The sequence below is a fragment of the Ictidomys tridecemlineatus genome, chromosome 10, assembly GCF_052094955.1.
Source record: "Ictidomys tridecemlineatus isolate mIctTri1 chromosome 10, mIctTri1.hap1, whole genome shotgun sequence".
Classification (NCBI taxonomy): Eukaryota; Metazoa; Chordata; class Mammalia; order Rodentia; family Sciuridae; genus Ictidomys; species Ictidomys tridecemlineatus.
This window is the reverse complement of record NC_135486.1, coordinates 95,980,448-96,124,626: the sequence shown is the minus strand read 5'-3', so window position 1 is coordinate 96,124,626 and position 144,179 is coordinate 95,980,448. Positions and strand designations below refer to the sequence as shown.

General features: G+C 38.2%; 1 protein-coding gene and 1 long non-coding RNA gene across 5 annotated transcripts; both read right to left on the bottom strand.

The window, feature by feature from the left end:
* Positions 1–19,989: 19,989 nt before the first annotated feature.
* Positions 19,990–21,103, bottom strand: LOC144367044 (uncharacterized). The gene is made up of 2 exons (XR_013426253.1): positions 20,968–21,103; positions 19,990–20,288 (listed from the first exon to the last, which is right to left on the bottom strand). It is a non-coding gene; the product is annotated as an uncharacterized LOC144367044 (long non-coding RNA).
* Positions 21,104–78,815: 57,712 nt separating this feature from the next.
* Positions 78,816–143,121, bottom strand: Mkx (mohawk homeobox). Of its 4 annotated transcripts, none has more exons than XM_005334283.4 (7): positions 142,470–143,112; positions 140,125–140,394; positions 138,190–138,349; positions 129,584–129,737; positions 128,811–129,146; positions 81,436–81,469; positions 78,816–81,330 (listed from the first exon to the last, which is right to left on the bottom strand). In XM_005334283.4, exons 2-7 carry the CDS (start codon positions 140,310–140,312, stop codon positions 81,144–81,146), a joined length of 1,059 nt encoding a protein of 352 aa, XP_005334340.2. In that variant the 5' UTR covers positions 140,313–140,394; positions 142,470–143,112; the 3' UTR covers positions 78,816–81,143. The 4 variants fall into 4 exon arrangements, with proteins under 4 accessions (XP_005334340.2, XP_077879602.1, XP_077879603.1 ...); XM_078023477.1 differs by having other exon boundaries at positions 81,196–81,325; positions 142,470–143,118; XM_078023476.1 differs by lacking the exon at positions 142,470–143,112 and having other exon boundaries at positions 140,125–140,534.
* Positions 143,122–144,179: the final 1,058 nt, after the last annotated feature.

Here is a 144,179-nt window from a genome sequence, read left to right as displayed (position 1 = left end):
CTACGTTTGAACCAATGATTAGCTTGCATTTTATAGTGAAATAAAACATTTTTATCTGGCTTCTTTCACTCAGTATTATTATTATTCATTCATGTTGCTAGAAGTATCAGTAGACCTATCAATATATACATATATATATAATGTTATATAGAATGGTATCTTTATATTTACTGAATTGATATGTAAAATTCAAATTTATTTCTCCCTTTTTTAGAGTTAATATAAAACTCTAGTAAATATATATCTAATATATATATATAGATTTATATAGATATAATTCATATGGCATTGAATTATACATATAATACATTAAACTAGTGGAGAGAAAATTTTGATAAAAAGAAGGCAAGAATGTATTAGAAAAACTATCAAAATGGCCATAGAAAAGAATTTAAACAAATTTAAGAGAAATCAATTTAAATGTTGTATACTGATAAGTAAGATGTAAAAAGTAAGAATGTAAAATTTTTACACTCTCTAGATTAAAGACAAAGATTCTCAGGACATATATCATTCAATGATTCAGTGCTGTATTCATCATAGTGAAAATGCAGAATGTCAAAATAAGAGACTAAGTTGAAAATAAGAAGCAAGTAATAACACCTTATGTATCAGCAAATGGAATGAGCTATCAGTTGATTTCCTAACAATTACATTGAAGCCAGAGAAAAGTGCTAAAATATAGTTGATATGATAAAAAATAAACTGTCAATTGGAGTTATTTACCCAGAGAAGTTATCTTTCAAGAATAAGAATAAATAAAACATTTTTAAACAAACCAACGTAAGAGAGTAACAACAGAGAACCTCTCACTACATGAAATTCTAAAGGATGCTTTTCAGGAAAAAGAAAAATGATCCAAATGAATGAATTGAAATATAAGAATAAATAGAAATCTATTGATAAAAAATAAGCAGTGACTGCATGAACAGTAATAATGTCTACTTTGAATAATAAAAATAATGTAGTATTGAAGATTGGAGGCAAAAATTATTAGAAACATTATAAGATTCTTACATTACTTAGGAAGAAAAGTTGTTAGAGATCGACTAACATTGAGTTGTTACCTATGCATATAAAATATTTAGAGAAAGCTGTGAAAATAAATATTTATAAAAACCATTAAACTATTGGATAGGACAAGTCAACCAAAAGAAATCTAGAATGGAGTTGGAAAAAAATTGTAAAGACTATAGAAACACACAAAAAGATCAATATCTAAGGATTAATATTATATAGATCATGTTTCCTGATCATAATACCATTAAATTAGAAAGCCAAACCCAAACAGTAGGAAACAGTTATACATCAATCAATCAAACCAAAAATATGTATATCCTTTGATCCTGTGATTATACTCTTAGGTTTCTAACTTTGAGGAAACCTGGCATGGAAAAATCAGGAGACGTGTATAAGAAGTTACATCGGTTTTAAAAATGCCATTAAAAAATGAATCTGGAAAAAATGTTCACCAGTGGAAAATAGATTAAAAACAACGTGGCCCATTCTTACAGTCAGCTATAATCATTTATGAGCTACATTTATGAGCATGCACCACCATAGACTCAAATCTCAAAAAGTTATTTTCATGTCATCTCATCTAGACCAAATTTGAAATGGTTCAGTGTTCAGTGTTACATGGTAAGAGGGAAAGGCTAGATCTAAAATTCAGGATAATAAGGGGATAAATTCAGGAAAGTGCTCACAGAGATTTGACATTGTTTTCGTCTTTTTACTTGGGTGCTGAACATAAGATGTGGCAAGAATTTTAAGATGGTTCTAATGGTTTCTTCCCATTGCTGTTATTCCTGTTATTATGTCATATAATACTGTAAAAGGGGTTTTACAGATGGAATTAAGGCCACTCAAAAATCAATTGATTTTGAGATAATCAAGATGTAATTTACCTGAATAGGCTAAATGTGACTACACCAAGTCTTTGAAAGCAGAACGTTTTCTCCAACTACTTACAGTACAGGAAGTCACAGATTCAATGCATGGGATGGATATTTGACCATTCTTGGCTTGAAGATGGAGGGCTCCATATCAAAGAAACAGAACATAAATCCTATGCAAGGAAATGAATTCTGCCAACCAGAGTGAACTTAGAAGCTAAGTCTTCCCCAGAGCCTCTGATAAAACTTCGGGCTGGCTGAAATCTTCATTTCTACCTTGTGATACTCTGAACACACCAGGCTGTACTCCAGACCTACAGAACTGTGAACAATAAATGGATTTTGTTTTATGTGTCTAGGTTTGTGTTAATGTGCTATACAATAATCAGAAAGTAATACACGTGGGTGTTTATATTATTGTAGTTGTACCTTTTACATACATTATAAATATTCCTTAGTGTTATTTTATCATTTAATAAACTTTTTCTTATAGAGAAAGGCAGTAATTAATTTTCATTATTTCAGTGGTCCTTCTGAACGATTCAGATGTAACAATTGGGTAGAGATGGGTACATGAAAAGAATGTAAAGACTTGACCTACCTAATAATGACAATGTGTCTTAAGATAAACCATGAGTTATAGACCATGCCTGAGATCTTTTTATAATAAGTATTTATTACAGTGCATAAGTTACTAAGCAAAGATTATAATATTGGGCCAAGAATGCAGACTACTATTTATGGAGACCCAGATTTGGGGAAATGATTTAGTCCTATTTATTCTATGTAATGATGTTATTATTGTACTAAACATAGGGGTTATAAAAGTGATTCTGTATGTTAGTTTAAATGTGTAAATATTTCTCTTATGGAATCCTTATGTACACTGACCATGAATTTTTATTTTATAGTGCTCTTGAATTAAATCCTTTACAATCAAAAGAGGCATTTGAACCTGGCACAGCTGCTAGGATCCTGAAATCATCAGGCATGGAATTGCTACTAATAATACCAGTGAAATAGGGATGTAAAACCCTGGAGCCTTAAAAAGGCAACTCTGCTGACTCCAAAAAACATTTTAACAGATGTGAGATGAATGGCACCAAATAAGTAAGACCTACTGTGAATAATCAGCCACAAGATGGCATCTGAATATAGATATATTTAAAATCGAGGACAATGTTTTAACTTAAATACATGCATAAATTAGACTCTTCCCTTTTCCATTCACTTCTTCTTATACCACAATGAGATTAAGGTTACCTGGTTTATTTCTTCTGTAGCCTAGCAGTCACAAAATATCTTACTTATTTTTCATCTCATTGATTTCTCTTGTGATAGTTAATCTTATGTGATAGTGTGACTGGGCCATGGGATGCCCAGATATTTGATCACATATTATATTCTATAAGGGTGTTTTGGGATGAGATTAAACTTTTAAATTGGTAGAGTAAAACAGTTTGCCCTCATGATGTGGGTAGGCTTCATCTAGTCAGTTAAATGCCTGAATACAAAAAAAAAAAAAAAAAAATGCTGACCTTCCCCAAGTAAGAATTCTCCTGCTTGACAGCTTTCTAATTAGCTTTTCAGTAGCCTCTCAACCTTTGTATCCAAAGGGGACATGGGTTCTACAGATTTTGGACTTGCCTGTCTCTGATATTTCAAAAAGCTAATCCTTTTAATAAGTCTCTTTACACACACACACACACACACACACACACACACACTATTTGTTACGTTGCTCTAGAGAACCCTAATATCTCAATTTGTCAATTTGTTTATTGACTAATTCTTCCCACTGTAATGAGAGTTCTATAAGTGGAGAAATTTTGTATCATTATTATATCCCCAATATTCATAATTTTCCTTCATAAATGTCCAGTTATTTCCTAGGTAAAAGTATATTGTTAGGGAACTAGTGATGCTTTAGGATGTGCTGAGTGTGATACTGAAGGGGCCAAATATGTGAGCTTGAGGAAACAGCATTTACTTGAATAAGTGGTGAAATAATGTCTTGTATTGATATTAAAAGTAAACTTAGCCGGGCACAGTGGCACATGCCTGTAATCCCAGCAGCTTGGGAGGCTGAGGCAGGAGGATTGTGAGTTCAAAGCCAGCCTCTGCAAAAGTGAGGCACTAAGTAACTCAGTGAGACCCTGTAAATAAAATATAAAATACAGCTGGGGATGTGGCTCAGTGGTTGAGTGTCCCTGAGTTCAATCCCCATTACCCCCCCGCCCCCATAAAAAAGTAAACTTGAAGATTTTTAAAGTCAAGACATGCTTCTATTAATAAAAGGGGAAGCTGATGTAAACTCTACTAAAAGGAAGGGCTAATATATTCATCAACTTTAAACACAGTTTATAGATATTTAGAAATTGCATTTTTTGAGACTTTCACATAGAAGTTGGCTAGCACTGAAATTTGCAATCATATGTGTCTATTGCCCTAGAGGTGTTTAGGTCTACCCAAATCATGCAACTAAAAGTGGAAAATAAAGGAATAAATGTCAGAAAGAGATGGGTAAGATAGAAGGGAACTTTAAAAATGTTTAATTGACAGTTGTCAGAACTATGGATGTGAGGCAAGGGTATCATGTGGCATGTTTGTAAGCTGCAAATTCTACTGCAAATCATCATGTCTTGACACAACAGTATGTAGATCCTCCATTGAAAGTAGTCTTACAAAGTTTAAAAAAAAGAAAAAAGAAATATAATGAGAAATATGTCCTGGGTAACTTACTCATTCAATGAGCTGTCAGAAACAGTGTAGCTTTCGTCTGAGCAATGCCTCCACACAAGTTCTTGCTGATGCTAGTTGATGGCATTTCTGGCAGATCCTATAGTCACCAGCTCCTTTCCAGCTGTGAGAAGTGTCATATTTTTGGATATTAAGTCTAGTTCAGTATAACACAAAACTTTACAGTGTTGGTCGGGTTTTTGTTGCTGTGACAAATACCTGAGAAAAATAACTTAGAGGAGGAAAGATTTATTTTGGCTCAGTTTCAGAAATTTCAGTTCATGGTCAGCTGGCTCCATTGTTTGGGGTCTGAAATAGGGCAGAATATTACGGAAGGGGATTGCAGAAGAAAGCATTTCTGCTCGTGGCAACTAGGAAACAGAGAGAGAGAGAGAGAGAGAGAGAGAGAGAGAGAGAGAGAGAGAGAGAGGAGAGAAAGAGAGAGTCCTCCCTCAGGGATGAGAAATACCAACTACATACCCATGCATGCCAATTGGTTTCAGCAGAAAAAAAAACCTATTTCTTGGATCCCATAACAGATAGTATTTTCTCTTGAGTCATAGTCCAACTGAGGTGTAGCAGGATCATGTGGCTACTTTTCCCTCCCACCCCTTTGCTCCATCTGGTGTTCCTATAATCCTCCTATACTCCCCCCACTATGAATTATGAATCAGCATCCTTATATCAGAGAAAACATTCACCATTTGGTTTTTGGAATTAGCTAACTTCACTTAGCATTATATTCTCCAACTCCATCCATTTGCCTACAAAAGCCATGATTTTATTCTCTTTTAATGCTGAATAATATTCCATTGTGTATATGTACCACATTTTCATTATCCATTCATCTACTGAAGGGCATTTAGGTTTCTTCCACAGTTTAGCTATTGTGAATTGTGCTGCTATAAACATTGATGTGGCTGTGTCCCTGTAGCATGCTGTTTTTAAGTCCTTTGGGTATAGACCAAGGAGAGGGATAGCTGGGTCAAATGGTAGTTCCATTCCCAGTTTTCCAAGGAATCTCCATACTGCTTTCCATATTGGCTGCACCAATTTGCAGTTCCACCAGCAAAGTATGAATGTTCCTTTTTCCCCACATCCTCACCAACACTTATTGTTGTTTGTCTTCATAATAGCTGCCATTCTGACTGGAGTTGAGATTGAATCTTAGAGTAGTTTTGATTTGGAGTTCTCTAATTGCTAGAAATGTTGAACATTTTTTCATATATTTGTTGATTGATTTTATACATCTTTTGAGAAATGTCTGTTCAGTTCCTTTACCCATTTATTGATTGGGTTATTTGTGTGTGTGTGTGTGTGTGTGTGTGTGTGTGTTATTGCTCTTAAATTGTAAGGACACTGAGTTCTGTTCACTCTTCAGAGCTCAAAATCTGTGAGGTTTTGGGTTAATGTTGTTGCTAGTAGGCACTACCAGATTAGCTACTCTAAAAGTCATTTTTCATTCCGGGGCAAGGAGGGAAGTACAAAGGGATCCATCTTGAATTACAGTAACTGTCCTCAGGCTGAAGTGTCACCTCTACCACATGGTTTTTAATTAACTTTAGATTAGGATTTCAAACTGAGAAAATAAAGACTATAGGCTGCTCAATTAAATTTGAATTTCAGATAAATTTTTTCTAGTCTAAGCATATCTCATGCAAATGGAATATACTAAAAAGTATTTGCTGTTTATTTGAAATTTAGATTCCATTGGGTATGCTATATTTTATCTGGCTAATATGTACTAGTGACTGATGAATTAGACATAATTTTGACATAACTTTAGATTCCCAGGACCCAAGTTGTGCAGCATATTGTATTTAGAAACAGCCTTCTTTCAGGAACAATTGTCCTGCACTAGGGATCTAAGAGCCTAAATGTCATAATTTTCAAAGTGACTTTGATTTTACAGCTGAAATAAACATTAGGAATGAAAGATAAGCCAACCCTGGTTTTGGAAGAAATGCCTCTGTAGCACAGCACCAAAATTGTTTGTTTACGTGAGAATGTGGCCAGAGCCACATTAAATGAAATATTTACTGTTGGAAATACAAAGCCCAAAGAGAAAATAAGAAATTAAGATGACTCATTATTTTGGGTGGAATATAAGTGCTCCTTAAATAGTTGCTGGGGCTGCACCACTGTAGACACATCAGTACGAACATAGCATTTTTTAAAGAATCACTTTCTGAAGTAGGGTACAGTATGTATAGGTAGCTTTATTGTTTAGATATATTCATGACCAGTGCTAAATTTGACTTCCTATGGATGATTTCTTCTAATGGAATTTAAGTTCGCAGGTTGTGGACACTAAACAACTGACACAGAAAAGACAGTATTTTTCCATTCTCTCCTTTTCTGATAGCAATGAGTTTTTGCTTTGGACTTGGGCAACAATAAGCACTGAGTTTTGGTAACCTAATTTTATTTGGGATAAATTGCCTTGAGGGCCTTAAATTTGCTTTCTTCTTAAAGTTGATATATGTAAAATCAGTGCAGTGATATTCTCACATTTCTTTGAATACACTGGACCTTTTAAAGGCAGGATATAAGAGAGACTAATTCAACTTTATAGTCCAGAATCAACTACAGCTGTCCAGAAAAGACAGCCCAGTCTTCTGTTGCTGAGCAATCCTTACTCCAGCCAAGACTGAGAACCTTGTAGTGATAGAGAACAGAGTCTGACATTAAGGAAGAGGATGAACATTAAAACTTAATTTCTTTGGATTTTTAACTCATAAGGGTACAAACTTTATATTGTGACTTTTTGGACTGTAAGAATTTGGGATTTCAGTCTCTTTGGGACTTAATCTTCAAATTTTAATTTCTCAGAAGGAAATTTATAGTGGGAGGAGTTTTATGTTAAAAATTGGAGCTACTTTATATTACTTTACTTCTTAAATAATAAATATTTTATCTAAACACATTAGTAGATTTTTAAATTTTTATTTGCTACTTTTAATTATACATGACAGTAGAATGTATTTTGACATATCATATATATATATATATATATATATATATATATATATATGGAGTATAATTTCCCATTTTTGTGGTTTTACATGATGTGGAGTCCAAATGGTCATGTATTCATATGTGAACATAGGAAAGTTATGTCCAATTCATTCTACTGTCTTTCCTATTCCTATCCCCCCATTCCGTCCCTTCTTTCCTCTTTGTCTAATCCAGTGAATTTCTATTTCCCACCCACCCATGCTTACATTGAGTTGTCATTCACATGTTATGGTGAGTTAGCATTCGGCCTTTGGGTTTTGGGGATTGGTTTATTTCACTTAGCATGATAGTCTCTACTTCTATCCGTTTACCAGAAAATGCCATAATTTCATTCTTCTTTATGGCTGAGTAACATCTAAGAATATGTCCATCCAGTAATTCTTTTTTTTTTTTTTGGCTTTTCCACACAGCTATGAGATAAATGCAAAAGTGCAGTGAATATTGATTTGGAAAGTAAATTAATTTGCAAATACAGAATCTTCAAATAACAAGGATAGACTATATGATAAAATGTAATTCACATTTGCAATGCAACCCTACTTGTGGACTAAAAACTCAGATGAAGAAAAATATAAACTATTTTGAAAAGTTGAAAGGTATTAAACAAGATTTGAAGAAATGGAAAGCTACTATGTTTCTGGATGAGAAAATTTAACATAAAACATAATTTCAATCAGAATTTCAAGGGGTAGTTTTTGTGTGTATGTGGAGGGGGGTTATTTATTTGTATTTTATTTAGAGACAGGGTCTCACTGAGTTGTTTAGTACCTCACTTTTGCTGAGGCTCGGTTTGAACTCATGATCCTCCTGTCTCAGCCTCTGAGCACTGGGATTATAGGTGTGTGCCACTGTGCCCAGAAAAGGGACAGTTTTTTGATAGACAAATTATTTCTAAGTTTCTGTGTAAAAATAGATATAAAGAATTGTCCATGGTTTTAAAAAGAAGGGAATACTAAAATTTTCTGTGAAAGTATTATAAAAAAATAATGTGGTAGAGAAAGAGAAAGAGAGAGAGAGAGAGAGAGAGAGAGAGAGAGAGAGAGAGAGAGAGAACGTTGAGAAACAATCCATGAGCTATATGAGCACAGTAGCATTTCAATTAATGAGAGAATGACATTGTTCCAAACCTCACACCATATATACAAAAAATGAATTTAAGATAGATGGATTAAAGTTTTTGATCTTTTTTAAAGTCCATAAATAATGACTATCTACTTGTTTTATTTTGTTTACTTTTAAAATTGCACAAATTATAATATATAGACACTTTTGTTGGAGTATTTAAATAAAGCAAATCCATTCAGACATTATTTCATCTGTATTTACTCCAATATATATCATCAATGGATAAGAAGCAAAGACTTAAAAACCCCACATATTATCACAGCCCTTAAAATTCACAATAATTATTTAATATCATATCCTTATTCTGCATTGACCCAGGTTGTCTCAGAATTCTTTTTACAGTTAGTTGGTATGTTTATTAGTTGGTATGTTTGTTTTTGTGGTGCTGGGGACTGAACTCGGGGGCCATGCTAGGCAGGTTCTTTACCACTTAACTATATTCCCATCCCTAGAGTTCACTAGTAATGCCATGATGTCTATTCTTCCTGTCTCTGGCCCCTCCTTTTATATAACTATGGAGATCCTGAAGCCCACAAAATTTCCTCTCCCCCATAATTCTTTTTTTTTTTTGGTCAGTATTGGGAATTGAATCTAGGGCCTCACCCATGCTAGGTCAGTGCTCTACCACTGAGCTAAACCCCAGTCCTTTTTATTTTATTTTTGAGACATAGTTTTACTAAATTGCTCAGACTGGTCTTGAACTTGGAATCCTCCTAAGTAGCTGGGATTGCCAACATGTGCCACTGTGTCCAACTCCTATCTTGTCATCTTATACTGGCATATCATTTCTTGTAGCTTTGTTTAAATGGTTTGCATAGTATACAAAGTTTTGATCTTTTTGACTGTAAATATTTTATTTATTTACTTGCATACTTACTTTTATGGTACTGGGGATTGAACTCACTGAGCTACATAGCTAGCCCATTTAATTTTTTTTTTTAATTTTGAGGCAGAGTCTTGTTAATTTTCTGAGGCTGTTCTTGAACTTTCAATCCTCCTACCTCAGCCTACTGAAAAGTGCCACTTCACCTGGCCTAACTGTAAATATTTTAAAAGAAAATTTCAAATACGTATTTGGACCCTGAGTGGCTTAAGCCTTTAAGAAAACCAGCTTCCTCTGACTGCTAGAGATGGTGAGCATTTTTTCATGTACCTGTTGATTGATTGTATGTCCTCCTCTGAGAAGTGTCTGTTCAGGTCCTTGGCCCATTTGTTGATTGGGTTATTTGTTTTCTTATTGTTTAATTTTTTGAGTTCTTTGTACACTCTGGATATTAGGGCTCTATCTGAAGTGTGAGGAGTAAAAATTTGTTCCCATGATGTAGGCTCCCTGTTTACCTCTCTTATTGTTTCTCTTGCTGAGAAGAAACTTTTCAGTTTAAGTAAGTCCCATTTGTTGATTCTTGTTATTAACTCTTGTGCTATGGGTGTCCTATTAAGGAATTTGGAGCCCGACACCACAATATGTAGATCGGAGTCAACTTTTTCTTCTATCAGACGCAGAGTCTCTGATTTGATATCAAGCTCCTTGATCCACTTTGAGTTAACTTTTGTGCATGGTGAGAGGAGGGGATTCAGTTTCATTTTGTTGCATATGGATTTCCAGTTTTCCTAACACCATTTGTTGAAGATGCTATCCTTCCTCCATTGCATGCTTTTAGCTCCTTTATCAAATATAAGATAGTTGTAGTTTTGTGGATTAGTCTCTGTGTCCTCTATTCTGTACCATTGGTCCACCTGCCTGTTTTAGTACCAGTACCATGCTGTTTTTGTTACTATTGCTCTGTAATATAGTTTGAAATCTGGTATCACTATACCGTCTGATTCACACTTTCTGCTTAGAATTGCTTTTGCTATTCTGGGTCTTTTATTTTTCCATATGAATTTCATGATTGCTTTATCTATTTCTACAAGAAATGACATTGGGATTTTGATTGGTATTGCATTAAACCTATAGAGAACTTTTGAATACCATCTCACTCCAGCAAGATTGGCAGCCATTATGAAGTCAAACAACAACAAGTGCTGGTGAGGATGTGGGGAAAAGGGTACACTTGTACATTGCTGGTGGGACTGCAAACTGGTACGGCCAATTTGGAAAGCAGTATGGAGATTCCTGGGAAAGCTGGGAATGGAACCACCATTTGACCCAGGTATTGCCCTTCTCGGACTATTCCCCGAAGACCTTGAAAGAGCGTACTACAGGGATACTGCCACATTGATGTTCATAGTAGCACAATTCACAATTGCTAGACTGTGGAACCAACCCAGATGCCCTTCAATAGATGAATGGATAAAAAAAATGTGGCATTTATACACCATGGAGTGTTATGCAGCACTAAAAAATGACAAAATCATGGAATTAGCAGGGAAATGGATGGCACTAGAGCAGATTATGCTTAGTGAAGCTAGCCAATCCCTAAAACACAAATACCAAATGTCTTCTTTGATATAATGAGAGCAACTAAGAACAGAGCAGGGAGGAAGAGCAGGAAGAAAAGATTAACATTAAACAGAGACATGAGGTGGGAGGGAAAGGGAGAGAAAAGGGAAATTGCATGGAAATGGAGGGAGACCCTCATTGTTATACAAAATTACACATGAGGGATTGTGAGGGGAATGGGAAAATAAACAATGAGAGAAATGAATTACAGTAGATGGGGTAGAGAGAGAAGATGGTAGGGGAGGGGAGGGGGGATAGTAGAGGTTAGGAAAGGTAGCAGAATACAACAGTTACTAATATGGCATTATGTAAAAATGCGGATGTGTAACCGATGTGATTCTGCAATCTGTATTTGGGGTAAAAATGGGAGTTCATAACCCACTTGAATCTAATGTATGAAATATGATATGTCAAGAGCTTTGTAATGTTTTGAACAACGAATAGAAAAAAAAGAAAACTAGCTTTCATTAAGAGTCGACTACCTAAGATTTAAAAACCTTTTATTCCAAAGTTTGAGAAAAAAATAAAATCTAAAAGACAAAACAAGTCTGGGAAAAACTCTTTCACATATGTGAAAGACTAAGTGATAATGTTGTTCAGTTCCTCCAAATTCCTAAGAAAAAGACAACCTAATATGACAAAAGATATAAATAGAAATTCACTGAAGAGAAAATGCATATGAAAGAAGCCAATAATCATACAAATATGCTCAACCCAACATACAGAAATGCAATTAAAAATAACAAAAAGATAATCATATATCAGAGTAGTAAATAACAACAAAAAATTTTTAAAGAAAAAAAGAAGTAGCCAGAACTCACAGAATTGTAGAAAAACTAGTAATTATAGCTATTGCCGGTGGTTTTGAGCCTTGTTCATATAAGTTTTTAAAATAACATGGCAATATTTATTAAAATGTTTAATGTACATGCTTAGCCCGTCAACAGTAATCATAGGAATCTATCTATGAATCTATCTGCACACCCCCACACGTTTATTTATCAATTATGGCATTGTTTATAAGAGGAAAAAGCTGGAAACCACTTGAATGTCCACCAATAAATGGTATAGCCATACCATGGAATAGTCTGCATCTAAGAAAAAGACTGTCCACAGACTTTTTTTTTTTTTTTTTTTTTTAAACGCAGTGGCTCTTTCCCAAGATCATGCCTTTAAGACCTTGCGAGATCCTGCTCCAAATTTCTCCAGAAATTCCCTTGGCTTTGCAGCGCTGGCAGAATTTCAGATAGGATAGTATTATGGAAAAATTGTGTTTGTGATCCTGCATTTAGTAGCAAAACAGGTGTCCCTCTCTGGGGCCACCCACACGGTCCTGCTTATGTACTTAACGGGTTCACAGCTCCTCCCCCTCTCCCCCTGAGAGGCAGAGGAAATAGCATCATCCTTGGACGAAACCGTTTTGGGTTTCACTGGCCCGGGGTGTGCATTGCCCCAGACCCTTAGAAATATGACCACTTGGGTGGAACCATGTTTAAAAGTTTTTTTAAAGAATGATTTAAGAAAGCCCTTAGGAAGAGGGTCGGTGGGGATAGAAAAACACTATATGGGTTTTTCAATAACATCTTGAACTTATAAATCTGTGAAATATTGTCCTTGAGCCATTAATGAAACCCATATTGCACCAGTGGCCTTGATGTTTAGCACGGAGGGGGTGGGCAGCTGTATTTACTGTCCTTCAGCTCTGCGCTCCTTGTTATGTTCCTCTGCCTTTTGGTCTTTGAAGATAACTTCTGGAGCCCCCATTGCTTATGTGACATTTCTCCTTGGAAGAATGGGTTTAGAAATTCAAATAGGGTTTGTCATATGCCTGGCACTGCCATTTGTGCACTGGCACAGGCATCTGTCACCAAATAACTTCTGGTGGCCTCTGGCTCTGACCCTGCTCTCCCTAGTTGGAGACGATGAGAATTCCCCTAGAGCTTAAACCGCTAAAACTAGCCCAGTGGAAGAGCAGCCCTACAAATTAGTGGAGGTACATGGGGCGCAGAGGAAATTAGAAATCTTAGAAACTGCAGATTTCTAGACTGGCAGAGACAAGAGAATTTTTTTCCCCCACCTACTTTATAGACTGAGGGGAAATATGAAATCAAGAAAGGAAGATTTACTTCAAGTTTCTGATGCTTGCTGTAGGCTTGGGGGTCCCTCAGCAAAGGCTCGCCGAGTGTGGTCTTTGGACAAGCTGCACTAAATTTCACCCAGGAGCTTATTAAAAATGCAGATTTCACAGAGGCTCCAACTCAGCAGGTCTGGAATGGGACCCAGAACCCTGGATTTTAAAGGCTTCCAGGTGATTTACATATTGTCTAAAATGTAAGAACAAGTGCATTAGGCTCCATGTACCTACCCCAAATACATTCTCCTCGAGCCAGTGAGGCAGAGCCACCAGGTGCATCTAAAATAGTTAGATGGCTGAGATCTGGACTTTGAGCCCTTAAGTTGTCCAAAACATTTTCATTGAAGGCTTGTGACTTCTAGTTACTATTAAAATAAAAGCCGATACTTTGTTTTAGTTCTATGCCTACATAAGCAAATCAATGATTCTGGCCCTCTGGAGAGATACTGGTTTTTCTTGGGTGAGTAGGTTTGATTCTTCAATCTCATGGCCTTTCGTTTGCTGGCAGAAGGCATGAGAGATGCTGGCATCCGGTGAGGCTGGGAGAGAACCAACAGGAATGGCTGGTTTTCTTCTTGCAGAAAGTGGATTTTATCTTCTTAATCTGATGGAAACTGTGGACCTATTCCACGGGAATGTTTACACACACCAGTTTTCACATAAATTATTAAAGATTATAGAATTCCTTAAACTCAAATTTAACAGCCTTTTCTAACTTAGATTCTAAGAACTTCTGGTGGATCTAAAATTTAAGTCTTCAAGAAAACAGCAGGTGGGATAGAAACAACACATTTTAGAAAACTCTGATTATTGCTGAAACTACCTGATGGTTGTATGAGGGCTCATTAATCTATTTTCTTTGGAGTTTGGGAGTGAAAAAAATGAAAAATATATTTTTAAATACCTGATTTTCTTCTAACCAGTTTTATATGATATCTCAGTTACTGAGGAAAGCTGGAGTACCAACTAAATGTCAAAGAAGACCTACCAAGACACATGGATAAGATGCAATTTCCAAATTCTAGAGTTGTACAAAGAAATTCTATATTATACACCAAACATCAAGTTCTACTTGTAATTTACAAACTGTTCTAGTTTCCATAATGACTTGTATCAGTTAACTATTGGTTGGTATAGGAAATTACCACATGCCATCTTCAAACATAATAGTTTAAAAAATAAACCTTTTTTTCTGGATCGTGTGTCTGCTGATTGGCTGGGGCACGTTAGTCTGAAACTTCTGGCTGATTGTCTGGGGGAGGTATGAGGATTTCAGCTGTTCAAGTGTGTCCCAGGCATTTCTCATTTTCCTGGGATTGTTGAGCTACCCAGGGCATATTCTTCTCATGACAGAGGCTTTAAAAAAAAGTCTCTGCTTGCACCATGCTGCTAACATACTGTGGTCAAAGCAAGTCACATGTCAGAACCCAAAGTCAAGGGGAGGAGAACATTCCACCTTTGAAAGGAAGAATTGCAAAGTCATATAGCCAAAGGACAGAATATAGAAGGACCAATAATCTATTTACCATAGGGTCAGTCTATTGGTTTTTCACTTCCAATAAAAAATAGTTACTTCCCATGGGTATTGGAATTGATCCAAGCTCCAGTTTCAGGCAGAAGGGCCCACGGGAAGCCTCTTTCCCCATTCCGGATTTCCTCTCATTTGGCTTCACTTGGCTTTAGCAGGACTATTTCCAGACTGGCTCTGAATTCTCCTAAAATTACTGTGTCAGGGACTAGATGGTTATAATACATAAAATCCAAAAGGCTGTCAAATTGGATGCAGACATGTAGGGGATGAATAAGCACATTAATAGGGTCAATATACATATTAAAATCCACTAGGTCTTTGCTTTCAGATAGCTATACAAAGTCTACCAAGGAGATGAACTGCTTACCCTCTGTTAACAGAGATCATGAGAAGTCCATTTTCTCCTCTCTTTTGGCAGAGCTTCTTTTCTTTAAGTCCAGATAGGAAAAGGTATAAAACTTTAAACCTGAAGTTAAGATGAAAGGTCAATATATTTTCTTCTCCCTACCCTCTACCATCAACCACTGTTAAGATTTTTAGTTAGTAGGAGGCATATTATATATATATATACACACACACACACACACACACACACACACACACACACACACATATATGTGTGTGTGTGTGTATGCGTGTGTGTTTTCCTTTTGGGACTTTCTGTTACAAGTTTTCATAGCTGATAAGTTATTACCTTTGAGTTTAGACAAGGAAAACATCTTGGCTAAAATATAAAAATAGTTACTGTTCTTTTAAGGTTTGTTTGTTCTATCCATTTAGGGAAAAGGTGTGGTAGGTGGATTATAAAAATGGCCCCAATTTTCCATCTCTTCTATGACTTACACACCAGTCTGACATGAAAGCAATTTCCTTCCACCACAAGATAGAGTCTGTTTCCCCACTGAATCAGGGCCAAACCTGAGATTTGTTCATCCAATGGAATGCTCTAGAAGAATGATGTACCAGTTCCAAGTCTAAGTCTGAAGAGCCTTTGTGTACTTCTGCTTTCATTCAGAACCCTGCCCTGCAGCCATGCAAACTAGCCAAGGCTAGCCCACTGAAGGATAAGAGACCACGTGGAACAGAGATGACTCATCCCAACCAGCTCTCAGATGACCTGCTAGCTGATCCACATGAGCCTACTTAAAATCAACTAAGACTTTCAAATCAGCAGCTCCCCAGTTGACTCATAGAATTTGTAAACAAATAACAATGTTTACTGCTTTTATGTTACTGAGGTTTTGTGATCATAAACAAGGGATATGAAAGCAGGGAAGAGACTCAAAAAAAATCTACTCTGAACAGAGAAAATAATTTTCTCTTCTTGTTGAGTTTAGGTGACCTTGAAGGGCCAGCCTTAAAGAACATCAATACAAAGAAAATGAATTTGCTAATTTTAACATGCCTCGATGCTGGCTAATGATTACAGATGACTCCAATAGCAGATAATGAATTCTACAATATATTCATTCTTTGTTATCCATGGGTGATGGGTTTCAGGCCCCTCTCTGGATACCAAAATCCATGGATGGTCAAATCCTTTATATAAAATGAAGTGGTATTTGCATATAACTTATATAATCCTCCTGTATATTTCAAATCCTCTTTAGATTATATATAATACTGTATTAGTCCAGTTTCTGTTGCTATAATTAAAAATAACAGAGACAAGGTAGCTTATGAAGAAAAGAAATTTATGCAGCTCACAATTCTGGAGGTTCAAAGTCCAAACAGCATGGTACTCATTCTGATAAAAGCCTCATGGTGATGTTACCATGTGGGAGTACATGTGAAAAGGAGAGCTTGCATTATAAGACAGGAAGATAGAGTGGGAAGGGGGGAGTCTTATTCTTTTATAACACCGCTCTAGTCAGTGTCCTATGAGAACTACCTTAATTCTTTCTAAGAGTAGCACTTCCAGAGACCTAAAGATCTTCCTCTAGAACCCACCTTTTAAAGGTCTCACCGTCTTTAACATCACCCCAATGGGACCAAGCTTCCAACACATGACCCCTTGGGGGACAAACCATATTCAAACCTAGCAAATACCTAATGTAATGTTAAGTGCAATGTAAATAATTGTAATATTTTATTGTTCAGGGATTAATAACAAGGAAAACCCTCTGTATATGTTCAGTATCGATGAACAATTTTTCCCAGTATTTTCATTCTGAAGTTGGTTGACTCCATGGATCTAGAACCCACAGATATGGAACGCTGAATTACAGTGTCAGGATACTTATAGAAAACAAAACCCTTAAATGAATGGGAACTAAAGTGCTGATGGAGGGACAGACTGAATGTCAGGGAACTGTGGTGATACAGGGAGGAACAGCTAACAACCCAAGCCCTGAGTCATTGCGTGCGAACACCCTGTTCTCTCTTCCAGAACTGTGTGGGAAGAGTCAAGAGGGTTCCGTCAACTGACTCTGGGTTCTTGGAGACTCATTTCTGGGAGCCATAATTTAGCTGCATGGTCAGTTTATGTTATGAGAGCCTAATTCTTTGTGGTCATTAGCATTCTGGGTAGACCTTAGTTAAATGGAGGGGCTTTGTATTCTGAAATGAATACAAGTCTATCAAAAGGCTCATCTTAGAATTATGCTTTGGCATAACGGAATTGACTCCAGCTCTTCTCAACGATGGAAGATAGATGGATCTGAAAGGTGGGGCTACAATTCTGGAAGGTGAGGCCTATTTTGAGTTCCCTACTTGAAAAACTACATGCCAGGCCTCATCAGGCCAAGCCACTGACACCTAAGCTCCAGTCCCTCAAGTCCAGCTAGCTACATGAACACCCAGAATGGTCACCTGCTCTGTTCTTCACATTCTACCTTCCATCTCATATTGACCATCAAGAAAAATGGAGAAAGTCAACTCTGTTTCATGAGAGAGTAATCACCTGCCCTACATCCCCTACCCTCTACTCAAGCTGCCTAGAGTAATTTGGTAACACACTGCTTATATATTTAAGGCACTTCGTGCTTTAAAATATTTTATCTTCCAATGTCTTGTTTTATCTTGAACATAAAAAAATGATTGATTAGGCAAGAAATGTTATTTTATAGACAAGGGCAACTGGAACATAAAAATTCAAGGATGACCCCAGAAATTTGGTAACTGACCTCCAGCCTGATTCCTAGATGACCCGATAGACTGGCAGGTTGTACATGCAATGTTGACTCAGCTCATAAAGTTTTTAACTTTGCTCTAGAGTTGAAAGATCACTGCAGAACATATCTTCCCAGCACACCAGAATCTTCTGGTATGGCTCTTTTATTTTTCTGATTTGAAGCTTTCTATTGTGATGCCTTAGAATAAGTGACAACAGAAGAGAGGGGAAGTTCATTGTAAACGCTGCTGAATCTAATGACAAGTAATCAGTTCCACAGGTATTGTTTTCACTGATCTTTTTCCATGTGCAGCTCTCAGGAAATCCCATTCCTAGGGATCCCCTTCAGTTTTAATGCTATAATGATGTTCTTCCCCTCCACAAGGGAAACGATTATGTGCTCTGACTGCCATGCTTGGAATTGTATGGATAATTGCACAATATTTTTATACATATCTTTGTTGTCCCAGAAAAATACTCAATGCAGTTGAAATGGTTTATGAATATCTTCCAAATCCCCTCCAGATGTATCAAACAGTACACTGTAAATCAGATTTTCCTCCTCCTCCTCCTCCTTTTTTTTTTTTTTGTTTGTTTGCTGGTATTTGGTTTTAATGTGGCAAGCATTTTGGATTATACAGAAGAGATTACTATAAGAGGTTTACTCTCTGCTCCCACTGCCCCCCTTCCCTGTCCAAAGAACTCTCTTTCAATTTTAAGAAGTCAAAAACTTCCTGTGTTATTATTATTATTATTATTATTATTATTATTATTATTATTATTTTGGATCTGCCCTGCAACATTCAAACCTTTATCTGGGCCAGAAGAAGAGTCGAGGGGACTCCCTCCAGACTGGCAGCCAGCTGTCAGTCTCCCCTTTCCCAGTGAAGAAATAAATTAAAACTGACACTTGAAGTGTGTGAGCGCCTGCTGCCTTGAGGTTTACATTCACTCAAGCTTATTTATTTTTGCTCCAATGCAAAAAGATTTATGACCCCAAATTATGAATCCTGACACTCTTGTGTTCCATGGATGCACTTAGATTGGTTTCTCACTTTCTGATGGCTTTGAAAAGCTTTTGTTTTCAACTCTAGACCCTCAAGGGCAAGATGGGTCCTTTTTTAAGAAGGGCCTGGCCCATGCCACTTCCAAGAAAGGCTGTTTTTGCACGGCTTGTCTTTAATTAGGGCCTGGGGATTGATGGGTAGATAACCTTGGCCACTGCTATATTTACTCTTTGTTGGCCCCTTTTCTCTTCCAGAGAATTGAAGTGAATATATGAAAATGTGTTTCTAAATAAAAGCTGGCAAATAAAGTGTCAGCCTGGAAATAACTTTTTTCAAGACATTTTTTAAAAAGTAAGAGTACTTCGTTATTTGAAGTTTTCAAAAGATAACAGATGATGACTGATTTGGCTGAGCTCATGGCATTGGCTCAGCAAGTGGGAAATTGCATTGATTTTGCCAAACAGAAAAACTGACATGACTTTTATGGACAACCAACCCATCATAACAGACATAGGAAGGTGGGAGACTCTTATGTTCTCTTCTGCTAATGCACAGCTCCTGACTTTTCCTTATAACCAAACAAGAGAAGTTGGTCTAATGGAAGCAATAATTTTAGGAATTAGAATGGGTCTAGGCCCCAGGTGTTCTGTTGAAAGAATAAGAGCTCACCTGGAGAGCGGGGTATAACGAACTTAAATATCATTGAAAAATCTGGGCATATTTTGAAACCTGAGAAGAATTCTTGGCTTCTCTCTCCCTGTTTCTTTTATTCAGGCCCAGCCTCCATCTTCCATCTTTGTGGTATGTTAACCAGATTCTTGGGGCTGAGGGTGATGGTGGTGATGAATCTAGAACTTGACCCTTATACTTGAGATTAGGTGTCCAGAGTTAGGTATCCATGTGTCAGGCTACCTGTGACTTCCTGGAGATTGGAGATATATACATACATACTTACATACACATACATACACACATATATCAGAAATTTGTGAGGCAAAAGAGAAATAATTTAATTGGCGAAATATTTTATAACATTGAATTCTAAAATATAAATCACGCCTAGGAATATTTTGCAGAGGGAATATCCTCAAATTCAGTGTTTAGTCAGCTTTTTTGCTGTTGTGACTAAAGGATCTGACCAGAACATCTATAAAGGAGGAAAAGTTTATTTGAGGGCTCACAGTTTCAGAGGTCTTAGTCCATATAAGGCTGGCTCCATTCCTCAGGGCTCCAGATGCAGAACATCATGGTGGGAGAGTGTGGCCGAGAGAAGCAGCTTACTCTCTAGATACAAATATACAAAAAGAGAGACTCCACTCTCTAGATTCAATTGTATATACAAACCAAAGCCGCGCCCTAATTCACACCTTCTCCAGTAGCATCCTATCACTTCAGTTACCAGTTAATTCCTATCAGGGGATTACCTCATTGATTGGTTAAGATTCTTACAACCAAATCATTTTTTCTCTGAACCTTCTTGCATGGTCTCACATGTGACCTTTTGGGGTACAACTCACATTCAAACCATAACAGCCAGTTTCACTAAATCTGTATTCTAGGTTCCTGAAGGATTGCTCTAACCACCAGGAAGCCTACATAACTTGCTTCCAAATTCCCCCCAAATGAAATAACTGCCATTAAGAGTTCATTTGGAGAGCTCTTCCACTTATACCAGTAATTTGCTATTTCTGATATTTCAATCCATAAACCAGGATAACCGTGTCTAGACAAAAATCCATTGATCTTTTAAAAATACCAGTTAAGTCATGCCAACTTTCCTGCTCACTTAAACCTCTCTGATGATTTCCTATGAACAGAGAACAAACCTCAAATGCTGTGGCCTATATCACCCACATGATCTACCCTGCTTTTCTTTCCAACCTCATCTCCTGCCCCCTCCCCATATCCCACAGAGATTGACCAAATGGTTCTCCCCCTCTGCTAGGAATATGCTCACTTTTACCTTAGGAGGTGTGCATTGTGCAGGATGTTCTATTGTCAAGATCTTCACGTAAGTGGCCACTTTCTGTTACCCTATCTCTGCTCATGCATCTCCCCTCAATGAGGCTTCTCTGACAACTCCATCAGATGGTTTCCAATCAAACTCCCCTATCCCAGGGCTGCATTCAGAAACATAGAGTATTTCATTACTTTTTTCATAGAACTTAACAGTATCAGAAGTTCTCTTGCTCATTTCATTATTGACTTACATATTGTCCTCCACCTTCTCCTTCCTTGGCCCCAGAATTAAAAACTAGCAGAGCAAAACAGGCCTTTTCTGCCCCATCCTGCACAATATCTATGATAGCTCCTGGTACATAGGAGGAGCACAGGATGAATGAATGAACGAATGAGCAAGCCAGCCAGGTTCTCCACTGATGACGGATAATCAACAGTGAGCAAAAACTGACACCCACCTACCTCCATGGAGCTTGCAAGCCAGCAGAGGAGACAGAAAGGCCAAATGTTCAGCCCACATACTGTTCCACAGTAAGTGCTATGGAGAAAAAACTCAGGGCATGTGATAAATTTTAACAAGGGCATGTGGTCTAGTCAGAAGGAATCATGGAGGTTTTCCTAGAGAAGTGAAGTTTGCAGATACTTGAAGCATAAAAGATGACTTTTCCACTTGGCCGCTTGGTGTTAATTTGGTTATTAGCCTGTTAAAAAGATAATATTCTGAGTGAAGGGAAATCAAATGCCAGTAAATGGCCCCCACCTAGCTGCTGAGCCTCCTCCAGTCCAGCAGACTGCAGATTCACACATGTTTTTACACTTGAATTCACTTGACTTTCCTCCTTTCATTTCCTTGTTTCTCTCCTTTTTGTTTTTCTAAAAACCATTAAGAAACTCTCCTCACCAAATAAACTGATTTTTTTTTCTGCCTGCACTTGCTTTTTGCCCCTTGAGTCATTTATTTCTGACACCGACACTTTCAAAATGCCTTTCCCCACATAATTCCATCTTTTTTTGTCATATCCAACAGTGATGATAAAAACCCAGCCAAGCTCTGCCAAGAACATTTTTGTTTTTCCTCAGATTCAATTTGTACTTCAAAAGAAGTCTCTTCACTTCAGTCAACTCCTGGTTTAAAAAGGTAGCTCTTTGAGCCATTTGAAGTTAGGCAAGTGTGTTAGCTTTCTATTTCTACAATAAAAATGCCTGAGAAAATCAACTTAAAGGAGGAAAGGTTTATTTTCTCTCATGGTTTCACAGCATCCAGTCCATGGTCAGTGGCTCCATAGTTTCTGGGCTGGTGGAAAGGCAGAACATCATGGCGGGGGAATGGACACATGATGGAGCAGAGCTGCTCACATCATGGCAGCCAGGAAGGAAAGAGCAAAAGAGAGAGATTGAGTTTGCAAGGGATCAGGGACAAAATACCCTTTCTAGGATGTGCCCCCAGTGACATGTTTTTCTCCAACTAGGCCTCACCTCCTACAGTTTTCACCACTCCCCAAAACCCACGGAGCCATAAATCCATCGATGCATTGACCCATTGATGAGACTAGAGTCCTCGTGACCCAATCTCCTTCCAATTCCCCAACTCTAAACACTGCTGCCTTGGAAACCAAGCCTTCAACCCATGAGCTTGTGGGGTACATTTCAGATCCAAAGCACAACAGCAAGTTCTTTGGCACTTTTTAAAATATTTTTAAAAATTTTAAACTGACAATTTATAATTGCATGTATTTCTAGGGTACAATGTTATGGTTTATTAATATAGTGTAGAATAATTAAATCAATCTTGTTAATAATCATCACCTCCGATAACTAATATTTCTGTGACAAGAAGATTTGAAATTTACTCTTATAGCAATTTTGAAGTGTATAGCACTCTATTATTTAACTAAATTGACCAATTGTCCAGTAGATCTAAAAAAAAAAAAAGTTATTTTTGTAACCTTCTAGATTTTATGCCCTTTGACCACTATCTCATTATTCTTCCAATTTCCATTATATATAACCATCATTCTACTTTCTGTTTCTATGAGTTCCATTATTTTAGATTTCATGTATAAGTGAAAGCATGCCATATTTTTCTTTTTATGATTGGTTTATTTCCTTTAGTATCATGTTTTTCAAATGGTTTCATGTTGTCACAAATGACAGAATTTCCTTCTTTGTAAGGCTGAATAGTATTCCATTGTGTATGTGTACCAGATTTTCTTTATCCATTCATTTGTTGATGGACACTTAGGTTGCTTTCATCGTGTGGCTATTGCAAATAATACTGCAATAAATATGGGAGTTCAGATATCTCTTTAACAAATTGATTTCAAATCCTTTGGATAAATACTCAGAAGTGGAATTGCTGGATTTATGATAATTCTATTTTTAGTTTCTCTAGAAATCTCCATAATGGCTGTACTAATTTTATTCATCAACAGACTATGAGGCCTCCCTTTCCTATACATCCTCGCCAATACTTCTTACTTTTTTTCCTTTTTGAGAACAGTCATTCTGACAGATGTGAGAATAGTAGTGATTTTAATTTTCATTTCTATGACGATTACAGACGTTGAACATTCTTTCCATATATCTGTTGGCCATTCATATATCTTATTTGGAGAAGTGTCTATTCAGGTCTCTTGTTCATTTCTTAATTTGATTTTGTTTTCTTATTATCGAGTTGTTTGGACTCTATTTACTTTGGATTTTAACCCCTTATCAGATGTGTGTCTTTCAAATCTTTTCTCTTAAACTGCAGGTCCTTTCTGTGCACTATAGTTTGTTTTGCAGATCCTCAGCACTTGGTTGTCTTTCTCAGAGCACAGTCCCCTTAAAAATGGAAAAATAAAGTTGTACCTGGAGCTACAAAAGCTGCTTTGGGTTTTGGATGTTCCCATCTGGGAAAAATCCTTTGTTCCTTATCTCCTTCTTAGGGTTCTGCTAGGGTAGGCTTCTTTTTAACCTGTGGCTCTACATCAGAGTGAACGAAGCCCTGGGGTGCCCACTCCTGCCCTCCATGCCTGGGTTAGCTGTGCTCTGTCTTCCTGACCCAAATCACAGAAAGAAGTCTGTTATGATCAGTTAAAAATGCTCGTCCTCAGGACCAGCAATTTGAGGTCTAGCTGCTAGACTTAATAACAAGTTCATTTGTTCCCCACAGCCCTGACTTGAAAACTGACACCCGCCAGTTGGGCAGAGGATAGAGCACCGGAGTCCCCCTATCTGAGGAAATTGTTGTGTCATGGACCAGGTATCCCAAGCTCTCAGGAGCCCTGTGCCTCACATGCCTGCCTCTTAAATAAAAAGAGCAATGTTCCTCTTACATCCCTCCTAGGGGCTGTGTGCTTACATCAAGGTGCTCACTCCTCCAAAGAAATGATGTTTAAAGCCTGTGACCTTCGAACAATAACTTGAATATAAAGTCAAAGTTGTTCTGAAAAAAAAAAAAAACTTTCAGGTACAAAAGTTCAATCTAATAGGTAGCAATTACAAACAAAAAGCTCCCTCCCACTTTGTGGGTAATTATGCTTAGAAGTTAAGAAGAGAAAATATTCTCAGATGAAAATTTTCCTGAGGTAAGCTTTGGTCTTTGCTTTAGGTAAAAATTGAAATGGAAAGAAAAACATGCCCAGAGAAACAAAAGCTTAGAACCGAGTTTTGGAAATGAGGTCTTTTTTAGACAGATGGATATAGTTTTGTAATTGTTTTTGGAAATTGTTTTTTAACCCTTTGACCTAAAATTTTGCTTTAAATGTTGCAGAATAAAGAATTCTTTTGCCATTCCAAATAATGTCCCGTTAAGAAATCAGCATTCATTTTATTGAGATATATTTAAGTTAATAAGATGAGAATATTTTCGTTCTCTTCCAGTTTCTTTAGACTGAAAGAATCTGAATTTAATATGAAAAAAAAAAACAACTCATGGTGTTTACACTTTGAAGGGTAGCTAGCTCATTTAGCAATGATATCTCAAATCAAATTGAATTTATATTCATACCACTAGGGTTGGTCCTTTACCCTTTGCTTTAGCAATTTATAACATACTAGAAATTAAGTATTTTTAATAGATTTTTAAAATTCCACCAAAGATCTTTCACATGCTAAGTATCTCAATATATGTTTCTTGTTAGAGGTACTCAGCATGTTTTAGCTTGTGCTCGTTAAAGTTATTTACATGGCCCAAGGTCAAATTGTGTTGTTTCACATTTTGCTCCTCAGGAACGCCACTGGACTTCATTGTTTTTACAGCAAAAGATCAGTTTCAATGAGGTGGTGGAGAACTTCACTACTAATGGGTCTGTTCAGCAATCTATTCACCGTGCATTCAATCTGCTGGAGAAATAAAAGCACAAGGTTTGTATCTGGAGTTTCAATGTGGTGGTTCCTGATCTGAGCTGTGCTGGTTCTCCCATTGTCTTGCTAGTGCACCAGCAAGGAAGAAGGTCAAGTGTAGCATTCTTTCCAACAGAGGCAATGGAGCAATGGCTTTGCTTTGCTTGAGGATTATAGAAGAAATTAAGATGTCTGGAGGTCATTGATGGTAACCCGAGGAGAAAATGGAACTGAACAGGCTGCTTCCACTTAGTGAGGCTCCTTTCAGAGATTATTTACAAGTCTCAGAGTCCAGCTCTGGTGAGCTCAGTTTTACGGAGTTGGAGCAAAGCTGTAAAGTAAGCTGAATTCAGCCCATCCAACATTTGAAAGGGCAAGGGAGAGGGGAAGGGAGAGCAAGAGAAGAGAGAGGAGAAAGAGGACTCATTCCAAAACCTGCCTGATTTATTCCTTTCCTCTTTGTCTTTGTCCTCTTGGCTCTCATCTCTTTGACGAAGTGTGCAAGTGGAGTGAATGGAGGTGAATGGCCAAAATGGTAGCCTCCTTTGCTGCGCTGGTATTAAAGCCTTGAGACTTAGGCAGCCATTTTCCCTTGGATCATGGATGTCCAAAGTCACATTCTATTAGCTCAGCAGCACATGCAAAATAATAACCATAAACCCAAAAATGTGCCGTGGAATTTTCTCCAGCTCTCTTAACGAGCTTTGCAAAGCTCCTCTGTCAAGGAGAGTGGGGAACGTGTAATTTCAAACACATTTTTAATAGTTTCTCTTGGCTCTCTCTGAAGAAGAGGGAGGCATGCTGACGCGGTTCTAGGAGAGGCAGCAACTTTACAAGAGTAATGTTAAACAAATCACCCAGGTGCTGGTAGCACTTGGAAAGCACAGGGAGCTGCCTGGGAAGCGGTGGATCATCAGGCAAAGAGCAGCACTGGAGTCTGATGTGTGATTCTGGAAGTGAACCTCGTGTGGCATGTGGTGGATACAAATGCAGACGGGCAGATCCAGTGTTCTCTGTCCAACTCATTCTTGGTTGCACTCTCTCTTCAGAGAAACTGTTCCTCTTATAACCAAGCAAGATCTTGGAAAATCGAGAAAAGAGGTAGCAAGAGTAGAACTTGTATCAGGTGGTAGACCACCGAGGAGTTAGGACAGCTGAAGCTCTTGGCTCTCAGATGTAGCAGCAGAGAACTGATATAGCCCCCTGTTTTAGACACAATGAAGAGGACTCAGAAAGCCTGGAGATCAGGGAGCAGAAGATGTATGACCTCAAAGGCCACTCTTGCCGAAGAACCTTCACAAAAGACTCATCCTAAAAGATACAAGGCACTGATAAGAAAATTTTATACTCGGGACAAAAAACATTTACAGCAAATAGAAACTCTGTATTTCCTACCTCTCTTCATTTCCTCATGGATTATTTAAAAGTCCTTGACCATGTTTTCTTAACTAAAAATCAGAGCTCATGGTAAGATAGCAAGTCAGAATATTTGAAATTGGGACTATTTTGAAAAACCTGTGACTCTGGCCAATGTGACATATGTTTGATTCAAAGAATCTATTGAAATAGATGATTTTCAAATCAGGAAATGCCACCTTTATTGAAAAAGAAGATTCTGGGTTTTTTTTTATCCAATAACTGATCATGAAGAATTTCAATTCATAATAATCAATTTCAATGTATTATCTGTTTGTAAGGAAGAGAGAAATTGGGGATCATTGAAGAAAGGGTCTAGAAAAGACACTGGGGAAAATTGGTTTCCAACACCCCATTTGACAGATGATGAAATGCTCTCAAAGAAATACAAAATCTGTGGCTGAGAAACACAAATCCCCACTTCTAAGTCCAGCACTATTTCTACTGCATTCGGCAGCCCATTCTGCCATGAGGGGTTATTGCTCCAGCCATTGACTCTCTATCATCTCAGACTTTCCAGTGGAAGTTAGCAGGCTGCTTCTTTTACTCCTAAACCTTTAGCAGCATTGCAGCCCAAGTGGAATCCTCAGGAAGGAAAATGCTAAGTGGAGTCTGGCTTGGGTACAAGTAGGCTAATCGTGGTGAGAGACTGGTTGGAGCTATGAGAAAGACACGAGCTCTCTGTACTACCATTTTCCTCCCCGCAACCCCCGGAGCTTGTCCTCCCAGTCTCTTTGGGTCATCTATTTCCTCCCTGACAAAAACATCTGGTTGTTTCAAAGCTGAAATTTTCATGCATTTCAACTCATGCAGGAATGTTGAAAAGCTGTTCTGAAAAACATAGCTCCTCCCGGTGCCAAACCAGTTGGGCTGGAATGAACAACTGTTGTTATAAATCTCCACTCTGCCTTCTTCAACAGCCCCAGAAGGCACAAAATAGAAGGTTTCATGAGACCAGCTAGACAGATTGAATCAGATCTGCCCAGAGGAACCCTGAGCCTTGGCGTATGGAAACACCCCTTTCTCTCCTCTCTCCTCCTGCTCTTTCTTTCAGACCATTTCAGGGACTGTTGGCAAGCGGACAGCATGTCAGAGTTCTCTGTGTTCACAACAAATTCCTTTGTGTCCCTAAGTGGAAAAATATTTTATGACATGGCAGAGCAACTGCTTGTTCTGTGAGTGATTCACAAAGAAAACTCAGCGACCTAATGATGTGTGTCCTCGCCAACACCGAGGGAGGGAAAGAGACAGGGGAAAAAAAAAAAAAAAATGTGACCTAGAATCATAAGACTGAGAGGAACCTTGGAAGTCAATTAAGATGCTAGGCCACCTTTCCTCCCAAGAACTCCCAGAAATAGGCTGTGGAGCTTCCTCTACTACCATCCAATACCTCAAACCCATAATTTTTTACTGTTCTTATCCACAGAATAAAACACCTTCCCCGAATTCCACGCACAACATGTCCTGTCCCCTTTGCTTGAGTTTTGTCTTCACGAGTCACTCTTCCTTGGGAATGTGAATTCTCATCAGGCTCCTCTGGCTCAGCTCTTAGGGCTCTAGATAAAGTGCTACCGCTTCTCTCTGCAAAGAATCTGTCAGCCGATGACTTTGATCTTAGAGCCACAGAGAGCTCACTAGTTCAAAAGGCAGCCCTCCTCATTACCAAGAGGCTTGTCATTCCCTTGTTGAACAATACTATCTCCCTGTCTCTCCTTATTTCTCTCTTCTTCCACAACATCCTCTTCTTGATAGATCCAATTTTTTCCCATCAGTTCTCCTGTTTTTTTTTCCCCCAGAACTTTCCCCAGTGTTCCTGCTTTGAATACACACTCCAGTTATTCTTAATCCTCTGATCTTTTCTGTGTGAACTTCTGCCAACCTGGGTATCCTCCATCCTGTGTTTTTGTGATTCATTTTTGGAATATTAAACATGAGACTTTACATTTCTTCCCCGTTAAGTTTCCTTCTGTCCACTCTAGTCAGTCTGTGAGACTGTCAACTGGGTTTTGAATCTTGCATCTGTATTCTATAGAACCGATTCTCTCAGACTCTTTCACGTGCAATACGGATATTTTCTGTCTTCCTATAAGTCACTGATAAAAAAAGGTTGAAGTTGAGAAACAACAGGCCACTGGTCTATTTCCAGATTCATTGTTCGCCAATTTCAAACTCAGCTCATAGATCACCATATTTTCTATAAAAATTATTGTTAGGTACTGTGCCACAGGCTTTGCTGAAATCATTGCACACCAGTCCACTGCAGTTTCCTCATCTGTCCACTTGGAGACATGTCAAAATGGATCTAAACCTGGTGTGGAGAGATATATACCTATACATAGGAACCCATTGTGGCACTAGGAGGAGAAAGCTTTCTTTTCTAAATAGAAAGGAAAATTCTTGTGAATCTATTTGGTGCACTTCCTTTGCTGCTGGCACCCTCCCTGGTCACCCTTTGCAGCTACCTTTTGGTCTTCATTCCAAGTATGGAAGCCTTATTGTGAATATCAAAGAATGTCCCATGGGGCTACCTTTCTAGGTAACACCTCCATTTTAATAGTAGCTCTCTGTGCCTTGGCCTAAAAGAGTTTAAAGGGAATCTGTGGTAATAATACCAGTTACTAGTGCCGTCACTCTTCCTAGGAGGCTGCTTATTCTGCAAAGCTGGCCTTTCTCTCCATATTTGACTTTGTGCCTCCAAACTCTCCACCCACAATCAACTCCCCCAAACCCTAGACTATAATGTCACGGGCAAATGTGGGCACACCCACTGGGTGATGGGGATCCTCACTGTCCCTAGCTCAGGCTCCTTTTAGCCAGTATTGAAAATGGCCTCAAGGGGCAGGGAAGAGTGGGGAGGGGAGGTTGGTCAACAGTACTAAGTTACAGTCGATGTGTTAGTCAGTTTTTTTTTTTTTTTTTTTGTCACAGTGACCAAAATCCGTGATAAGAACAATTTAGAGCTGGGTACAGTGGTGCACATCTGTTATCCCAGCTTTTTGGGAGGCTGAGGCAGTAGGATTGCCAGTACAAAGCCAGCCTCAGCAAAAGCAAGGCACTAAGCAGCTCAGTGAGTCCCTGTGTCTAAATAAAATACAAAATAGGGCTGGGGATGTGGCTCAGTGGTGGAGTGCCCCTGAGTTCAATCTCCAGTACCTCCCCACGCCAAAAAAAAAAAAAAAAAAAAAAAAAAAGAAAAGAAAAGAAAAAGAAAAAGAACAACTGAGAGGAGGAAAAGTTTATTTGGGGCTTGTGGTTGCAGGTCTCAGTTCATAGGCAGCTGACTCTGTTGTCCTAGGCCCAAGATGATGAGGCAGAACATCAAGGTGTAAGGGCCTGGTGGAGGAACATTGCTGTGTTATAGAGGCCAGGAAGCAGGTGAGAGGGGAAGAGGCTGCAGGGAGGATGAACCTTTCCAGGGCTTGTCCCCAGTGACTCACCTTCTCTGGTCACACCACACTTGCCTGCATTTACTACTCAGATAGTTCATTCAAACTAGGATGGACTGATTAGGTTGCAGCTCTCAAAAATCTAATAAATTGCCTCTTAACGTTAACACAGGAGCTTTTTGAGGATACCTCGTATCCAAACTATAATGTTGCATGGTAGAAATAAGTTCTGAATGTCTATTGTGTAGTAGGTTTATACAGAGAACCATAATAGCTAGAAAATGGAATTCTGAACATTTTACCACAAAGAAATGATAAATGTTTAGGTAGTTAGGTTTAGCCTGATTTGAACATTACACAATGTATCAATGTACTAAAACATCCCATTACCCCATGATTCTGTACAGTTTTTGTGTCGAGAGGAAGGAAGGATGGATGGATGGAAGGAAGGAAGAATGATGGAAGGAAAGAAGACAGGAAGGAAGGAAAGAAGACAGGAAGGAAGGAAGGAAGGAGGGAGGAAGGAAAGAAAATAGCTTCAAGCCATTTTTGTCTTCAAAGCTTTATTTAAACTATGCTAATCCAAGGTAGATAAGTTGGGGTTCTAAAGACTTCTGCCTCTGTCTTTTCCAAGACTCATCTTTATTAACCACAAGCGAAACATCTCATTCATTCCTTCATCTGGCAGAGTCATTAAGTTCCTACTATGTGCCAGGCTGAGGTAGGCACACAGGATTCAGAGGTGAGCGACGCGGAATCACTGCTCTCGGGGTGTTTTGAAGACAGGTATTACACCCATTAGAAACCACATTTGGGGGTGGAGGTTATAGGAAGGACCGGGGAATAAAAGCTGAGAAGTTACTCCAGTGCTGGGGAAGGTGACACAGAAAGGGGTCACCTGAGAGCACCCAAGAGCCCAAGGGGAGCTAGTCTGCCCAGAGTTCAGTCCCCAAAGTTGAGGGTTCCATCAGCATCTTGGAAACTGGATCTAATGCTATTTATTTCATAGTCTCGCTCCATTTAAACTCTGGGACTGTCCCAGCTTTTGTTTATCTACAGAATATTTACCTAACTGCAGGGTCATTTATTTTATTTTATTTTATTTTTTTGTAGAGAAAATGTCTGTAGCGCTTCCATCTCGTTGCTGAAGTTGCCAGTTCTTCCCACTGAGTCTCCCCTTCCTCTTCAAAACACCAGCTATGTATGCCCAGCAGTGCCCCAAAGTCGCCTGTTATAATTAGAATTTCTGAATTCTGTCCCAAGGGCATTGGATTTAAGACACTTGGGCTGGGAAAATGTGTTTTTTGACGCCCATCACCAAGGCTCCGTTTATACAGCCTGGCAGGATCAATGGAGTGCACTGTGCTTCTCCCCCCCCCCCTCTATGGGGGTGTCAAGGTCTCTTGGCCTGGCCTGCCTTCTGGCCACAGACGCACAGGGCCCACAGAGCCTGGGCAGCCAGAAGAAAGGAAGGTGAAAAGCAACTTTATGAGAGGGATTTGCTCTGACTTGTCCATTTCAATTTCTGGCTGGTTTGGGAAGGGAGCTGCTGCATTCAAGGTAGACCTCTGCTCCCATCTCTTGTCCCCCTCCTCTTAAGAGGACAAGGCACAGCTTCCTCACTGGAGCTGGACAGCCACTCTGTCACCTTGTCAGGCATCCTTTATTTCCTCTTTCCCAGGTCTTTCCAGGGCTTGTGGCCTCTAGAAGCACCTCGGTGGAGAGTGAGAGGTTTTGCACAGAAACTCAGAGCCAGGGAATACATCTGCAAACGTGGAAAATTTCCCATTTGCATTCTCCCTAAACATTTGACAAGAATTAAAGTTTCCCTCGGGGGAACCAATTTCACATATTGAAACCAAACTTTTTTCCTTCTTATATTCTCTCTCTCTCTCTCTCTCCCGTCTGGGATTCAAAAGGAACGACTTCCTCTGAAGTAAAGCCACTTGTGTTTGGACGTGTGGTGGTAAACACCGCCTGCCTAGCGTGCCCCCCGGTTTAAATTAGGGTGCTGTGGCCGGCTCCGTGTTTACTGTTCTGAATGCGTTTCAGACCTGTCACAAGTCATATCCTACCGTGGCACCAGGGCCTGGCCAAGGCAAAACCTGTTTTCCCTGGAAAAATAATAAAATGCGGAGCTGGGTTCTTTTAAAAATGGCTTCTGTTTCACAATTCAAGTTGAGTTTTCTGTCAGGAAATGATCACCCATTAAGCTTTTAAGGTGGGGGGTGGGAGAAGAGGGGTGGGGACAGGAAGGCAGAGGGAGGAGGGGCAGGAGACAGAGAAGGCCGGATTGAATGGGGTGTGCTTCTGCCCCAGTCAGGCTAGCTTGGGCTGAGCACTGGCCCTCAACTTGTTCCTCCAAGTCTGACAGCAGGCAAGCCTCCAGGCAAGGGAGAATCTGGGCACCCTACAAAGCAGCAGCTATCAGGTTCTCTAGTGGTGGGGTCACTTATGCAGCTCTGGGCAGGGCTCCCTGCAAACAGGGACAGGGTCCAGCCTAAGTAGACTGAATATACATCTGTAATGAAGCCAAGCAGCCACTGGATGTCAGCAGCTGGTGTCATTTTGAGACCACGGGGATGGGCTAGGGAAGATTCCAAGCATCTTGAGGCACGTTGGCCTCCAGGAAAACAAAAATGGAAATGAGGGGCATGAGGTTGGAGAGAGGAGGGCCATGGGTGGACTGAACAGAGATTCACAGCCATAAATATGCATGTCTGCCAATGTGGGTTTCCAGTTGAATGTGGATGCACACACAGGCTAGATTGTAGCATGTTTGTGAGCATCCCCCCAAAAGGGTGGTGAGCTCAAATACACATTTGAAACTTTCATTGGAAACACATGCTCAATTAACACAAATGAAAGCATATCTTAGAAAATTAAACTTGCACCTAACCAATGAATAATCTGGCTCATTTTTATTTACTCACCATCCTCATGTTTTGGCTGTGGAGGAAGTCTAGAAGGTTTTCAGACACATCGAGCCCGATGGCAGGCTTTCCAGAATCAAGCTACAGCTGGGGACAGGATGGAAAACTGGAGTTTTTATTTAGTACCCTGTGTGACCTTACTTATCCAGTTTGGAAAAGGGACTCAGAGAGAAATTATTCATTTTATTTTAAAATTGTTATATGTATACAGAAATGCATCTATCAGCAAAATGAATTTTATTAAACTGAACATATTTGTGTAATCAGTACCTCGGTCACAGGAAAAAAAAGATAACGTCACAGAAGTATCACTCATGTTCATTTCCATACACTATCCTCTCCCCTTTAATGATTTCATTTTAATTTACCTTTTCCTTGTCAGTCACTAAAGATGATGATTTATTTCATGTCAGAAATTCAGGGCAAAGTGAACCCAAGTCATGGGGAAAATGAACCCTTCTGCTGCGATGTGCCATGTTCCAGGTACCCTCTGCCACAACAGTGATGGTTTTTCTCTCCTGGCTGGGTCTGTATCCTCCCTCAGGCTCCCTGATGCCACCCAGATTTCAGGGTCCAGCTCAGATAACAGCCTCAAAATATTTCCCGATGTCTCTCTCTCCACATTCCAGTAGCGCATGGAGTTCATTAATTCACTCCTATATGTTGAGAGCCAACCAATCCCAGGATCTCGACTCTCAAGGAACGTATCAATCTATAGGGGTTGAGAAGAGACAAGTTACAAACACAGTTGATGAGAAAGCCCCCAAAGGAGACATTTAGCTTTCATCTCAAAAAACCAGGAAAAGCTTCCTAAAACAAGAGGAGCCTAAGTAGGGACCTAACAAGACTCATTTAGAATGGAGGGGTAGCTGGAGAGACTGGATTTCAAGGTAATGAGAATGTGCAAAAATGAGAAAGGGGTACATGTTGGTCAGTTTTCTGTTGCTGTGACAAAATACCTGAGATAATTATAAGGAGGAAAGGTTTATTTTGCCTCATGTTTTCTGTTCATGGTCACTTGATTTCATTACTTTGGGGCCCCTGGCAAGGCAGTATGTCACGGTAGGGAGTAGTGATAGAGCAGTCCTACTCACTTTATGGCATCTGGGAAACAGAGAGTGAGAGGTAGAAAATGGGGACCCAATACTGCCTTCAAGGGCCCACATCTAATAACCCACTAGCCCTCACCTCCTAAAGGTCCCCAAATCCTAATAGAGTCACAGTTTACCACCAAGCCCTAACTCATGGACCTTGGGGGAGGAAGGTTGGAAGGATTAGATGGGATCAGACCATGAAGTGTATGTCCATTTATGCTCTGGGTGACTCTGTCCTGGTTTGAACTGGTGTAGTCCCTATTCACATCTGTGGCCCCAGGATAACTCCCTCCTTCACTCTCAGTAGGGACTGGTCTAAACAACAAAGGATATGCCATCCCATTCAGTCGATGACAGAAACTGTGACCTTAATCCTAAAGGCCCATGGAGTCAGTAAAGTGCTTTGAGAAGGGAAGACAGATGATCCCTTGGTATTTTATTTTGCAACTATAGGAGAATGTTTCTGACCACAGGAGAATTACTTTGACCCCAGTAGGAGAATGTTTTTAATAAAATAATGGTGAGGCAAGAGAGATTTTAGGAAACTATTGTGTTAATCCAAGGTGGAGATGATGGCAATTAGAGAAGATATTGATAGTGACGATGGATGGATTCAAGATGGGTTCAAGATATATGGGAAATACGGAGGGAGAGGAATGGCAGGGAGTTGGTGATTTTATTTGCTGTTTGTTCACTCACTCTTTTATGAACTGCCTTCTAAGATTTTAACTTTTGGATTTTGCTGGGAGCCTGGTGCCATGGTTCTAGGAACACAGAACCCTTGCAAAATCTGGGAAAAGGGGAATTAGAACCATGTCCCAGTTAGGTATCTTCCTCTCCAGAATACACAGGTCCCAGCAAATGGCACAGGTTGAGGGTTAGGTTAGAAATGGGGTAGAGCAGTACTGGTTTGGGGAGGTACAGCTTGGCAGCAATGGTGTTCTCTGCCAAAGCATTGCCTTTTGACTAGGAGGTAGGTTTACATCCTGTAGGGTTAAGGAATGTTACAGGCTTGTGAACTACATTAAAAAAAATATTTTATCAACACCCTCTAAAGTAGAACAAACTCCAGTCAATGCCACATGTGTTTTCCATGTGTTTTGCGACTGTAGAAAGTAACCAAACAACTCTGTATTGAACTTGTCAGAATATAATCAAAAATTCTGCTAATTACTTCAGCATGAAGCCTACTGAGTACTCTCCCTTAATCATCAGAAGCAGGTCCTATTAGTGAGCACCACAGCCAAAGGGGCCCCAGCAAACTTCCAGCTGCCAGCAAGCTTCAGACTGCCCCAGCAACATCTAGCTGATTGGCTCCTCTGCGGTGATGTTCATTGGGCTGTTTCCCTGCCCTTCAGACTGCCAGCTGATGATTGGCTCACAGCTGCCCCAGCAACATCTAGCTGATTGGCTCCTCCACGGAGCTGCTCATTGGGTGACTTCTTTGGCTCTGCCCACGCAACCCAGCCAATCGGCCTCAAGAGGAGGAGGATTGTGGGAGGAAAAGGCTGGGGTGGGGGAGAGAGGCTTGTGGAAGCCGGTGGTGGCAGTTGGGCTCTGAGGGTTTTTCCCTGGAGCTGTTTTGTTTGGCGTTTGTAGTTCTAAAAATAAAGTTAGTTTCTTTTTGACAAGTGGCTCCTGATTTGTGCCAAGCCAGACTTCGGCATTTGGTGGCTCGCACGGGGAGCAACTGAGGGTAAGTAAACTGCTCGCCCCTGAGGGCAGGGCGAGAGGATGGGGAGCCATTCTAAGTCTCCTCTTTTGTTTTGCTTCGTTTTTGTTTTAACTTTCCTGTCCCTGGAGATGAGTAAGAGGGAAGAAAAACCACTCACATCTGAGGAAAAACTATTTGCGTTTGAGGAACAGATAGGGAGAAAGGACGGATGCATATGTCAGGAGGATAGAAAGGCTGTTATAATGATTTTGTGTGGTTCCCTTTTTATTGGATTCTGTCTCGGTTTTGTTTGGCGTCATCTTGTTGGGTTGTATTATAGTAGAAATACGGGATCAGCAATTAGTAAAAAACAAACCGAAAGAGTGTTAAGTAAATTGTTAGAGGAAGGAAGCTTCCCAGTAAAATCAAGAGCAGTCAGGGCATACGTTGATGTAATACAAGAATATAGCCCATGGCTTTTTAAGGAGGAGCTGTTAGATATATCACAATGGAACCATCATGGTGAAGATTTAAAAAGAATAGAAAAGAACAACCCAGGGACTCTGCCAGTTGGCACATTGTCATTGTGGACGTTGGTATCTAGTTTGCTTAGTCCAAAGCCTTCAGTTCAGACAGAGGTAGAGGAAGAAGAAGACATATTGATTCAAGTAGAAGAGGAAGTCTCTCAAGTTAGTCAGAAAGAGGAAAAGATTCAAGTGAAAGAGAAGGTCTTTCGAGATAGTGAGACAGAGGAAGAAAGTTTAGAGCAGAAAAATCTATCAGGGGAAAATTTAAAACAGGAGACTGCTAATAAGACCCTTTTATTAGAGAGCGTAAGTGTCCAACCAACAGCACCGCCTCTACAGGAGACTGCTACTAATAGCATTCTATCACCAGAGGGCATAAGTGTTCAACCAACAGCGCCACCTCTACAGGAGACTGCTACTAACAGCACTCTATCACCAGAGGGCATAAGTGTCCAATCAACAGCACCACCTCCATATGCTAAGAGACTCCCAACCCCCGCAGTTGATAGTTTGGATCCTGAGACAGGATCTCAAGTATGCCCTGTATTTGAGGTAGGAGGGCAGCGAACTTACCAGGGTTTAAATTTCAAATCAGTGAAGGAGCTAAAAGAGGCTGTAGCAACCTATGGTCCTCAAGCACCCTTCACTGTAAGCTTGGTCGAATCCATTACCAACTTAAGCATGACGCCAGCAGATTGGGCTAGTTTGTGTAAAGCTGTGCTAAATGGAGGACAATACCTGTTATGGAAGGTTGCCAATGAGGAATTTTGCAAGGAGACGGCTAGTCGAAATGCAGCAGCTGGTTATCCTCAGAGAAATCTAGATATGTTGTTAGGAAAGGGACCTTATGAGGATCGGCAGCAACAACTTGCATATGATCCTGGTGTATATTTACAAATTGCTGTAGATGCAGTTAGGGCATGGAAGTCTTTACAAGAACCTGGAGGTTTACAAGGTCAATTATCTAAGATAATACAAGGAGCTAATGAACCTTACGCTGAATTTGTAGATAGGCTTATTCAAACAGCTACCAGAGTTTTTGGGAATACAGAACAAGCAATGCCATTTATAAAACAACTGGCTTATGACCAAGCGAATCGTTGGTGTAGAGATATCATTAGACCATGGAAACAGGAAGATTTAAACACATATATTAAATTATGTAGAGACATTAATGAACAAGGGCAAATTGTGGCAGCTGCAGTAAAACAAGCTTTAGATGCCAGAGACATTAATGAACAAGGGCAAATTGTGGCAGCTGCAGTAAAACAGGCTTTAGATGCCAGAGACATTAATGAACAAGGGCAAATTGTGGCAGCTGCAGTAAAACAGGTTTTGGATGCCAGAGACATTAATGAACAAGGGCAAATTGTGGCAGCTGCAGTAAAACAGGCTTTAGATGCCAGGCCAAGAACATGCTACAATTGTCAACAAACAGGACATTTTAAAAGGAATTGCCCCATAGGAGGAGGGTTTAACAAAACTAGGTATCAAACAAGTAGAATACCGGGTATTTGCCCACGATGCCGTAGAGGGAGACATTGGGCTAATGAATGCCGTTCTCAAACCACCATAGAGGGTACTCCATTATATTGGGCTAATGAATACCGTCCTCAAACCACCATAGAGGGTACTCCATTATCAAAAAACGAACAAGGACAAGGTGTTTATCCACAATATCGTGGACAAAGGCATCAGGCTCCGTTGCCAAAAAATGGACAGGGGGCCCCAATGCTCCGGGGCCCCAAACCACAAATATACGGAGCACTGGAGGAACCCAGCAACCCCAGCAACCCCATCAGGGTAGTGCCCAGCACATCAGATCCCTCATCAGACAAACCAGAGGGAGCGCAGGGTTGGACATCTGCGCCTCCACCAAATCAGTACTAACTCCAGAGATGGGAGTTCAAATCATTCCCACAGGGGTAAAAGGACCTCTTCCCAAAGGAACAGTAGGCTTATTATTGGGACGCAGCTCTTCTACTCTAAAAGGACTTTTGATAAGTCCTGGGGTAATTGATTCCAATTATGAAGGTGAAATAAAAATTATAGCCAGTTCTCCAAAGGGTATATCAGTAATTTCACCAGGAGATAGAATAGCACAGTTACTAATAATACCAAGCCTACATGATAAATTTTCCAGTCATGTTGTAGAAAGAGGTTCCAAGGGATTAGGCTCCACAGGTGTAGATTGGGCTATGCTTTCTTTAAATTTAGATTCTCGACCCATGCTAAAACTAAATATTCAAGGACATGAATTTAATGGGCTACTGGATACAGGTGCAGATCTTAGCATCATCTCTCGTCAAGAATGGCCAAAACATTGGCCATTACAACAAGCCACTCAATCGCTTCGAGGCCTAGGAGTGGCAACTAATCCCGATAGAAGTGCAATGCTATTAGATTGGAAGGATCCTGAAGGATGTGAAGGAACTATACAGCCATATGTATTGGATTATCTTCCCGTAAATTTATGGGGACGAGATGTCTTAGATCAATTAGGTTTGACATTAACAAATAATATCAATCAAAATGCACCCACTATTATGGCTAGACAAGGTTTTAGGAAAGGAAAAAGATTAGAAAGACAAGAACAATGTATAGCAGCACCAATACAAATAGATCAAGGAACAGACAGACATGGGTTGGATTTTCACAAAGGGCCACTGAGACAATAAAAATTACATGGAAATCAGAAAGACCAGTATGGGTTCCTCAGTGGCCCTTGACTAAAGAAAAGACACAAGTAGCCCATGATCTGGTCAAACAACAATTAGCGGAAGGACATATACAACCTTCTGTATCTCCCCATAATACTCCCATTTTTGTCATCAAAAAGAAATCTGGTAAATGGAGATTACTGCAAGATTTAAGAGCCATTAACAATGAAATGGTCATTATGGGACCTGCTCAATCGGGGATTCCTCAATTGTCTGCTTTGCCAAAAACTTGGTATGTTTTAGTTATAGATATTAAAGATTGTTTTTTTTCAATTCCAATTCATCCTGAGGATAGTCCACGTTTTGCATTTACTATCCCTGCACTAAATCATGAAGGTCCTGATCAGAGATATGAATGGAAAGTACTCCCTCAAGGGATGGCTAACAGCCCAACTATGTGTCAAATTTATGTTAACAAAGTAATCCAGCCACTTAGAAATCAAAATCCTGAACTACAAATATTTCACTATATGGATGATGTGTTATTGGCACACAAAGCTAAAAACACATTGCTAGAATGTTATGCCACACTTACAAACTTATTAAAAAATTATAATCTAGAGATAGCAATAGATAAAGTGCAATTAAATTTTCCAATTAATTATTTAGGAGTTCTATTATCCTCAACCATGGTCCGTCCACCAAAAATTCAAATACGAGTAGATCAACTCAAATCACTTAATGACTTTCAAAAGTTATTAGGAGACATAAATTGGATAAGGCCTTATCTAGGTATTCCAACAGGAGAATTGGGACCTTTATTTGATATCCTAAAAGGTCCATCAGATCCAAATTCACCCCGAATGTTAACGCCTGAAGCAAGAAAGGCATTAAAAATCATTGAAACATATATGGAAAATATGCATTTGGATAGAATTGATATAAGTTTGCCTTTATTATTTATTGTATTACCAACAAAAAATATTCCTACAGGAGTATTTTGGCAAGAAGGTCCATTATTATGGATACATTTATCTTATTCTCCTAACACTATTCTTACTAGATATCCTGAGGCTGTAGGACAATTAATACTCAAAGGAATAAAAACAGCAAAGGCAGTGTTTGGAATTTCTCCCCATAAAATTATTACTCCATATACTATGAATCAAATTGATGAATTAGCTAATGAGTTAAATACTTGGGCAATAATAATGTGCAAATCTAATGTTTCATTTGATAACCACTTACCATCTAATCCTTTATTGTCTTTTTGGTCATTGCATCCTGTAATTTTTCCAAAAATGACAAGAAAAACACCTATCATGAATGCTCCAAATATATTCACTGATGGGTCAAATAATGGTACAGCAGCAATAGTTACACCTGATCAAACTTTTACATTTTTAGTACCCAAACAATCAGCTCAAAAGGTAGAGCTTAATGCAGTATTACAAACTTTTGTGATGTTTAAAGATTCTGTATTTAATTTATTTTCTGATAGCCAGTATATAGTTAATGCTATAGTATCCCTTGAAGATGCTGGTAGAATTTCCCCTTCTTCTACTGTTTTCTCTTTGTTTTCCACTATACAAAGTTTAATCTGGGACAGAAAAGATCCATTCTTTATAGGACATATCAGGGCACATACAGGATTGCCTGGAGCCCTTAGTTTAGGCAATGATTTAGCAGATAAAACTACACGTGACATACATATTTTCTCTGTACTAGAAGAAGCTATAAATTTTCATGAAAGATTCCATGTCAATGCTAATACTTTACAAAAGCGTTTTAAAATAACTAAGGAACAAGCTAGACAAATAATAAAACAATGTCAAAATTGTGTGACCTTTTTACCACAAGTTAATCTTGGAGTCAATCCTAGAGGATTGATGCCTAACCATATTTGGCAGATGGACGTCACACACTTGCCAGAATTTGGAAAATTAAAATATTTGCATGTTACAATTGATACTTCTTCTGGATTTTTGATGGGCTCCCTTCATGCCGGCGAAAAAACTAAAGATGTTATAGCTCATTGCTTACAAAATTTTGCCACTGTGGGCATTCCAAAACAGTTAAAAACAGATAATGCCCCTGGTTATACGTCTACTTCTTTTAAACAATTTTGCTCATCATTTGGCATTACTCATATAACAGGAATCCCATACAATCCACAGGGTCAAGGCATAGTTGAAAGAGCTCATCAAACTATTAAAATGTACTTATTAAAGCAAAAAGATGGAATTGGGAAGGGGTATATATTCCCCAAAGATAAACTTAAAATAACGCTTTTTACTCTAAACTTTTTAAATTTGGATTCATCAGGACTTAGTGCTGCAGAAAGGCATATGTGTCCAAAAAATGTACATAAGCCCAAGGTACTTTGGAAAGATATTCTAACAGGACAATGGAAAGGTCCTGACCCAGTAATTGTCTGGAATCGGGGGTCTGTTTGTGTGTTTCCACAGGAAGAACAGCAGCCGATTTGGATTCCAGAGAGATTAACCAAGGTTCTGACCCAGAACAGCAGCCGATTTGGATTTCAGAGAGATTAACCAAGGTTCTGACCCAGTGATTGTCTGGAGTCGGGGGCCTGTTTGTGTGTTTCCACAGGGAGAACAGCAGCTGATTTGGATTCCGGAGAGATTAACTAAAATCCTGACCCAGTGATTGTCTGGAGTCGGGGGTCTGTTTTTGTGTTTCCACAGAGAGAACAGCAGCCGATTTGGATTCCAGAGAGATTAACTAAAGCGATTTCTACAGACCAAAAAGAAGATGATTTAGCTCAAATCCATAATAGCTGATATCCAAAACTCCAATTTGGCTATCCTTACATCTGCGACAGAACCAGGATGCTTTTTTCAATATCTATTTTATTATTGCCCTTTCCCATATCATGAAGTTCTATTTTATTTTTTTGAGCTCATACAGACCTAGGTTAATGTTTTGCTGATCAGTTCTATTTTTTTTTTTTGACTATAGAGTTTTTAAACATTGCAATAGAGATTTTACCTGTAAAAAGTTATAAGGCCTTTACTATTGTGTTATGTGTTGTATGTATTATATTATGTGTGCACACTTGTGTTTTGTGTTATATGTTTGAATGTACGTATGTCCAATGTACATATTTCTATATATCATATATGATGAGCGCTCATGAAAAGATGGATCCAAATATTTTTTTTTTATTCACGTGATTTAAATGGTTTAATTTAAATTGGGTAAATAACTGTTAAGAATTGTTTTAATATGTAAACAAAAAGGAGGTTAACAGATCTGTTTGTTTACTCTCACCTTTAGTTTTCATTATATTTAATAATTCTCTTCACTATAATATAAATTGTTAAGAAAATTGTTTTCTTTTAGTGTCTTCTGGAATGTTACCTAATTTTTTCTTTAGTCATTATTGCCAGAATTCCTATCTTCATCCCTGTGCCGGTGAAGACAAAGATAAAACTAATCTACAGTTTCTGCAATAGCCATCACTGAACTGCTTACAGAACTTACACTGAACTGCTTACAGAACCGTCAATTGACTTGGTATATCTTCCTCCCTTCTGCTTGTCATGATCATTCAGCTAAAATTTGGGGGTCAACAGAGGTGAGGCAAAGAACCTCACCCCCCCCCCCCCCCCGCTGAGACCTCTCCACAGGTGTGGCTGTACTGGACCGGTAGTCAATGACGGGTAAGATCCAATTACAATGGTACCAACCTAAGACAGGAGGCTGACGCCCTGAGGTCAGCTCATCCGAAGACGGGTAAGGACCATATGTATTGGACAACCTAAGGCAGGCACGGTCCATAAGCCACATGCTTGTTGTTTAAACAGAGAGGGGGAGATGTTGAGAGCCACAGCCAAAGGGGCCCCAGCAAACTTCCAGCTGCCAGCAAGCTTCAGACTGCCCCAGCAACATCTAGCTGATTGGCTCCTCTGCGGTGATGTTCATTGGGCTGTTTCCCTGCCCTTCAGACTGCCAGCTGATGATTGGCTCACAGCTGCCCCAGCAACATCTAGCTGATTGGCTCCTCCACGGAGCTGCTCATTGGGTGACTTCTTTGGCTCTGCCCACGCAACCCAGCCAATCGGCCTCAAGAGGAGGAGGATTGTGGGAGGAAAAGGCTGGGGTGGGGGAGAGAGGCTTGTGGAAGCCGGTGGTGGCAGTTGGGCTCTGAGGGTTTTTCCCTGGAGCTGTTTTGTTTGGCGTTTGTAGTTCTAAAAATAAAGTTAGTTTCTTTTTGACAAGTGGCTCCTGATTTGTGCCAAGCCAGACTTCGGCAGCACCCCAGCTCAATAACACCACTTTATTGTGTTTCTTGGACAACTGCAAAAGCTTATCATTCATTGCAAGTTTTTTCTTATTTTTTTGGACCCTTTCTTCCTGTAACAGACATTATTACTAACTCTATCAAGAGTCCAGGCTGGGGAAAGCACCATGCAAAGAAAATTCCTGAAATGGGAATAGACATTCGCGTTGGAATAGAAGTTTTTGCCAGAAAGTTAAAACTCGAGCAAATGGATTGATTCTTCTAAGCTGCTGGCTTCGTTGTCTAAAAGCACAGTGAACATCAAAACCTGCCATTGGGCACTTGCTTTATCTATGAGAGCCCAGTAATAATGACAGGACAAAGCCAAAGGAGTTTTGAGCCTGAGGGGGAAAATGAAAAGGTCTATAACATTTACAAAGAAAAGCATTACTTCTCTTTGATCTTGACTGAGTCTCATTTCAGTTCCTTTTAAGTATCTACATAGTCTGCCAGGGATGGGAGGGGGACAAAAAAAAAGTGAAAGTGTTGAAAAAGAAATAGTAAATTCTCCAATAGAGAGAATGCATAATTATTCAGATGGATATGAGAGAACTGTGGTGCAGAGCCTGTAAATGTTTATATTTGGTTTTTAAATGAAATATGGTAAGCCCCACTTACTATTCAGAAATCCAAATTTATAAAACAGATTTTTTTTGTTGTTGTTGTTATTGTTGTTAGTGGGAAGAGGAGGTAGAAATGGCTGGCATAGGAGTTTATTCATGCAAAAAAGAAAAAAAAGGAAGGAAAAAACACTTTACTTTGCAAAATGGATTCACTGAAAGCTTCCTTTAAATAACAGTCCTGCTGGTGCACTTAACTCACCAAAAAAATCAATTTTAAACAGAGTTTTAGGAATAAAGTCTGGTTTATACAGTGGAAATGTTATAGGCATTTAAAAATAAAAACAGACCAGGGAAAATATTCAAATAAATTTGCATTCCTTGAATAAAATTTTCCTGGGCAAAGAGTGGATAGTGGCTTCAGAATGTGATGGCAGGGTCAATGTAGGGCGAAAATTGGAGCAGGTAAATTAAGTAGGACTTATCATATGTTTCAAAATGGAGTTTTAATAGGAGATCTTGCTTTCGTAAAAGTTAATGTATTGCTGGTTCAAGATGCAGGTTAACTTCCATTACATTTAGGCACACAGGTAATTTCCTCTCCTGTTCCAAATTCCTATTGAAATAATCAAATAAATGTGTGACAAAGAAGTCTGTGTCCATGTTTACCTGGTTTCTATAAAAACAAGCATTCCAGTTAGAAAATAACAGAAAGCAGAGAGAAGGTAGAGCTTGATAACTCCACGCTGTTATTCCCAGGAAGACTTATAAGTGTTACTGGAAAAGTAATTTGCACAAAGGAAAGAATTTAGTAGCAATTTTGAATCTAGAAACTTTTAGATGATGTCAACATTAATTGGGAGTTGGGGATATGAAGTGGAAGGCTGTTAGATGTCTTGTTTGAAAAGACAGGAGGGGAAGCAGTGAATAGATATTTCTTGATTGACTGTCGTTAGGAATTTAGAAGCAAATACTTACTGAAGGCGACCTTCTATAGAATGAATATAGGAAGAGAGGAAGAATAAAACAATACCACAAATCATGTTACCAGGGGAAAAGTTGCTTTTATGTTGACTCTTTTCAATATACAGAGACAATTTTGGGGAAATACTGAGATTTACAACCACATGCATATACTTTGGTGCAGGCAAATAGGCCATCTAGAAACCATGTGCACTTTTTGTCTTGCATGGTATGTTAACCAGTTTGGGGATGTGGAGAAGTGGGTAGAGTTGAATAGAGGTGGAGAGAAAAATTGTAACCGGTGTAAAAGTCAAGGTCCAGTGAGAGAAAGGAGTCAAGTTAACTAGCAAGAGAAAGGTGATTTGTGAGAGATCCCTAAGGTCAAGATGATCAAAGAGCATTCAGGAAGGGATTGGCTTCATTTGGAATTAAGTTTCTGGGCTGCTATAATTCAGGTCTTCAGTAATGACTTTGCAGAAGGCTTGGCAATAATGAAAAGCTTGGCAAGAGGTTTGGAGTAGTGTGGGTGTTGGGGAGAAATATGGAAAGGGAGAAGAGTGAAGCTGTGGTGTCACTCAGCTCTGAGAAACGCTGCTAGAGATCCTGAAAAGGTTGACAGACATTCAAAAGGAACCCTCGCTATGAAGACGGAGTCCCTACAAACTCACTAAAATCCTGGAGAGATTTCTCATTGAACGTGGTGAACAAGGTCAATACTTTTGTTCTTACTTTTGAGTATCAAGGACCATAGATATCTAAGGTAGGGAATGTTTATACTATTAGAACTAAAAAGAGAAATTTATCTAAAAATAAAGTGAAAAACAAAACAAAAAAGCCACAAAACATTACATCAGATTTTTTAAAAAATGTTAGATCAAATAAAATAATTATCATATTGCACGTGTGTAGTTCAACTTACTATTGAATGGTGAAAACTCAGGGACTCGCAATTCACGGCAAGAGAATAATGTGGATCATAGTCGCCCAGTGCTCGAACTGCAATCCTGAAATTATGTTTTCAGAGACATAGGACGTTTGTGGAAATGAAAGCACTAGATGAGTTGGAATTCTACTTTCTTTGCTGAGATCATTTGTCAACTGGTTAAAAAAAAAAGAAACTGACTATATGCTCTTTACCAGAGATAGACTTTAAAGTATTGTTTATGAGAGGATTTATTTATAAGGACACAGGGAAATGGAAAAAGAGAAGAAAAAATATGTCCTCCAAATCCTAATTAAAAGATAGATGATAGCTATAATTCAAATTATAATTTTAAGGCAAGAAATGTTAAGGAACTGTAAGATATGTTAATGATAAAGGAGCTAATTCATCAAGACATTTGCATATGCCTAGTAATTAGTTAAAATACTTAATGCAAAAGTTGCTAGATTTAGGTGTAGAAATTGATCATCCACAATAATACTTGGAAACTTTAATATGTCATTCTCAATAACTGATATAAATTAATATCAATATGTAGGAAAAGCATTAATAAAACATGGACGATCTGAACTTAATTCACAGATAAAGAACCTCACACCCAACCACTGCAGAACACACATGCAAGTTTAGATGAACATCTTCCAAAATAGACCATATCCTGGATCATAGAGTATGTCTCAAAATATGTCATAGGACTGAGAGTGTTCTCTGGGCACAGTGTAATGAAACTTGAAATCAATAACAGAGAGAAGAGTAGAATATCCTCAACATCAATAAAATGTGCATCAAGAAGGAAATCATAACAGGTATGAGTCATTTTGAACTAAATAATTAAAAAATGTCAAAATATATGGAATTCAGCTTTGACCAAAGAAAATTTTATAATTCTAAATGAGTATATTAGAAAAAGAAAAGTGAGAAAGCAATGATGTCAGCCTCCTCAAAATACTATGAAATGAAGATCAAATTAAACTCAAATAGAATGAAGGAAAAGTAAAACTGAAGCAGAAATCAGTGACATAGAAAGCAAATTTTTAACAGAAACAAAGTTAACAAATTTAAAATGCAAACAACTTTAAAAAACCATTTAGCAATAAATATTAAAACTAACCAGGCATATATTCTATGATCTAATAACTCTACTCCTGGAATATAGATTAATAAAAATGAGTTTTTGTGTGCTCCAAAAGATGATAAATTACAAAACATGGATTAGATATGTATAAGAATGCTTATAGCAACAAGTTCCATAATGCCAAAAATGAAAATCTAAATTTCCATTAATAGAAAAATAGACAAATTACGGTAAGATCTTAATATGGAATACTATATAGCAATGAATAAGCAATGATGTTTGCTATATGTCACAACACAATAATCCACACAGGTATAACACTGAACAAAATAAACTAGAATGAAATGAGTTCACACTCTGTGCTTCCATTTAAAAGAAATGCAAAATCAATCTATGTTAATAGAAATTAAAATGGTGTTTTCTGTGGGTAAACTTGACAAGGAGGGTATGGTAGAGATGCAGAGGCACTTTCCAGATCCCCCTATGAGGCAGGTTGTCAGCCAAAAGCCTTCAACTGTCAAGTGCTTCAAGGATTGCATCAGTAGCAGAGAGTTGCCTCAACTGAGTAATGGAAAGGATAGCCCGATCGAAATGGATGGAATACAATTTGGATGGGTTCTTTTAGTTCCAGAACTTCCTATAGATTTGGCTGGAGCTATATGCCCACATCACACCTTTGCATCTCCTTCTACCCAATTCTGCTTCCCTTCCTCACTTTCACAAGCATTGATCCTGAGGGGACCCCATAATAAAAATCCTGGACACCAACTTCTGTCTCAGAGTCTGCTTCCAAGAAAACCCAAACCACAGCACAGGATCAGAAAGGAGCATGCTAGGGCCCTGGAAATGGTCTATAATTAGATTTGGGAGTTGAATATACAAGTACGTGCACATGTAAAAATTAATCAATTGTCCATTTAAGATTTGTGGAAATTACATAAATCATACATCCAAAAATGAAAGGAGGAGGAGGATAAGGGGAAGCAGAAGGAAGAGAAATGACAAAGATTTAAATTGGGTTTCAAAATGCAACTGTTTTAAAAGGATATACCATTTTAAAATGACAGAAAACATTTTAAAAATAAAAAATGGAAATTTTATTAAATAATGGAAACTCATGTGTATTGAATATGTGACTCTCTAGAACCTTCAAAAAAAACCTGTTAAGGAAGTCGAGGCCTAATCCAACATGATGATGATTTGGCCTACTTATTTCTCTGTTAGGCGCAGGGCTCTGGACTAATTCCTAGGTCCTTGATCCACTTTGAGTTGAGTTTTATGCATGGTGAGAGATTGGGGTTTAGTTTCAATTTGCTGCATATGGATTTCCAGTTCTCCAAGCATCATTTGTTGAAGAAGCTATCTTTTCTCCATTGTATGGTTTTGGCACCTTTGTCTAGTATGAAATACCTATATTTATGTGGGTTTGTCTCTGTGTCTTCTATTCTGTACCATTGGTCTACATGTCTACTTTGGTGCAAATACCATGCCGTCTTTGTTACTATAGTTTTGTAGTATAGTTTAACATCTAGTACTATGATACCTCCTGTTTCACTCTTCTTGCTAAAGATTGCTTTGGCTATTCTGGGTCTTTTATTTTTCCAAATGAATTACATGATTACTTTCTATATTTCTGTAAGGAATGACGTTGGGTTTTTAATTGGAATCATATTGAATCTGTATAGCCCTTTGGGTAATATGGCCATTTTGAATGTCTGAAAAGAATATGCAAAAGGCCTAAGTCTACAAAGACAAAAAGAAAATTATGGTAAGGTTATATTTCTAACATATTGAAAGTAGGAAAATGGTAACTGACTTAAAGTAGAGAAAAAATTGAAAACTTAGTTTGTGGACAGAGAAACCAATAGAAAACAAACCAGTTTCCATACGTAGCTCCTGAGAAACTCAGGAATTCTGGGCACCAGTTTATGAAGACAAGACTCTAGGCTGTGACTAAAGTCAGAGAGATTGGCTATGTTCTTGTATTCAGCAGTCACTTCATCCTCTAACCTTGCCCGGTGACATCACTACTTCTCCCCATTTCCAACTGTCTGGATTTGGGAATATAACCAGACATGGAAGAAAAGTTAGCATGAGGTGCCATACTGAAAACAGAGGACTCAAATGAAAGTTGACATCCTCAGTGGTGAGACCTGGGCCCTCTTCCTTTACATGGGTTTTAGAACGTTAACAGCCAGCATTAACTCTGTAGCAGAAGAGTTGTGAATTCTTTGGAGGGGGGAGGGACTGACCAGCCCAAATGAAAGCTGGCTCTCGTCTATTCTTGCAAGAGCCTTGTTGTGCTCTTGGAGTCCGATTAACTGGCTTCCAGTAAGACCCCAGTTTGTCAAATTGGCTGCAGATCCCATATCACCTGCAGACCTCATCAACAAAACACAACCTATTCTTCTATTAACCTATTCTGGGTTTTCTCCTGCATTTGGGAGAAAGTTCAATACTATTTAATTTTAATGTCAAAAAAAATTGCTAAATGCCATCAGCGTTGGATTATGACTGAATGAAGAACACAGTCAATTTCTAAAAGAGGAACATTTTAAAAATATTGAATGAAGTTACAATGAAATGTACCTTAATTTTAATATGTAAATCCTAACAGGAAGGTTTCAAAGAAATCAATCAAATAATCCTATATTTCATCTAAAAAATGAACATCAAAGACAAATAATTTTTAAAGAATAATGAAAGTAGACTTATATTAAAATTAATTATAAATTTATACATAGTAAAAGTCCAAAACTCTGCTGCCAGCACACACAAGTCAACAAAACCAGTGAGAATTCAATATGAGACTAAGCTTGGTATATGACAAAAGTGACATTTCATAAGTAGTAGAGAAAAAAAGTGGGTTGTCCAATAAATTGCATTGAGGATCATTTCAGAAAGGAAAGTGAAACCATTTTATTTTCTATCTAATGGTTAATTGGTGAAGAGTGAATGAGAAGCTGGGTGTCCTATGTCAAGGTTGGTAACCAGTTTCCCTATCACTATATAAAATATGGTTGAACTAGTTCCCTGCTCAGATCTCTCCCAGTTCTAATGTTCTGTACTCAATCTAAACTGAGAAGATTGCAGCTTTTATTTGCTTTTTCAAAGCTCAATTGAGCAGTGGCATTTGGTAAATCAAAATAGCAAGACAAAAATAAAAATAAGCTTGTCTGGCCTTCTCTCTTGAAAGAAGACCGAGATGGGTCCATTCTAGGCCTTGAGGGCCTGAGGGACGGACACTTGAAGCTTTTTTGACATGCACTGTTTGTTTTCAATGGGAAATTACTCAAAATGTAATAAGGAAATATTTTGCTGAGTAAATAGATTCGTTTACATCTTGTGGCATGGACGGTTAAAAAGAATCCTGGCCTTTTAACTTACTTGGCTGAGATTCCTTGTCAAAAAGAGGGATTTCTCTTTTCGCCAGTATTTCTGTCTTTCCAAGGGGGTTATTCCTCCTCCTGCTTTTGATATTAGATATTTTAAGACACTTGAAAACCAGAGAGGGAAAGGAGATTTTCTTCTACTCTGATGAGGAAGAAAATTATTAATGTTTTGTGGTCAGAGCCTTCCCTGCATCCCCTCTGCCTCTCTAAGGAGAATTCTAGCTTGGCCAGCTCAGAGCCTCCGGTTCTCTCTGCAGAATTGAGGCGATGGTGAGACAGAGACACCACAGCACCAGAGAGGACCTGGGGTTTGCCTTGGACATGACAAGAGTATTCATGAGAAAGAAGAGGGGTGCATGGCAGAGAGGGACAGAGGGAGAACAGAGCAGCAGGCCATGGGATCCAGAGTCAAGATGGAGGTTCCTGGGGTCAGTGGTGATTTCTGGGGTGAATATGAAGTGGAAGAGACCCAGAGAGAGGATTGGGGATGATTGACTGTGTGCGGAAAGCACGTTTCTTGGCAATTTTCCCCCTCCGTCAATGTTGGAACTGGTTTCATTTACATTTTTCAACAGAGTGTGGTTCTTTGAATCAAAACGTATGTGCTGAAGCTGGGCCAGGGGTGTGCTAGTTATATTTGGGTTATGACACAAGAGCCAAAGGTGGTATCATTCTCGGTCCTTTTCTCTTGGCCTTGTTGCCCTGTTATTTTTGCCTCCCCTAAAGGTCTCCTATTCTTTGCTCAAGGGCCTTCTCGGCAGCAAGCTGCCCTTCACCAATTCCTTGAATCCCAATTCAGGTAAAAATGTATTTTAAACAATATCAATTTAAAACACTACTAATGCCACTTCATCTTCATCCTCATTGGTGGAGTCTCTGAAGAAAAGCTAAGTATTCTTCTTTTCAGAGTTTCTATCGACTTGACCGCAGACACCCCAATCCTGCCCGCCCCACACACACCTTTCCAACTGCCTGTCTATAGACATAATGATATTCCTTTGAATGACAGAACCAAAGTCTGCAGTGGAAATATTCAATGCTGGGCCTGTGCTTTCTCACATATTTTTCCCCTGCCTCCAAACACTATTCCAGTGATGTGAATGTAGCAAAGCAGACCCCCTCCCTCCAAAAAACAAAATCCTGTTTCCATAGCATTAAGCATCTAGTGGAGAACACACACACACACACACACACACACACACACACAGTTACCAACAAACAATCTGATAGATAATGGTGAATGTTAAGAATGGAAAATGAAGCAGGTATTAGCATAGGAAATACCATACCAGTACAAAGGAAAATAGTCGACATTTTAGGCAGAGTGGCGGGGATGGGGGATGGGGGGGGGAGCCATCTCACTAAGAAGGTGGTGTTGGATAGAGACTTGGAGGAAGTGAACTGGGAGCAGCTAGAGGGAGACCTGAGCAGGAAGTTTGCCTCCAAGAGTAGCTGGAACAACTTGGGAGCAGTACAGAATGATTTCAAAAGGATTGTGGCGGGTGGGGGAGCACATCTTTTTTTGGATCTTGTTTGTCATAGTGAGGACTTGAGTTTTTACTTGATGTGAGTTGGGAGATTATTGGAGGGATTTGTGCTGAGTAGGGACATGATATGAATTTCAAACAGGATCACATTGGCTTGTGTTTTGAGAATAGACTTGAAGACAGAGAAGAGGCAAGGAAGCCAGTTATGGAGCTCTGTGGCAGTGTGCCTGACAAAGCATGGGGACTGGCACCAAAGGAGTAGCAGGGGGAGTAGTGAGAAATGAGAAGTCTGACTTGCTTTTATGAGAAAGCTGATATGATTTGGTGATCATTTGGATACAAGATGTGAAAGAATCGGAGGAATCATGGATGATTCTGGGTTTAAGTAGGACAGAAGTGTCATTAATTGAAAAAGGGACAACGATAGGTGGATCAGGCGTGGGTAGAAATATCAAGAACTCAGTTTGGAATATACTAAGTTCAATAAAAATATACTAAGTTTAATAAGATATTGGGTCAGCACTTATATAAACGAGTTAAGAGTAGTGATTTGGGCCATAGAAATATGACATGAAGTTTCCTTTACGTGGGTGTATTCAAAACCATACAAAGGTTTATGATCTCCGAGGGAATGTCTGTAGTTGGACAAGAGAAGAGACCCATAGACTTGGAACTGGGAACCCAAATTTAGAAGTCAGGGAGATGAGGATGCTTCAGAAAATGAAATTAAAGATGTGGCCAGAAAGAGATTGTCCTGGAAATACAGTGAAGAAAGCACTCTGAAGAGGATGATGTGATCAGATGTGAAATCTGATCTTTCAAGTAAAGTGAGGACTAAGATCTGGTCATTGAATTTATCAAAATGGAGCTCATCGGTTACATGGACAAAGTTAATTTCTGGGAATGGTAGAGAACAAAGTCTTATGGAAGATCTCATAATTTAACACAAAGAGGAGAGTTAATATAAAGAGAGAAGAAGTTCTGGAGCAATATTTTTTAATAGGCTAATAAAAGCAAGAAAAGGCTTTGACCTCATGCAAATGTTCTTTTGTAATGGAAAAGAAAATGGCAACAAAAGGTGGTTTGTAGACAAATATGGTGGTTGGAACTAAAGGAAAATCTTTCTGGTTGCTTCGGCTTTCTTGGTGAAATAAGCAAAGTTATGAGTTGAGAGGGAGGATGGAGAAAGATATAAAGTGTTTTTATAGGATAGTGGAAGATTAAACGGATTAAAAAAAATGTAGTATAACCAATGAAGAGCATCAAGTGTCCAATGGTCATGAATTAAAACAAGACCAATGAACATGGTTTTGCTTTTATAAATTACCCAAAATAGCTGTACCAGAGCAGGGCCAAATAGAATGTTAGATTTAACTAGGACTGGAATTTTGCTATGGAGATGTTCTGAGCAATTTTGACCATGTTTGCTTCATATATTTTGCTTATCTATTATTAGATACATAAATGTTCATAATTACTATATTGATTTGCTGTATCAAAACTTTTATTAATATGTAATGGCTTCTTTGTCTCTTGTAACATTTTTAAAAATTTAAAGTCTATGTTGCCTGATATTAGTATAGCCATTCCAACTCTCTTTTGGTTATTATTTTGCATGAATACTTGTTCACATGTTTTCACTTTCAACCTATTTGTGTTATGAGTATCTTGTGAACAGTATATAATTGAATTTTTCCAGTACTGGGGATCAAACCCAGTGCATCCTAGGTAAAGCATGCTTTTAAAATCCATCCTGTCGATTTGTGTCTTTTGATTGGAGAGTTTAATCCACTTATAATTAAAGTAAATCACTAATAAGGAGGACTTATTCATTTGTCATTTGTTTTCTACACTCCTATGGCACTTAGTCCTTCATTTCCTGCATTAATACTTCCTTTTGTTTTTAAATGAATTTTTGTAGTCAAATTTTAAAATTCCTTTTCCATTTTCTTTAGAGCATATTCTATAGCTACTTTTTTTTCCCTGTGGCCCCCATGGGGATTGCATTGAATATCCTAAAGTTATAACACTCTAATTTGAATATTTATCACCTTAACTTTAGCAACATACCAAAATTTGGCTCTAATGTATTATTTCTTCCCACACTTGTTTTCCATTAGTAATACCACAAATTATATTTTTATGCATCGTGTGCCCTAAAACATAGTCTAATAACTGTTTTAGAAATGCATTTGTTGGGATAGAAAGAATAGTAGAATGAATCTGACATTATCACCCTATGTACATGTATGACTACATGACTGGTGTGATTCTATATCAGGTACAACCAGAACGATGAGAAATTATACTCCATTTATGTATGGTATGTCAAAGTGCATTCTACTGTTGTGTATAACTAATTAGAACAAAGAATGCATTTGTCTTTTTAAATCATGTTACAAATCAAAATTACAATAAAACTAGCTTTTATAACTGCACATATACTTACCTTTTACTAGAGAACTTTAGTCTTACTCTGTTTTTTCATTATTATCTAATCTTTCTTTATTTCAACCTGAAGAAATCTCTGTGGTGTATTTTGCTTGGCAGATTGGTGGTAATGAACTCTCACCTTTATTTATCTGAAAGTGTCCTAATTTCTCCCTCACTTTTGAAGGATAGTTTTTCTAGATATAAAATGGCAGCTTTTTATTTAATATCTTTGAATATACTTTTGAATAAGTTTCAATACTTCTTTTTTCCTGCTTTCAATGTTCTCGATTTTCTTTGTCTTTTGGCAGTTTGATTATAATGTATATCATTGTGAGTCTCTTTGAGTTTTTAATATCTGAAATTTGATGAGCTTTTTGAGTTTGCAGATTTTGTGTCACACTTAGGAAGTTTGCAGCCATTATTTCTTTTTTTTTTTTTAAATACTTTTTAATTGTCAATGGGCTCTATTTATTTTTATGTGGTGCTGAAAATTAAACCCAGTCTCACACTTGCTAGGCAAGCACTCTAAACTGAGCCACAACACCAACCTGCCATTATTTCTTCAAATAATTTCTCTGCCTTGTTCCCCCTGCCTTCTCCTTCTGGGACTTCCATAATGCATATGTTGGTGTGCTGCCTTGGGCTCTATTCACTTTTCTTCAATCTTTTTTTTTTTCTTTTCTGTTTACTTGACTCAATATTTCAATCATCTGTCTTTAAGTTCACTGATTCTTTCTTCTGCCTGCTCAAATATGCTTTTAAATTTTCTAATAATTTTTAAATTTTAGCTATTGTAATTCTATTTCCAGAATTCTTTTTTTGTTTTTTTTTTTAAGTTTTCCATTTCTTTACTGATGCTTAATATAATAGTTTGAATATGAGATGGCCCCTAAAAGCTCACACATGACACTTTGGAGCAGCAGTGAAAAAGCTGACTAAAACACTTAGATTTTGTGCACACATCATTTTCATAACATTGTTCATATCTTATTTTGTTCTTTAAGAATTTCCAAGACGGATGTTTTTGTATCTTTATCTAGTAGATCTATCATCTATCTGATATTCCTCATAGACATTTTCTTTCCTTCAAATGGGCTATACTCTCTGGTTTCTTTGTATGTCTTTGTGATTTTTTTTTCTGCTGTTATTTAAAACTGGACTTTCAAGTGTGATAACGTGGTAACTCTGAAAATCAGATTTGACTCCCTTGGAGCTTGCTATTTTTCTATATTTTTTTAAACTGAGTATCTTTATGTTGGGGATCAGCCTATGGTATAAATTTAGGACCTTTTTAGGTTTTTCTGAGTCTTTGAGCTTATGCAGTTATTTTTCTAAATTTCCTTTCATGTGCAGTTGCTTAAAAATATCTTAATCCTTACACACCTAATTCCCATAAGAGAAAGAAAGGGCAAATGAAGGGGGAACCACAGGCTCTCTTTGTTTACATTTTTTGAAAGCCATTTCAGCTGGAGATGGAGCTTACAATGAGGGCAGCCTACCTCTCTATCTGCACTTCTATAATCAGAAACAGTAATTAGTTATCAAAACACAGACCCTAGATATCCAATGGACAACACCTTATGGACTAGCCTAAAAATACTGGCCAAATTGACTGACCCAGGGTCCATGGCTGAAGTTTGAGAGACGGGTAATTATTACAATACTAACTGCTGAAATTGATCAAAATTAATCCTGGTTTGCAGGATAATTCTCCTGATATCTATAAGTCTTCTAATAGACTCCAGAATTACAAAATAATTATAGAGATTCTGCCAGTAAAATAGATATGTAGGTAGAGAGCTGGATTCTTGGCTCCGCTGGCTCTGCTAGCTTTCCTGATGTCATTCCTGCACTATCAGTTTTCATGATATTATTTGGTCATTGCTGGTCAATGCTGTCACAAAATCAGTTTATCAATAAGTGCTGGAATACTCATTCAGCAAATAAATCACTCATGTCATGAATATCAGTTGACATTTGTATTTATTTTGATTAGGAAGAAAGTGAAGCAATTAAGAAGTAAATCACAACCTCACTTATTTTTTTAATTAGTTAATTTGTTCCAACTTGTTATACATGACAGCATAATGCATCACAGTTCGTAGTACACAAATGGAGCGCAATTTTTCATTTCTCTGGTTATACACAATGTAGAGTCACACCATTCATGTCTTCAAACATGTATCTAAGGTAATGATGTCCATCTCATTCCACTACCTTTCTCAGTTGATAGAATATTTGCCTCACTTATTTTTTTATAAGGAGAGAGAGAACAACTTCTTTTTAATTTGGATAATGGTTCTTGAATTCTGAATGAATGTTTCCTCCACTTTCTGTGCTATTCATACTGTAACACTAAGACAAAACTCCATTTTAATTTTAACATTTAAGAATTTTCTCATTCTTAACACTTTCTTAAATCTAGACCATGTTAGAAAATTATTTCCATAAAGAACCACACAGTAAACATTTGGGCTTTTCAGGCCACATGGCCGCTGTTGCAGATACTTAACTGGGCTGTTATAGCACAAAGAAACAATAGACAATATGTAAACATGGCTGTGTTCCAATAAAGTTTTATTTATGGATACTAGACTTTGAATTTCATATAATTTTCAAATGTCACAAAATATCATTATCTTTTTATCCCAGCCCCAAAACTTAAAGACCAATCTTATTGTTTTACAACAATAAGTGGCAGGCTGCCTTTGGGCCATAATTTACTGATCTTTAAAGTATTTTTAAAAAAAACCACTAATAGTAAAAAAAAAAAAAAAAATCAAGTCCTGTTCTGATTTGTGGCATTTGTCAATTTCCATCACCTGATACTCTGACCTGGCTAATTTCAAGCTACTAATGCAATGCCATTGAATATAAAGTTGTATCCCATTATCACACAATTATATCATCATTTACTTTTTTGTCCCTCCAGATACAGTGGGCAAAAAAGAAACATAAAAACATAACTAGTAATAGCAGATAAGAAAATAGATATGAAGCAATACATTTTAGATAGTATATTTGTGGTTCTGCATCTATAGATTTGACCAATCCAGGATCAAACATGTTTAAAAAAAATTATACTGAATTTATACAGCAGTTTTTTCTTGTCATTATTCCCTAAACAATATAGATAATAACTTACATTTACAGAAAATTTATATTGTATTAGCTATTATAGGTAATCTAGAAATGAAAAATTTAACAATTGATTCTTGCAAGCCAGTATGAAGCTACCTCCAACACACCACCCAAGTTCTGGGGACTCCCAAAGGACTTCAGTTAATGGAGTGGAGTCTTGCATGTGGATGTTCCTATTTTGACTTGTACAGGCATTCTCTTTGAGGCCCAGGTACTTTATCTTCCACAATATCTTCCCTGAGCCCTTGACTAGATGTGTTTTCTGAGGTCTGACAATCTGATTGACATCCCTTTTCTGTGAATTAGCCCCACGCCAGGTTTATCAAATTCTGTCCCACAGGATCTTGGAATTAAAATTGAGAGATTGCCAGTTATTTTTGGCTATGACTAGTATTATAAAATGTATATTTCAGAGCCATCAGGCCTGAGATACAAGAAATGTAAACTGAAGAAAAAAAGAGTGAATTAGATGCACATGGAGAATGGTGGTTTCCAGTTGTATAGAAATGGAAAGATTTCTTTTGGTTTGCAAATTCCTGCTTTAGGTGCTCTATAATGTCCAATTGCGGTTGAATTTTTGGGTACGTTTTTGAACTCAACTCTCCTTTGGCTTATTTTTTTCCTCTTAAGCTAACATAGTACTTTCTATAACTTGTACTCCAAATAATTTAATTATTAAGACCTTCCAACCAAGAGTAGTACTGATCATTCCTGAATCCTCTCTGCATTTTACCTGATAGTCTTTTCTACCTTACTTGACAGTTGTTTATATGCACATTTTAATAGTTACTATTATTGTTAATTTTATTGTTATTAATTTTATTGTTAATTTAATAGTTATTGTTATTGCCTTTTCACTGGCTCTGATGAAACAAGGTGAAATGTAGGAAAAATACAATTTATAGATAGTTAGGCTCCATTTCAGATATTACCTCTATCCTGCAGAATATTCCACATCTATTTGGAGAGACAAGACATACCATACACAAGAGAAAGTTACAGAAAAATTCAATGATACAATTCATCTGATCACCAAGCTAGAAGAGGAATCCAGAAAGATTAAGTGCATAGTGAACATTCTATAATTATTTGTGAAATGAAGAAATGAAGCAGTGAAGAAAATATCAAGGAATCAGAGTTGACTAAAGGTCAGTTTCTGCTCTGCAGAAACTCCAGCTCAGATGGAGAAATGGACAGCCACACATGGTTACAAGCAAGGAGTTGAGTGATATGCTGGAGGATCTCGTGGAGTCTTCTAAATGCACCCAGAGGAAAGCATCTTAATGCTCATTGTGGTCCAGGCACTACTCTCAACCTTTAGAAGTTATTATTTATTCAATCCCATAACAATTGTATGAGAAAAATAATACGAGTTAAATAATCCTTCAGGTCATTGATCTGTAGTTTTACCACTTTGCTCAGCTGATGCTTCTCAGTAGGGAACAGTGAGCTAGCTGCTTACTTTGGTGTCCAGGGAGCCTTGTCAGTGATAACCTTGAGGATGGGACCTTTACCTGTTCCCTGTAGCAGGGTGGATAAGAGTGAAAATCCTCACTGCCACCAGAGAGCCTGACACATACCAGCAAAGTCTAAACAGGAAATTCATTTATGTTTCCTAGACACCTTATATTCATAGCCTGAAGTTAATTTTACACAATATTTTAAATAATTTTTTTCCATGTAACACTTTCAAGAAGTGCACTGTTCCTCTTGCAGAGTCATGTTCATACTCAAAGAATTTCAAATTGTTGAGCATTTTGGATTTTGGATTAAGGGTGCTCAACCTGTATCATAATCAACTGTTTGAAAGATGGAGATATCAAGGTACAAAGAGGTTAAGTAATTTTCCCAGACATTTTTAGTAAGTAGGTGGCTGAGCCAGGGACACAGTGGCAGACTGTGTGTCTTTAAGCACTGAGTCATGCTGCTTCTACATCTTTGCTGGTATGTGTCAGGCTTTCTGGTGGCAGTGAGAATTTTCACTCTTATCCACCCTGCTACAGAGAACAGGTAAAGAATATTGATCATACAGATGGATTAGGTTGTGCAGAGACTAACCAGATCTGGAGTCATCTAGAATACTTCAAAGAGAAAATTGAATAAAATAGGACTCTCTTCAATCATAAAAGTATCCCCTCCAACACTAGCACAGTGTTTTCTCAGGATTGCATTGGAAAAACTCCTGCGAATTTAGAACATTTTTTTTCTGGTCTATTTTAATAGCATTTTCTGTGTGTAATTAATGCCTTCAGATTGATTTTAGATATTAAATGTCACAGAAAATGCTGATTTCAAAGGAAAAAAAAAACCCCTCACTGTCTTTGTAACGCAAACAGGAACTTGTGGGATCTACTTATATTTTAATTGCTTTTCCTTGCATACTGGCCTTGGGGCTTTAATCTACTAGGAAGTGCAGTAAGTGAGAGTGTTGGCATATGTTTTCTCTGCTGTCCTGTGTAATACTGTCTGGGAAATGCTGTACTAAATAGGTAACATTTGAGCTAGGTTATTCACCCTTTCACCCACTCTCTAAGTCCTCCCTTTCTGCCAAGTTTTGGCCCAGGAGTCATGACCATTAGGGACTCTTGGTAATCTAGATACCTTTTTGCTTTGGATTTTGGTTGACTTTAGCCAATTTAGAGGGCAGGAAAGAGGAGTGGTGGAATATTTCTCCCCATACCATCTACTCCTTTGCTGCTTTGTAGCGCATTGCCAACCATGCCACATTCTCTCATAGTCGCATCTTCTGTTGAATGGTTCTTCCTCCCTGGCTCTACTTTCACTGGACTGATCCTGGCCTTTAGAAAGATATGCTTATTCTTCCAAAGCTCGGGGCCCTAAAAACCCCTGTTCATTCCTTTAACCTTGCTTTTAAATAATCCCTGCATCATATTCTCTTTAGAAGTCCATCTAAGAGCTCTCTTGTCTCCTGGGGCTCCGGCTGATGTGGTCGTCATACCAAATAAAGTTTCCTAGGTATGAATCCAATCCTCCTTACTGTGACTACACGGATCTACATGATCCAATCCCACCCACACCTCAATTTCATGCCTTACCACTCTCTTCTTCTTCACTGGGCTTTTGTATGTGAAACTTCTTTTGGTTCCCAGAGTACACACTGACTGGAGCACTTGCCTCTCCTGCCTGTCTTTACCCTCCCACGGTCCTTTTTGTCATTTGGGATTAACTCAGACATTTCCTCAGAGAAATATTGCAATTAAACCTACCTGTCAACTCTTCTAATTGTCTACCCTGTTCCCACTTATCTCTTTCTGCCAGGGCCCTCCAAATCATTTCTAGCTCTTCAAACCACTCAGTCCAGTTGTAAATTATCTTGTTTTCTTGTTTATTCCCTTTCTTTCCACATGAGTAGTTTAGCCTGTTGAGAACAAAAGAGATCTTGTCATTTTACTTCTTATCTCCAGCATGTAGAACAGCACCTGGCATCTAGCAAGTGCTCAAATAATATATATTTTTTTTAAAAAAAGAATGGAATTCTTATTTACCTTACCATTACTTTTATTCTAATATTTTTTTATATGAAACAGAGCCAAAGAATATTTCACATAACTGACAGTGGGGAGAATTTTCATTCCATTTTGTTCCTAGAAAAAGCCAAAAGAGCCATCCCGTCTACAGGAGGCCCTGGGGCTCCTCACAGAAGGAGAGCAGTGTTTCAGCCAGGGTGGCTGCATAAGGCAACGCTCTGTTGGAAGCCGGTTAAAAAATATTTGTGAGAAATGTTTTCCTAGTGTTCACAGCTTAATGGAAAGCTGTTATTTTAAAGGTGCTGTACGGGCCCTGTTGTGTTCCTCAAATGGGTTCTCTATGAAACAGCTCAAAATGAGTTTCAGGCCCTCTGGAGACGTTTTTGATAGAGACCAAATTCACAGTTCCTGACTTGGCCCCATTTGCTCAGGGAGACAGCCTTGTTTGTCCTGCCCCTTAGCTGTGAGGTGGAGCTTCCTGAGAAGCCAGCCAGTTCCGCGAAGGACCGCTGTGCCTGAAGGCTGGTGCTTTCCTGGCCCTCACGGCGTCTGTAAACCTGTCTCCTGTTGCTGGGTGACCTGCTGACCTGTAAGGCTGTGACTAGTCACTACGAGACACACTCCCTTCACATTCATCAATATGAACACTAACCTGTGCTCCTGTCATGATCATGGGCAACATTGGGAAAGATTTCTGAATGATGTTTTCAGTATTCTTTGTCACTTGCTTCAGACATTATCTGGTTTATACAGTAATATAAGATTGTTGGTTTGAGCATCAATATTATCCAGATTAACTGGGCTTCTCTTATCTTGTGTAAGTAGATAATGTACCCAAAAACCATGTCGTTCAAGCAGATTTTTCCATAAGTATCTCAGACTTAGGGTTCTCCAAAGAGAACTAGTAGAAGATATTATATTAATTCATTATATCATATCATATTATATATATGCCATATTCATATATATATATATATATATATATATGAAAGGATGTATTAGTGGAATTGGGTCATGTGATTTTGGAGGCTGAAAAACTGCCATGACCATGATAGGCTGGCTGTGTGCGAACTGGAGATCCTGGGATGCTTGCCCAAGTCTCATGACTTCAGCATGAGGGAAGCCGATTGCAAAGTCTTAGTCTGAGATCAAAGGTCTGAGAACTGGGCAGCAGCTGGTATAAGTCCTGGAGCTTAAAGTTTGGAGACCATAGAGTTCTGATATCTAAGGGTAGGAGGAGAGTGTCCAGCTCCAGTGTAGGGGTGGGTGGGGGAGGGGGAGGGAGGGATTGTGAGAGAGACCACTCATTTTGTTCTTTGGGCTTCAGCTATTAGTTGGTGCCTGCTCCCATCAAGGGAAGATCTTTCCCTCTCAGTCCTCTGACACATGCCAATCTTCTCTGGAAACACCCTCCCAGACATACCCAAGAAGTAATGCAATGATGGAATTCCTTTATCTAATCGAGAAGACACCTAAAATTAACCATAACACTCATCAAGTTCAGAAAGGAATTCAATTCTTGCTTCCCAACCCTGCTGACCTAGTTTGTATTCAGTGTTTGCTCAGTTCTCTCATTTGGTTACTCAGGTCAGAAGAGCCCCAGAACTTTCCCAGTTACTTCTTTCTCAACATCCCACACTCTAATCAGCCTCCAAGTCATTGAACCTGAACGGTCCATTTCTCTCCATGCCCTGCTACCATCCGATCTTGGATGCTTATTTCTGTAGCCCTGACAATTGCTACAACCTTCTCGCTGTCCTCCCAGTCTCTGGGATGATATCTGTTTAAAATATTCTACTTACTGTATCCAGAGTGATTTCTTGCTAAAATTCAAATGTGATAACTGTGACACATGCTCACTGGACACTCCCTTCCTTCAGACTGGAGTCTGAACATGTTGGCCTAAAAAGCCCCCTTGATCTGGTACCACATCTCCTGGATTTCTCCAAAAGCTCCTAACCTTGATCCATAATTCTGCACTTTCTTCTGCCTGCCATGCAGGTCATTATTGTACCTGGCTTCCTTCAACTTTCAGACCCATAGTTATCATGCTTTTTTTCTATCTTAGAGGCCCTTCTTCCACTGCACCTCCTTTGTCTAGCCTTAGACTGACCACTCCTGCTATTTCCCTCAGCTCTCCCTTAGGCATCCCCACACGGGAAGCACTCTCTGATCACCCCCTGAGCAAGGTGAAGTACCCGTCCTATTTATATCCCCTACAAGCTCTTCCCAACCTTTTCTCTGTTCTATGAGTGCCGCTTATGTGCCCATCTTCTTAGTGGGGACATAGATCCTTGGGGCAGGGGCTGCATCCAGTTCCTGTTTATCCTTAGAGACTTTCAGAGTTCCTGGCTATGGTGATTTGGCAGGAAATAAATAGGATCTCAAACTCCTTGGCCCAGACATAAGGACAGATAATGCAATAGAGAAGGGGTGCTGTCTTAGAGTAAATTTGACTACTATAAGAGATACCCATAGTCCCAGATAAAGGCAGCCATAGCAAGGATATGCGAACCCAGACAGCAACCTTGGAGGCTGAGAGCTTCTCAGAAGTGCTAAGGGTCTTCTTTCAACACATCTTTTAAGAGGCTGCACAGATTCATCTTTACATGAGTTCAAATATCTTGAGTTGTAACCACCCTGAGTGCCACAGAGTAAACCAGGTCAGAGTTCCTGCAGTTTCCCAGCACACTCAAAAAAAAAAAAAAAAAAAAAAGCATTATCATGGGTTGTGAAGCTTTACAACTAGACCCTGGCACCAGGAATATGCTTGAATCTTTGTTATTAGCTTAAGATAAGTCCGATACCTTCCAACTTGGATGAACTCCTTTTTGTTCTGACCAATATAGACCCTACTTCTGACCCTACTGCTGGCTCACTTGGTCTGGCTGCTACCAATAACCATGCTTCCATCAGTAAGACCTCCAATAAACTGTACTCTGTTCCCTCCTGGATCTGTCTGCCTCTTCTTTGGTCTCAGCACTATTAGGTTGGTTCTTATGTCCTGGGAACCAGGTTGTTCTAGAATATAGGCTGAGTGGAAGTGTAGGCCTCCAGGAACACTTTTGGTCAGTGTTCGGCATTATAAAATTTCTCGTTAGCATCATAAGAAAAAAGTTCAAACAAAATGAGAGGCATTAGGCTGCCAGCTGCAGTCTGGAGTGGACATTGCTCTTGGTGGGGCAGGGCAGGACTATGAGGGAGCAGGCACAGCCTCAGCAGGACACTCAGCCCCAGGGGAGTAGGAGTTAGAAGAGAAAGTTAGCCAAAAAGAGAGAGGAGATCCACTGCCAGGAGAATCCCCAATGCTTTCCTCATTCCCTTTGTGAAAGGATTGTGTGAGTTTAGGATGTAAGGCACCTTTGGAGGAGCATCCAAGAGAAATCCTTTTAGCACAAATACCAGGCTTATATAGAACTCTCATTGTTCAAAAGGGCAGAAAAGAAACAAGTAAATCGATCCGACAATGTGGAGATTGTTTTCTTTTGCTGTCTCTGGTCTTGCCTTGCTCTGCCTCAAAGCCTTGCTCATTTAGATACCCATCAGAGACTGGAGGGTGGGAGAAAGGGAGAAACCAAGAGGTTTCTCTCTGCTTCAGAAAGCTCCCTCACTAGAGGCTCCAACCAACCCTTGTCCCCATCTTATTTTGTACCTGCACCCTCAGGCAAGCCTGTTGGGGGCCCAGCTTCTGCCAGGTGTTCTGGCTCCTGGGCTCAGCTCACATGCCCCTCTCATCTCTTCGGTCTTGGAGTGGCAACCCGGACATTCCTGTTTGACCTCCCATCTCTTCCATCACCTCTGTACCCAGTTCTCTGGGTATAGCTTCCCTGTTTAAAATATCTGAGTGTTTATGTTTTCCTTATTAAACCCTAACTTATACAGGGCCTAGGAAGAAATTCTCTAACGTTAGGAAAAAAATATTCATAAGGCAAAGGGAACACCCTTTTGTAAAAGATTTACTACAGGAAAAGAAAGTCTATTGTAGGCAGCAACTGCGACAGAACTTGTCATAAAATATTTAAAAACATGGACTTTATGAAATAGGATTGAAGTCATTAAATTGAGATTTTTAAAAATAGTAAATGGAAGGAATGCTATGAATTTCAAGATGAAAGATTTGAATTGATAGCTCATAAAATCGAGTTAGTCATATGAAAGATAGGCTTAAGAAAATTTTCCCAGAAAAAGGGAAAATATCTTCTGAGAAGTGATTTTGGAAGTCATCTTTGTAAATTTAATAAAGAATCCTATATATTGTTGATGTCAAGTTGAGATATTTATTGTAAAGCTAACAGAATTTGGGGTAGTGAAGCAGTTGAATTTTAAGCAAAACATGTATACATGTCACAGTTTGTTTTGGAAATTTTGAAAACCTGTTGTGACTTAGATTTACCTGAGAACTATTAACACCAAGAGACATTTCCTGAATTCTATCCTCAGAGATTTTGAGTTAACTCTGGGACAGGGCCAGAGAATCTATATTTTTAAAAATTTCTCAGTTCATTTTGACAAAGTTGGTCAGGCAGGACCAAGGTTTTAAAAGTCCAGGTTTTAACAGAAAAGTTAAAGTACTGCACCATCTGGTGGTAACATACCCCACTTGCAGTGTGTGTGTGTGTGTGTGTGTGTGTGCGTGTGTGTGTGTGTGTGTGTGTGAGAGAGAGAGAGAGAGAGAGAGAGAGAGAGAGAGAGAGAGAGAGAGATGTGGGGGAGTGGTTGTCAGCATAGCATATGATTTCTTCTTTTTTTTTCATTAATTCTATTGAGCAAAAATTAACAGCTGACTGTAAATGTTTGGACAAAGAATGGAACCATTAAGTGAACTGGTCAGGAAAAAGCAGAAGAAATTGTTGGCTTCCATAATGAAAGAAGGCCAAGACATTGTAAAATCAGCATGAGAAGGGCATTCATTCTCCTGGTTGAGAGAAACCCCTAATTCTGTTCTTCCCAGAATCTCTCCTCTATAGGGCCATGCTGGTCTCGGGGACTCTGCATCTTTAAGACACTCAGACCTGCACACTGCAAAGAAGTTCTTGCTCTTACTCTGTGAGAAAGATTATTGAATCATGGTTGGAGATAGCCAAAGGGAGATAAATGTTGAAAATGGAGGCAGTCCACTTGTCTACTTGCCAGGTAGAGCTTGTGGTCCAAAGGCCACAGCCCCATGGCAGACTCGGGAGTCAACTCCAGCCTTGTTTTGAGACTTCTGGTTTGAAGGTACCATACTTTACATCCACCATTCAGGAGCAGTTCCCTCAATGTTAAACCCTGTGAAGTCCAAACCAGGAAACGTAGAATCCTCTCCTGTACCTACCCAGTCCATGCACTTGGTTCATGTCCTCTTTGAGGCTTTACCTTCTTGCCTAAGGAAGCTAGCTCAGAAATCCCACCATCTTTCCAGTGAAACTCTGCCTACCAGTTTGACCCTCAGAGAGTCAACAGATTTACTATTGAACCACATTGAAATCCAAGACAAACCTGTCTATTCTTATACAACAGAATACCCGAATATGGAAAAGAGTAGCTTCCATAAAGAAATTTTCACACCTGGACTGTTGGTTTTGCTCTTTTATGATTTTTGTTTGTGTTTAGTACCAGAACTCTGACTTCAACTTTGAGACAGAAGACCACACAGCTACATAAAGAGGGAAAAATGAAAGAGAAGAAGGACAGGCAAAGATGAAAAGGGGAGGTTAGAAAGTAAGACAGAGTTGTGAGTTTCCTTTGGAGAAATGATGTGGTTATATAGGGTATTTCTGGGGACAACAATGGCAGAAAAGAAAGTAAAATGTGATTTCAGATGCTTGACTATGGCTACACTTCCTATTAACAGTACAGGGCAGGAAACAGGTCTGTTCAGGTTTAATGGCCATCAGATGAGAAGCTAAATCCACTGGCTCCTTTCTCATAGGATTTAATGAGCCAGCTCAAAGCTGAGACCATTTCTCCATTGGTCAATGGTAAAAGTATGGAAAATTCCAGACAATGAACAAACCAAACCTTCCCATGTGTTTGTCTTTGGAGTGCATGATCTATGATGGCAGGGTTTTCAGTAGTAGATTTCCTTCCTAATGATGTTTTTCTTAGGCTAATAGGCAGTACCCCCTCTGCTCCAACATAGTCATGGTTTCCTGCAGCGCACTCTGCCATGTGGCTCTGCCTCTTTTGTAACGCCGACTTCACCTGTTTATGTGAAAATTTCCCCGATGATTCTTCATAAATTTAAGCTGATATATGCAATTACATTCAATCTCTGCAGTGTGATGGTAAAACGGAATCATCATGACTAGATAACATAACTTTAAATATATTTGCATGATAGGTCTCTTCTGCTGGACCCATGTGACAAATGTTGTTTTCTGAGAAATCTAAAAATAAGCTTTAGATAAACTAGCATCGGTTCTAACTGAGAGTCATTGGACTGGAGTCTCAAGTTACTAAAAGTCAATTCTCTGAAAGCAAATTCACAAAACAACTAATTTCCTGGATGAATAAGGAATTTCTCCAAGTTGTTGCTGCCATTGAGCATATCAATGAGTGACCTCAAAGCAAGCTGCTTACTGCCTCTTCTACTCCTGCAGATTAGTTCTGGCTCTGGTATTTGCTTTTTTCAGCAGTATCTGCTGCTGCCTCCAGGATCACTAGGTAAGCTGACTTTTCAGCTGAATGTTGTTCTGTGTCTCATGAAGGGCTACTGGAGACTAAAGTCATGGCCTCTGCCCAGAGGTTGTTGTGCCAGCACAGAATCCTCCCAGAAGCCAGTGAGAGTGCTTTGTTATATCTCAGTAAGTGCCTTCTGGAATTGTCACACTCACCTTCATGTCATTCAACCTCACAAGGGAGGCAGGTGGAGGCCCTGAGGACAATGGAGTCCCAGTGGGAAGAACCTGATAGCTGATGGCTCCAAGAGGGAGGCAGGAGGGAGAAAGGAATGGAGCAAGTTTGGAAGATGAAGAAGATGACACCAGGGAGAGAGCCACTGCAGGATAGATAGATATTCTGAGTGAGAAGGATCATATGGCAGAGCCCTAAAGATGAGCATCATGGTGTCCTCCAAACGTAAATGTGGAGCAAGTGGCAGAGTCCTGAGTGACTTCAGTATTTGATACTTACAAAAAGTATCTTTTAGGGGCTACATTTTAGATACAACAATTCAGTGCCACTACTTATACTCACCATATTGTACAGTGACGACCACCATCCAGTTCCATGACTTTTTCATTATCCCAACTAGAAACTGAGTAACCATTAGGCTATAACTCCCTGTTCCTCTTTCCCCAGGCCTTAGTAATCTCTACTTTAAATTTCTAGTTTAATTTCTGCCTTCAAGAGTCGGCCTATTCTAGGTCCTTCATCTAAGTGGAGTCACAAAATATCTGTCCTTTTGCATTTGGCTTATGTCACTTAGCACAATGTCATCAAGGTTCATTCATGTTATAGCATGTATCACAATTTTATTCCTATTTATGTTTGAATAATATTTGACATCTCTTTTCAACAATGTAATCTCCACTATTTCTAATATCTTTGCAAAAATCCAGAATCTTTCACAAGGTCTATATAACCCATGAGCATAACTGAAACCTTTGTCTTAAGACCCAGGGTTGGAGATACAGAACTAGCAGCTCAGGCTGGGGCAGTGAAGAGTTACTTCCTTAGGGGATCCATTCCTTCTTTCCAAGAAACTCTTCACCCCATTGCCCTCATTTGACCTTGTGGGCTTGGGCAAGCTTCAAAGAATGATCCAGCAGGGAGTTAACTATATGGAGAAAGATGGCACAGTATCCATTGTAATCTTTGCCTATACCTTAAAGGCAAAGAAATTTTCTTAATTTGTGGTTATTTACAGCACTGTAAATCAAGCAAATGCCATGGAGTTCCAATAAAAATTTTTAAAAATCAGCCTTAAATAGCTAAACTCTCAACAGCAGCTCATAAAGTGAGGCTTGGCAGTTGTTAGGTAGTTAAGGTTAAATTGACAGTCCTTTGGGGAGTTAAGATATCCAAAAATCAGAGGTGGTTAAGGCTATAGTGATAAATGGTTGGGCTTGTTGGTTGAGGGGATTTTATAGCACACATTTAAGCTTAACCGCGTGTGAGAAAGTGAATAGGAAATAGAGGTTATCACTTCTTCGTAGTTACTCCATTCATTATGAACCTCTGGGGGTCCTGTGACACTAGGAAAGTCAAGACTGAAGCTATTTGAAGGAGGAAATCACTTCTAGGGAACATGATATTGTCAGACTAAATAAATAAACAGAGAAAGATAGAGTTGTAGGAACCTAGCAAAGATACAAAAAGGAAAGTTAAAAAAATAAATAAGAGCTGTCACAACATGAATTTTTAAGACCCCAATAAAGAGAAATAGTAAGATCGTAGTGATTTTTCCCTGAGGTTTCTCACTGAAGATGTTAGTGCAAAGTTACTCTACTCCTTCTGCTAGAGCCACCCCCAAGCATCAAGAAGAAGAAAAACAGGACAAAGTTCCATCTTGGATGAAATTTGGCTTGGAACCAACTACAGAAGATGAAGAATATCTGTTATATGCAGTGAAACTGTGACCATGTTGAGGGATAATATTCAAATTGATGCATTTCTCTCCACATCTGCAGAATTGCTCTAAATTTGCTCTAAAAATTGAGTAAAACAAAATCCTAAAATATCCAACACATCCCACAAATAATCCCTTACTTAGAAATTCAACAACTTGAGTCATGAACAGACCACAGGAAAAAGGGGTAAATCCCAATGGGAGTTTAGTTTCAGCAGAGCTGAAAGACTTATTTTCTCCTACCCAGAAGCGGACTAGAAGGGACCCAGACCTGAAAAGTGAGAGAAAACAGGAATCTGGTTTGCAATTGCTGACCTGAGTCAGTTGACTGAGTCAGTTGAACAAAGAAATAATCTATGAGAGCTACCGTATTTCACTGTGAGTCATTCAGTTCCTGCCTGGGAGATCCGCCCAGCCTGGAGAGGAAGAGTTCTGCCCTCCAGAGACTCAGAGCAGATTTGGTAAGAAATACGAATATGCTGTGCTTCTAAAACACAAATCTGCACTGTGCCTTCCTCACCTGGGCAAATATTCTTGAGCAAAGTATAATAATAAGTATCAAGGACAGAAAATGAAACTTAAACTCTATTCTTAAAAGGGAGAAAAAGGCAAACGAAGAATCTGCATGCAGAGCAATTTCCCAAGAAAATTTCTGACAAATACTTCTCTCAGAGAAGTTAAAGAGGATAAAGATTTAGAAAAGCAAGCTTAAAAAAATAATAATAAATAATAAAGTAGCACAGGAAAGAAATGGAAGCTAATTATAAAGGAAAAGCTAAACCAAGAGATATAACAACAAAAAGAAATAATTGTTACTGCTAAAAGCAGGCATGAGAGATGAACTTAAGGGATTTCATTAGAATTCCACTACACTCTTTTTTTTCATGTTACCGAATCCCCAAAACCTACCACACAGTGCCTGGCATACACTGGTATACAGCAAATAATAGTTGTGTAACTGAATAAAGCAAATTGGTAATTTTGAAGAAGAAAACAGAAAAAGGGATCTTAGGAGATCATGTAGAGGTAAGTATTGTTTTCCCCAAAATATTTTCAATTTGTAGATCCAGAAGACACAGAATGTTCCAGAACAACCCTCAGATATATCCTGGTTAAGTTACTACTGCAGAATAAATGAGGAATTGTTTGTGTATTCAGGAAAGGAAAAAAAAATAGAAAGAAAACCTAGCAGACAATATATCAAGAAGGACTGTAGGGCGGGCTTCAGAGTTTCCCTCAATGCTATCTGATCTATCATGCCTTAGTGACAGGAGTTCTGAGAGCAAAGTAAGAGCTCAAGATTTACAAGTTCCACTCAGTTCTCAGAATGCATAAGGGAATAGAAGACAGCTTCAACATGATGGAACACAGCATTCACCAGACAATGTTAAAAACAAATACTGACAGAATCCATCTAGTGAAAGATAAATCAAAATAAAGAACACAAGAAGGGGTGGTTGTAAGCAAAGGGACTCACATTGAGCTTTAAAACTGTTTCAGTGACTGGGAGAATTTTGGTTTCAGAGAATAATTTAAGTTGGATACATAGTGACAATATAAAATTTAAAAGAATTTTTTCAAATGGCATTTGAGAATACAATGTAAAAGAGTTCTATACATTCAACAGAGAGTACTTAAGGTGTATAGCTCAAGAACTCAACACTGGGAAAATGGCCGCATACATGTGCACCTCACCTGCCTTACCCCTCCTGGGCAGTTCCAATTCAGCCACCTCAGGGAAGCTGCTCTTTAAGTTGTCAGGCATAGCTTGGGGAGTTGAGCAAGGTGTTGGTTCTACAAGACTATATATACATGCACACACACACACACACACACACACACACACAAACGCATATGCACATATACATACCTAACATATCATGGGAGGGAGGGAGAGAGCCTTTCTTCGTTTTCCTGTCTAGACTAGAACCTGGATTGCTAAAGAGGAGAACTTCAAAGGGAACATCTATCTCTAAGTGCTCAGAGAAAGTTTGGCTGTTGTATGGTTTGGATATGAGGTGTCCCCAAAAGCTCATGTGTGGACAATATAAGAATGTTCAGAGTGAAATGATTAGAATTTGACAAGTGACCTAATCGGTAGATTAATCCACATATATGGATTATTTGGGTGGTTAATGCATTTGGCAAATAGGATGTGATTGGAGGAAATAGTAACTGGGGAAGTGCCTTTGGGGTTTTTATTTTGTCCCTAATAAGTACAGAGCTCACCCTCGCCCCCCTCCACTCCCACACCCACCGCCATCCTTCCTGGTCACCATGTCCAGAGCTGCTTTTCTCTGCCATGCCTTTCCACCAGGATATTTTGCCTGGCTCAGAGCTATGGTGTCAGCCAAATGTGTACTGAGACCTCTGAAACCATAAGCCAAAATAAACTCTTCCTTCTTTATGTGGTTGTTGTCAAGTCTTTTTTGTCATAGCCACAAAAAAAAAAAAAAAGTAACTAAAACTGCTTGTGAACATACAGAGATCTCCAGGATTAGAAAGAGGTGCTGGATCGTATGAGGCCTTAACCCTCAAAGGGCTGTGGAAGAGCTGAGCAATTGGCCAAGTTCTTCCCACTTCTGCAATTATACAGCCTTGAGAGCACAAGTTAGCTCTCGGTGTCCTACCAAGGGATTACAGTGTGTCAGCTGGTCTATCTTCTGATCACAAGGGCTGAAAGTGTCTGCTCCACCCTCTAATTCATAGGATTCCATTGCTTAAGATGAACCTGGGTTTCAAGTTGAAGGACATTATTGAACATGCAATGAAAAATCCACACCAAGCATTGAGAGAGGAATAAAACAGTATTTAGGGTAGGAAGGTCCTAGTGAAACACAACCTGACAATAGATAAAGAAAAAAAAAAAAACAAATGTATTTAAGAAGAATCATTTGTAGCATTACAAAAGGCATTTTCTCGAAGGAATTTAAATTCTAGATGAGTTTAAAACAGAACATGGCTGTTGCCACCATTTATTAAACATTGTTACATGGAATAGGCAGAGAAAAGAGACAGCTGTTTTACTTCTTCTTAGTTATCTTGACTAGCATTGAACAAGACACATTGCTAAACATACATGCGTGCACACACACACACACACACACACACACTCACACACAGAGACACATCTGACAAAGTATTCAGAATGTATTATAGAACACTTTAAAAAAATCAGCAAGGGGCTGAGGTTGTAGCTCAGGGGTAAAGTGCTCACCAAGCACAGGTGAAGCACTGGGTTCAATCCTCAGCACCACATAAAAATAAATAAATAAAAATAAAGGCATTGTGTCCACCAAAAATTAAAAAATACTTTGAAAAAAATCAATAAGAACATGATCCAATATAAAATGGGCTAAAAACGAAAACAGGTATTGCTACAATAATCAAATAACACATATTAAAACCACAATTTAAACATGAATTAAATATTTATATTAAGTAATATCAACATATTCATAATTATTATTTTGTATTAATATTAAAAACAACATTTCAAACCATAAAATGCTTCTGAAAATCTACCACAGAGGTGCTGGGGTTGTGGCTCAGAGGTAGAGCGCTCGCCTAGCACATGTGAGAGCCCCGGTTTGATCCTTAGCACCACATAAAAATAAATAAATAAAGGTACTGTTTCCAACAACAACTAAAAAATAAGTAATTCTTTTTTAAAAATCTACCACAAAGGCTAAAACATTAAGAAATGAAAATGCCCAAATTGACAAGTTTGTGAAGTAACTAGATCTTCATACTCTTCATCTGGAAATGTAAACTGGTGCTACAACTATGGGAAAGTGTTTGCTAATTCCAATAAGAATTAAACTTTAAAAGTCCAGCTCCTCCTAGAAGAAATGCAAACATAAATTTATCAAAAGAACCACACAAGAATGTTTTTAAAGTGTTATTAACATAGACACTCCAAATTAAAAAAAAATAAACGATATGTCCACCAACAGTAGAATGTCTAAATAATTTGTGGTATATTCACATAAAAATCCAATAATATTTACCACAAAAATGAATTGCTGCTCTATGTAATAAGAAGGATAAATCTCACAAACACAATATTGAACAAAACACAACATAAATTCAAATATAGCACTGTAATTACTTAAACTTCAAAAGTAGGCAGAAGTCAGAAAAAATGGTTAATTTTGTGGGGGGTTCTGAAGTACTTATGGTATTCTTAATTTTGAATTGAGTGTTGGTTCCACAGTTACATTTTTTTTAATTTTGAACTGTATACTTACAGTTTGTGATTTTTTCTATGTTTAAACTAATTTAAAATGTCCAGAAAAAATTAACATCTATTAATAATAAAACCTCTTAGTAAATCCAGAATAAACTATATTGTATTAAAATAATGAATTACTCGCAAAACAACATCCATTCTCTTGTAAATAGTGAAACATTTGAAGTGATCCCATGGATGTAATGAAATATACAAAAGGGCTCACTATCATTTCTCTTATTAAAACTTGTTCTAAGAATACTAGTCAGTACCACATGATAGGAGGAAGATAAAGAACATAAACATTAAAAAGAGATATGTAAATTTTCATTACTTGGAAATAATATGATTGTCTACCTTAAAATCCAAGGGAAACATTTGGAAAATTATGTTAGTTGTAGAAAAATTTAAATAGTATCAAAGGGCACAAACCAAAAGTGCCAGGCCCTATCTCTCTATGATCAAAATTCTACATCCCAAAGATAACCATGGTCAATAATGTCTTTTGTATGCTTCTAGTCAAGCCATATACAAATTCATACCTTTTATCTTGCACTTATGACTATGTTTATATTGCTCTGAAACTAATTTCCATTTTATCATGTCTATATTTTAACCAATATGTAGATTTCATTATTTCAAATGAAGGCATTAGATTTTATCTTTAGAGCTATTCTAATTTATTTAGCAAATACTTGTTGGACTTTTGGCTTATTTCCAATGTTTAGTTATGATAAACTAGTGCCCCTCAAAGGTCTATTTCATACTGAGATGAGGATTTTAATTAATAAATCAATGCACTGTCCTCTTCATTAAGAAAATCTTCCTATGGAAAAAAAGAAAGTCAGCCAAACTCACAGTGCCCTTAGAGATATAGTTGGTTCACATTGAGTAGCACTGAGTCAGTGAACAGCCTTGTGTTTTTGTGCTCAGCCACTGGACCTCTATGGAATTGATCTAATAAAGGAGAATTAATGTCTCAAGTGATAGGATAGGTAGATTAGATTAATGTTTTAATGGATTTGTCAAATTACCACTGAAAAAATTCTACCAATTTATACTTCCAACAATAAGACATTTCTGTTTTTCCTAACATGATCAAAATATTGAGTATTTCTCAAAATTTTCACGATTTGACAATGTGGTAGGTAACAATTATCATTGTTTTCACTTGCATTTTTTAAGTCGAGTGACACTGCATAAACTGATGGTATATGTTCTCAGTGAATTTAGTTCTTCATGACTTTTTCTTTTAATTGTAAGTGATTTATATAAATTCTTTGTATATTAAAAAAAATTCAGTGCCTTCTCTATATGTATGAATATTATATTTTCCCAGTTTGTTGTTTTATTTTTTTTAAACTTCACTTACATTATTTTTTTAAATCAGAAGCTTAAATATCATCTGTGCACATATACAGGATGTAGAGAAGAAGTATGGTAGTTGAGAACACAAACTCTGGAGCCAGACTGCTGAGGGTCAGGTCATCCCTCTTCTGCTCACTGGCTCTACAACCTTAGACAAGACACTTAAAAAAATTGAAAAATTTCCTCTAAACTGCAGTGTCCTCAACTGCAAATACAGATCATAATAGTATCTACTTTTGAATATTGTAAAGGTTATATTAGTTATTATACACAGAACTTATTATAATACCTGGCATATAGTCAGGGCCAAGACTGCCATTAGTTTTATGGTTATTATTTAAATCTTCTACCTATTTGAAATTTGTTTTGCATAACAAGTAAGATAGGTATCAGACTCTCCCTCAAACACTCCCCCTTCTCACCTCCCCACTCTGGCCCAGTGAAACCTAGTTGGTTGTGTCAAAATTTTTTACTAATTTAAATATTTATTTATGAATTCTTTATTCAACCTCTTCTTCCTCAGAATTTTCTTGGGCTTTCTTTTTTTGAAATAATTTTATCTTTTAAAGATATCTATGATAGTCAGGCATGGTGGCACACGCCTATAATCCCAGCAGTTTATTATTAATAGATTTATCAATAATAATTATATTTATTTATATATATATAATATTTATATATTTATTAATAGATGTTGATTTTAAATTACTAACATAATCACATTTATAAATTTCTAAAATATTAAACTTTGAAATTTTTATGTAAAAGTCAAGAATACAAGTCACCCTATCTCTCACTGAACAAAAATCAAATCAAATCAAAATGAATAGAAGACTTAAATGTAAGACCTGAAACTATAAAACCACTAGAAGAAAATATTATAGAAACATTTTATGACACTGGACTGAGTAAAGATATTTTTGTATAGGATTCCAAAAGGACAGGCAACAAAACAGAAATAGACAAATTAGAGAACATCAAACCCGAAAGCTTCTCTGCATTAATCAACCAATAGAGTAAAGGAATGCTCTTCAGAATGGGAGAAAATATCTGCAAACTATATATCTGATAAGAGATGATTATCCAGAATATATAAGGTACTCAACTTCATTGTTAAAAAGTGGGCAAAAGACCTGAGTAGGCATTTCTATAAAGAAGACATTCAAATGGTCAACTGACATATGATAAAATGTTCAACATCACTAATCATCAGGGAATACCTTAGTGAGACATTATGTCACTCTAATAGGAATGGCTATTATCCAAAAGACAAAATATAGAAAGTGCTAATTAGTATATGGAGAAAAGGGAACACTTACACACTGTTGGTGGGGATGTAAATTAATCTAGCCATGTGGAAAACATTATGGCAGTTCCCCAAAAAATTAAAAATAGAACTAAAATATGATTCAGCAATACCACTATGGGGCATATATTCAAAGGACATCAGTATATTGAAGAGATAGCTGCATTCCCATGTTTATTACACTTCTCACAATAACAAAAAAGAATGTAAACAATCTAAATGTCTGTAACAGATGAGTGGCAAAAGAAATATGACGTATACATACATGTACATACACACGTATATCTGCCATATAATATACACAAACACAATCCAATTGCTACTCAGTCTTTAAGAAGAAGGAAATTCTATTACTTGTGACAACATGGATGGAGTTGGAGAAAATTATGTTAAGTGAAATAAGCCAAGCACAGAAAGACAAATACCACATGCAGATCTAAAACAACTGAACTCATAGAAGCAGAGAATAGAATGGTGGTTATGAGATTGGGCAGTAGAGAGAAAGGGGAGATAATGGTCAATGGGTACAAAGATCTAATTAGATAGAAATAAGTTTTGGAGTTCTATTGTGAGTTTAGTCAATTACAATGTATTGAATACTTCAAATAGCTAGAAGAAAGGATTTTGAATATTTTGTTACAAAGAAATGATAAATATTTGTGGCTATGGATATGCAAATTGCCCCAAATGGACCATTCCATAATGTATAAATATACAGAAACACAAAGTTACACCCTATAAATTTGTAAAATTTAAATTTAATTAAAATGTTAATTAAATTTAAATTAAATTTAATTAAAAATAAAGTAAAAGTTAATTTACATGTTAATAATTTACATGTTAACTAAAAATGAAGTAAAAGAAAAAAAGAATACCAATCAAATATTAAAAAGAAAAATATCAACCAATCTGAACTCATTGCAGATCAAATTTCCCAAAACTGTGTTTGTGCTAAAATTTGTTTTTGAAGTCACACTAACACAATATTTACATGGGAAAATTCCCATGGAGTCATTGTGTAAAGATGCAAGAACACACCAACAGTCTTTTCCAAACCCAGAAATCTAGTTTTCACCTTAAAAGAAGTTTATTTTGGCCAATGCACATACCTTCCAAATCAAATCTTTAGTTCATCTATAAGATGTGTCTCAATGCTATAAAGTTGTGAAGTCAAGATTCTACCCCTTTAGCATAACAATCAATCATCTAATTCTGGTCATAACTAGTTACAAAGAAATCCTGGACCAAGATATTCTTAGTTCTCAGAAGGACCCAAAGATGGTAGACAAAAATGGAAGGGTCCTTTATGCTTTATGGAAATCATAATTTATATTGCCCCAAATATGGATATTATTATGCCTTTTAGATTATATGGAACACATTCATCTCATAATCATTTGTACAGTTCCATCAAGTTTGCAAAACACTTTTTATACCTGTTATTTCACTGAAGCCTCATGACAGATCTTTGCAGCAGATAAATTTCATTGATCTAATTGTACTGATGCAAACACCAGGCATAGAATTCTGACTTATGTTTACTCCCCAGAGTCATCAAGGAGTGAAACTGAAAAGACCAGGATGTGCCAGCAAGTTCCTACCAACACCCTTTCCAAGGCATGGCTGACCTATAGGACTCCCAACAGCGGAGTCCGCTCAGCTTGTTCTTGCTGTGCTGTTATGCCATCAAGTTGGATGAGTGTAAAAGCAGACCACAGCTGCTGCCCCTGTTAACATTGCTACTTGGAGCAGTCAGAGAATACAAGCATCTGCTTGAATTCTTCTTAGTCATCTTGAATAGTCTCAAGCAATACAAACAGAAAAGCAATTCCTGTTTATTGGAAAGAGGGAAGCTACTGCACACATTGTGTTTTCTAATGGCACATCTGTTCTTCCTTACCTTTGCTCTACTTAATGCTTTTCTCAGGAAGTTCAAAGTGATGATAATAAATTCATTTTCCTTTCTACCTCTGATACTAACTTTCACGATTTCTCAGCAGTCTTTCATGTCAGACATCTTTCCATTCACAAAGTGCTCTTTTAAACCACTCATCTTATATTTTATTTATATTTCTACTTCTTCATGCATAAACCCTATGTATAGGAATTATTGGCCAGGCCTTGTGGAAGGCATTTCATATACCGTGTATAATCTCAAGTCTCCAGCAAATGGTCCAAGGAATTGTTCCTCACTCCCACTTTGCAGATGAAGAAACTAAAGACTATAGTGGCAGAGTCTAGATCTCTTAGTGAGAGGCAAAGCTGAGATTCAAATGCAGACCTGATGGGTTCAAAGCCAAGGATTTTTCTCCAATATAGAGCACATACCAGTAGGAATGCTTATTGGGTTACCTAATGAAAGAAGGAATTTAGTAAAAATGTTCATTTTTAAATGATGAATTTTAATAGCATCACACTCTTTTTTCTTTGGGTCTTAAAAAGTGGGTTGGTGGTCTACAGTGATGAAATTCAAACCTAATACAAGTGCAGCGCTCACATATCATATCCCTGGACACAACCAAAGGAGAATTGCGGAATATAATGGACCCTTCTGTTCTACTGCTTTCTCCACCTGGTCAACTCTCAAAGGAAAACAAAATTCATATGATCACTGAGGTCTAGAAATTAACTTTTATTTTAAATCTGTCAAGAACTCCTGCAGTTATTAATTTTATTAAAATGATTACAATATGGCAAAATAAAGAAGAGAGGTAATTCTATTTCTCTACAATATAATTTATGAGTTAGATTCTCAACTGCTGGCTCAGCATAGTTCAAGGTTCTTTTAAAGGACTGGGGAACTTTAATTTCCAGAAAATGTCAAAGCAGCAAAAGAAAAAAAAAATAAATTAAAAGTAATTACAATGGGAGATATTGCCAAAGAAATACTAATTATAAAATCTTTTTGATGTGTTTACAGATCTGACTCCAAACTTTAGTACTTTATAAAGAAATCATGTGAATAGCTATTGTATATTGGCTTGTCATCTATAACACAGAATGAATTTGCTCATATACTTTAAAAAGATGGCAAAAATTTATCATAATTAATTCAAATGAAATACAACCAAGCATTCATTCCTCTAAGTGAAATATGTTAAAACAAAAACACTTTTATTAAAATATTTAATGCCAGAATAACTTATAATAGTATGAAAAAGAGTGAAGTATTTGTCCTTAGTTTTCATTGACATGGTCACATTTTGGCAAAACTATTTTGTGACAATTCCAAAGTTTTCATCATGGATCTCTAACTAGTTAAGGATGTAAACCAAAAGAACTTGTACTTCATCTGATCATACAGTCATAACTTACATATCTTGCTTTGCACTTACTGTTACTGCAAACCGCAATTTTAAAAAACAAAGTAAAAATATATATATACAAAATATTTTTATATCAAATTATCTTCATTACACTAAATAAACCCAATCCCCAAATGCTATGTTACATGAAAAAGTGTCCTACAATTTATACCAAGACTGATACTGTCTATATATTAACCAGAGCAGCCTTTGGTTTTAAAAGCATTGGCAAAATAAAGAAAAATATAACCACACGGCTGCATTATTGGCACTCATTCAGACTCACAAAAATGCTTTCCAGTTAAAAAAAATTACAAAATAGATTACATACCCAGAAAAAAAATCTCACCATAAAACAGTCCAATCCTTTTGACTTCTCTGTTGCACATACACTATATTATATTTGGCGTCTCCACTGTTTAAGTTTCAAGTCTTCCCAAGCTGATTAAAATATTATTGTTTGATTGAAAAAGATACTCTCTCTTGATATTGATTATTCTCACTCAATGGTAGTCTAATTTAGAAACAAAATGTTCTTTCTTTTAATGCATGATTTCAGGTAACTTTTACTTGACTGTGCTAGTTGGCAAAATCCAGAGATGGTTCAATGTTTTATTTTCCATGTTTTAAATCTAAAAATCAGTTTTGTGTGTGTATGGAGATCCACTTCCTTCAATGTCTTGTTCTCATTGCAATACAAATTATCCATCATCAATTGTCATTTGATATGAACCAAATAAAAAGCTTTTAGTCATTCCATACGAAAAACAGTTTCATTCACACAAAAGCACTGAATTCTAATGCAAACAGGATTATGTTTTTAAACTAAACTATAGGTTTAGTTTTGCACAGGAAAAATTTCAGTTATTTATAAAATAAAGTTTTTTTTTAAAACTTCAGGAAAACAAAATACAAATGATTTCTACAGGGCATTGTAGTACTTTCTAGCAGCACTTGAAAAATGTTTTTCTGATCACATGTATTCACTGAAATTTTAAATGAGTTTGAAGGAATCACTTCTTTAAATGTATACATTACGTGGATCACCACACCTTTCATTTTGGAAGGTTGGAACATATCAGATATGCAAGCAAAATACATGCATAAAATTCTCACTGTCATTCCGAAAAGCACACTGAACAAGTTTCAACACTGCAGAATTTTTTTTTTTTTAAAGGAACATTTCATCTGGGCTGAACAGATTTCCAAGTTTTAACATGTGAACTACTGAATATATTTCAAGGGCTTTTAGAAATTCTGGTTTCAGTCCTGAAATGGTTAGGTCTGTCTGGAATGATGCACGCAGACTCATAAGCATGTGACGTTGGCATTTTGAGGCATAGCGGTCCCACTATGCCCACGTTGTAGCTTATTTTCGGTAAGCAAGGCACTTACTGTAATGGTAATGCAGACATTTTATGCATAGTTTGAGTAGCATAAAATAAGTTAATAGTTTTGATTAAAATGAGTTCTTTATAATTTATAGGTCTTTTATAGAAGCAACTAAATGGTATATTTAGGATAATTAAAAATAAGAGGAGGTTTGAAAGGGAGTCATTGTCACTACTGCTCCGGCTCTCTGGATGAGGATTTATGCAAAAACGCTGACATGAAGAACATCCATGGGACAAGCTCTTAAAACTGCTGTGCCAGGGGCACTTTGACTGTCTTTACTTCTGCTATATGGGAAGACTTCTGAATGATGCAGCTCGTGGTTCCCTGCAGCTTATCTTTTCCCTGCGCAAGATTGGTTAAGGCCATAGCTGCGTTGATCTCCTTCCAGTAAGTGTCATCCTTGTTAGGTCCCTTTTTGTTAGCTGCACTGGATTTAAGCAAAACAGAAAGAAAACAATGAAAGTCGCTGCAGTTTGGATGGACAATGGTATCCCTGCAACGCCCTCAGAACAAACAAAAACATTTTGCTCACCTGTCACCCTTACTGGATCCGTTTTCCAGAGTGTCTGTAAAAAGAAACAAAAGATCAATTACTTTTCTCTATCTTTTTTTTTTTTTTTCTCATCTCAGGAATTCCATCATTAATGACCAGGAATAAAACTTCATCTGGAAAGGTAGTTGAAAATTAGTTATGTCTTTACCAAAATAAATGTGTTTGTTAGAATACAAAATAATAATAATAATAATAATAATAATAATAAAGATAATGACAAAATGAGCACAGTGAATAAAGGTAGCTTTTCAGAGATACAAAAAATCTGAGGTCAATTAAGAAATTGGGTCTTTCCATCAGGAGGTAAACAGCTTAGGACAAAAGGTGCTGATTATACCTGGGGCCAGGTGCTACTCTTGCCTCACCATCCACTTGCTGTGGTCCTTTCAGGCATATTACAATAGCCCACAAAGTCTGGGATTCAGTTTTCTCAGCTATAAAATAAGGAGGTTCCTAGAAGATGTTGACAGGGCCTCTGGTTCAATATTCTGTGATTTCATGGAAACCAAACCTCAGAAAAAAAGAATGACACATAGTTGTCTTTGGTTAGTGAGCAAATGAGTGACAGTTTGAAAGCTGACAGCAATTTGGAACTTCTGGCCCATGAGAAGAAGCCAGTACCAGTCTTCAGTCTCCAAAAGAACTCCTCCTGCTACCAACTCTGGAAATGAATGGGAATCCTGGCCTCTATGTCTACATTTTCACCTTAGGTTTACATTTGATCCTTTGGAACGCTCATGATTCCCAGCACCACAGAGATATAAAGAACGATGAAAAGAGGTTTTTGATTATTTCCTTTGGCTGAAAGGATGGGGTATGAGTAACACAAAAATTGATGTCTTGCAGGGAAGGAGGTATGGGGGTAAGAAGGGCCACCTCTGTGGCTGGGGAAGGGCCAACAAAGGAGTATAGCAAGGTCTCTCCATCAGTTTAAGAGACTCAGGATCTTCATAGTAACCTGGTTAAGCTTCTGTGGTCATCCTCAACAGTATACACCATAGAGTAGCTTCTGTGTACTGGGGGGTTGCAGTACACAGAAGAAATGTGGGATGTACCTGCTGAAGGCCCTCTTCTCATTCTGTGGCCTTTGGAAAACTGTCCTTTCCTGCCCTCAGTTCTCCCTTTTCTTTTTTTCCCCTCACCCAAAATTTCTCAAGATTTTTTTTTCCCCTTTGCCATGTTCAAGGCTCATTAGACAATGCACCATAATTTTTACTTCTAAGCTCTAAGAGAGTCGCACAAAGAAGAGGCTTGAGAAGAAGAACGTCAACATGACCTCAGTATTGTCCAACCAGGACATTTCCCAGGTCAGAGATGGTTGAGAGAAAATACCCAGGCACAGTGCCACACGCCTGTAATCCAACCAATAGAGTAGGCTGAGGTAGAAGGATCCCAAGTTCAAGGCCAATCTGGGCAAACTAGCAAGACCCTTCCTCAAAATAAAAAAAAAAAAAAAAGAGGGTTGGGGATGTAGCTCAGTGGTATGGTACCCCTGGGGTCAATGCTCAGTTAGAAAGAAAGAGAGAAAGAGAGAAAGAGAGAAAGAAAGAAAGAAAGAAAGAGAGAAAGAGAGAGAGAAAGAGAGAAAGAAAGAAAGAGAGAGAAAGAAAGAAAGAAAGAGAGAAAGAGAGAAAGAAAGAAAGAGATCACATGACCACACAGTCAAGGCAGCTAAGTTTCAATGCCTCCTAGGCAGAAAAAGAACAAAGAAAGCCTGATACCATGTCCTGACTCAGGCTTGAAGTGCACAGTTTGAGACTAGATGGATCACCAGGAGCTCCTTCCACACCCCTCACCTAGGGACCCAGGGCACTTTGAAAAAAGAAAGGTGAACAAGCAAAGTAAAAACACTTAAGGAGCAAATGACAAGGTTGTTGTGAAGAAATAGGAGATGCGTGCATGTTCCAATATGAAAGAGCATGTTAGTCTCTTCACTATCCTTTCATTGAATGCTCAGGCGGATTTTATAAAGTTTTAGGGAATCCTTTGGGAGAAACAGTTGGGTCTGTGAGCAGCTGGATGATCACCCTCTGGAACCCTATCAGCCACTGGACCTTCTGTCCCTCCTAGGTTGTCCTGGATGGTCAGCTCTACCTCTGCTGCTTTGGATAATTTGGGGATTATAAAATCACCCATGGAAGTGGAGGTAAGCAACAATATTTTTTAGTTTGCAGAACTCTGATAATTCTAATTTATAAGTTGGGTACTATGTGCCAGGCAGTGTTCTGGGTGTTTTAATGTATTATTAGTGACTTTACATGGATACCAAGTCTCTATGCCTATGAAGTCATTCTTTGTTTTAGTCCTATCGTCTATAAATCTTAACTCAGTAATGACAGGGACAAGGCGCTACTAGAACAGAGAACAAGTCAAGGCCTTTGTTTGGGAGAGGAAAGCCAGCAACATTGGACACTTTACAGAGGAAAAAAAAATGATTTTCGGCCTTTGCTCAATTTTGCCCACAAATTGCAACAATTCTGTTGCCAAAGTGAAGCAATAGGTTATGGAGATATTTATTCAATGGAAAGATTTGTCAAATGCAGGATGAATTCCATGAAGCTTAAATAACAGTAGGGAAGTAATGAAACATAATTCAGAAAAGACCATGTAACTGACACTCCGTTTCACGAACGAAGCGGGTTCCTATATACAAAGGAGACCAGAATCTGATTCTCTACCTGAACAGTCAGCCTGAGAATGGTTACTGTTCAGACACATAAGAAGCCTGTGGCTATCAAATATGTGATGGAATATGGAACCCAGAAATGGCATCAAGTACATGTAGCCTGTGTGTAGAAGGAGAACATGAAATTCACCGTTCAGGCCCATGGGGAGAACTTATGTTTAACATGAGGAGCAAACTCAGGTGACCTTTCTGCAGCACCTTGCACAACCAAAGGCTAACACTCCCTTGTGGCCAGCTCCTTGAACTTGTGCTGCAGAGAAACAAATTTATTGCAGCCAACTGTGAAATTATAAAATTCTGCTTACTCTTTGGGTGTATGTGTTTCACACTTTGGTGCCTATGAAAATACCTTTGAAGTGTAAAAACACATACACTAACCCCTGTTTGGGAATTCTTAATTAGTTTCACAAATCTTAACAATATCCTAGGCAGGATTCAAAAGACTGAATTCTCTATTTTATATTAAGGCATTAGATGTGGATTAGGTTCCTTTCCAAGAACAGAGAAAAAAAAAAATCTTTATAAAAAGTAATGAAGAAACATCTTGTGTCACTATCAATAGTCCGTGCCCAGCCAGGCAGGGTAGTGCACACTTGTAATCCCAGCGATTTAGGGAGGCTGAAACAGGAGAAGTTTGAGGCCAGCCTCAACAATTGAGGAAGGCCTTAAGTAACTTAGTGAGGCCCTGCCTTGAAACAAAAAATTTAAAAAGGGCTGGGATGTGGCTTATCTGTCCCTAGGTTCAATCCCCAGTACTACCACAACAAAAATAGTCAGTGTCCAAGTTGTGTATCACAAAGCTCAATCTCAAAGATTACAAAGAAAAGGCTGACTATCACCACTCCTGGGGGGTTTCTGTCTCCAGGGTCATTTGGTGCAAAAAGTAAATTGGTATTATAAGGGCATGATTTCTCCACCGCTATAATGGGTGGGCTGCCTGGTGACACTAGGATATTGTGCATCCAAAGACCACCTCCTGCAGAGTAATGAGTTCCAGTGCACAGAGCAACCAGCAAAATGAATATGGCAAATAGGAGCCCTTTTACCTTGAAATACTTGTGCTTTTGTCGAAAAGCAAAAACTCAAAAGATCTGGCAGTTTGGGGAGATTTTTTTCCTATTCATTATGCTGAGATATCCCACCTATTTTAGGGGACTATGATATCATTTGAGAAGAACTAGGAAAATTTACAATTCACTCCTTGTATTAAGTGGTGGTGTTAAATGTTGTAATGTTTTTTTCTTATGCCCTTTTCCTTTGAGGTAAAAAATTGCTTGCTCTTTTCCGGTTCAATTATTTTGTGCCTTTTTCAGCCCATAGTCAGTATTTAAAAAAGCAGTGGGTCTATTGTCCCCATTACTGATGGTCATGGGGATCAGGTCACTTCTGCCCACTGATGACAGGTGGTCTCACAGGCTGCCCTCTCGAAGTGGCACCTAGGAGTTGCAGAAATAACCTGGTGAGCAGGAGAAGGAAGGATTCAGAATGCTGCTGACATCCAAAAGTCAGTCAAAAGTCTGAGCGAGCTCCTGGTCTGCAGGATCGCTGGTGTACTTCATTAGCATGCACAGTCTTGGGGTCTGATTCCCCACATTCCCCTCAGCTGTATCTCCTACTCTGCAAGTAGCTTGGCTCAGCTTCCCCAAAGTCTGAGCTAAAACGCCTTTTTAGATTCTAAGATTCCAAAAATCAGCTATGCTGTCAATTACCATAAAAGCAACTGGTTGGCAGGAACTACTTATTGAACCAGCCAAAAGAGCGTGTTTTAAAGACCAAAAAAGAAAAGGCAAGGAAAAAAAAAAAAGAGGTACGTAGTTAGGAAAATCTTGGATGCTGTAAAACTTAAACCATGTCGAAATCTAAAGTGGGGCTATCCTCAGTTTGGACATGTGTTTCCTTATAAAGTTAAGTAGAGAAACAATTATACAAAAAAAAAAAAACTCAGTTTTATGGAACTCAAGATGTGTAAGCATAAAGTTCTGGAGGTCAAAGACCTTTCCAACTTTGATAAATGCCATTTAGAAACTCACTGATTTTGATAGATATTCCTAAAGTAACACTTGTAGGCATAAAAAGAGACAAAAATATGGCCAAATTTTTTTTCTCTGAGATTGTTTTTTCCAAGTTTAATAAATAGATCCTAAAGTTAGCCATGTTTTAAAGCATTTCACAAAATACTACCCACACCACTAAAATGTAAATAAAATTAAGTAAGATTAAACATATGAGTATTTTTAATTAGAGAATCAAAAATCATATACTATATGTTACCTTAAATTAAAATGGAGAAAGTGGAAGACAAGAAACTTTAGGGAAATTATTTACTTCACCTAGCAGGCCTAGCCTAAGGCCCTCTCAGAGAAATTAAAATTTTGAGGCCTTTGTCAATGATCTAAAGCAAACCAGAGATCCAGCTGCCTGAACACTGTGCCTCCACACACTGAGGCAGTTTGAGGACCATTACAGGAGGTGTGGACATCCAGGGCTTACTATGTTTTTGATCTCAAGAGCGACAGAGAGCCTAGGGACACCAGATCAGATTCTGGAACAACTGGGGAAAAGAACAAGCTTCTAGTGAGTAGGGAAGATAAAAATCCTCACCTGAAGATTCTAGAATTCTTCGTGCCCCCAATTTTCAGGATTTTGCCCCATATACCAAGGGATCCCTGGTCTCCCTGCTCCTACTGCTGTAGTCTGAACTTCTACTTCCCCACCCCAGAGATCTGGCTGTGCTTACCCACACTGTGACTGTACCCACCCGCCTTCTTTTCCCTAAATGTGGTTCTTCTCTAATGAGAAAGTAATACAGGAATCCTATAGAAAATGTGGGGAAAAAGTGTAAAACAGGAATAACTAATATTAACACTTGAATATATGTCCTTCTATGCTAGTATTATTCATGTGTTTTAAAATGGGGTCATTCTGTATGTGTCTTGTAACCTGCCTTTTTTCACTGAATTTCAAAATTTTTCTCGTCCTGCTTTAGTAAATAATAATCCACCATTTGGCCTTCCCCGACATGGCAGGAGTTTTGCCTGTAAAATAGAAACAGCTTGAAAGAATTCAAAATCTAGCTTCATCCAATTTAATCTTGAATATTGAGAAATATTGAGAAGTGAAGAGAAGGGGTTATTTTAAAAATAACAATTACTAGATTTATTGAATGCTGATTCTTATGCTAGGCCCTATGCAAATATTTTCCGGTTAAACATTTACAATCACCCTAGGAGACGGCACCCTCATCCTTATCTCAGTCCCTTTTGAGTCCAGGGACTGAGATAGAAAATGGGGGCTCTGAGACTCAATTCCAGGTCAGCTAACACTGAAGACCTGATTTTTAACCACATCATCCCAGGAGCTAAGTGATCTCTGTTGATAGAGCAACCTGCAAAGCCCAAAGCAAGGCCTAAGACATTGTTTTCATGGAAAGTCCATGTAATGATAATCTACTAAAAAATCTCTTCAACTCTTTTTCTGTACTTCTTGATAGAATTTCAGACCAGAGATACAAAAAAAAAAAAAAAAGACACTTTTTTCTCCTTATGATTTAATCTGTAATATCAAGGGACATACCCGAATGGCAAAATAGGGAATCTAAATAATTTGAGTGTTTCCTCACACTTTAGAGCAACATTTTAAGAGAGATGATATCCCTATAACCACCCTCTGTTATCCCAGAATGAATTACTGTTAAATAACTCTGAGACAGCTGTTGCCCCATCACTTTTGAGTGGAAATTTTTGTGGTTATCCTGTCTTTGGGATGGAGAGGTTTTTGAATGAGTAAAGATAAATTGTCCTAAGTGATATCTGCCAAAACAGGAAGGGGGAAAAATAAATTAAAAAAAAAATATTCAATAACCTGTAACACCTATCTGTGGATGACTAAGCTGCTTCTGACAGCTCCATTGACCAAATGTGAGTTCCACTTTTAAAACTTCAATATAACAGGAAGAGACTCCAGTTACAGCTAGGTAGCTATCAAGGCTACTGCTTATAGAAGAATTAGGAGCCAGACTTTTGTGAGTCTAGCAATGGGAACATAGTGAGAATTGTAAAATAAAACCCACTTCATCTTTATGGATGGATCTGTTTCTTTCTTTTTTCTTTCTGTAATATACTAGTGAAATTATTCATCCTGGAGCCTTAAAGAATAAGTGGCTTCCAAAAATCATTTCAGAGTTTAAAGAAAAATCTTTTCCAAAAATTAAGCCAGTGTTTCCTCCAGCCATGACTTCCACCATCTGGCCAAAGATTCTTTTCCTTCCTGCTACCTCTCATGTGGGCTGGCCCCCACTATGGCTAATGATGCCCAGATGTCCTGGATCCTCAGGATCCCCACCTTCAGCCTCCTTTCTGTCAGTGCATTGTCCCTTCTAGCTCATGCCAAAAAATAAAAATTAGAAGCCACACCCATCTCTTCTGGACCAATGGTGAAGAGCTCCCTGGTCAGAACGGGGGTATGTTGACATGTCCAATCTTCCAGGATAGGTGATATTGCCTATCCATTAACAACAACCACACAGAACATCTTTTTTTGTTCCAGCAGTACGAGCGCCTGTAGGTAGACCTGTAAAAGTGCTGCTTGGCTCCTAATCCATTAGGGAGTTATAATTTTGATGGCTTTTCCTTCTTACTCAGAGCACAAGGGCTTAAGGCGGTGGCTCCTCATTAATTCTCTGTTGTCTTTGTTCTGGTAGAATGCACAACTATTCTGGCCTCATCCATCTGGGCTGGTGGACTAAAAGAGCAGGAAGTGGGATTTGTAACTTTAAAGTGACTTCTTAGAATAAATAGAATACCACCCAATGATAATGTTTCAACTCACTTTCAGTCTTTTCCACTAAACACATTAAATATTCTTGATGCTAAATTATTCTGCATAGTCCCCTCATCCAAGATTGCTCCTCTGAGAAGGCTCTGCCTTCCACAAGTCTAAAGCTTTCAGTCTGAAACTTCACTTTGAAGATTAGAATGCAATCTATGGGGAGGTGTTGGTGGGTGACCAGACAGAGGGTCTGGAAATGTTAAATATTCTTATTTCTATTCTTGGCTGCTCGTATTAACCACGAGGGTGGCCTACCTACCATGAGTCACAGAAGTAGCCTAGCGCAGTGGTCAGAGCCCAGACTTTAAACCTGATAGCATGAACTGCCCCCATGATTCTGTGTGAGAGCTGGCCAGGTGCTTGACTTCTCTGTCCTCCACTTTCTCATCTATAAAATGGGGACAAGAATCCCAGACTTAAGGGGATAATTATGAGGACCACACAACTTGCTATTTAAACAAAAATTAGACCAAGAACTTAAGCACACTTATCAAGTGCTGTATACATACTTGTAAAAAAATTAACCTTTTCTCCCATTTTAATTTTCAATATCTAGAAAATAGGGTGGAATTCAGTCACCAGGAAAATTAGTATTGTTTAGGGATTGAATATGAAAAACATTATGTAAAGTCAACATAATTTAGCTCTGGGAAAAGCCCATCAGCTCAGATTAATGAATTAAGTGTGCAGAATCTATCATCTTCAAAGACAAAATGGCTTTCCTGATGCTCTTCTGTGCCAAAGTACCACAACATGCCAAGACAAACAGTGCTGGAGCTACATTAAAGGATATCTACTAACCTTGGGTTTCTGGTGGATTTTGTTACTTCATTTTCTCAAGGGGAATATTGGAGATGTTACCTTCATCCATGAAAGCTATGTTTCCAGCCAAAATCTCAGAAAATGACTTCCTAGCTATGCAAGAATAACTTCTCTGTGAGCCTGTGTGTTGCAAGGAGCATTGATTGTTTATAAAGGCACTCTTTTTTACATGCAAGTTGGGCCACTAGTTTTAAACCAGGATGTACTTACTCTGATCTTAGCTAAACTTCAATTTTGTCCCCACATACTAATATTGATATTCATCTTCTAAATTCTTAAATAGAACAAGGGCTGTTTCTCCCAAAATCAACTTTATAAGTTGCCACACTGCAGTTCTAAAAGGGATGAATTATTTAATAAACATACAGTTGAATGACATTAGACTACAAAATACTAATGTGACTTTCTTCAGCAAAAAAAAATCTTTTTAAATGGAAAAATGTGCATTTATAATAATCTAGAAATTGGCTGGAAACTCTGGCTCCATCCATGCATTTTCAAACTCTTCAATATCTCTAAAAAACCATCAGAAAGTATTTTCCTCTGATATATGAACTGCAGTGTATCTCTGAATTGGCTCACATCATTGCCATGCTTTTCAAATTCCTCAAATTACCATCTTTAGAAATGACACTTCAAACTGGGAGATCTTGATGTTAAACCTGTCTGATTGCATTAATGCCAGAAATGACACAATAAAAGAGATGACATTCACAAACTTCTTGGCTCTTTCAAAAGAATAACAAATGACAGTTGCTCTACTCACAGTTCAACTGCTGTATTTATTACAAGAGGAAAAAAAACGTATTTTAAATGTAAGATGAACATGATCACCATACTTCTATATTTCAAAGGTACACTTCAATATTTCTAATAAGCTCAAACTTTAACAGTGTATTTGGCATCACAGTGTTCTGTGATCACACCTTTATATCTGCTCTTTTCTACTTTTAATTCAGAGACAGTATTTACAGGTGGGCATTGAAATGTTAATGGAGAAGATTTTGGCTGATGGTATTGAAGGACACAGAAGGTCAAAAAGAACCATATGTAAAGTGAGTTCAAACACTGTGCCCAAGGGAAAGCCACGGTGGCTGTAGGTCTGGGAGGCCCTTTAATCTCATGGCCCTCTTATGACACATTTTGACTATAAGAATCCCAAATAACTCCTTTCCACGTTAAGTCTAGCCAGAGGGTTTCACTCTAAATTTGCAGATGTACATTTTACATTTCACAGAACACAAGTCACCTGCTTGTACAACAATTTGTCTAAATCACAGGATTTGAACTAGTATATCTCTGAATTGGCTCACCATAGCAAAATAGTAAGCAGACTCACTAAATACAGGACCTCCGGCAAGCTATTTATGCATGCTGTATCTGTTTCTTTGCTGTAAAATAAGGAAGATGTAACACCTACTTCTTGGGGTTGCTGTGAAGACGAATTAGGTAGTAGATGGAGAGCTCCTGGGACTATGCCTGGCACATGGTTAGAGCTATGGCATTAGGGTTCCTGGAAGCCACACTGTGAATCCTCCTATAGCCACTTAAGTTCCATGGAGGTCCCAAACCGGCTTTTGGGTTTCTTTTACCATACCCTAGGCCTCTAGGCCATTTTTCTTGGGATTCAACAGAAAAGAGAAAAAAATTCACTGGGGAACATTTCTCCAAAGAGCAGATCCCTGGATCCCATCTCTGAGACTGATTACATAGGTCAGAGACATGGCCTAGGAACACAAGCTCCGCGTGTGGTCGGATGGAGGTGGTAAAGAAGATGCCCTATGGGAAAAGCTCTTGTGGGAAATTAGAAGTGGGCTGCTTTTATAAAGAACAATGCTGAAATTCAAGTATAGATGCACTAGGCAGTTTTTCTTTGGTACATTAAAAAAAGAAAGAAAGAGGGAGGGGAGAGGAGTTGAGAGGCGAAGGGAGAAGAGAAATCATAATTGGATTCCTAGTATTCCAACAAGAGCCAAATATGAGTCTTAAAGCTTTGCCTAACAAAAGCTTTTGAGTGTACCTTCATATAGACAGCAGATATGATACTTTTACGAATAAGTCACTCCAGCTTCAAAAATACTTCTTACTTACTGTCTATCTTTCCTTAAAACATTAAAATATTCTTTGGGGTAAAATGCCTCATTTTCCTTGAATCACTTTTGCCTAATTATTGCAATTTTTACTATACTATGAAATGTAACCAAGGGAGTCATTAGTAACACAAGCTTCAGAATAAAGGAGCTGAAGATTTCCATTATACTACAGAATGCTTAATAATTATCCATTCTCCTTCTTCTAATTGGCATAGGTATGGTAATAATATACTGTTATAAGATCTGTGTTTTGAAAATAAACTTGTTGTCCCAGCTCTATATTTCTGTGATGGTGGGGTCCTTTATTTTTGTAAGTCTTCTATTTTATTTTCTTATCTTTCCTTTGGGAAAATAAGGTGACAAATAGCAATCCACATGGGGTCATCAAAAACTAATTATTCAACCTAGCATAGAACCTCTTTCTAGCATAGGATAATAAACTTTTATAAACTACAGTAAACTTAGTTTCTGCAGCGCTTAGTAGAATATTTTATTCAGGCTTGCTTCCAAAAGAATGGAGTATTTTATTGAGCACTGACACAGTGATAAGGTTTTTGCAAACATAATTAATTTTAATCTGTTATTTCTAAGGCATTCTTGAGAGGTAGTTGAAGCTTTATGATCTCTAAAGAGGAATAAGGATAAAAAGAACAGACCCACCATGCAAACAACTTGGCAACTACCAAAAGCAAAATCACTGAAAAAGAGCACCGGGGTACTGAAACACAGCACAGGTGAAGCTGGCTTTAGTGGTGAAGGTGGATGATAGGTTCCTTGATAGGAATCAAGGCTTTGCTTTCAAACAACAGCAGAACATCATAGTTCCTGGAACCAAAGGGCTGAAGAAACTGCTATGCTTTGAATACCTCTGCCCAACTTCACTGTGTTGGAAAGCAGGACCTTTGAGAGGTAATTAGGTCAAGAGTGGATTAACACTATTATCCTGGGAGTGCATTAGTTATTATATTCTGATATAAAAGATGAGTTCTTGCTTTCTCTTGCGTTCCTGTCCTTCTGCCTCCACCCAGGGGGTTATGCAGCAAGAAGGCCCTCACCAAATGTCAGCACCCTAATACTCGACTGCCTAGCTTCCTGAACTGTGGAAAAACAAAACAAAATAAAATAAAACTTCTCTTTGTAAATTACCCAATCTGTGGAATTCTATGATAGCAACACAAAACAACTAAGACAAGGACCAAACTGCTGATGGTGGCCACCTCACAGATCCAGAAATGGAAGCTGAGAATGGTACTTGACAGGGAATTTGCTGACAGGTGGACTGAGCTCATTCCCCTAGAGCACATGGGGCCATCCTGTGCTGGGTCGAACACTAGCTCTGGCTTGCCAAACATCAGACACAACAAGTCTAAAACAGTAAAGCTCCACACTGTAGCTTTAAATATAATATTTAGGACGAGCATTTCTATAGGCATTACAAGACGTTCCAAACATAGTGGAGCACATGATCATGAATCAGACAGTAGAGAGAAAGAGACACCACGGAGAGCAAGAGAGGGAGAGGGAGAGAAAGAGAGAGAGAAATGAGTACCCTTGGGATCTTTAAAAAAAAAAAGCAAAGCTCAATGAACACCAGGAAAGGAGAACAAGTATAATTAATATACAGAACAGTTCTTGCAAAGCAATTTCATGGAAATTTAAATACAAAACAATGACATGTTTGCATTATTATATATCTAAATGCCAAACCTGGAGTGGTGGTGCATGCCTGTAGACCTGGCAGCTCAGGAGGCTGAGACAGGAGCCAGCCTCAGCAAAGGGAAGGTGCTAAGCAATTCAATGAGACCCTGTTTCTAAATAAAATACACAATTAGGTCTGGGGATGTGGCTCAGTGGTCAAGTATCCTGAGTTCACTCCCCAGTACCAAAAAAAAAAAAAAAAAAGAAAGGAAATTTAAATGCTACAAAACTGCCACACTTATTGTTATAGATGTTGCATGTTGTTATAAGTAAATAAAACATCTCAAAATGTTTTTAAATATTTGTTTTAGTCATTAAAATTTATTGATTTAGAGAAAGGGACAATGCCTCTAATGCTTGTTTAATAAAGCAATCCTCTATTATTCCTTACCTTTTTTTTATCCTTTGCCATATCTTTTGATTTTAGAGAGAAGAATAATATTTTAACAATCACTAAAAATATAACCTTGCCAGTTTTAAAATAAACAGAGAGAGAGAGAGAGAGAGAGAGAGAGAGAGAGAGAGAGAGAGAGAGAGAAAGAGGCAGAGAGCTGTGCAAAAGGAAAAAAAAGATAAGAAAGAAAAGGAAGCAAACATATTTCCAGAACAAATCAGATCCACCTATCCATATTTAGGGGTTTGGTGATGGAATATACTCTACACATGCTCAAAAGTATTTTAAAAATTAAATTTTCCAATCCCAAATTCTCTCCAGACTTCCAGAAATATCTGATGAATGAGTAGCAGATAGTACTTACTGTCTTGAATCAAAGTATTACACAAAAAAGCCTGGCTCTCATACACAGAAGTAAACAGACTACATATTTTTATCATAGAAATATAAACAAATTGTCGTGTGTGTGTGTGTGTCTGTGTGTGTGTGTGTCTGTGTGTGTGTGTGTGTGTGTGTGTGTGTGTAATAACAGCCAGGAAAATCATACATTCCTTATTCTTTACAGGATTCATAAGCTCTTGCAAGCATGTGGCCATCTCCTCTCTCCAGTAGATGGTAGGTCTGGTCATTTTCCACCATTCAGAAGGTATAAGCAAGAGGGGTTTGTATAGGCCAATACTGGATGCATGGGCAGAATAGGTTCTCACAAAAATTCAAGAGCTTCCAAAGGCCCTGAACTGAGAAATCCACCCTACCATCAGTGCTCAAGTCTTCTACTATCATTTTAGATATCTATTCAGTTAGATGCATCATCTGTTAACATCCACTCTGTTATGCATACGGTTTGCACATGGGTCCAGCAAACCCCTGGGAGTTGAAGGCATCTACAAAACACAGAAGGAGAAATGCTCCTTTATGGCCAGACACAAGACATTACAAAACACACATGAGGAAGTGAACCACTTTTTCAGGCCACAAGGCAATGTTTAATTTACACAGCCCTGAACATAGACAGGCCTAGGAGGCAGGAAAGGAGAGACTGAGGTCAGTCAGGCTTTTCAGGAAAATAAATTTTTTTTCTCCTATTTCATCCAATTAATTTTCAGCCCACTTTAGGAGATTTGTAAAAGGTATCTTAGAACACACTTTATTAATACACGGACTCTTTACTTGGATGGGAAAACACACAAAGAATAAAAGAAGAAAGGAAGGCAGAATGGGAGTTATGAGGGGCAAACATTGAACACATCTATGAAAAGGTTACACTAATTAATTCCCTTTATCTGCAGCTTCCCATTCTACAGTCAATCTTGATTCAAAAATATTAATTGGAAAATTCCAGAATGAACAATTCATAAGTTTTAAATTAGACACCCATCCGAGTGATAATGATAAAATCTCACTCTGTCCCACCTTGGCCATGAATCATCCCCTGTTCCAGCACATCCATGCTTACACAATATCTGCTTTTTTTTTTTTTTAAGAGAGAGTGAGAGAGGAGAGAGAGAGAGAGAGAGAGAGAGAGAGAGAGAATTTTTAATATTTATTTTTCAGTTCTTGGTGGACACAACATCTTTGTTGGTATGTGGTGCTGAGGATCGAACCTGGGTCGCACGCATACCAGGCGAGCGCGCTACCGCTTGAGCCACATCCCCAGCCCCACAATATCTGCTTTTATCACTTAGCTGTCTCAGTTATCAGATCATCACAGTAGTGCCGTCCAAGTCACCCTTATTGTACCTTATAATGCACAGTGCAAGAGAAGTAACGCTGGCAATTTGGAGATGCCAAAGGGAAACTGTAAAGTGCTTTCTTTAAGTGAAAAGATGAAAATAATACTTTTATCATAGCATATGGTTTTAATTATTCTACTTTTCACTAGTTATTATTGCTAACCTCTTGCTGTGCATAATTTATAAATTAGACTTTATCATAAGTATATATATATGTAGGGAAAAAAAACATGGTGTATAAGGTTTGGTACTATACACTGTTTCAGGAACACACTGGGGGTCTTGGAACATATTTCCCATGGATAGTAGGGACCGTTGTACTTTAGGACAGGAAGTCAAGAGTTTATGATTAATTGAAGAATTATTCATATGGAAAGTCCATGCTAACTTTTGCAGTCATAGAGGTACAAAAAAAAAAGAGAGAATAAAAATTAGTTACTCAAATTTCCAAAGATGATTTCTAATGGGATTCATGCCGTTTTTGGTTTATCTGGAATTGAATACACATTTCCACAGCTAATCAGTGCAAACTGTGAAGGGGGCCATGACTTTCCTATACTTTATTCCTCTAACATTAAGGTACCCCAGAAAGAAAATAGATTTGGAATCAGTGAGGCTGGGTTCTGAACCTTTGTTCCATTTCTGATACACATGTGGCTTGGGACAAGAGAATTAACCTCTCGGAGTCTCATTTTTAAATAAGTAAAATTAATATAAAAGTAGAAAATACTTAGAACAGTTGTGAAAATTTGTATAATCATTATAAGATAACAGACACCCAGTAGTACTCAATATATAGCAGCAATGGTGATACCACAATTGCACATGTTGTTTTTGTAGTGGCAGCAAACTTTTGGTGAACATTGAAGGCTTACCTTGAAATGGAACAGATAATAAGTAACCCAACAATTCAAAATAGTTTTTGTATTTGAGTTGTCTAAGCCATGTTATGTCTATGATGCTCCAGTGTGGAAAATTCTCAAAAGGGCAAGCCTGCATAATTATGGAAGCTTCAGTTTTGCAATGGCCTGGAGAAGGTCACTGAAAGTGGTTAGTAGCCATAAAATGCAAAGCACTAGGATGGAATCTTTTTTTTTTTTAATTTGTACTTGTTCTTTTTAGTTATACATGACAGTAGAATGTATTTTGACATACTATAGAATGGAATCTTTAATGACAGAACCAAATTCCAGGCTCATTTCAGCTACTGATCTTCTGCTATTCACTTTTTGGGTTGGTGCATGAAACAGCCATTGAACCAGCAGTTTGCATGTTACTCAATCTTATAGGTACTCTAGAGTGTTTTACTCTTGGGCTACCGGGGATTGAACTCAGGGCCTCACTCATGCTAGGCAAGTGCTCTACTACTGAGCTACACTCCCAATCAGTGTTTTACTCTTAAATGCCTAGAGAAAGTTTTAAATGTGAAGATCCTTACTTAAGATAGAATATGGCATTTCAATTTGTGGGGAATACCTTTAGAAATTGCCAATTTTTAGGGGCTGGGGTTATGACTCAGCGGTAGAGCGCTTGCCTAGCATGTGCAAGGCCCTGGGTTCGAGCCTCAGCACCACATAAAAATAAAATAAAGATATTGTGTCTAACTACAACTAAAAAAAATATTTAACAAAAAAAAAGAAAGAAATTGCCAATTTTTAAAAGTTGTTTCTCTAGAAATTTCTATGAAGCTGTAACTGGCTTATATACTTGCATTTTCACAAGGGACAAAATAACTACTTAAAACACAGATTACACATGTTTTGGGGGATGGGGCTATAGACCAGTGGTAGAGCACTTGCCTAGCATGTTTCAAGCTGTGGGTTCAATCCCCAGCACCAACAAAACAGAAATTCCCTAAAAATTTTTAAATATATCACTGCTTCATCCTAAATCACCTAAATCAGTATACTCAGTATGATTTGACTGGTGCAGGAATGTGTAGATTATTCCCATTACTCCTGATATTTTATAAAGAGATGGACAATTCCAAATTTCTTTGTATTGCCTTCCTGAATGGAAGGAACTCTGGCTTCCCTTGGACTTCCCACCCCCACCCCCATCTTTGGATGTCTGATGCTTTGCTAGAGAATGTATGACCACATTACAATAAATCTAAACTCAAATGAAAACCAAGTGATTTTGTGTGTCATAGGAAAACAAGACTTTATTTTACCTCTCCTCTCCCCACTTTTGGGTATAATCAAGGGCCAAGCCACCTTAATACAATTCATGGTAATAATTAACAGTATTAATGAAGCATCTTACAAATCATGAATATATATCTTATCTCTTTACTGTGCTCACATATCATTTTTAAAGCAGTCAAAACGAGACTCAGAAAAGTTGAGTGACACTTATTGAATGCATGTTACATGACAGCCCGCTGTAACCCTAGAAATAAAAATTATATAAGAATCCTATCACAAAGCAATAAATGGATGACAACAGCTCCCTGTAACGAAAGCTGTGGAATCCTGGGGAGGATGGAGCGGTGGCAGCAGGGACAGTGGTTGTGAAGGAACTCCAAAGAAGAGAATACACATGGGGCAATAGTGCAGAGGCCCCTGGCTTATAGCAGCAAGAAGCCTCCCCTATTCACATCAGCATGCCCAAGTGATATCATGCTTATTTGAGTACCACATCACGGAAAAGATGAGAAAGCACAAGCCCAAGGTACACAGCTGTTGAGCCCCTGAGGTGAGGGAGATGGCAGCAAGCATTCAAGGAAAGGGAAGAGCCTGTGAAAGCGCCATATCATGACACCTCTGGGAAACGCTCCTCAGTATAGCTGAAGGGAACCATGTGTGTCCAGGGGCAGCTGGAAATGAGCCAAGGGAGATTCACAAAGGCCAGGAATTGAGGGTTTATGGCTGGGTGAGCAAGATAAAAGATAAGAACTCCATCCTGAAAGGTATGAGCAGCCACTGGGGGATATTTATCAGGGATAGGATCTGATGTGGGCAACAGAAATGTTCCTCTTGCCCTAGAGTAAGACCTGATGGGAGGAGTCTGGAGAAATGGGGGCAAGAACCTAAAAGAGAAAGAGAAGTGAAGAATCCTGGGGTTGAGGAAGTAGCAGCATGGCTGGAAAGGCAGGACTGGGGAGATATGAAGAAGACAGACTTGTTGAATGATTGGGGGTGGTGGGGAGCCAGAGGCAGGAATCCAAGACATTTTTCAGATCCCTGCCTTGAGTGAATGGCAATGGTGTACTCCAAGACAAGAAAAAAGGGAAGAAGGGTGAGTTTCATTTTAGAGGAGGTGGGTCATAAAGAGTTTGGTTTCTACATATTGAGAGAAAGAGGCATCTTGGTCTTGAAGCACAGATGTTTAAAATGCACGATGCAGCACTTAACAGAGAAAAGTGCAGCGTGAGAGTACTTAGCGTCACGTTTGGAAATATTTTGATATTTTCTCCTCAAAGTATTCTTGTCAATGCAGAAATCCAGCCGCATACAGAAAAGAAGAGGCATATCAATAAATAGATTCATGTGAATCTAACTACAGAATAATATCTTTACATATAGATTTGAATATTTTCCCATATGCCCAGCAAATATTATCCAACATGTGATCTAAAAAAAAAACAGTGTAAAATACCAAAGTCTTGAAAGATGAATTATTTAAGAATATTTACTAGTTACACAGCCTGAATATATACTGCATTTTCTCTCAGAGGGTAACACACACCCAAAGAGTGAAGGGGAAAGAAACAGTTTCTCTAAGTGAAGGAACAGCAGAAGATTTTTTTCTGGCTGAGAGCCAGTCAGAAAATATTGAAAAGCTAGAATTTTCGAGGCAAATCTCGACTATTCCATCTTTTACCAAACTACTCACTTAAAGTCCCACCTTTTGACATGAAATATTTAATAGGAACTTTACATTAGCCACAAAGTACCCTTAAAAAATTTAATATTGAACTTCATTCTGGACTAAAAGAGGAAAGCCTTAGATGACTGCAAAGAAACATGTTTTTTTTTTTTTTTTAAAGAAGAAGGAAATAAAAGGGACTTGTGGGAAGCATAAAGCAGTTAATGAGAGTTTCTACTGAAAACCCAAAGTTAATGACAACACAGAGTTCCTTTCCTATTGAGGACAGATGCATCTTAAAGAATGGATAAATCAATAAAGTTCATTTACGAGTGGCATTTGGAACCACAGTTTTAATCTGTTGAAATGGTACAACAACTAAAAGCAAAAATGGGTTCCTTTTCAAAAACAACTGCTTTTAGTTGCCTTTTACCCTCACCTCAGATCCCTGACGGGGAAAGGTGGCTTTTGGTCGTGTACGATGTTCATTTGTCTTGCATCTAAAAATTAGAACATAACAAGCTTCTAATCATCACTTGTTAATCTGAAGCAAAAAGAATTCTTTTTTCCATTGAAAGCAGATTGTAGTAAAAAAAAATTTTAAAAAAATCAGCATTCTCCAAGGTCATATGCTATTGGCAAAGCTCAAAAAAACCCCTTGTAGTCCAACTTGCTTATGTTCAGCTGTGTTTACTTAGACTTAACTTGACAAAGTCTGCCTCTGATTATACAGAGCAGTCATCTGCCCACAGATGAATAGATATTACACAAACTTTTGGAGGGATGACATTTGGCCTCCATAATTTTGGAATAATTTACTATGCACCCTCAACTTAAAACACCAGAATGATTCACAATATGTTTTTGGGATTGAAACATAAATATTTCATTTTACAAAGGGAGCAGTCTCCATGACCTCTATGAATTTTAGGTGATTTACTCACAAAATATGGTACCACTTTGGAAGGTGTGGAGGCACTCTGAAACAAGCAGTTTCAGGCAACATTTATTTCAGTCTTTTCAATAACCATCAAGATTTCAAGGAATTTTTGTAAACAAACTGTCACTTAAAGAAAATAACTTTCCATCAATTTTTGCATCAAGTCTCCAGAACAGAACACGCATATAAAAATAAGAGTTAAGTAAATTATTTCCAGAGACGACGTCTTGGAGAAATGTTTACACTATCGGTAGAAAGCAAAAGCTCCACGTTTTACCACTCTTGTCTTACGCTAAAGGCAAAATTTTGCTTTTAGAGTAACGTAAACCATTTCCACTGCATAGAGACTGTTCCTAATTAGCTAAGAATTTATCTGGCCCATCATATTTACGACGATTGCTGTTGTATTTACACAACAAAAGATACCCATGCTTTCCTCTCCAAACTGAGATTGTTTTAAAGGTGGAAGTACTTAGATTCCCTAGCAATCAACCAATAAACCAATCAATCATCAGATTTTCATTGCTGTTATTGCTAACAGCTCGAAATCCAGTAGTGAACATGAAGAGACAAAGTCCCTGTCCTCTGAAGTTTGTCAAATGAGAAAAGTCAGAAATTGAATACAGACTGTCATTTTCAAGATTGCTCATTTAATGGGTACAATTATAAAGATTTTTCCCCCACTGAAACGAAAACATTCTCTTCCCCGACTCCTGCTGTATTATTGAATTAACTTTGGGATGAAGCCTTTCATATGGAAAGGTGGTCTGGTAAGGGAGCCACAAATGCTGTGCTGTGCCATGTCCCTCTAGCAGTTCACGCTATGTCTGTAAAGGGTTGAGTTTTTGACTGATTCACTGAATGCTCCTCGTTTGGCTTCTTATTTTAATACGCTGAATTTACTTTGATAATTATTTTGCAAATTAAGTTAATGTAAGTAATGGCACTGCTACTGTTGGAACAGCTGCCACTTAAATTTTAATGAGTGAAAGTATATTCCCATCTTGTTTTGAGATCAACAAATGGCTATATATATATATATATACACACACACACACATATATTTATATGTATATACACATATAATTTTATAAGATTACAAAGTACGTAAAAGATAATATATGCATAAAATATATAAGCATATAAAAGATTTTATACACAAACACACACACACATACATACATGCAAAGGAATATATTTTCTAATATGCGTGCCTTTAAGGTCAGAAAACAAATCCATAACATGTGCCAGACACTGGAGTGTCCTTGTAGCAATCTCCATGAGAGAATACATTAAGGCCTCATTAGCCTTTACTGCAAAACTGATCCACAATCATTTCAGAAAGGGCAGATTCCTCAGATTCGAAGTACAGTCATAGAAATGAATCCAAGAAAAGAGAGAGTACGAAATTCTCTTCTGAAGCCCAGCCACATGACAAAGCCAGAGGCATCACCGAAACCACTGATATGGGCCAGCAAGGCAAGCAAAAAGGCTGCTCCTGCTGGAAACAAATCACTTTTACAGAGTGACACTAGGCCCAATGGGAGTGTCTAAAAGAGGAAGGGAAGGGGTATTAGAAAACATGGGGACACACCAAAGAGGGTACATTTTACTTTTCAAGCTAGATGGCTGCATGGGAGAAGTAGGGGTAGCAACTGATATGCAAAACTTGCAGAAAAACTAAGCCACTTGCTGAGCCACTTGCTGGGTGGTTTCTTACAAAGGCAAAGTATATTTACACTTTTTATCAGATTGGACCAAGACTTAATTCTGAACAGAAACTAGTGGTAGAAGCTCACTTTTAAATAGCAACATGAAAGTCCCACATACACAAATTATTTTCCATTCAGCCAAGGTTATCATGCTGCAGTGTTGTGTCTAAGGAAGAAAAGAAGAACCAGGGACTCTCTAGTCACGCAGTTCCTTCTCTTAAACACCCAATTGAACTCAGGAGAAGAAAATGTCATGGATCACCAACCAGAATTAGTTTGCAGAAAATTTGCAGTTGTCAACTAAAGTAAGGGGTTATATTAAAAAGAAAAAAAGGCAGCTTTCCCAACCAAAAAATCTTGAAAAATTTCCTTTATTTTCTGGTTTCATTTTTCCCAGAACTGAAACACCACAAAATAACAACACCCTAGTGCACTTATTTCCAGCTCAGTCAGGCAGTGCTGGGGTACAGAAACATTTTTTTTTTATTTTACTTTTTTACAAGAAGGTGACCAACATTTTCTTAGCCTTCCAAAAAGCTTCAGGTTTGGAATATGTTTTGGTTAAATGTCAGCAAAGGAATTTGCTCATCGTTCAAAAAACACTTTTTCTTTCCAACCTTGGAGTATATGTAGAAACTGTGTTGTGAGTAGAATTAGAAAAAGGCTCAGAGCCACACAGGGAAACCCAGTTTTTATAATTCCTAAAAGAGAGTTGTAGGGAAGTATTCTCTATAGGAGGAAATAGAAATAATAAAAAACATTTATATAGCTCAGTGGATGGACAACTTTCACAGTCATTATCATCTTTGAATCTCACAACAGCCCTAGGTATTTCTGAGATAGGTATTTCTGTTTCCCTCATTTTATAAATATGGAAATAAATCAAAGAAGTTAGAAGATTTACTTAAGGTTTCCCTGTTCGTAAGTGGTAACAAAAAAAAAAAATGGAACTCAGTTCTTTAAAGTCTAAAGCCATAATCTGCATGGGCATTAATCGAAACCCTAAGGCCAGCCTCTTACATAATGGGAAAATAGCAGAAGGATTGCCATTAAGGTCAGAGGAGGTGAAATTCAATGCAATAAGCCAGAAAAAGAACTCATGACAAAACAAAAAACAGAAAGGAGATAAAACCATCACCCTTCAAATAATAAGACAGCATTATAAAAAAAACATAAGAAAATCCACTAAAGAAACTGCCAAACATGATTAGCTAATTTGTGGTGGTGGTTGAGTACAATTGCTTCCCTATGGAAAAAGAAAAAAAATAATCTGTTAGAAAATGTAATAGAATAAAGGACTCTACTTGTAACAATAAAATAACACAGAAGTAAAATGCCTAGGAATAATTGAACAATAAATGCACAAGACCAATTTAAAACATCTTAAAACACTACTAAAAGCTGCAAAGGACATGGACAGACCAAGCTTTTTGATTCTATATCCTAAAAATATTGATGTTCTATGATTAATTCATAACATCACCCTACCCTAATAAAAGAAACAAAAGGGTTCTGTTTTTGAATAGACAAGTTGGTCCTAAAGTTAATATGGAAAAATAAACAAGAACAGCTACAAAACTATATGAAAAGAACAGTGAGGGAGAATAAGCAGAACCAGATATTCAACATGTACTAAATAAAGCCTCAATGATTTAAAGTGTGTGGAACTAGAACATGAATAAGAAGAAAAAATAGCTGAGAAAAATAGAAAGACAAGATAGACAATTTAAAATACAGTATTTCTAACAAGAAAAGGAAGAGAAAGACTGATCAATAAGTGGTGTTAGGATTACTGGGAAACTATATGGAAAAAATTAAGTTGAATATTTTTATCACACTGTATTATACTATACCTCTAAATATGTTGTAGAGAGATTAAAGAGTTAATGTAAAAACTGAGTCCATAAAAATATCAGAATAAAAGTTGGGATATTGTTTTTAGTTTTGATCCATTAAAGTTCAATCTCATAAAATCTAGAAGACATGAAAAATTGATAAATGTAATTACATTTTAAAAATGTACAGGGGAGAAAATAAAAATAAAAATTATGTGTGTGTAGAATATTTGGTACAAATATCATCTCTCTCCCTAAAGTACTCTTCAAAATTAACAAAACAAATGTATGCAGAAAAAATAGAATCACCAAGTATACACATTTTCTCAAGATCATTCTTCACTTCTCAGATGGATAAAATCAATTATGAATTTAGATAACGCCGCGTCTACAGGCTATGAGGAAATAAGCACACCCATCATTTTTAGGGTGAGTACAGTATAACCAAACCAATTGCAGGCAATTTGGAGTTGAGACTGAATACTACATAGCTACAAAAAAGAATAAGAGCACTCTCTGTGCGCTATTACAGGAAATTTTCCAACATACATTATAAAATTTAAAAAAATTCAAGATTCCCTTTTTAATGTGAAACCAAGTAATTTTTTTTTAAATTTTTGGTATCTGGACATAACAAAATTGTGACCAACTCTATTTTTTCATTCCTGGCTGTGAAATAAATACACTGGCAATCCCAGTACAAATCAAAGGATTAAAGATTTCTAGTTCATTATCAGATTATTTCAAAGACTACGGTCTGGTAATGAGCTAGGCCTATCAAAACTATTTCAGAGCATACAGTTTTGATGAAAGGTTTTTTTTTTAACTTGTGGTAAAATATACAAAACATAAAATGTATCGTTTTAACCATGTTTTGGCATACAGTTGAGTTGTATTAAGTACACTCACTGTCATACAACCATCGCCACCATCCGTCTCTAGAAGTTTTTCCATTATCCTAAACTGAAACTCTACTCATCAAACAGTTACCTCCCATTCCTGCCTGCCTCCAACCCCTTGCAACAACCATTATTTTTCCTCCGTATCTATGAATTCAACTACTCGAGGTACTTTAGGCAAGTGGCATCAAGCCATATTTATCCTCTTGCAAAGTTTCAAGTGTACAGAAACATCCATAGTTTCCTATAACATTCCTATGAAATTAGACATTCCTAGAATCATCCACAATGGAAAAGCTGAATATGAGCTAGGACTTGATTTTCGGCCATGTACTTTGCCTCTTGCTCTTAATCCTCTCGGCTTAAAAGAACCTCTTATTCCAGATTCACTACTAACTGGTCCTAGTAAGTACATTCCTGTCCCACCAGCTCATCCTTAGCTTCTCCATGAGCATAAGAAGGAAATGTTCCCTTGATGTAGCTTTCTCCAGCACACTTCAACGCTATTTTTCTGCTCTCATTCTTGCTCATAGATCTGTGGGAGAAGAATGAATAGGCTGACATACACAGTGTGGGACTCAAACATTGAAGAAGACTTCATTTTTAAGACTGCTTAATGACTTGCCCAGCGCTACTAGGACATCACAGAATCCACAAATTCCTTCAAGAGCTCATTCAGGCCCTAATTTCTTAATAATTGCTTCCTGGTATTTAGAGATTTTCTCATCCTTAGCATGCAGAATTGGATCCTGAAATAAGAGGCATTGCCTCTTATATTCTAATTTTCCCCTCTTTAGCGCATACTTTTCTAGCCAAATCAGCTCTGTAAATGTCTTCCCCTGACATTCTATGAGGGTTTAAAATATTTTTGTCCTCTAGATTTTTTTTTCCTATTATTATTTTCTTCTGTCTTTTCTGAGTTATCATTCTTTCTAATTGTATTTATGCTTTGTTTTTGTTGTGGATTGTTCTCTAAAATCAGATCTTCTAATGTTTATATCAAGAGTTACATCAGACTTAATCTGTTCTATATTCAATTATTGAAATAGCTCATTATTCCCAGAAAAGAAATTTATATATAACTTGTCTCAAGTACCGAAGTGGTCAAAATAAAGAGGTGAATCAAATGCCTTCTGACTCTGGCTGACTTTTTCTACAAAGGCATAAAGGACATAAAGGACAAAAATGAATGACCAATCTAATCATGATAAACTACTACGAGAAGACAAAGTGTGTCCAAAGTTGCTCTTGTGAGTTAGCAACCTGATACTGCTTCCTCCCAGTCTTTTTTTTTTTTTAATTCATTACAATTAGTTATACATGACAGCAGAATGCATTTTGACACATTGTACACAAGTGGAACACAACTTCTCATTCCTTTGGCGTACAGGATGCAGAGTCACACCAGTCATGGAATCATACATGCATGCAGGGTTATAACGTCCATCACATTCCATCATCTTTCCCACACACCCTTCCCCTCTGCCCAATCCAAAGTTCCTCCATTTTTCCCTATCTCCCCTCATTATGGATCAGCATTTGCATATCAGAGAAAACAATCAGCCTTCATTTTGGGGGGATTGGCTTACTTTGCTTAGCATGATATTCTCCAGCTCCATCCATTTACCTGTAAATGCCTTAATTTCATTCTTATTTAAGGATGAGTAATATTCCATTGTGTACATATACCACATTTCCTTTATCCTTTCGTCTGTTGAAGGGCATCTAGGTTGGTTCTATAGTTTATCTATTATGAATTGAGCTGCTACAAACATTGATGTGGTTGTGTCACTGTAGGATGCTGATTCTAAATCCTTTGACTAACTATACTACAAAACAATAGTAACAAAAATGACATGGCACTGGCACCAAAATAAACATGTAGAATAATGGTAGAGAATAGAAGACACAGGGGCAAACCCACATAAATATGGCTATCTCATACTAGACAAAGGCACCAAAAGCATACTTTGGAGAAAAGATAGCCTCTTCAACAAATGGTGCTGGGAAAATTGGAAATCCATGTATAGTAAGATGAAATTAAACCCCATCTTTCACCCTGCACAATATTCAACTCAACGTAGATCAAAGGCTTAGGTACTAGAACAGAGACCCTGTGCCTAATAGAAGTAAAAGTAGGCCCAAATCTTCATCAGGTCAGCTGAGGAACTGACTTCCTTAACAAGACTCCTGAAGTGCAAGAAGTAAAATCAAGAATCAATAAATGGGATGGATTCAAACTAAAAAGCTTCTTCTCAGCAAATGAAACAATCAAGAATGTGATGAGAGAGCCTACAGAACGGGAGAAAATCTTACCACATACACCTCAGGTAGAGCATTAATCTCCAGGATATTTAAAGAACTTTAAAAGATTAACACACACACACACACACACACACACACACACACACACACACACAAATAACCAACGAATAAATGGGCTAAGGAACCAGACACTTCACATAAGAAATATAATCCATCAATAAAGATATGAAAAAAATGTTCAACATCTCTAGTAATTAGAGAAATGCAAATCAAAACTGCTCTAAGATTTCATCTCATTCCAGTCAGAATGGCAGTTATCGAGAACACAACAACAATAGTGTTGGTGAGGATGTGGGGAAAGGCACACTCATACATTGTTGGAAGGACTGCCAACTGGTGCAACCACTATGGAAAGCAGAATGGAGATTCATCAGAAAACTTGGAATAGAACCACCATTTGACCCAGCTATCTTACTCCTCCTAGTCTTGATCAATTTGAGAGCAACTAAGACTTCAAGGACCACAACGGGCAGGCAGGCATTCCAATACAGGGAGATGGTGGACAGGGACTCCCTACCTCCTTCTCTTCCACCCTCTCTCCATTCCTTCTTTTTTTCTCTCTCTCTCTTTCTTTACAATTGACTTTATTTTTTAAAAATTTTATTAACAGGCAATGATTACACATATTTATGGAGTAATCATAGAGTGATGAAATTGTGGTAATTAGTATTTCCATTTCCTTATTATTTCTTTATTTTGTAACCTCTGGGCACCTCTCTTGAAGTTCTTCATAAAATAAATAATAGCTTATTGTAAACTACAATCAACACACAGTGCTGTGCAACACTAGAAATTATTCCTTCTATCTAATGTGTTTGGGTGCTGGTTATTACTAGAATCTGGGAAGGGTTGAGGGGTAGAAGAAGGGTGGAGAGTGGTACCATAGTTTCTTAACAGTTGAGCTTACCAGTGATATTTCTAAGTGATGTAATTGCACTGAATAGTCTCCTTCAGAAATGGGATAAATTCTAGCCTGATCATATCAATGGTATTCAAGTAAGATGCTAATAATGTTTTCAGACTGCTCAATCATAGGTTAAGAATAAAACTATACATGCTAGAAGATCCTGGAAATAGAGACAGATCTCAGGCAACAGTGCTTTGAAAATACAGACCATCACCAGGGAGAGAATCTCCACCATTAGAAAAATAATGCATCTCTTAGAATCAAATTTGCAGAATGCATCTCAAATTTCATATATTATTTTAAAAGACTCCTTTCCTAAAATCAATATCCACTTTTTAAAAGATGACTTTATGCTATCTCAATTCCTCAATCAGGACTTTCACATTTCCTTTTAGTACCTGTATCTTTTTCTATAAAGGACAAGGCTCAGAATAATAAGCATAAACCAAAGTTGTTTTGTTGGATTAACTGATTTTTTTTCCTGGATGCTTCCATGCCACTCTGTTTCTCAACTAGTCAGATGAAGGGAATATTCAGATCCATGAGCAGGGGCTCCAGTAGAGCTCTACACCAGCTGTCCTGACTGGGATACAACACCAGAGTGGTCCAAAGGGTTTTCTGTGCCCAATCATTGACTCTGCTCTAAAAAGGAAACTCAGTAAATTCTACCCTTACACGGATCCAAGAGGACCAGAAATTGCAATGCTATCTCCTAATAGTTTTCTAAACCTGGGGCAAGGGATGATGATTAAGTTTTAGGAAATCTTAGAAATATCTAAATTGATAAAGAAGCATACGTGAAGAAAATAAACTGCCATTGAACATCACAAGTGCCTAAGAAGGAAGTTGAAGGTTATGAACTACAAGGTTCCTTAGGTTTCCCTAGCACCTTAGTGGGTGGTTTAAGCATGCAATGGTTAGGTTAGTCTGGAAAAGAGATTGGGAGGAGAACCTGGAGAGAGCTGGATTATACTACACTGTAAGAAAAGAACTGGGAGATTTTGAGGTAGGTGGAGATTAGAAGGTGAGTAGGAAAGGATGGAAGGTGGAAGAGTAGAGCTAGTGAGATGCTGTGTGGCTGGGGACAGTGTGGGGTAGAGCGGGCAGGGAAGAGTCGTAGTCCCATGTGGGATGGGTAATGACACTTCAGAACTAAGGCACGGCCAGGCTGTAGCTCAGTGGTAGAGCATGTGCTTAGAATGCATGCAAGCCTGGATTTGATCCCTAGCACCAAAAATACACAAAGGTAAATAGTGCTACATATGAAGTCATATGAATGCAATGATAGAAGGTCCTTCATTCTCTCTGAAATTTCCATCCAGTCTACTACACACACATGCCTTCTGAGAGCGGGGGAGTCTTCTGGCATTTGAGGAAGGGAGTACATTTCAGATCTCAATGTGATGCAGAACAGGAACACATGTGTGGAATGACAATTCAACCCATAAAATGTGCTTTTTTTTTTTTTCTTTTTTTGGTGTGGTACTGGAGATGGAACCCATGGTCTTGTGCATGCAAGGCAAACACTCTACCAACTGAGCTATCTACCCAGCCCCATAAAATGTGCTTTGGAAAGTACACAGTACCATATGTTTTGACGATAGAGCCTTCAGGCATCTGCAGTAGTGTTTGATTGTCTATGGCATGAACTAAAGCATCCCAGAGAATCCTACTTAGATCTAAAGGATCAGAGAAACCCTCATTGTCATCTGAGTTTTGCAAAAGTTGTGTGTGAGGTGAAGGGAGAGGAGGATGTGCCTTCTGGAGAAGGAACTAAAACCTTTTATCCAATTTTTAAAGCTGTCCATGCATGAAAGGAAGAATGGCTCCAAATAAGTTAAAAGTCACTGTTTTAGAGGTTCATTCTGTAAATGATTTTTTATTTTTGAGTACACTTAACCAGGATGGAAAACACCGTAAAATCGAGTGGAAAGAGCCTGAACCAAGAGCTGAGAGACTTTACTTCTTTTTCTGGCTCTGTCATTAAGTAACTGAGCAGCAGCAGGTCAACCCCCCCACCCCAAACACACACACCCTGTGTGAAAGTGGGAATAATTATCCTTATTTTTTACTTCAGAGCTGTAATGAGGATCAAATAAAATAGCAGATGTTCATACACTTTCTACAGTTCATGGTGCAACACAATATTATTAGATCTAATCTGGCGTGAGATTTGCTAATCTAATACCAAAATAGTAAGTACAAAAATGAATTTAGTAAAAATATTTTTATAATTCAATCATTGATACTATTCCTTTTCTTGCCATAACAAACAAAGACATTCTGTTTAAAATATTATTTTTATTGTCCATCCACCTCTGTTCACTTAATTTGTGTCTATTTTGTGTCTTTTCCTACCTCTTGGCTTCTCCCCAGTAGGTGAGCGCATCATATTTGTGCAGAAGCAAAAGAGGCTTCGCTGGCTTTTTCTCTGTATGGCAACGGGCATGACATTTGATCTTACACAGGGATTAAGTCATTCATGGGTAGAGCCCAAAGGGAGGACCAGCTCCAAAAACACAACCAGCCTCGCTGGTACTACAACATCAAGAAATTCAGCCACTTCTGCTACAGTTATAATTTGTAGTCTGTCTGGCACTGAGAAATCTAACTGCAGTCTCTGTGGTTTAAATAAAATGTATCTACAGCAGCTTGGAGCCATGTTTTAAAATGTTCCATGTTATTTTAGTTCAAGGACAAGCTTTTAAAATTAAAAGAAAACTTTGGCTTTAATTATAGAGTAAGAGTGAAAGTTATTTTAAAGGAATGCTATTGAGTCCCACTGCTGAAGAAAGCATTCAAATTATTATTATTTTTTTTAAGGAATTAATTCTTCTCTTAAAGTAACAATCTCCATTGCAATAGGAAGATCAAAAACAGAGAGCACATATGCACGCATGAGGGCAACGTTTTTGTGGTTTGCAAACTCTGGGAGTCATAGTTCATCCATTCACTATTGAATTTTCCAGTGATTTCAGTTACATTTTAGGACTAGAATGCAGTATTTTAATGGATGTTACTGTTGACACACTGACAGACCTAATTAAAGGCAGTGGATATTGTTGGTTTGCCCTAAATTTAAGAAAAACCTGAGACTGAAATATACTGCTCAGACAACAAAACAGTTCACTGTAGTATTATGTTAAAATACCAAGTGTGAGCACTGTCCTCAAAACTTGATTCGATTTAAACTTCATGTTTTTGGAATGTATCTATTTGGAAAAATCAAAGCATACCTTTATTATCTGTGGATTATAGAGTAGGCTGAAGCAGAAGTCAAATCTTAAGTCAAACCTACAAGCAGGACAGGAAGTAAAAAGCTACACCCCAGGCTCCAGGCCCCGCCCTCCTCCTCACCTGGTTGGGGGGGGTGGCGCACAGGAAAGAACCTCACTGTAGTCCTGTGGTTTCCTCAATGGTCATGCTGCCCCTTGTAAAGGAATAGCTCTCCCTAATAAAGAGCCTGAAGCCCTTGTTGCATTACTTCCTTTACATTTTTGGACTTTGTAACTCTAGGAGAATTGCTACAGTAGACACTGGCCCCTCTAGCTACCCTGCAATGTCTCCAGATTCTCTTTTCTCTCTATAAAAATGCTGCAGGCACCCCAGCCACCCAGTGCTACAGAGAAGGCACAGTCTTAATGTCATCATCTGAAACCTCAAATGGTCATACTATGGCTCTGAAAGAAAGATCTTCAGGAAGAAGATGGAGGAATGAAATAAATTTTGGACTAAAGGTATCTACTAAAGATGAGGGAGCAACATGGGTGATTCTAACCCTTCTGGAAAGATGAAAAGATTTGGATGCTCAGAGTAGCTAAGGAGTCTGCCTTAAAACTCTCTCACACTGCAAGTCCTTTGAGATTTATAAATTCTGCTTTCAAAATACCCCATGGGAAATGAGAATATTAATGGCACCTATTTCATGGAATAGTAAGAGGGTTTCATGGAATAGTAAGAGCAGTACACAGTGCCAATCATTTAAATTTTTTTAAATGATTGGCACTGTGTACTGCTCTTAATAAGTATTCAGTGATTGCCAATATTTTTGTCATTATTAAGCTGCTTTGATAGCTCTGTTTCCATACTTCACTAATATCAGCTGTCCTGAGATGCAGTTCTTGATTGTAACAGGAACAACCATTAACTCAGGAGGGCCAGATAGAGGAATTTCTGTGATAGGCTAAGGGTTGACCATAGCATAAGGACACAGGTTATTTTGTGAGTAGAGGACAAGGAACCCGAGGGGTAAAGGAAGACAGAAAGGCAGGTGGAGAGATCTCACAAAGATAAATTACCATCTTTGTAACTTTTTCCAGATTTGGGGAATAGTAAGACAATGGTTGAGAGCAAGGTTTTAGAGTCAAACAGATCTGACTTTGAATCTGACTCTGCAACATCACAGTTCATATGTCACATTCTGCTACTTAATGGCACTCTCTCATCCTTAAAATAAGAACAGTAATACACACAGAAGAGAGTTATTGTAAGGACTGAATAAAATATAAAGCACTTAGCTCAATACAAGGCATATATTTAATATGTGATAGATGGTAGCTTTTATTACTATGTATAGAAAAATGTACTGCATTCACCATTACCACTCAGCATTCATTAAACTACTGTGGATTTTCTAACCAGCTACCTTGGAAGTTCACTGTCAGTGGCATGATGTTCACCTGCATGGAAAGGGGCCTACTTCATGTTATAAGATAAAATATATGTAACCTGAAGAGAAGCAAGATTAACCAAATATATAGAAAACACAGAGAACACATGCATACTTTTATGCTCATATGTAGTTTTATTTGTGTGTATAAGCAAGTTAAAACTATCTACATATGTGTACATATCTACATATTTATCTCTATACACACATATATATATAGAGAGAGATAGTTTTAACTTGCTTTTTGATATAGGATTTGATCACTCAATTTATAGGTTCTCCATGCAAAAGCCTTTAAAGCAGTATACTTTTTATACTTATAATTAAATAGACCACCCTAATGATAATGTTATAATGATAATAATTCTATTGCACTATGTATTTCAAAATAGCTGAGAGGATTTAAATGTTCTTACCACAAAGAAATGATAAATATTTGAAGTGATTCGTAGGCTAGTTAGTCTGATTTGATCATTATATAATATATACAACATATCAAAATATTACACTGTACTCCATAAATATATGCAATAATTCATCAATAAAAAATAAAATAAAACAAAAAAGTGAAAAGAAATCTCTTCAAATCCCCATCTTCTCAAAGAAAGCCTTGTTAGGGTGTATACTGAAATTATTGGTTAAGAGTCAAGTCTGGATATTTGCTTATTCTTTTTTTTTTCCCCCAAAACAAGGTTAACTAGTAATAATATGTAAAATCCTTGACCTCATCAGAGTGACTCTAGTCCGTTAGCTATATAATCCAGGGAAAGACCCACTGGCTATGACAGATCGTGTCTCATTCTATGACAGTAAATTCACTGCAAGTGAAGAACTCTAGAAATGCTAGTTGCTCCAATAAAACAAGCTCCTGGTCTTGGAAAGATCTTGGGGGCCGTGTCCCATTTAAGATTTATTTCTATGTAAGTAGTATAGCTTCTATATGTTGACAGAGAGGAACATCAAGTTTATTACTAGAAAATACATAGAAAAATAATCTGTGGTCAGTCCCACTGCCCAAACATAGAGGTATTGGGAAATAATCAACTCAGTCATACTCAAACAAGCCAAGAGGAAAACTGAACAGGAGTGTCCCAGGCAAAGACACTGCACTTCATTGTTAGAAAAGAACAAATGAAAAGGAGGAAGATGAAGACAGGTATTAAGAGAACGCAAAGATATTTTGACATTTTCAAAATAAACATACAAATTTTGGTATGTATTATTAATAAAATTTTTTTGAAATATGATAATCCTTTCCCTCTCCCATTTTTTGTTCTTATGTATGATTTTAATCAGCTACATTTGTAGCTCTAGGTAAAAATTATTAAAGTAACCCAAGTACAAGAGGGTAAAAAAACAATATGAAGCATATTATATTTAATGCTCCATTAATCGATGATTTTTCTTAAAGGAAAGATTGGCAAAAAGGAGTAGAATTCTTAGCTCCTTGTTTTACTTAAAAATTTCCAACAGTACTTATTCAAAGAACTTAAGTTTTCCACTGGAAAGACAAAAAGAAAAGTTAGTTTCTACCATGTCCTGCTGCATGTTTAACTACAGAGTAAAACAGTATCCATTTGAATTCCAATCACATTTCAAAAGTGTCAAATTTATTGGGTGCAGAACTGCCAAGCATTATCCTATCGTATTGTAATAATTATAAGAATTTTTATTAACTAAAATTGTATTTAGATCTTTATTTCAAGCACTGTAGTTTAGGAGGCCTTACCTATCATAATGTATCATATTTATGCAGATGAAACCTATTAGGAATTTTGCAAGAGTTCCCTCTAATTCCATTCTGTAGATAGTCACTCTGTATTTATTATTTCTTGACATCCAGAATCTATGCATAATTTTGAATGTGTGCAAATTCCCAGTAAAAACTATTAGAAACAAAAGAAACATCATATGACTTTGTGATAAAAACATTAAATTAAATCATTTATTAAAAGTCTGTATTAAAGAGTTCCCCTTTGAGACAGTGAACTGAATAGGTTTGATTCATTTCTTCTTCAAAATCCCATTAAAATTATAGAATGAAAACTTAAATACATGCCTACCAGTGCTTGAAAACAGTAAAAGTCACCATTGTCCAATCAGAAAACTTGAAAAATTCATGAAGGTTAAAATGCATATGGTATCATGCTGGTGGAAAATCTAAACAGATTTTTTTAATTTGTGCTTATTAGTTATACATGATAGTAGAATATATTTTGACATATTATACATATATGGAGTACAACTTCTCATTCTTCTGGTTGTACATGATGCAGAATTACACTGGTTGTGTAATCATATAGGCACATAGGAAAATTTTCTTTACATGCTGGGTCAGAAACCAACTTCCTCAATAAGACTTCTAAAGCACAAGAAGTAAAATCAAGAATCAACAAATGGATGGAATCAAACTAAAAAGCTTCTATGTAGCAAAGGAAACACTCAAGAACGTGAAGAAAGAGCCTACAGAATGGGAGAAAATCTTAGTCACCTGCACCTCAGATAGAGCATAATCTCTAGGATGTATAAAGAACTCAAAAAACTTAACATCAAAAAAACCCCCAAATAACCCAGTTAATAAATCAGCAAAAGAACTGAACAGGTACTCCACAGAGGAAGAAATACTATCAGCCAACAAATATATGAAAAAATGTCCAACATCTCTTGCAGTTAGAGAAATGTGAATTAAAACTACACTGAGATTTCCCCTCACTCCAGTCAGAATGGCAATTATCAAGAATAAATGCTAGTGAAAATGTGGGGGGGACTGCAAATTGGTGCAACCACTATGGAAAGCAGTATGGAGACTCCTCAGAAAACTTGGAATGGAACCTTCATTTGACCCAGTTATCCCACTCCTCAGTTTATACCCAAAGAATGATATATCTTGATGGAATAAAATTTTTCCCAAGAATTCAAGGACAAGTGAAACACTAGGTAATTTACTTAAGAATAACTATAGATTAAGAGGATAACTAGATGATAGTTTTGAAAACTGTGGAAATAGCATTTTATAAATGCAATAACCTATTTAGTTATGTGTGTGGCCTGGTTTTCTTTATGGGGTGAGGACTAGAAGGGAGGGTGGTCTCTTATTAACTATTCTAGGAATAAAAGGAGACTCCTTCAACCTGATAATTCGCTTACCCCTTCTGAAAACGAGAAACCTGCAAACATACACTTAGTAGTAAAATATAAGAAAAATTCCCATTGATGTTTGCTATCACTGCCACTATCCAATGTTGTTTTGTAGAACATTATTGTTATGTTGCAATAAATGAAGAGAGGGAGGAAGGAAAAGAAGAAGAAGGATAAATATACAAAACTGTCACTATCTGAAGAGATACTTGAACAATCCAACTGGATGTAAGAAAATATACAAAATGCAATAGCTTTCCTATGTATCAGTGATTACTACTATAATGTGAAATTAATAAAAATTCATTTCCTATAGAAACAACAGGAACAACAAATAAAATATCCAATAGTTCACTTAATGAAAAATATGCAAACTCTGTGTAAATAAAACAATAAAAACTTACTGTCATCGAAGATGTACAGAATAAACATCCCTAAGTAGAAAAACTTGATAGAACAAAGGCATAAATATTCCCGAACTAACTAATGCTAATATTCAAACTAATATCCAATGCAATTCCAAATTAATTTCCTAGATTTTTTAACGGAACTTGTCAAACTTATTTGAAAGCTTGACTAGAAAAGTAAACTGTAAGTAGACATAAAATGCCATATGTCAAAATGTAGAATAAAACTGTAGTCCTGAAAATGGTATACTGTTAATATAAGAACATTTTTAAGTTTGACAGAATAGAGTCTAGCAATAGACATACATATAACAGAATTTAGTATACAATAAAGATAGCATTAGTCAATAAAGAAAGGTGGAAGTATTCAGTCAATTGTGTTAGGACAACTGCTATCCATTTGAGAAAAAAAATAGGAGCCAAATAATTATTGCATATAATTTACAAAAATAAATTGTAAATATATAAGTACTTAAAATATAATTATAATAATAAAATGTTAGGGGCTGGGCATGATGGCACATGCCTGTAATCCCAGAAGCTCAGAAGGCTGAGTAAGAAGATCACAAGTTCAAGGCCAGCCTCAGCAATTTAGCAAGGCCCCAACAACTTAAGAAGATACTGCCTCAAAATTTAAAAAAAAAAAAAAAAAAGTGCTGGGGATGTGGCTCAATGGTTGAGCACTGGGTTCAATCCCCAGTTCCAAAAAAATAATGATAATAATTTAAAAAGAATAAAATGTTAGAAAAAAATGTAGAAGCATACTTCTATAATCTTGGGATTTCTCTTCCTAAAAATGACACATGACACAAAGAGCACCACAAACATTTTGGCCTCCTAATCCACCCTCAGGGGCTTAACACCCTCCCTGGGGAGGGGGGTCCTATGTCTGCTACTGTGAAGGTTTACTGTTGCCTAATGCTCCTTTGATATGTTGCTGTATTGCTGCCAGGAGCCCAAGTTCTTTTTCTAATAGAGCCAAGATGATATGCATTTATCTACAACTTTCTGCAAACTGTGGGTTTTTTTTTTTTTTTGCATTTCTTAGAATCACAGATTGCCAGAGATGTAAGGGACTTAGAGATTATCTTGTCACTCTCCTTCCTTTTACAGCAAAAGGAATGGAGAGGTTGATAAAAGGGACTTGCCTTAGAACACTAACCCAGTTGCTCACAGATCTGCCTGAATCCAGAGCTCCTTATTTCTAAGGCATTGATCTCTGCTCTCTCGGCACTGTTAACTTGCACGTGTGTTATTTCACGCATGTAGGGAGGCTGACCTAAGAGAAATATGGGCCCAGCAAACTCATTTTCCAAACCACATTGGAAGCAGCAGAAATTTAGCTGTAGTCAAAATATAGATTAAACTTGTAATGTTTCAACAGAGCCTCTGTTTGGGTCTTTTCTAACCATCATTTTAATAAAAGCAGCTGAGGGACAGGTGAGGTCAAATAGAGTACAGAGGATCATGAGCCTTTGGGTTCTTCTCTGAGATTCATTCCTCTTAGCATTTCACCAAGTCAGTGTGTGTTAGTGGGTAGGGATTAGGAATGGTATTTGGGGGTTGGTAATATGTCATGAAATCATAAAGTTGAGCTTTTTTATATTTTCCTAATGAGAGGAAAGTTATTGTAACTATAAACTAAATTTTACTGCTTCAATCATAGTAACCATGAAATAGTCCTCAAATACCTTTCAAGATAGTTGAGAATTACTATTCCAGATGATTTATGTTTATAATTTTCCAAGCATATTTTAAGAACAAAAGTATACATTAAAAAAAAAAGCTTCAGAAAGGAAAAAAAGTACACAGGTTAGATAAGCTGGAGGCCCCAGGAGTGATGAGAAAATCTGAATTGGTGCCATATTTCTTAAAAGGTCTAAAATAAAGAAACCCGGGAGACACAATAACAACTCAAACAAGAACAATGGAAGCTCTGACCCCGTTGTGAAAAAGCTCCTTGATCTGGCTAAGATAGATTTGGCAGCCCAGAAGAGTATTATAGAAGGAAAAAGAAAATACAGCATGAACAGATGCAACCAAACCAAAGATAAGAGAATTTGGAAAACAATAATGTCATTCAATCTTAGTTGCAAACTAGTGAACGCTGTGTGGCTACATGAGCAGCCGATATCACAACTGCCCAGCTTCGTGCTAGGCTAAGACATCACAGCAAAGGCACCTGGCACCAAACAACTTCTGGCCAGGGATTTTAACGTTCAGAAATGTAAGACCCAGTAACATTTAAGGAATTCTTGCTCTTGCCAGATAGCCATCCTCTTGCCCTGAAGCCATGTGACAAATGATCCTAAATACCACTTTGCCTTTTAATCCATCTGCTGTCTAAATCAGTGTAGAAACTGGAAGGACAGCCTCTGAATTTTGGCCCTTTGCAAAAGGGTACATTTTAGTGTCATAATGACAGTTTTGGCAGAACAGGGCATTCTTATTTGAAATGTCTCTGCCATACTGAGATTTGTCCACCAGAATCTGAGTCTGGCTCCACTGAAGGGACAATCAGTTCTTAACACACAGGCAACTATGTGAAAACTTAAAGAGCAAACTGTTTCTTGGAAATCTCTCTTTATGAATGGTTGTCTCTGACCACCTTTCAGCATTTTAAAAGGTTTCATTTTCATTTGAGGTCTGTGTTTTTCCATTTTAATTTTAGATTACCAAGATTCCTCTCCAAACAACTATTATAAAAAAAATGTTATTCACTTTATTGAAATAAAACCTGATCAAAGGCAAAATTTGTGATATACACACACACACATATATATATGTGTGTATATTTATATACGTATACAAACCTATGTTTATATATATATATATTTTTTTTAACATATTCCCTCTATCAAAGATGTATCTCTGATCACCATTTCAAAAATGCCCAAAAGTCATTGGGCAAGAGGCAGTTTTGAACCCTATCTATAGTCCAGAGATTCTGGAAGATTCCATGTGCCTTGAAGAGTTTCCGGCCATAGTGCCCACCATGCTTCCTAAATCTGTGAGATGGTGAAGTAGAAACTTCAATTTCATTTTTCCTAGGTGCCTGACTTGAGAAAATGTTAAAAGTGCCACCACACAGCACCTCATGTACCCTGCACTGCTTCGTCCCAGTGGGCTGCAAAAACTAGTTCATGGTTCCTTTTTTTGACCAGGAAGACTCAAAACGGTTGGAAGCAGATGAGCGGTGTTATTGTTAAAGCTGAGATTAATCCATCTGCCTCAAACCACTTTCCAATTGGCTTGTTATCCTCACTTAAATTGTTTCTGACCACTTCCTGGTAATGACTTCAGCATCCCCTATGATGCAGAAGGCAAAGGGAAGATACCACTGGTCACCTACAAAAGCTTCTGTGTTTTGCCAACTACATTCAATTTCTACAACTAACACACACACACACACACACACACACACACACACACACACCACGGAGACCTTTGGCTACTAACACTGACTAAGGGGGATCTTTTACAAACCATTTCTATGTCCTTTAATACCCAAAGAATGAGCTCTGTGTACTGTATGGCTACCACAACTCACAATTTACAATATCATCTTATATTCAGACCTTTCTACAGTGGCTATTAAGAGAAGCTTTTAGAAATGTATACACTTCTGCCTCAAATTCTCAAACATTCAAAACTAAAGATTTCAGTATTAAGTAAAAACCACTTAATTGTCAAAAGCACTTTGACTTACTGTACTAAGGGTCAGGATCACATTTCCAAGCAATGAGGAAATAATATTTAAAAATCTACTTTTCAGCTGGACGTGGTGGTGCATGACTGTAATCCCAGCAGCTCAGGAGGCTGAGGCAGGAGGATCACAAGTTCAAAGCCAGCTCAGCAAAAGCAAGGTGCTAAACAACTCAGTGAGATCCTGTCTCTAAATAAAACACAAAATAGGGCTGGGATGTGGCTCAGTGGCCTAGAGCCCCTGAGTTGAATTTCTGGTACCCCCCCACACAGTGCAAAAAAATCAACTTTCAGCGCCTCAGAGAGTACCTAAAGCAATTTCCTAATTTGCAAAATAAGGGACTGAACTGAAGGCTCCTTTAAAAATTGACTAATTGATTTACAAAAGTCCTTAGTTATTTACCTCTTTAGTAAAATGAATCTGAGAGAAATGAGGTATCAAAACTGTCAAAGAGGAAAAAAGGTTCATTATTCGGCCATTATTTAAACATGCCATCCTTTATTTAAACCAAAAACTAATAAGACAAAATTTAAATTTTGTAAACTTGGGCAACAAATTTATTTTACCTTTTTTAAATTTGCTTCCTTAAAACTCAGAATTATAAATGATATCATTTATCACAGAAAACAAAAATACAACTTTCCAAAACTTAAAAGTACCAAAACTCAGGATTGGAGGAAAACACATATTTATCCTGAATAAAACTTCTGTTACATCAACAAGACAAATTTTGACACAGAAAAATATCTGTTTAATTTTAGAAAATAGGGAGCAGAAGGGAAACACCAATTGCAACTAACAAAAAAGAAAAAAAGCAACCACTTCCATATTGATTAAATAGAATGGCTTGTTATTTTCACAAACAGTAAAAGCTTGTTGACAACCTTTTAATTCTCTGACCACAGAGGTGTCAATGGATCTTATTTGGTTGCATTAGTATTGTCAATATGTGAAAAGTCTACAAACCTAAGAATTAGTGGGCATGATGCACTTATATTCCTTATACATGGAAGAAGGAGAAGAAGAAGAAGAAGAAAGAAGAAGGAGGAGGAGGAGGACTCTTGTTCTATGTCAGCTTTAGTGTGGCTTGAATTTTCATGACTTATTTAGAAGCCTCAGGGAATGAAAAAGTCTCTTCATGGAAATACTGACACAGTCTTAACTATAGTGACATGAACAAGCACTTCTATGAAATTGTACCAGGCTGCGAGTGACCAATGTAGTGAGTTTGAAATGCACTGGATATTCAGAAAATCAGGTACAACTGACTTGCTGATAAATGCCAGCAGAAGAATAAAATCAAAATACAGAGAATGCTTTTCACATTGGTGAACTTGTTTGATAGGAAAATGTATAAAATGTATGGCATTTTTTTGCCGAATGTTTTCTCTGATTTAAGGATGCTGATTCATAATGTGGTGAGGGTGGGCATGGGAGGAAAAGGAGGGGGTATGGGGGTAGGAAAGACAGTGGAATGAGATGGACATCATTACCCTTAAATACATGTATGAAGACACAAATGGTGTGACTCTAATTTGTATACAACCAGAGACAAGAAAAATTGTGCCTTATATGTGTAATATGAATTGTAATGCATTCTGCTGTCATATATAACAAATTAAAATTTTAAAAAATGAAAAAAAATGTATGGCATTTTTACTCTCACACAGAGAGAGGGCAGAAAATGTAAAATTTCTGCATGGAGTTTTTCTCATTCTAACATGTGATTTAAAATTGTCTTTTCTTTTGTTGTTATGGTGGTAGTATGAATGGAACCTAGGGCCTTGTGTATTCTAGGCAAGTGCACTACCACTGTGATAAACCCTGGGCCCAAAAGAGTCATTATTAAAAAGTCAAAACTGTTTCAGAGTCCTTGTCAATCCTCAAAGTGCAGAAGAGTTTAAATGTGTGGGTCTAAATCCATGCTTTCTTTCTTTTTTTTTTTTTAAGAGAGAGAGAGAGAGAGAGAATTTTTTAATATTTATTTTTTTTAGTTTTTGGTGGACACAACATCTTTATTTCATTTTTATGTGATGCTGAGGATGGAACCCAGCGCCCTGTGCATGCCAGGCAAGCGAGCTACAGCTTGAGCCACATCCCCAGCCCAATGCTTTATTTCTTGATTCTCACTTCCAAAGCTATATACTGGGTAAAGATAAACAAAAACACCAACACTTGGTCTATCTGCTACACCTGTTATTCTTCAGTGCATATTTTCTTTAAACTAGCTAACCTTTTCCATTTATCATTCATGCATTTTCCTGCAAATCTCTCTTTACTTAAAATAGATTTAGTTTCATTTTGTACTTTCCAAGTTTCAATTTTGAATTTCCTAAACATTTCATTATTTTAAGCTTTATTTTGTTGAATCTTTTTCCATTTTTTAAATCGTAAGTTTTTTTTCTTAAAAAAAAATTTTTTTTACTAATTTATTCAGTTCCCTTTTCTTTCTCTTGTCATGTTGGCCTACACAGGCCAACATATTCTATATACATTAAAATGTCTTTATGATTTAAAGAACAGACAGACTAAATCATTAAAACACTAACTTATTCACTTAAGAAACATTTATGAAGCAAATATGTAAAAGACACCTTACTTAGTGTTAGGAGGCCTATAAAAATTAAATTAATACAACACCTTTTCAGGGCCTCTTGGGACTTTTACTACACATAAGACAACTAGAAAATGTGGCCACATTTCAGAAATAATTTGTCTATAGTCAAAAAATTCGAAATCAGTGTTGTTATCTTAAGAAAGTACTACAATGGAAAAGGAAAGAACTATCCAGATCAAATACAGCCCTCAAAAAAATCTGTACATATTCAAACGAAGCTAATTTGCCACATACTTTGAATTTGTTTATGAACCACGTTGCTGTCTGAGGCTACGAGTCTCAGTGTCTTCAGTTTGACCTTTTCAGGCTCTCCCATGATACAAAATAACAGAGAAAAGCGAATGAAAAGTCACCCCACAAAAGGCAGCAAACTGCTCAAGCTACCAATGTTTGTTGTTTGTTCTCTCTCTCTCTCTCTCTCTCTCTCTCTCTCTCTCTCTCTCTCTCTTTGTTTGCCATTAACCTATAGGTTCTTCACAATGGACAGACCACTCCTGCAGTTCCATTTACATTCCATGAATGAATCCATAAAGCAAATGCAATTTTCAAAAACCAGATGACTTTGAATTTCAGAAAGAACTCATGTAAATGTGCTTTGCCATTATCACTACTGTTAAATATTTATTAAGAATCCATAGCACTTAGAATAATGCTTCAGTTCTTATAATTCCACAGTAACTCTGCCCATACTCAAAGGTCAGAAATTCTATAAATCTAATTTAAAAGATCACTGATTTGACATAAGTAATTAGGAAAGTTCCTTTTTCCAAAGGCTATTCAAAAATTAGGGAGGGGGGCAAGTTAGGACTGTGATTAATCCTAAGGGTACCAATTTGTAAGGGTGGAAGAGCATTAAGAAGCAAGAGAGAGCTTCTAAGAGTACACTCCCAAAGCAGTGTTCAATATTACAGTTTCAGAAGAGTAGAAAATTCCGTTTTTTAAATCGGTACTTAAATTTCTGCTATCTGGAAATTTCACTTTTGTGAAATACCTCATTCCCAGATGGGGTTTGATAGGTGAGGTACAAGACGAGAAATTGGATCAACTTTCAAGTATCCTTTAAATGTCATTAACTGGAGCACTGATAGAGGGTTTTATTATTTTCTGTTAGAGAATATCAACAGTCGTTCGTCGGCCAGGAAAAGAATGTCTGGAACAATCCAAAATGGCAAAGCTTAATCCTTTCACTAAGAAACAAGAAAGTGACAGCACAAAAAGGGAACAAAAATAAGAGACAAGTAGCTGAAATAGATTTACTGGTCAACAAAATCCCAAAGAGAAACCCAGCACAGACATAAATGCACTCAGGCTGTTTTGAAGCTCCCCCATATACTAATCCTGTAGTTACGGATACAGATCAATCAGAGATGATTATTAACTATTCAAAAGATTTTGCAAAGCACCTTTTGTGGGGGCTTTGGATGAGTGGAGAAACTTTGGATGGGGCAAAGTTGGGGGAGGGGGTTGGGAGTTGAAAAGAGGATGGAATGAAACAGACATCATTACCCTAGGTACATGTATGATGGCAAAGCATCTTTTAAAACCTTTCTTCTGGTTCATTAAAATATATTCCATTGACAAGTGTCCCAGCACAAAATGCAGGGCTTCATGAGCCTAACACAGGGCCTTCATTGAATGGCTTTTACAAACATTCCTGTCTGTGACTGAATGCCTGTGGGAGGACTCTAGCTACAAATAGGTTATTCCTAGAGGAGGACTTGTTTCCTCAGTTGTTTAGAACTCACAGGAGTATATTTGTCCAAAGAAATGATGCTGTAAATCAAGAAGAAATCCCAGGCTGATCCAATGGGTTCCTAAACTCATTAGCATACCTGGATTCTACTACTGATAACCAGCTTAAATTATAAACTATAGGAATGTGCAAGAAGAGGGGGAAAAAAAATAGAGAACAGCTTCTGCCTTTGAGAGTCACCATCACCCAAGATAGGTTTAGAAATGGCAGTTGACCTTTGTCATTCTCCCAACTTTCTACTTCCCCTTTCTTCAGCAACCAAAACACCTCTTTTTCTCATTTTGCTACAATTCTCCAACTGTGAGGCAATCTAAATAGAATCTCCCTCCCACAGTATTCCATGAAGTAAGCAAAATGACTTTTTTCTTTCCTCAATCAAAATCTCCATGTCTTCAAGGGTAGTTAGCTCATTCCAGCAGAGGGGAAGCTAACCTGAATTAATAACACAGTCCTATTTGCCTAGATGGTCTGGCTGTACCAGATGTATCTAATTAAGACAGTTTAACAAGATGAAGCTTAAACATTCAGCCTCTTGGTAGCGGGTAACATTTATAAATTGAATACCAGCAGTAAAGCTCAGAGAAAAAAGCATTTGAATGTTCTACTCATTTATAACTTGTTCATTTGTGAGCTGTGAAAAGAAAAAGAAAAAAAATGCACTAAGAACTTGCCCTCAGGCTGAACAGAAGAGAGGAAGATCACATTTTATTTCAAGGCTTGCCTGATTTCCCCCTGTCACACTTTTTAGAAACTTCTTTCCTCCTTTGAAGAGGAGAAGACTTAATAGGCTTGGTTCTGAGGCTAAAGTCAAACCCTAATCCAAGTTAGGTGAGGTTCCTGTGGGTACTTGCACTATAAGGTGGCATGGATGGTTCCATCTGGAGAATATGAGGACAGAGGATGGGAGTGGAAAGCGATATGAAGAGTAGAGCTCTTAACCTGATACCTCAGAATCCTGAGGGGCCAGATGCCTGAATGCAAACTTGTAACTGGAATTCACCCCATCAAATGTCTGAAAATTACGGTTCATTAACCTATCATGATGAAAATTGATTGCAACTTTAATTTACATGACTTCATTCAACAATACACCAAGTGCCTAACTTCCTTGAGTGTTACTTAATTGTGTTTAGAAGCAGTAACTTTAATACTTCCAATCAATTGTAATGTTATAACTACTGTTGTCAGAAGTGTTTCAACCAATACTTATTGAGAGGCTGCTGTGCCCCTGCCATAAGACTGCAGATGGCAGAGACTTAACATCTACATAAAATTAATAAAAAACATGTGCATCTGCTTTGATGGTTTCTGGTAATAATGTCTTCAATTAAGATGACTACTGATAATCTACAAGGCTTCTCCCTCCTAGGATTCAATAAGAATAAGTGAAGTAAGACCCAGTGATCCATTATCCTTCTACACACCAACTTTCATTTAGCTATATTTAATGAAATGCATCATGAGTTAACAACTCTTACACAAATGTGGACGCATAAAATTTCTTAGTAAAGAAAAACTAAGAACTTGTTATTAGAGATGTTCTTAAAAGAAATTTTGAAAGTTAATAATCTTTGTACTACTGTAGCACTGTTGGAGTAGGGGTGGGGTGAGTTAATAGCAGACTTAGAAAATTTTTATTTAGGTGAGGGGAAAAAATATAACCAGATGGAATTGAAGGAATTCAGAACAAGCCTCTATGCCAAAGAAAATCATAGCAGTTACTGAGAAAGCATTTCTTGAAATCCCATTCTATTATTTATACATGCATGTTAACCAGTTACAATTGCCCGGATGCTGTCACTCAGTTCCCACTCAAGACAGCCATTTATTATTTGATCTAAAACTCAGTAGATCACTCTTAGATCATCAGTCTTTCTTAATTCTTCATCTCTAAAAATTAAAAAAAAAACATAAAATTCATGCATGAAAAACCAGAAGCATACACGTTTTGGTTGCTTTCTCATTGGTCACATAACTAAAAAATAGGCTTGTATTTAAGAAATAGAATTTGGCAAATGAATAGTCCTTAATATGGACCAAGTGCATTTGGAATGTTTTAATAAAAACAAATAGCCAAGATATTTAACTTTGAAAAGCATCAACTACAGGCATGCTACACTCTCTGACTTTATAATTTGTCACCTTTGAAAACAGTGTGCATTTTCAAAAGTCTTACCAAAATGGATAAATTTCATAGTTCATAGAGCATATGACCTTGTTTTTACTGGGCAATGTAAAGAAATTTCTGAAGGAAAAAAATATTTTTAAATAATCAATTACAAATGAATGTACCTTATTAAGATTAATTTCATATTTTTCCAAAAATATTTCCTGCTTTTGTCCATGAACATTTGTATTATCATAATTGTATTCAGTGTTTTCACATTTTTTAGTTGCTTTTGACTTATTACTATATTGTAAATATTCTCCTGTTGATACATACTCAGTATCAAAAATAAAAATTTTGACTTTTATGCTATCTTAATCTGGTTTGGGATTAGGATAACATTTATACTTTTATAAACCTGGGACACATCTATAATTTTATTTGCTCCAGAAAAACATCAGTCATTGGAATCATTTTTTCAAAGTTTGGAAAAAAATGGATTTATCAAGTGACACATTTTGGGAACTATATTTATTGAAATCCCTAATTTTTCCTAAGTTTTTGGTTATTAACACTTTCCTTATTTATGACTTTAATTCATGTGCTAACACCAATTCACTTCAGATACAAATTTACATATACTATAGAGTCAACAACTGTATATAGTACCTCATCATGACTTTACAATTTTTTTAGTAACTATGTTTTAGTTGCCACATCTCCTTTATCATTTCCTACTTTAAATTTGTGTCAATTTTTTGCTTGCTTATTTTATTACTGCTTGTAAAGTGTCAACTTTTAGTGTACCCATTTATATCTTTCCATTTTATTTTATTTTTATTCCTTTTACAGTTATCTACATTTGAATGACTTAGGTTCTATTCCTTTCTCTGAAAATAAATATTCACAAAGCTCTGAATTACCTCTGTATTCTGCTTTGGCCACACTAGTTAGATATTAATATGAGGCTTCTCCATTTTAATTTTTGGGTAAATGGACTTTTCCTTTTTTTTAACCTCTTCCTAGATACAGTAACCACAAGACTTTTTTAAATTTTATTCCTGAGTGCTTGGTGTTGTTTGTATTATTGGAGTAATCAATGCAAAAAGAAAATGAAGTGGATTTAAGTATTTTTCTCTCCGTCTTCTAGATAATATATCTTGGAAACCTTTGTAGATACTTGAACACAATATTTCTAGCTAAAGAATCTGAAGGGTACCTTAAATAAACTAAATTTGGATACCTTTCTAAAGCCCTATAGTTCACACTTCAAGCTCTTTTATATCATGAGGATTAAATGTAATATGAGTTGTGTGGTATCTGTCATGAACCTAGCATCTTGGAACTACTTACTAGTTGTAGCAGGTGTAATAACAGCAGCAGTCTGGTAGGAGTGGTTGTGCAAGCTCTGCTGCACTGTTCAGCAGAAGAGCAACTACTATGTGTTCTTGGCCTCGTTTTTCTTATCTGAGATTTAACAAGGCTGGACTGGATGCTTTCTGAAGTTGTTTCCAGATCTATCATTGAAGCTCATTTGTTGGCATTTTCAGGACCCTGACACTACTACACTGGATGTAGGTTACCCACATCCCTTGTTTCAAAACAACCTGCTCAAACACTCCTTAAAAGCACATCTCTCTGGTAACTGAAGTCATGATAAAAATTTTTACCAAACCTGCTATTTCCTCTGAACATTTTCAACAGGTAGAAGTTGACTTTGTTATTTCTGGAATGAAAGTAAAAATTTCAAAGCTATTCATCAGTCCTATTTTGCTTTCCAGGAATGAAAGTAAAACTTTTGAAGCGGTTGAAGCCAGACCTATATTTCTCCTTCACAAAAATTTGGCACCCATGCTAATATGTGTTCATTTCCTATCACTATTAGCAATCAAAACATGCAAGAGAAAAGATGGAATACAAAGTATTTGCAGGTCTGGCTATAATCTAGCACATTCCTCTATTGTAAGTTTTTCAGAAGTGGCAATATATACCTTCTCTAAACATTGTTACCATTAAGATTTAAATCATCCTTAAGAATGAAAACTTATATCCACATTTTTAATATTGAAACTATCTCGATGTCTCTAAGACCATCATCTACTAACAAACAGATCCGTCAACAGTTGAAAACAAAAGAAAAGCTTGTGTAACTGAATTTCGGACAAAACATGAATAACCTATGTTGTTATACTTGTTCAAATAAACTCGTGTGCTGCAGTTTTATTTCTGATTTACGTAAGGTATCACAGTAATCACAACAGAAAGCACAGGCTTACCTGTGCGATAGACAAAAGTGCCTTCGGTTTCTGATGATGATGGAGACACCAACTCTTCCTCAAATTCATTGGAGCTAAAAGATCCTGAATGGTTTCTTTGCCTTGTTTTTCCCATCATGGCCGTGTTCGTGGCCATGACATGTCTCAAAGAGTCATTAAGGTAACGGTTCAACAAGCTGCTCTTATATTTGGGGGGCGACACGTAGTCCTCACTGGCCCGTGACTCTGGCCTCACTCCAGCTTTTATCACTGAGCTCTCACTCTTTATCACAGGATGATGAGCTGGAGTGCTATAGCCCCCTTCATTCATGTGGTTTCTTGGAGGATTTTCTCCATCTAGGGAGACAACAGATCACTAAATAGCACTTACACACACTTTCCTCAAGTATTTGATTATCATATTTAATCATTAAAAACATACATAAAGGAAGAACATATGCAATGTATAAAGTTATCTTAGTATAATGTATATAGAATTATTTTTAGGCAAAAGAAAACAGGCATCTATGTAATCTCTCCCTTATGGTATTTTAATTTTAATGAATTTCATAGAAAATGCTATTCTGACACACACATGATAAGTCTATAAGCAAGAGGAAAAGGCCATAATTATGTTGGTCCTTTAGAGTAAAAATGAAGTCACCTCGTGTAATAGAAAAGAACTGTTATGGCACCAGCATGTTTTGTGAGGTCAACCTTTAAAATAGCAGTCGAGGTGAACTTCTTATTAGAGAGGTAAAGCAAAAGAAAGCAAAATAAAATTATTAACCAACCTTCAGAACAAGAGTCGTCGCTGCTGACACTGAGCCGCTCAGCATTTCCTTGTACATATTTGTTGTATAACTTTATTCTTAGGGCCCAGCTTAAATCTGGCTGACGCACAGTATTTTTAAGCCGACGTCTTGCATTGGCAAACCAATTTGACACCTAAAACAGTATTATTTTTCCATTAATGAAACATAAAAATATTACCCATTATGCAATGATTTTCTCATAAAGGATTTTTGTTGTTGTTCCTAGGATTGAACTCTGGGGCCCTCGACCACTGAGCCACATCCCCAGCCCTATTTTGTATTTTATTAGAGACAGGGTCTCACTGAGTTGCTTAACACCTCACTTTTGCTGAGGCTAGTTTTGAACTCCAGATCCTCCTGCCTCAGTCTCCAGAGCTGCTGGGATTACAGGCATGGACCACCCAATCCAACTCTAATAAAGGATTTAAGCTTCTCTCAGCATCTTGGATCATCAGACACAAGAGGACTAGGCACTAATATCCATTTATTACTTCAACAAACATGCTGAGCACATTCTGTAGAGAATGAGACCTTTCTATATTCTGGTTCTGAGAAAAACAAAGAGGCCTTGCCAGTAAAGCATCTTAGTAAAAAGAAAAGTCTAGTGAGTGAGAGAGGCAGGAGAATATACAAATAACTGTCATAGGAAAGAATGTGATAAATAGCAGATAAGGCATTAAAGTAAATTGAAGCCAGGTATGGTGGTGTGTGCCTAAAATCCCAGTTACACAGGAGACTGAGGCAGGATGGTTGGAGCCCAGGAGTTCTAGCCTGGGCAACATAGTGAAAAGCACCCGCCCCCAAATTAAACTAACAAAACAAAAGTTACAGGAATTCAAAGAGAAGAGAAATTTCTTTCAGAGGTGACTCGAGACTTCATGAGAATTTTAAGCCAATCCTTGAAGGAAAGCCGGAGTATGGAATATGGTAGGTGGAATGGAAGGAAAGTATCTTCCCAAGAAAGAGGACAGGGGAGCAAATATAAGGCCAATTCCAGAACCGTGAGGGATGAGGTGGAGGGAGGAGTTAAAAGATGACTAGGTAACCAAGAAAGCACAGCACCACTGTCAGGATGGAATGACATCTTTGGTTTGGGGAATATCTAGTTCTGAAGTGCTATAAAAGGATACAGGCGAGATGTCCAGCAAGAAAATAAAACTGATTTTCATATCTCTGTTTGTATATAAAGTATGTTGAAACCAGTTCATGTCTTCATATATGTGCTTTGGATAGTGATGTCCATCACATTCCACCGTCCTTGCTAATCCCCTGCCCGCTCCCTTTCTCTCCCACTCCTCTGCCCTATCTAGAATTCATCTATTCCTCCCATGCTCCCTCCCCCTACCCCACTATGAATCAGCCTCCTTATATCAGAGAAAACATTCAGCATTTGTTTTTTGGGGATTGACTAACTTCACTTAGCATTATCTTCTCCAATGCCATCCATTTACCTGTAAATGCCATGATTTTATTCTCTTTAATTACTGAATAATATTCCATTGTGTATAAATGCCACATTTTTTAATCCATTCATCCACTGAAGGGCATCTAGGTTGGCTCCACAGTTTAGCTATTGTGAACTGTGTTGCTATAAACATTGAAGTGTCTGTGTCCCTGTAGTAGGCTGATTTTAAGAAAAATTGTGGTATATATGTGTAATAAGAATTGTAATGCAAAAAAAGTACATGTATAAAGGCATGAATTGGCGTGAACATACTCTATATACAAAGATATGAAAAATCGTACTCTATATGTGTAATAAGCATTGTAATGCATTCTGCTATCATGTATTTAAAAAAAATAAAATCAATAAAACTAAAAAAAAATAGAGCTGGGTATGTGACTCAGTGGTCAAGTGCTGCCCCTGAGTTCCAGAGGTCAAGTGCCCCCAGTATTCCTCCCCCAAAATAACTTTTCTATTAGTATTATTTAATCTATTTTTTAATTATTTTTTTGGAGGGGTGGGTACCAGGGATTGAACTCAGGAGTCCTCAACCACTGAGCCACATCCCCAGCCCTATTTTGTATTTTATTTAGAGACAGGGTCTCATTAAGTTAGAAAAAAAGAAAAGAAAAGAAAAGAAAACTGGTATCTGAGACTTCAAGGAGAGAAGATCAGATTTGAGAGGCAGAGGCACAGAGGTGAGAGCTGAAGCTGTGAGGAGGCAGAAGAATGTCAAGGGCCATGCTTAGGAAACCAAGAGTGACTAAGGAGGTAGGACTCTTGAAAGAGGAGGGGTGACAAAACCATCAGTCACAGAGCAGAGAAGCAAGGGGAGGAAAAAAGCCAAAGAACACCCATTTTAAGCTGAAAGTCAACTGTTTCTTAAGCACATGGGTGAAAGAAATAGACACTCCAAAACAAACAAACAAACAAAAATTTACTCCTGTTCTTTTTTTAAGGTGCTATCAGATTTCCAAAGGCTAAAATGGTACTTGAGGTTTCTTCTAAAACATCCAGAATATCACCAGCATACAGATCTTTAAAAATGCGAAGGACAACTTTGTTTTTGAAAGAATGAAACATGGGAAGAGAATTCAGCCTTTCTGCCAATTTGTTCCAGAAAACGACTCCATGTTACTATAATGGTTTGTGTGGCAATGTTTTCACCAAAGTTTCATTTTTCCTTTCTTTTCTTTTAAAGTTATACTAGAAATACACATTTTTTTTTGCATATCACCCAAACCCTAATTATTGCATAAAACTGTGGTGAAGTCTACTTAAAAAACAAAAAGCAAAATTACGTGTGTTTTTTTTTTCCTCCCTGTCCCCATGGCTAACACATGATTGTTTTCCCATATAAATTCAGGGTGTTCAATATTCCCTCTTTATGCTTTCAGCAATGATAATGTCCTTTCACATTTATGAGCAAGGATATAATATCTCACCACGGCACTTCAGAAGTCTAAGTCTTCGTCAACTTCTTGTCAAGCTGAGCTATTATTACTATGATTCAGTCTGACTTCAAATTCTCACTGGGACTACTCATTCAACAAATATATACTGAGTAGCTTTTGTACATTAGCCACGGTGTTAAGTGCCAGGACTGGATAAGCTTTGTCCCCCACACTCCTGGAAAGACTAACAGTGAAGAATGAGACATGATTAACTGTGATACACAGGTGGCTATACACTATGGAAGCAAAAAGCACCTGGTCCCTTTCTTCATTACATTTGTCCAACTTCCCCGATTCTTCAATTCACTGCCAAAACTTTTGTCCCAATCCGTATGACTAACTACTAACTAGGAATTTTAGAATACTCTTCTTTCAAACTTCCCTACCTTCCATTCTGTTCTTTTAAGTGGATCTTAACAACCATCATGAAATTCAAACTTTGATGCATCATTTTGATTTGATCACTTAAATTCTTCAAATCCTCATTAATATCCTGTCATCCTATAACTGTGGTCTAATGACAAGAGATCAGGTTCCTTGTTCTGAATTTTCCAGAAATATGCTGTGTGAATTTAGTGAAGTCATTCAACTTTTCTGAACTTCAAATCCTTCATCTATAAAATGGATTAGATGGTTCATAATATTCTTCCCAACTCTAAAATACTATGACCTGTGAATACAGCCCAAGTTCCTCTAGACCCAGAGTTAATTCCCTTTAGACTTGTTACAAATGTTACCTTCTGCTCTTACCGCTACTCTCTCTCTCGCAATCAGATGTGTGTGATTATGTCCTTGCAAGGACAGCCTGAAACTTCCCCATGCCTGTATCACTCATATTTAATAGAATCCAAACCCAAAAATTTCTTGTTACTTTCTTTACTAAACAGCATATAATTCAGACTGAACTAGTTAAATATTAACTAATCTTAATTTATACTGTACCTATATAATATAGGGTAAAATCTTATTCTTATGATACTCTTCATATAATACAAATGCAATGGACTTGAAATTTAAAAAAATTAGTGGACTATATTTCTAATGTAACAATGAAGAACCTTTATATGTCACGAAGGATTAACTAGTTTTTCATATATAGGGGTCATATTCTTTTTAATGTTTTATATACTCATAATTTTTACCATGTTATAATAGTTATAAATTAGGAAATATTCCAGAAAGATTTGCTGATATCTAACATAAGCTGTTTCTAAACTGATATCATAAGCTTGATTGGTTCCCAATCTGCTAATATATTTACTTTGCCAATATTTTATTAACAGAAATTTACAGTACAGCTGGATATAGTCTGAGGTGTTTAATATCCCCTTGCAGTAAGGCCCTACAAACAGAAGGCAAATCATAGGTTAATGAATTTGCATATGTTAAGCAATTTCTTTCTGATGCATTAATTCAAATTCCATGTTTCACTGAAAGTAAAAATACCAGTTCACATTTTCTGTCTTTTACATACTATGGATTCCTTCAGGTTGTTATTCAGTTCTCTTTAAATCGTATTTTACATGAAACAGGCTTCTAGCCTTGGGGAGATTCTAGAACAGCATTTTAAACTTAGTGCTTTAAAAACTCCATATATTTTTAGTGAAAACTTAAAGAGCCAAATATCTAGAAACTGGAAGAGAAAACTAAGCAATTTTCATCCTACTCTAACAGAGGTGTTTACATTCATCATATTGACAGAACAATCATTACAGTGAACCCAAAGGGATAAATTGGCATGTGTCCATCTTTGAGCACACTGAACTAACAAACTTCTTTTGAGTTATTTAACTGAAATATTTCTACACTGTGTGGCTGGCAACTTGGAAAAATGTGCAAGGGACAATCTGAGTTGAATATTTTGCTGAATATTTAACAATTACTGCAAGCTTTGTAATTATTAAGACCATACATATTTCAGCAGAAGCACTCAATTCCAAGCAAAAACAGAGTTATGTCAACAGAGGGGAGAAACTCTTGCAACACAGAAATTTTAACCAAATTGTATGTGGACACATCACAGGAATTTGAAACTTGTATTATAAAAGGAGAAAATATCAACATGCAATTATATTACTTGGTAAACTCCATATACTACAACGGTACAAACTCCAATCGCATACCATTTTATATGATTCCACAATAAAGCTGTTTATACTTCGAGAGTACATAGTATGTTTTTGTGTTTAAACAATGGACAGCTATAAGAACAAAGCACAGTGGAATATTTTGTACTGTTAAAATCAAAGCATGTGCACATACACACACACACACACACACACACAAATCATCCTTGTTAATCTTATAAAGAATTTTATATCTCATTAAGAAGATGTCAGAATAATAATGCAAATGAGAGTTAATCATAGTTATAGCAAAGTAGGATAAACTACTAAGTCAAGTGGGTAGAGATAAATAAAATAAATGAAAGTTGCATGAACATTTCTTTCTGTTTCATTTTTCAGGGATGAAAAAATGTAGGTGCTGATTAATATTTTTGGAGCTTTTATTTATTAGAAGCCCTAAAAAATCTGTTATCTTTTAAAAACATCTTTTTATTTGTAGATTTAAAGGGAGATAATTGACCAAGTAACACACCCTTCTTTATCAATATAAAGGTAGCAAAATAAAATTGCTTTGTCTGAAAAGTCTGACATGATCAAAAGAAAAATATTAAGTGTAAAAGAAACTCCAAGAATATAAGATTTTTTTTGTAGTTAAGGAATAAAACAGTTATGCTGAAAGCTTGTTAATACAAACTATGAGAAATAGGAGATAGGAGGCACTGCAAGAAACAAGAAATAGAAGTTGAACAGAAATAAGGAAAACACTCCATGTTTGTCTGAAGATATAGAGGATCTATTTTCAAATATTTTGAAAATAAAATAGGATATACTTGTGCTTATTCTGCAGAACCATCATATAACATTAAATATAATAAGCTTCCCTCTGTGTATTCTCTACAACAAAATAGGTTTTAAATCTAGAACATCTTTTAAAGTTCAAGACATTCTTTAGTTGTCAGAAAGATATGCTGAGAGGCTCCATGATCATTATAGACTATTTCCCAAAAGGAAGCTATTTACTCTGCAAACACGTACAGATCGTTTACTGTATGAGAAGCACTATGCTGGAGTGATATGTCATGTGAATTCCATGAATAAGACATGACCACTCTTCTCAAGAAGCCTGGCTTCACAGGAGAAACTTATTCACTGGGAGAATCTGACTCATTTCATAGAATCTAATTTGCAAGAATCAGAAGCTTTACTCAGATCACAGTTTTATATATTTTTTCCAGAAGTGTAAAGTATTTACATAATTTATGCAGTTTTCCATTGAGTCGGAATTTGCTTTGGATGTCTAATTTATGCTTGACTTATACAAACCCCCATATATAGAAATAGTTATGTGTGTTTGTGTGCATACATTTTTTTATATAGACATAAAATTGTGCCAAAGCAGATTATATATTAAGGTCCCACTGTAGTTCTATATATTTCAACATTTTCCATTTATCACTTTAAAGTTTAAACTTTATTTATGGTAACATTTGAAAATCATTATACAGGTATCACTAATTATAAATAATCTTTTCCCTGTTTAAGAACTACATATTTTTGTTCATCTCTATTTTCTAAGAACTAGAATAAGAGAAAGGAAAGAGTGTTGAATGAAACTCTCATGTAAAAACATAGAAAATCTCATAGAAAAACATAATAGCCTTACCAAGTTCTAACTGCAAAAAAGAATCGCTATTTGTATTTAAACTATCATTACAGGTAGCAAATAATTTGATTCTGTATTAAAATTATAACTACTCATAATTCAGCTCAACAAAATTACACAAAAAATTAAATGTCTCTCCTAATGGCAAGTGTTCTTTTTCAAAACAAAGTTCTCAAATATTTTTGCTTTCTCTATGAAAGAATGACAAGACAAGCATTAAATATGGAACAATATAATCAATCAAAACAATGTGATATTTTATTGGCATCATTGTAAAATATTCAAGCAACTCTACCAATTAGCATATTTCAAAATAAGAAGCATACCTGTTCAAATTGAAATTGGAGCATATGCTTTTATTTTCATAAGCAAGTTTTTCTGATTGTAATAATTTTCTTAGAAACTACTTTTGTAAATCACTTCCATAGTTTTATGTTAAACAGATAGCAAGCCAAGAACACTAAGTTAATTTTTCCCTCCAGTGCCGCAGCAAATCACTAATAATAAAACTTCCTGTTAATAGGAAGAAAAACAGATGTTTCTCTCTACAACTGTTCTGAAAATAAACAGAAAAATACATATTAGAATTTTAATCAGCCTGACTACAGGCCAACTTTCATGCTTGTCAAACTTTCCAGGATTCCTAAATGGCAAAAAACGTTCTGAGAAACATTTTTTATTTTTATCATTTTTTAAATTTTGGGGTTCCCCCCTTATTGTAAATTTAATAGAATATCCAAAATTTTACCAATACAGTTATGTGGTACTGTGATATATAAAATTTCCTAGCCCATCTAATTCTTCCTCCTCTTTATGAATCTATCTATTCTGTTTGCATGTATGAAAGCCCATGCCATCACATTTACTGGTGTGATGGAAAAAGCATTTGATCTCGAATTACATTATTTTTTTATTTTCAGACCTACCTCCACCCCTTACTGACACTTAACTTCCAAGGACGGGCCTTTGTTATGTCACCTGTAAAATGTACATAATAATAACTGCTTTACATCATCCTGTTTTGTGAATAGAAAATAAGATTATATTCAGAAAAGTTAGTCAAATGTGAAGTCGTGTTTGTTCACTAGAGAAGAAATAAGCTTGCACCATTTCTCTACACTTGACAAAGTAACCCAACCATCTGAAATCTGAAATCTGCCTCCTTTCCTTAAACCCAATGGAAAAGTACAAGCAGCAAAGTGCTGTGAATTGCATCTAATGCCATGATGAAGCTTCCTACTTAGGAAAAAAAAAAAAAAGTACCCAAACCACTTCCTGCCTTTCCTTCCATCTCCCCTCCTATCCTCTGTTATTGGTAATTGAGAAGTTTATTCTGTATTGGAGCTTTAACATAGGCTCCAATATGCTGCACCATGATCAATGGTTCTCAAAGCTGGGTCCAGGGTTCTCAAAGCTCTGTCCAGTGCCAACAGCTTCCGCCTCACCTGAGAACTTGTCAGAAATGCAAATTATCATCAGCCCCACCCCAGATCTGAATCTGCAACTGTGGGGGTGGGGCATAGCAATTTGTTTAAACAAGCCCTCCAGGCGATTTTGGTGCACACTAAAGTCTTAAATTCACTTGTGGATAGCACCATATGTGGCTCTACAGTTCGGATTTCCAACTATTTTTTTCATACCTCCACAGTTGACCTTCCATTCCTCTCCCTAGGCTCATCCTTCAGTCCCCTCCTGAACCGATATTTGCATTGAAATGATAGATGAGAAGAAACTCAAAAACTTTCCCCACAGCAGAACTATGTACCTGTGCCTACTTTCGCAACATCGTCAGATGCGAAAGCCAGAGCTTCTTGACCTGCCCTTCCCTCTCCACTGGGCTTCACCAGTCCCCAGGGAGAGGCGCCACCTTCAGAAACATACAAAAACCAAGTGTACCCGCTCCTCAGTCGCTCACAGGGAGACAGATCGGATCCAGGGCTTGTGTGTGTCGCGATTACCTGCACTAGCGTCATCTGTGAGCCGAGAGCCAAGAGAATCTTCTCGGTCTTGGTGGGATACGGATTGTCACGGTGCTTGTAAAGCCACTGCTTAAGGGGCCTCGCCATGTCTTGCAGGGCTTGTCGCTTGTGCCTCACCTTCCCGCCATTCTGCCGGGTCCTAGGATACGGAGAAAGAAGAAGGCTGTGCTGAGTGGAGCCATTTGGGGTCTACAGGCCAGAACCCTTTACGCAAGGACGTATTTCTGCGGCTGTAGCCCCCATCGGTGGTGAACGACCGAGGAGCTCCAGCCCGGTGCCGCAGAGCACCTTAGCTGGGTTGTGCATTACTGCTCCGCAAGCCCTGAGGTTGGGGCAAAGCAAGGGAAGAAAGCCACAGGATTTCTGGGTGGGGTATCATCTCCTCAGCGTCTCTCTTTGAAATAGTCTGCGTGTCGCAGAGGATAGTGTGGCAGTGCAGGACAAGACTCTATGTTTTACTTGAAAGGGGCGGGAGGATACCTGGAACCCAGTAGCTCAGCTGATGTTTAGGAGATCAGGATAAGTGATTTGAAGAAAACAGTTAATCAGGTTGCAGGTCTGGAAAACAGGACTAATTGTAATCCTTTCTGTGCCCGCTAGCAGCACGCCCTTGAGCAGCCCTGGCCCTAACAGCAGAGTTGGGTCAGCCGCCCACTCTCCAACGTCCTTTCAGGATGTTGCCTGGCTTCAGTCGCTTATGGTCAAGAAAAAGAGTCACCCACTGGAGAGCATGAATAAAACAAAGAATGATGGCCGCCCCAGCTCTCCGAGCTCTCATTTTCTTCTGATCCTTTGGGGGAAGGGGGAAACTTTCCAAAGAAAAGATTGTGGAAGATGATTACGGAATATTAAAATCCCCCTAAGGATCGTTTCCCAACTAATGAAGAGTGAAAAGTATGTAAAGTTCTGACTCATCAGACTCCAGGTAAAGCACATTCAAAGTGGAAGAGGCAGAACAGCCAAGAACCTGAAGTTCGGCCTCTGGCGCTGCGCTCCCCGCAAGCTCCGGGAGGTGTCGCCGCGCAGCCGCCAGCGTACTGGGTTGCTCACTTTGTAGAGCTCCTGCGCCTGCGCCTCTGCCTTCTGGGCTTCTGCCTCTTTAAACACTTTGAAATGCAATTCCATCCGAACCAACTGGTAGTAACATTTTGACGAAACTTAATCTCTATTTTACTAACCAGCAACGCCGCAGAACAAGCAGCTGATGCAATCGTTCAGGTGGAGGTGGCCAGGACTTCCGCCCCTCCCCCGGGGGGCCGCGCCAGGAACCGCCAGGACCTGGCCGGGTGGAGACTGCCCTCCACGCCCCGGCCGCGGTAGCAGATGGCCCACCCGCGAGCTCCCGGCGCCAGGCACCCCACTCACCCGGCTAAACCGAAAGCCGGTGCGGCAGGCCCCGGGCCTTTCCCTCCGGGCTCGCTGCGGGCCCCGCCGAGCTGAGCGCACTCCAGGGACGCCCTGCGGAAGCCGACCTTTCCAACACCTACTCCAAAGCCAGGCGAGCCGCGAGGCCTCCACTAGAGCCTCCAGTGACCGGAGGAAGCCTCTGAGGCTGAATTGGGAATCCCCGATTACTTAGCCCTGCCCTATTCCTATGCATCTCTCTCAGTCCCTTCTGTGCCCGCGGCACTGAGAGGGGTAGAAGCTACCCTGAGGTCCAGGTAGCTGAGGACTGGGGGCAGTTCCAACTCAGTTTTCAATACCACTCTTTGGAACTGTTCTAACGAATGGATCCCGCAAGCTTTGAGAGGCTAATTCCTTAAAACAAGGACACGCGGGCCCAGAAGGCGCCAATCTCTTGCGAACTCCGGGACCTTGACCTGCGGGTCAGTTTCCCCTTGACTACTGGGTCGTTCGCCGCCCCCCCCCACCCCGGGTTGCAGGCCGATAGTGCCCCCAGGAGCGCACGCATACCCGGTCCTTCGGTGTCTCAGGCCGAGGTTGTCCTTGAGGGGTGGGCCGTCGGGAATGCCCACCTCGGCACGGGCATGTGGACTGTCCAGGACACCGCCATAGGGCCGACCACCCCGCTCCCGCTCTGGAGCTCCTCGATCCTCAAAAAGCACCGCGCCGCTGAGCTTGTTGAAGACGATAGTGTTCATGATGCGGGTTGATAGGGACGCGTGGCGCGGCCGCAGCGCCTCGGAGCCGAGCCGCCAGGAGCTCCACAACAGGGCTCGGGTTCTAGGAGATAAAGGTGCATCACGTTACTCGCTGACAGTGCACAGATTCCTGCAGGTCCGGGCCCCTGAATTTGGCAGGGGAGACCAGCTGCAGAGTCGAGGGGTGGAGCTGCACCGCAGCTTCTGGACCAGGGAACGCCCGCCTATTCCTACCTGGCTATCCTCCTCCTCCACTCCACAAACACCACCACCATCACACAATTATGGGACAGGACCCCACCCTTCTTCTTTCTCTGGCGATGAAACTCCCACCTCCACCTCTGGGAACTTCAACAACGAATAGTTTACCCACGGAGGCACAGGAAAGTAATTCCCGAACAAGCCTACCGATCTCTGGGAGAAGTACGCTCGGAATAACGGACCAGGATAGGCTAAGGCTGCCTGTTCTTTAATCACAATATCAGATGAAAGTCACTGGGGTTGGAAGAAAAGGAAGAGTTAGGGTAATATGAACAACTGCGTTTCAAGGATCAGTTAATGAGTCACAGGCCATAATGGGATTTCAGGGGGGTCGTGTGTTCTAGATCCTGGATGGTTTGGTTGAAACCCCTGAGTCTTTCTGCTGTGGTCCCTGGGTTGCCGGTGAGAGCAGCGGAAAGTTAGAAATGGACTCTAGAGGTGAAAAGCTAAGTGGCATCAGGGACAAACATTCTCCCCACTCCCTCAGTCTTCCAATCATTCCCCCAGCCCGCTGCAGAACGCTCGGGGTTCTGGTAGGTTCAAGACACCCGTTTCTGAGTCCTCGGGGGTTACTGTAGCCAGTGTTGCGCAGGTGGGAGACCAGAGATCAGAGCCCATTTCAGAGGCTGCAAAGTATCCGAAGCTTAAACTCGAGGCAGCGTTGGCCGCCTGGGTCAGGGAAAGCCTGCAGCTCACCTCGGGAGTTGCCGCCTCCCAAGCGCAAACGTCCAGATCAAGCTTGAGCCGCAAGAGAACACCCCAATTATCGCCCTGAGGTGTGCGGACGCCTTAGCCCACCGCATCACTCCGACGCATGCCTCGGGGCAGCTCTCTTTTGCTTAGAGCTGCCTCCACTTCGTTGCCAACGCCCTCTCAATCCGCCATGCGCTGTACTAACTGCAACACTCCCCCCCACACACACACACACAACACACTCTTTACCTCACCTAGCTCCTACACTCGCCAACGCCCCCCGCCCCGCCCTCCGGCCACGGCAGCAATGACCACACGCGACCCTTAGGGCCATAGCCACAGTAATCAAACGACAGCCAACATCAGTATTCGTGAGGAAGCTGAAGTCAGACCTCTGCTGGCTGCCCTGTGTCCCCTAGGACTGAGTCCTCCCGTGCAGACAGGTACGTGCTTGGGATGTGCACACAACCTCGGCAATAAATGTCAAAGCAAATTTCCATGCCCGAAGCCCCTCTTCTACAGTCACTTTATTTTATTTTTAAACCACTGCGCTTAGTGATTTGCGTTCATTCTGCTTTATTTTGTACAAGACATCCTACCCGAGTCCCTCCATCTGTCCTTATCCCAGCCCTGTCCTCCTAGAGCAAGGGCGTGCTTTTCCCAGAGAAGCAATGGCGAGATTTGCCGTTTCGGACCCTTTACACGCAAGAATCGCAACCACAGACTCCCCGCGCTGTGTAGGACTGCAGACAGCAGGCGCGGCGGTAGGAGGTGGCAAAGGTCCCAGAGCTGGGTCCCATTGCAGTGAGTCCGGAGCGTGTGATCATCGGAGCGTGTGATCATCGGTTCTTAACTCTCCCCAGGATTCCCCGAGGGGTACCCAGCGCCTTTTCTTAACTCTTGTGTTCCACACTTACCCAATTCATTCCAAATTCTGCCAGGGAGTGATCTGCCCCGCCCAGACCAACCAATAATTTTAAAGAAAAGGATGCGCGGCCAGGTGGGCTTTCAAGCTCTTCACATACCCTCCGGCCACCCCGGGCCACCACCTGGGCGCATCCCAACCAGACTTCAGAAGAAAGTGGGGGGGGGGAGGGGGCTGGGACAGCCCAGACTCTCGAGCGCTGAAGAAAGGAGAAGCTGGAGGGTCAGAGCAAGCCTCACGTTTCGCGGTCCGGGAACACAGCGGCGCAAGGGCTGTACCTGTAGCAACCGGTCCCGCGGCGAGCGGCAGGGCGGCTGGCTTTCCCACCTCGAGGCTAGGCGCACTCCCATCCCCGCCGCATGTTCGCCGCGCGGTCTCCAGCGCGCTCACCGCCGCCACCACCGTCGTCTCGGCTTTATTTACCCAGACGGGCGCGCGCGGCCCGGGAACAGGAATACCGAGGCCTTCTCATGTTTCCTGACTGCCTGGCCCAGCCGGCGAACATCCTGCGAGCGCAGTATCCATGTTCCCGGGCGGGCGAAGAGGAAGCATCCGCGCCCGCCGGGCCGCGGGAGCTGCTGTTAACCCCTACCAGAAAAGCCGCCGCCGGAGCGCCGCTGGGTAGCCCCCGGGGCCGTGGAGTCCTCCCCAGCCCGGCGCAGCTCCCAGATCCCCTGGCCTTGCAGCGCGAAGCAAAAGGGGCTATTTCTTTCGCACTTATGCGAGAAATTGGAGAAGCCGCCGGGAGCGCTCGGCTCAGGCTCCGGGAGCTGAGAGGCTGTGGTGCAAATCCACTGTCTTAGCTGGTCGGAGTGCTGGAAATTTCACCGCCCGTGGCTAGTCGGAAGAGGCCACTGTGACGCGCCCTATATTTTCCTCTTGATTAGCTGAAGTTAGAAATCTGGTTTGCGCCTACAACGCAGGAGCGTATTGCTGGAGGTTCTTGTGTCCTGGGAGACTCTTTTCTGGTGTCACTGGATTTTTTGAAGTCCTGGCTGTCTCAGTCAGTGCCACACATACTCCCAGCGCTGAAGAGGATGGGGGAAGGCAAAGATAGGTCAAGGTCAGCCCAGGTGCCCAAGCTAGGGGTGACCCAGGTGTAAAAGAGATTGAGAGCCCAGAGTCAGCGATCTGTATGTATCAAAGAGAATGGAACTTGGAAAAATCTCGAGCTAGGACATAGTGTAAGGAGAGAGAATGTCTATCAGATTCTCTTATCGATATTTTTGCTACCCACCAAATATGAGCAACCGCGCTCTGGCTTAGGTGTAACTGTAAGCTTAGAATTTCTGGCAGCTAAGAAGATCCCTAAGAATCCGAGTAACCAAGTCCCCTGCTCTCTGGATGCCCGTCCTGCTGCTCCTGTGACCCTTTTATCTTTTTTAAGAGCGAAAGTAGATTACCCCAGATTTAAAAGACATAGCATTATTTGTCCTTTTATCTTCTAATGAAGACTGGCCTGTTCTGAGGTAGAGGCCCACCTAAGCATTTCCCTTTATTGTGTCCTAGAAGTGTTTAAAATATAAACTAAAACTGATCTTTCCAAGAACAATCACAACCTTGAATTTTCGATTTATCATCTCCCAAAATATGCGACAGGAAACCAGGCAGTGACACAATCCAAAGAAGAAAGGAGGGTAGGTTTACATTTTTGCTCACCAGAAAGATACATGTTATCATTTGATCATGTTTCCCAGTCTCCTTCCTTCTCTACTATTACACAAGTTGTTCTTGCATAGCCCACGGCTGTTCTCTACACTTGTAGAGTCAGTTCAGTACAGGCTTGAGTCTACAGACTCTGTAGAAACTAAAGACAGGGACAGCCACCGATTTTCAGCAAGTAAGTTTCACAACAGAAAGCAGGTCCAACTGACAATTCATAGGAGGAAAGCATCGCATACTCTTGGGATCTCTGTGAGTGATAATGATCGGGAGATATTATAATTAAATCAGCTGTACATGGCTCTCTGACATATTTTTTGATCAGC

What these genes read in the sequence shown, in the direction of transcription:
- Mkx (XM_005334283.4), bottom strand. Translation starts at nt 140,312, where the DNA reads ATGAACACTATCGTCTTCAACAAGCTCAGCGGCGCGGTGCTTTTTGAG. An exon ending in CACAGATGACGCTAGTGCAG is followed by an intron (nt 129,738 to 138,189) that starts GTAATCGCGACA and finishes ATACTGTTTTAG; the next exon opens with GTGTCAAATTGGTTTGCCAA. An exon ending in CACTTTTGTCTATCGCACAG is followed by an intron (nt 81,470 to 128,810) that starts GTAAGCCTGTGC and finishes TTCTTTTTACAG; the next exon opens with ACACTCTGGAAAACGGATCC.